Source organism: Schistosoma mansoni (assembly GCF_000237925.1).
Source record: "Schistosoma mansoni, WGS project CABG00000000 data, supercontig 0013, strain Puerto Rico, whole genome shotgun sequence".
Lineage (NCBI taxonomy): Eukaryota > Metazoa > Platyhelminthes > Trematoda > Strigeidida > Schistosomatidae > Schistosoma > Schistosoma mansoni.
Genome location: NW_017386025.1, coordinates 2,833,883 through 2,978,061, shown reverse-complemented (window position 1 = coordinate 2,978,061; position 144,179 = coordinate 2,833,883). Strand labels below are relative to the sequence as shown.

At 33.8% G+C, this 144,179-nt stretch overlaps 4 protein-coding genes across 4 annotated transcripts; 3 read left to right on the top strand and 1 right to left on the bottom strand.

The window, feature by feature from the left end:
• Positions 1–33,217: 33,217 nt before the first annotated feature.
• Positions 33,218–47,845, top strand: Smp_163540 (hypothetical protein; the record flags this gene model as incomplete). The annotated part of the gene is made up of 6 exons (XM_018790921.1): positions 33,218–33,631; positions 35,813–36,430; positions 41,125–41,242; positions 42,353–42,454; positions 44,404–44,614; positions 47,549–47,845. 6 exons carry the CDS (start codon positions 33,218–33,220, stop codon positions 47,688–47,690), a joined length of 1,605 nt encoding a protein of 534 aa, XP_018645932.1. The 3' UTR covers positions 47,691–47,845.
• A 14,313-nt stretch (positions 47,846–62,158) lies between these two features.
• Positions 62,159–129,008, top strand: Smp_163530 (hypothetical protein; the record flags this gene model as incomplete). The annotated part of the gene is made up of 11 exons (XM_018790919.1): positions 62,159–62,395; positions 90,046–90,344; positions 91,703–91,791; positions 103,090–103,766; positions 110,450–111,321; positions 114,025–114,616; positions 121,009–121,396; positions 124,928–125,755; positions 125,897–126,006; positions 128,499–128,616; positions 128,908–129,008. 11 exons carry the CDS (start codon positions 62,159–62,161, stop codon positions 129,006–129,008), a joined length of 4,311 nt encoding a protein of 1,436 aa, XP_018645931.1.
• Positions 129,009–131,265: 2,257 nt separating this feature from the next.
• Positions 131,266–132,375, bottom strand: Smp_163520 (hypothetical protein; the record flags this gene model as incomplete). Its single annotated transcript, XM_018790918.1, has 1 exon — positions 131,266–132,375. One exon carries the CDS (start codon positions 132,373–132,375, stop codon positions 131,569–131,571), a length of 807 nt encoding a protein of 268 aa, XP_018645930.1. The 3' UTR covers positions 131,266–131,568.
• A 1,345-nt stretch (positions 132,376–133,720) lies between these two features.
• Smp_163510 (hypothetical protein) lies at positions 133,721–142,563 on the top strand (the record flags this gene model as incomplete). Its single annotated transcript, XM_018790917.1, has 4 exons — positions 133,721–133,778; positions 134,918–135,458; positions 140,937–141,039; positions 142,459–142,563. The coding sequence occupies 4 exons, from the start codon at positions 133,721–133,723 to the stop codon at positions 142,561–142,563; spliced, it is 807 nt and encodes a 268-aa protein (XP_018645929.1).
• Between the last annotated feature and the right edge of the window lie 1,616 nt (positions 142,564–144,179).

The window sequence follows — 144,179 nt, the reverse complement described above, 5'->3', positions numbered from 1 at the left end:
TTCAATGTTTTCTAAGTAACATTAAATGTCATAAAAATTTTCTTTTAAACAAATTGTAATTTAATAAATCAACTATATTAATATTCAGTAGATTTCCACTAATCATAAAATGGTGAATAGTAATGGTGATATATGTCCACTGACTACTTCATATTGGAATATAGTATTTTTCACTGATTAATATTACTTAGGAAAACATAAAAGACTAGGAACTATTGGTCAACTTTCTTTCTTAATATCTAAATACTTACCAGAGTACATTTATGAACTGTCTAGGGACCGGTCTCAAGAGTTTTAAGTCTTATAATGATCATATAACTACATTTTATATTGGACCACTAATTTGACATTTACAACTCTATATTTTCAACATTCTCTAATATGAAATAAATATTCAATACAATTAATGAGTAGTCGATGTGACTGGCCTCTAATACCTATGTTTATTTAAACAGTGCAAAAACAACAAAGTTTGCCGAAAAGTTTGAATATGCACAGCTGAGGAGCCTCATACTAGGATGAAACGGCTGTTCAGTGCTTCCACGTTCACAATGGTGTTCTAACGTTTATCGATTCCTAATCTCAAACAAAATTTTGCAAAATAAACTTAATTCATTTTTTATATAGTTGAAATCATGAGTCAATGGAAGCTAGACCACCAAGGAAAACCTGGAAGCACTGAACGGCCGTTTCGTGGAGTTCAAACCACGTCTGTTGTGAGATAGGAACTCACTGAAGACAATTGGTGAATGGTTGCTCAACTTCATGGATTGATTGGAGTTAGACATAAACACCATCGGATGCCGGCTCAGTGGTTTATCAGTTAAGTGCTCTGACGCGAGACTGGTAGGTCCTGGGTTCGAATCTCGCGAGTGCGGGATCGTGGATGTGAACTGCGTAGGAGTCCCACAATAGGACGAAACGGCCGTCCAGTGCTTCCAGGTTTTCCATGGTGGTCTAGTTTCAATTGACTCACGCTTTCATTCTATTTTACAATCATCAGTTCCACATAGCCTAAAATTATATGTTTTTATGTATTTTAAAACAAAGGTTTTACATAATACAGAATAAAGGGGTAATGTTTTTGTTTTTGTTAATTAAGTTTATGAAAAGAGGATTACGTAATTGCAGTAAAAATAATAAATGCTTGTATAATTACTCAACATAACTCAAACTCAAATCAAATTGATATTTGAGCATCAATAAAATTACCTAAGAGATAGCAACTATAATATCATCCCTTTATTTTGTATTTTGTTTCTCAGCTGATAAAAAGTTATCAAATAGAATAGATTTATTTTATCTTTTAAATATTTTCTAATTCTTATCCTATTTACATTGATCAAGGATATTGATTATATGAAACTTTTTTTCTTTTCAAGTTTACTATTTTTCAATGTACTACTATTTTTTTCAAAATATTCTTTATTTTTATTTTTTTTATTTTTTTCAAAAAATAAAAAAAATAAAAAATAAAAAAAACTTAAATCTTAATCGAATAAATGTGAAATGTTTTCTTATAAAACAAAAGAAAATTTTTTTTATTTATAAAATATTTTGTTGATTGAACAATATACAATGAATAACTAATCCTTTCAATAATATTTTTTGTTTGTTTTTTTTGTTTTTTTTGGAAAGTGTCAGTGACTATGTAGATCAGTATCATAAACATTGATCAAAATAACCCTGGATACAAAAATAAGTTTTTTATCTTTATTATTTAACAAAAAATTATGTAAATGATTATTCGTCTAGACACTCATTTATCTGTTTAAATTGTATGATTATGCCTAAACAAACATAAACATGCATACATATAATACAGTAGTTAAGATTAAATGTAAATAATCAGATTAAATTTTGATTGGATAACTTATGAAAATAGATAGTTTATGTCAAAAATTGTATATCAGCTGCTTCGTAGAATTTGATTTTCAGTGATTCATATTACAGTTAATGGCAGATTGTGAACTAATCTTTACAATCTATTTATGAATGTAATCTAATTTGTTTGTGGTTTTGTATTCTCTAAAGACTGTTTGTAAATAGTCAGAGAAAAAAATATTTATATACATGTTTATGGAAAGGGCAAACGATTTAAATGGATATATAAGTGTCTAGATCAATCAATCATGGCGCTCCCAGAAAGTGGGGGGGTGGAACCTTGCTGGCTAATTTGGGAGGTTAGCGATGATCGGATTAATCCACCACACCTATTCTGAACTTGGATTATTTGCACTTTACTCTTTGAGGCTTAAAATATCGTAACGGGCTGCCCGATGTGTATGCTTAATTATATGAATTGCATGAGTCTCGGCTTGTGTAGTTTATGTATGTAGATATATCCAAAAAGAACACACGTGGATTAGCACAAGGAACGTAGGCTGAAAAATGTCTGCTCTATGTCTAGTAATGTCAGTGGCTAAATCCCACAGGTCGAGGACATAATAAAAAGATATGGTTGCAAATACTAGGGAAAGTGGTCACCAACCCTCCCTGAAAGATTGCTTATGCCTATGTGTGTTATGAAATGCATGGACGAAAGTCTTTGTAGCAGTGGTATGCACGTAATGTGTAAGAACCAGTCACTCGTAGCAAAACATTCGAAGGGAGCAGTGATCAACTATCCTCCCCAGTGGGTGATTATACCTATATGTATGTTATGAGATACGTGAGGGTAAACTTGTGTATTTCGGTGTGCATGCGACATATATTTCCTAACAGAGTAAGCATATCTTTGTGTATGTCAAGGGACGCATGTGTGAAAATTTGTGCTACCGGCATGCATGTAGACTATATTTGCTGCTTGTGTGACTCACGCCAGCTAGGAATCGGGGGTTTCGACGATTTTCCTACGAAGTCACGTACAAACGGTGGTTTTATGAGCCCTGGAAAGAGGATTCTAATCCAGACAAGCCTATAAGCTTTACCAAATGAGGCTTTACCAACCGCAAATGGTAGGAACACGGCACCAAATTGAATGATAATCAAAATTAATTATTATGCTAAGAAACAATTTTTTTTTCAAGTTAAATGGGAAAACTCAATAGATATCATAGATATTGAATTCATTTTTTAAATTGATATTTGAGTAGTTCAGGTAAATAAACAAACACAATGTTCAACTGTATTTATTGATAATTACAAAAAATTTATGATTTTTGGACGGACAAGTTTGATTTCAATGAATGATATTTTGATAAATCATCTTCTGTCCAGTTGTTTAGATTATTTGTTCATATTGAGAAGAATAGATGATATAAAAACTTGAGTGATATAATTATGGCCAATCCCAAGCCTTGGTAAAAGACGGTAAGAATCTTGATAAAAATACACTAACCATAAAAAGTCAGTTAAACTCTATATAGGGAGTTGAAAGATCTTAATTTAGGAAAGTTATGATGCCTCAAAGAGAAAGCCGAGATTCACAAGCTCGATGTCCTACCAGATCAACAACTAAAACAGGTACACGGAATGTTCAAACAATGTGGTAGACCTCGAGAACTGGTCAAATAGCTACAGAAATAATAAGCAGAATGTGTTTTTGTAATAAGTCTGTGTATATTCCCTATATGTAACGCTTGTTATCTTATTATTAATTGTGAGCAAAATTAATATACAAATGATTATTTAAAGTGGTTGATGTGTTTCAGAGAGTGTAATTAGTCTTAATCTATATCATCTTTGGTCTTCTGCCCATTCGTTAATAATTCTGTTTTTCACCAGATATTCTTTTACTTAAATTTAATGAGATTTCTATTGACATTTCCAAATAAAACTGGTTAAATCGAAAACGATTTGACCACTACTAAATATTCAGCATTATCCTACTGCTTATATTTCCTATAATCAAATAAAAATGCATGAATTATTATGTTTTTAGGTTTCCTACTTGAAAGTTTTCTTCTGATACACAAACAGATGATAAATGTCTTGTTATTTCAAATTCACCAATAATTAACTATTTTCCTATTTGTTCCAGCTTTGTATCACTTATGACTGAATTGTGTTTACATTGCATTTTCTTATTTCTGTCGATGTACAGTCAGGGATTCAGGACACATAAGTCTTGACAATTAATGGTCTATAACACTCTCATTATATATTTTATCGATAACTTTAATTAGACCGTCCAACAAATAAAATTCTACTATTCGATAGAATTCAAGTTTTAGTGTGATCATGAACAACATAATACAGATTTATTTAGTTGACGAGTCTTTCATAAGAACGAAATAAACAACACATGTTCCACCATTGATCACTATATAAATTATTGTTTATCATCATTTATTTTCTTTATAAATACCTTAATGTATTCCGATTGTATCTTAACCGAACGAATCAATGATTGTTCCGACCAGTTTTTTTTTTAAAAATAAACTGAATTTTTTCTAATCTCATGGGATAGATACTTAATAACTTCATAAATAATATCTTTTTTCTTTTGTTACTAGTCAGTAATCAATCAAATAGTATTAAGTTTACTTTATCCTATTTGTCGCTTTTTGACCATATATAGGTTAATCCATTTCCCACAGCATGCTTTAGGCTGAATTCATAGTAGTCAGTCAATAAAAAATAAAAAGGCTTAATACATTTATTGTAAGGTCGCTTCATATCCTTGAAGAAGATGGATTTATATATATTTCTGGAAGAAATAATTCTCGAAATCGAATAAAAAGATAAAGATTATATCGAAAAATTTCTTTTTTCATGTTTCTAACACACTTATTCCTATGAATTCAGAGTACTGTGTTGAACGTTTTAAAAAGGAAAACAGGATTTTAATTCTCCTATGCATTTCAAAAAAGAGGACTAATTATCCCGCTGAGTCAAACTACATTTTGCCAATGTATTCAACTGTAATAAGATGAGATTGTCTGAATCGCAGGTTAAGGGAATTTTAACCATGTTCTAATAACTTGACAGCATATGGGATAACCAAAGCTTTAACAGTTAACTAAAGAGATTTGTAATTTCTGGTTGTAGGTAGTGGAAATCATAATGATCATTAACTGTTGGGGCATAGATTCCACGTATAAATTATCCAATATTGCCCGTATTTACAAGCTGACTATAACTTTGAATAATGGATAGCAATGAAAGTATGTTTCTTCATATGTAAGCTGGAAATGTATAAATATTCCCTTACTGATGTACTCAATGAGATATAATCTAATTTACCCTGCATACCAACAAAGAGGACATTTTTAAAGATAATAATAATAAATTAAAAACACTTTGGAAACGTTAATAGGATTTATAGCTTCAGAAATAACCCTTCTGGTATTTCTATAACAGTTAATAATGTTCACGAGTTTTAATGTGAGTATTTGTATCGAGATACAGGTACATCATGTAATCATCAAGTCATATAGAATCCGAAAGTCAAATTAGTAAGTCTTATCCTAATTGACTAAATAAAAGAAGTTAAATAGCCACAACTCACCATACTGAGAGAAATGTCAAGTTGACGATAACAACACATAACTAGAAATAAACGCACTTCAATATGTTACGATTTAATAAAATGACTTGGAGAAATTTCTTGCCTAAACTCAGTCTGATAAATATTGGACATAATAATGTGTTATTGATAATACACAATATATACGTATCTGGTCAAATTTATGAACTCATATTGTTTTCAATTTCAGTGACTAACTACTTTTAAATAATTTTTACTACACAATTGAAATGTTTGCTACTTATGTGTGTTTGAACTTCTCTGCATTCTATAAAAATATTGTTCACATATGCTTCATTACTGCTCCATTACCATCTCAGCTTACTATTAGTTTTGTTTCTTTTCATGATCAGAATAAGGTTTGTGGAGATAATGGTAATTTAAATCGTTTAATTCATGAGTTGATGTAAGCTAGACCATCATGGAAAACTTGGAATTACTGAACGGCCGTTTCGTCCTGGTATCGGACTCCTCAGCAGTGTGCCTCCACGATCCCACACGCGGGATTCAAATCCAGGACCTTCGGTCTCGCGCCCGAACGCTTAACCTCTAGACCACTGAGCTGGCATCCAATAGTGTTAATGTCTAACTCCCATTGATCCATGAATGGCTGCTGAGGTAGATACCTGTCTTTAACCAACATGGATTGGACTTCACTAGATTCATGAATTCAATGATTAAAAAGTTTTACTTTTATCAAAACAATTCAAATAAAAGTATATTTTATCGATTTATTAATCATATAAAGCTAGACATAATCATTTGTTCAGCTATACTTAACGTCTAATCATATTATCAATTTATACATACATACACCCAACATACATATACCTAAGTTATCTGTCTGATTTCAGTATTATATTACATCTTTCAAAAAAAATTAATTAATCAGCCTATATTTAGATTGACTTACAGTAATCATATAAACCAAGTAGATAGATCAGACAAATGTAGAATAAATAAATAAATTAAAAAAACAAATATCTTTTGACGTATATATATAAAACAAGGAATATTGGTCAATGAGTTTTAAAGATCTAGGGTTGTAATTAAATAAAAGAAAGTGATACCAAATAAATTTAAATAACAACAGAAAAATTGTATTTCGTTAAGGCCAGGATTCTTCGAGAGTCACGAGGCTGGTGTCTCTCCTAACAACCACAGAAACAGTTAATATAGATACATGAAATGTTCAGAAAATGTGGGAGACCTGGAGAACCAACCGAATAGCTGCAGAAATGAGGAGATACAACTTGGTTGTGCTTGAAGTAAGCGAAACCCATTGGACCGAAGCTGGACAGAAAATATTAGCTTCGGGAGACATGCTGTTGTACTATGGTCATGAAGAAGAAAATGCCTCACAAACATGCACACAAAGAGCTGCACTTATGTTGTTCAGAGGAGCACGTCAAGCACTTATAGGATGGGCATCTCATGGAACCAAAATCATCACATCATTCTTCAAAAACAAAGGAAGGGGTGATCATAACGAATTTTATACGCCTACTAATGATAGCAACAAAGATGATAGAAGCCAGTTTATGACAGGCTACAACCGATCGTAGAGAAGTGTCCAGGAAAGGACCTGATCATTGTGATGGAGGATCTGAGCACAGAAAACTAAGGCACAAACTAGATGCACAGGAGGAAACAAGAGAGTGAAGAGGTGTATTAGATCCGATAAACAGAAATACGTGGAAGACTTGCAATGACAACGGAGAAAGCTGTAAGATAAGGAAATATGAAAACTCCCCATAGGTGCTGAGAAATCAGCATGGCTATCAGACAAATCAAGAGTGGGAAAATAGCAGGACTAGACAAAATACCAGCTGAAGTCAGACATAGAGGTGACTGTTCCACGTTCTATTCAGAAGAATTTGGGAATAGGAAGAAGTACCAACAGACTGGAAAGAGGGATATCTTATGAAGATACCAAAAAAAGGAGATCTGAGCAAGTATGAGGACTCTAGAGACATTACGTTACTTTCAGTACCAGGTAGATTTTTCGACAGTGTTGCAAAGCAAATGAAAGATTCAACGAACAAGCTTCCGTGCATGATCGATCATGCATCGGTAAAATTGCGACACTTTGGATGATTGTTGAGTAGTTAGTTGAATGGTACTCATAACTGTACATGAGATGACATTTGGCTGCGTGGATAAGTAAAACTTATAGAGCCTTCTTCGACTCTATGGTGCATCTGAGATGATTGGCACCATCAGACGGAATTAGTACGATGGACTACACTGCAAAGTGGTGCATGTAAGGCAGCTGACAGATATAACCTAAGTGAGGACCGGTGTCAGACGAGGCTGCTTACTCTCCACCTTACTCTTTCTTCTGGTGGTTGGCTGGAGTATGTAGACGTCCACATTTCAGGAGAACCATGGAATACAATGGACAGCCCAGATTCATCTAGACGATTTGGGCTTCGTAGATGACCTAGTTCTTCTATCTCATACACACCAAGAAATGTAAGTGAAGACCACTTCTGTAGCAGCAGCCTTTGTATCAGTAGGCTTCATTATACACAAGTTGAAAAGCAAGGTATTAAAATACGACACATAGAATACCAAACAGACCACAATTGGGGAGGCTATGGAATACATGAAAAGTTTTGTGTACTTGGGCAGTATCATCGATAAATAAGGAGGCTTTGTTGCGGATGTGAAAACATGAATTGACAAAGCAAGGATAGCATTTTCACAATTGAAAAACATACGGTACTCAAAGCAACTTTCAGCCAACAGCAAAGTCAGAATCTCTAAGACAAGCGTCAAGACAATTCTATCGTAAGTAGATGAAACGTGGGTAATTACTACAACCATCATCATGAAGCTACAGGTATTTTAAACGGTTGTCTATGCACGGAACACATGATCCGTTGGTTGGATCCTAGTGTTGCAGTCAACAAACCAGCTGTTAACTACAAAGGCGATTAGGTAAAGACTCTGAAGGAAGGTAGGGCAAACATTGTGGAAATCATCATGCTGCATCACGATGCAAGCCATAACTTGTAATCCTGAATGCGAAAGCACAGGAGGCAGAACAAAGAACATATTGCATCTTTAATTGAATGAATAGCAATCGAGAACTACTGGAAGGAATTGTTTAGGATAGAGTTAACTGAAGATTCCGGGTGGGCGGCCTATACTCCACAAGGGCTAACTGGTCCAAATTAATTCAATACAATGTCAATATTGTGTTTTAAGCTTCCTATCCTGGCGACTTAATAAATTTCTTCCCACCTATTTGTAGGCATGTACGAATATTTTTTTCTATCCCTTTGGTTAAATCAGTCGATTATTATTCCATTCAAAATTTTAGTGAAACATTCTTCTAATCAAATGACGTATTCCAGCAAAAAATAGCTTAATTGCCTGTTTGTTCATGTTCGCCGAAGAGTCATATTTTAATTTCACCACCATATAAATTAGTCACAACTTTTCTTCTCACATTCAGCCACTAGCAAACATGCAACTGCGATTTAGTTTGATGATCTGTAAGAACTTGTTCATTTAGAAGACAGGTTTACTTACAGACTTTCATCAGATGATTAACATTGGAAACCAGGATATGAAATTTTCTAGCCTAGTCCCAATTTCACAGTTCCGTGAGCACTTAAGATCCCATACGCGGAATCAAGCAATCGACTTTCAAGTCTCATAACCACTTTGATGAATACAGAATTAATTTTTATTCATTTTGTTTAAAATGAAATATCATATAACCACTAACAATGTTTCTGAGTACGTAGAGTTGTTTAAGGTGGATAACAAAAATCTTTAAAAGGAAAAAAATTACTTTGACCAATTTATTGGATTTTTTGTTTTTGTTTTTCCTTCTGACTTTTGTTTTCAATGGTCTGTATTTTGTTAAAAGATTTATTGTTTGTTAACTCACAAAAATGAAAGATTAGTTTCTTCAATGAACTGTCTTCTTCAAACTGTGCAGAAAAAAATGGCAAAGATTGTACCTACAATAACAATCAGTACAGGACATGTATTGATACAAATGTTTTGACGGAATCAGTCACTATAGATTTGGTTTTACCAGTAGAAGTTATCAATATGTATCTGTGTAGATGTGCATATCTTTGTTAGTTCAATTATAACCAATATCAGTATATGGTTATGGAAATTGTTGAGTTTCATTGAAATCATGAACCGATCAATGTTTGACCATCATTGGAAATCTGGGAGTACTGGATGACCATTTCATCCTTGTATGGGACTTTACTGTAGTGCACACTCACGACCTAGAACTCAATAATCGAACCAAGGTCATTAGGTCTCTCACAAACACTTAATTTTTAGATCACTGAGCTGGCATTCAACGGTGTTTTACCTAAATTCAGTCAATCCACGATATCGCAAGATCATCCTCCAGGAGTGTTATGATTTGTCTTATTGCGACCCAGCTATTCTTATTGCTTAGTATTCGCGGACATTAATTTACTTGACAAGTTCCAGAATCAGAACACAGTTGAACATGAACTCAATTTTGTTGTAAATAACAAGGTTGGATAAAAGTAGGAATCACAATGAGAAAAACGTTAGTATATTTACAATTTGTACGTAAATAGATTCTAAAGTCTTCCCCAAGTATCCGCCAACGCTGATTGGTTAAGAAATGGCCTCAACACAATCCTGCAAGGAAAAAGCTTTAATCTAATTGACATTGGGATAACAAGGAGGTACTTACCACTGAAGACAATGGAAGAGTACCAAACGAGTACGAGACGGCCATCCAGTGCTTTCAGGTTTTCAATAGTGGTCTAACATTGATTTCTTCATGATTTCACTATAGCTGTTATATTTTAAAGAAATATTGTACGTGCATCAAGGATTCTTTGATCAGTCTCCTGATTTAGTATGGTCAGTGAAGATTACCCATAAAAGTGAATTATTTATTTAAGGCCCATCTCCCACGCCTAAGTGAACCAATTTCAAAAGTTATAGGTACTTGTCAAAAAAGGAGATATTTTGTTATAGGAAAACAATATAGTCATATAGAGAATATTTAGTAAAAATGAATACCGAAAAATAGCATTTAAAAACATAATTAAGTGTAAAAGATATGAGTTTTGTAAGGTATTTACCAACCTATGAATATAGGATCCAACTATCAGATTTACATAATGCCTAACATAATAGTAAGTGGTAATAGTGTTGTAGTAGTATGAATGAGAATTATATGAATAGAACATAGAAAAAAAGAGGAACATGTAATATGGGAGGATTATATGCAATGAATGAAATATGCCTAAGTATTACTTCTATAAAAACTGATTCCTGATTACTTCCCGCCATCTTTCTTCGTCACTAACAGCTAATTCAAAAAAGTACAAGATTTGTTTGATAAATAGAAAAAAGGCACACTCACATTACAGGTGAAAGTGCAGTGAAAACCTCACTTACAATATGGACAAACCAATAAAGTATAGAGATTTTCAGTTGGAGTAGAAATTAAAAGATACCTGATGTAGGGAAATTTGGTAGGAAATTCAATGCGACATTGTAAATAAATAACATAACTAATAGTGATGTAAATCGTTTTATAGATATTAAACTACCCCTTACAACAGTAGTCATATTGGTAGAACCAATCAAGATTTTATAATGTATAGAAGTTTTTTGAAAACAGTTGTTCTCTGAAACATTTCCGGTCTCTTAATTATTTGTTGGAGATCTTGTATTTAGTAACGTGATTTACGTAGAATTAGCTGAATGTTAGGAATATTCTAGAATTTCTACTATTTTTCAAAATTTTGTAATTCGAACTCCTCATTCCACACTTCAAAATTCGTATTCTTAATAACAAGCGTAGCTTTTCTTTGATTAGAGCTAAGGTTATATGTGACGTTTTATTGTTCATGGTGTCGTGTTCAGAAGTTTTGGCCATTTTTTTCGTTCATTTAGTAAATGTAAGCTGAATATTATAGATTAGATTTCAATAAAAATTTCAATTCGAGCTCCTGAACTTGTTTATTACTCACTGGTTTGAAAGTGTCTAGTGCAGTCTAACTCGAAATACCAGATGAAAAACACGTATAATGGGAATGCTAGCTTAATATAAAATCTTTATTGAAAATTACTCACTAATATTCAGCGCACGTCCGTTCACTGAATAAACAAAAGAATTACCGAAGGTGTTAAGTATGACACCACTAATAAACACTGAAAACATTGCTGATGACTTTAGCTTCTGTTAACTAACCATATAGCTATTTATCATGTTGTACTGTTGTTCACCACTATCAGAATAATTAGTGTTGTAGAAATAAGAAAACTTTTCTTACAAAGGACTAAACTTCCTCTCTATATTACACGTTTCGGGTAGAGAGGAAGCCAGTTGCATTCATGAATTTTCCGAAAGTAATTCTATTCATCGTACACAATTCCTAACGGCAATCTGAAATGCCTAAAACATCTATTAGTTACAATCATTAATCACGATACTATTCTGAAAGGTATGATCATATCACAGGGATTTATCTCTTTACGATTTATTCAGCCGATAAAATATTATTTCTTTCAATGATTCATGAAGATTACTCATTTCGATAGAATAATTATCTTTGAAGTGAACTTATTTTCATAGATTATCAAACTAGATCACAATCGTGTGTTCACTGTTAAAAAGCCTTTAAACGAATGCTCAATATTCTGATGAAAAGTTGTGACTAATGGAGATCAGTTATGTCAGGGGTTGAACATTTATCACCGATGTCATTGAATGAAGGTTACCGTTTTATTGAAAATTGACTGGTTTTGTAAATAGGGATTTATAATTGCTGATTCAGTGGATAGATTCTACAATAATCACTCGAGAAACATGAAGTTTCTAGGTTCAACTACGTGTTTGATCATGACGGGTTAGTAAATTCGTCCAGTTATCCGGTAATATGCCGTTTTCCATATTCGCCGCTTCCTTAGTTAGGGAACATATGATCCATTTGTTTGTATTCCTTTATGAATTTATCGTTATTTGAGTAAAAATTGTTTTCATTTAGGGTAAATCACCACCATTTTTGCAGATTCCAAGGAAATTAAAGTTCCGTTCAAGTATTTTTATTATGAATTGTGTAATTGGTATTTTTCTAGAGTTTTTCACTTGCTTTTAGAACTTGATTCTGGTTTATCACCCCGTTAATCATCTTGAGTGAATATATTCCACTACAATTTTCCCTAACTATAAGTATACATTAGATGACAAGCTCATTCCAAAAATAGCAAAAATATTGATCTCAGTAGTTTGAAGTTTGATCTTTTTTTAAAATGATCATTCGACCAATCATTTGTCAGTTGACCTTCACATCAAAACGACTTAATTGAAATGAATGCCTTTAGAGTGTTACTTGATGTTTTCTAAAGGAATATTAATGATTGCAGAGATTATGTTCATTATTTAAATTTAAAATTATAATCATACAGTCAATGAATGTACATAGTTCCTTCATAGTCGAACGAAAATACTTGACCATTATAATTTATTAATTATGTGATACCGCGTAGGTCTATAGATCAAGTCCCAAGGAATACTTATGCATTAAAATAATTGGTCTAAAATAAAATGGGAACACTAGTAAAACATTTTGCTCTTATTCAATAGTAAATGACATTGGATGTCGAAAATAAGAGAGCTTGAGACTTATATTATTTTAAAAGGAAAGTCATTTACAAGATAGTTGGGAACCTATAAATATACTTCGACAAAGTCTGTAGACTCTTAAAAAGGCTGCAAACGTTTCATATGACAGGCATCAATTAGAAATTCCTCAGAAACATCTAGAAAAATGGAGGACTAAGTCTCTCATTTTGATTGACTGGTCACTTTTGTTATGTTCTTATATCCGTGTAATTATCAAGTGACGAAATCGCCAATCAGAAACACCTACTTACATGACCTTGGCACCATGCCAAACCAATGACGCGTTCACAAGTACTAGCGTCCTAGAGTCAATTCTGAGTCTTATTGGTTGTTCCCAACTGGCACTGTCCGTTTGAGTCCAGAATACAATCTCAACTTCCATTGTATTTCAGACATACCCAGTTTATATACAAGCAAATCAGACCGTATGATGCCATAAAATAGGAAACAACAATTATACAAGATCAAGCCAAAAGTGTCTGTGAGTGTGAGATAGTGTAACCAATAAATTGGGAATAACTTAAGATCGTTAGATCGTATAATAGTCCATAGGTCAAATGGAAGCTTGTGATAAATGGAATATAAATATGCATATAATATAGTTACTTAGTATTTATTCGATAGGAATATATGTAATAATAGTCCATAAATAATTCCTAGCAGTCTACACTCCCTTATTCTTCTATATGATATAACAACCTTGTTATTATATTTAACATAATCCCGGAAGTTATTAAAAGATCAAGATAATCTGAAAGCCTATAAATAAACTCAGTTTTTTGCACATAGAATAACTCTGAACTAAAGCTCGTTCTCTTATTTCACACGTTTTCTTTACCATTTGGACTAAACTCTAGGAGTACCTGGGAATTCTAGGAAGCTGCTAGAAAGTTATGATCACACGTCCAAATAGTAGATATAACATTTAAATAGGTAGTTTACAGTGATGTGTTCGGTCGGAAAATTGTTTCCCTTACAGATTGACATTGGTTGATGAATTATTGAACACCAGGGTTCGCTAAAACACTGTCTATTACTGGTGTAGAATTTTCGAGCATCAGTTTGTACTGAACACTCTTAATGAAACTAAAACCAGGACATCATACTCTTGGAACCTAAATCACTCATGATGTAAAAATTCACTTATCTTCATCTGGCTATTCCAAATAATCAGAATTATTACTCAACCATCAATGAATAACTCTGGAATTAGTAACTGTTATGACTGAGTTCACAGGTTGTAGTTCCTCAATCCGACATTTATTATACTTTGGTGAGAAATCCTTCATTTATGGCGACAAATTCATGAATGGTTACCGTATACCGGATTTAAATTTTCACTAAAGATTCTATAAATTTTCATATCACTTTTTATTTGGGATCCATTCGTTTTCTGTCAACGTTTCCTTACGTTAAGGTTAAATACCTAATTCTCTCATTCTTTCTACAAACACACTAGCTTTGTTCATTTACATCATTTTCAATAATCTATTTCAAAAAGTCTTGAAGATAATTATTTGTCCGAACTAATAGACAAGATTCTATCATTGCTTTCATCGGTTAATATCACAACTAGCTATTTAAAGTTTCTCATTCAATCTATTCGTGTCTACTTTTAGATCGATAATAATCGAAAACAGTAAAGATATCCTTGATCGTGGATAGAAGTTTCATTTATTCACTTGGTTCCTAATTAACAATACACACACACACGCTTATTCACACCACATATTGTGGACACATTTCCCATCTGATGAATCATCAGATTGTTATAAGAAAAAAATCATTATTTAAACATAATTGAATTATCAGAAGGTGGCTTTGTGGGGATTTTAGTAATTTTATGTAGTTGAGATCATGAGTCAATTAAAGCTAGACCACTATGGAAAACCTGGATTGGAGTTCAACCAGGTCTGTTGGGAGATACCAAATCACTGAAGACATTTGTGAATGGTTGCTCGATTTCGTGGATTGCTTGAAGTTAGACATTAACACCGTTGGGTGTCGGCTCAGTGGTCTAGAGGTTAGCTGCTCTGGCTCGAAACTGGTAGGTCCTGCGTTCGAATCTCGCCAGGCGGGATCGTGGATGCATACTGCTGAGGAGTCCCACAATAGGACGAAACGGCCGTCCAGTGCTTCCAGGTTCTCCACGGTGGTCAAGCTTCAACTGACTCATGATCTCAACTATATAATCGAATTAATTTTGAATGGATCGTAGCTTGCGATAATCACTTTTCCCTGACAGTTTTGATTTTGAATATTTTCTTGAAGAAGCTCAAATTAATTTGCTAGGTGAAACTTGGAGTTATTAATAGTTCAACGATTGAAATTATTCAAATATAATTTCACATAAGATGTTTGAGCAAACTGATATTATATATGAATGATTAAGTCAAATTGAAGCCTATAATTGTTTTACATAGAGGAAATCAGTAATATATTTAAATTTCCATAAATAAATGTGTTCCTTCTAAAAGTTATTGACCATTAATTCTGTAAATAACTACTTGTTATAACCTATGTGCCTGAGTGCCCTGTTAATATATGATGTGACGATGCCGCCAATTAGAGAGCAGTGATTTATCGATCTGACCAATGTCACACAAAACCGTACGAGCAGTCTAGAGTACTTGCCGGTCCTGTTTTCTGTCTGTTAAGTCCAGAACACCAATAACAGCCTCTGCAATATGAATCATTGTATTTCAAACATACTGAGTTTATATACTAGTCAAACAGACCACATCGTACCATAAAATAGAAAATAACATTTGTACAAGATTTAGCCAAATGTGGCCGTGAATAAGGGGAACAGTAATTAATAGACTGGGGATAACTCAGGAATGTCAAATCGTATAGTAATAGTCTATGGGTCAAAATAAAGCTTATAATAAAAGGTACATTAATACGAATAGTTTAGTTACTTAACAATTATATAACAGGAAATATGAGTATCACATTGGTCTACAAATAGTTCTCAAAAGTTACTATTCATAATTCTCTTCGAGACATAACACTACTGTATTGACATTAACATAAATAAACAATGAATTCAGCTTATTTTCTATTGTTTAGTTAATTAATTTGTAAGTGATGAACTCAATTTGACAATGGTTTTTTTAACGAACTAATATGATTGATAGGAGTCATTGATCATCGAGGTATGTCATGAGTTGAGTATAGTTGAAATTATGAAACACTGGATTCTATATTAGTAGTTAGACAGTTTCATACTCAATATGATATCTGAAGTTCTTAAATTCAATACTGTGAGTGATGCTAAGTTTGTATTACCACTCAATACTCCCAAATTAAGAATAGACAATTACTTGATGTCTCTTTTAGTTAAATGTTTCTTCAGCTAACATAGGCTTGTGATAAGAAAATAACTGTATTCTACTATTGTGGTGTGGTCTACTTATATCCATATGAGTAGTATATGGTGATAGTCAGATTTAGAATGTATTTTGGTAGAAGATCGATAAGGAAAGAACTTAAATGAAGCGCAATTGGTACGAAAATGCATGAAAAATGAAATCATAGAAGATGGACTGATATTTGCAGAAGGAATAGTTAGAATTGTGACAATTGATGTTTATTTTGCAAATTAACTGTTTATTGTATGGTTATCAGAATTTAGTTAGGTAGTCTGTAATTTGTGCCTTATTACATTTGATTGTCCCCTGTCGTGTTTTGTTCACTACACTTTGTTTGAATAGCATTATAAATGACATTTCTGTTGTGTCGTCACATGATTGTAATTACATTCATTCTTTGTAAATTTATATTTCAACTAGTTCTGGGCTCAAAATAAGTAGTATCCCGATTTTTTCATGAAAGATATTTGACCCAATCATCTTATAAAGTGATTGGTTGATTATTTGATGGTTAATTTTCGTAAAATAAGATCAAGAAACACTGTGGGATGAAGTGGATTCACTTCATTTCATACACATTAAATCTCCCAATTACATATCGATTTGTTTAAATACATGAAATTATTTACAAATATAATTTTGTATATAACAAACTTAAAGCCATGTAATTCACTGTCTAATGATGATTATAATTACTTCGGATGCTAATTCAAGTACAATTTATAGACGGATGGAATAAATGACAGCAAAAGACCATGACGTAATAGAGAACAAAGAAAATGTACAAATGATTATTATTATTAGCTTTATTGAATATTATAGTTTTGGTAAAATATAGAATTTGTCAGTGCATAGTATTTCAACAAGTTTCCATTTCTTATTTCTTGATCGATCCTGACGATAAATACTGAGTGATCGCCAATTAGATGTCAGGAATCGACGTCTAAAGAATGTACATTCTTTTCGATGTATATTACCAGTAACCACAATGTCTCTGATTGTGCTCTTTCGTAACTTGTACAGCGAAAGGTCGTGAACTTTTCATAAACGCACCTAAATAGGTTGTGCAATTAATTGACATAATCATCTGTCGAAGCAAACAAAAGACAGATAACTTGTTTAAATATCTTGATGGAAGGAACAGGTAACTCAGGTATTCAAGTAGGTAGACAGAAAAATATATAGTTGATTGTAATTATTAGAAAAATGATCATCTAATATTAGTAATATTAGTACTGATAATAATAAGAACATGGAAATTAATTATGGTTATCATTTACTTGTGAATGAAGTGAATTGATACTTCATATTCACAAATTACATTTGTAAAAAATTCTATATATTTAAACAAATCATTGTGTAACTGAAATATTTAGCTCATAAGACATGAAATGAATTCACTTCGTTTCCACAGTTTTTGTTGTTCTTGTTATGCAAAAATTTATAAACGGAACTAATTTTATTCTGGCTATTTCTTTGTTGAAGAAGGAGAATTTACCTTGAACAACGGAATAGTTATCTCTTAGATTCGGAATCAATCACGTTTATTGAGGGTTGACATTATTATGACTCAAACATTACTTACTTACTTACTCATACCTGTTGCCCTCAATAGAACATAGTCCACCAACCAGCATTCTCCAACCCACTCTGTCTTGAGCATTCCTTCCTAGTTCTATCCATTCATTCTTCTCATGTCTGTTTACATCTCTCGGCGTAATGTGTTCTTTGGCCCCCCCTCTCCTTTTTGGCCTTGAGGATTCCATGTGAGGGCTTGTCATGTGACGCAGTCGGGGGCTTTCCTCAATGTGTGTCCTATCCACTTCCAGCGCTTCTTCTTGATTTCTTCTTCCGCCGTAATCTGGTTTGTTCTCTACCACAGTAGGTTGTTGCTGATAGTGCGTAGACAACTGTTAATAAACACCTGTATCTTCTGGATGATGGCTTTCGTAGTTCTCCAAGTTTCCGCCCCATACAGTAGAACTGTCTTGACATTTGTATTGAAAATTCTGACTTTGGTGTTGGTTGACAATTGTTTTGAGTTTCAGATGTCTTTTAATTGTAGATATATTGCTCTTGCTTTGCCGATCAGCGCCCTCGCCACGGCATCAGATCCACCGTGTTCATCGATGATGCTGCCCAGATATGTAAAGGTTTTCACACCTTCCAAAGCTTCTCCGCCAGGTGTGATTCGATTGGTGAATGCTGTATTGCATCGGAGAATCTTGCTTTTCCCTTTGTGTTTTTTGAGACCTACTGCTGCTGAGACTACTGCTATACTGGTCGTCTTCTCCTGCATTTGTTGTTGCGTGTGTGATAAAAGATCCAGATTATCTGCGCAGTCTAAATCGTCCAGCTGCATCCTAACTGCCCACTATATCCCCTGCTTCTCCCCCCCAGATGTTGACGTCTTCATAATCCAGTCGACCACGAGGAGAAAGAAAAAGGGCGTGAGTACTCAACCTTGCCTGACACCGGTCTTTACCTCGATTGAGTCGGTGAGTTGTCCTCCATGAACGATTTTGCAGTTTAATCCATCATAGGAATTCCGTATGATATTGACTGTCTTCTCAGGAACACCGTAGTGTTGAAGAAGCCTCCATAGTGTTGTTCTGTCCACTCTATCAAATGCTTTCTCGTAGTCAATGAAGTTGATGTAGAGTGATGAAACCCATCCAATGGATTTTTCCACAATGATCCGTCGGTCGGTACACGATCGACCCTTACGGAATCCAACCTGTTGGTCTCGAAGTTGGGCGTCTACGGAGTCCCTCATTTTGTTTAACAATACCCCGTTAAAGACTTTTCCTGGTATTGAGAGACGAGTGATTCCCCTGTAGTTATCACACTTGCTGAGATCGTTTTTCTTTGGTATCTTGATCGGGTGTCCTTCTTTTCAGTCCGTTGGCACTTGTTCTTCATCCCAAATCTTTCTGAAGAGAATGTAGAGTACCATTTGCAGTTACTGCTACGTCTGCTTTCAATGCCTCTGACGGAATGTTGTCTGGTCCCGCTGCTTTACCGCCTTTGATTTGTCTGATCGACATGCTGATCTCCTCAATTGTTGGTGGGCCATCATCGATTTGGGGGTCCGTAGGTGTCGCTACAATGTTGGGTGAATTCAGTGGGGCTGGTCAATTCAAAAGTTCTTTGAAGTGCTCTACACACCTGTTTCGCCGGTCTTCAATGTTGATGACTGCTTTGCCTTCCCTGCTTTTCACTGGTCGTTCTTGTTTACTATAACGTCCAGCAAACGTCTTTGTTATATCATACAATTGTCTCATGTTTCCTTCTCTTGCAGCCTTTTCCGCTGTCATTGCTAAGTCATCCACATATTTACGTTTGTCGGTTCTGATGCCTACCTTCACTTGCTTATTTGCTTCTGTGTATTCGGCTTGTGCCTTGGTTTTCTCTGTTCTTGTTCGGTTGATATTGATTACTGCCTTCTTACTCCTCCTTTCTTCAATCTCATGCAGTGTATCAACAATGATCTATTCCTCGTGGTGGTGATTTTTGTAGCCCAAAACCTCCTGACATGTTGAAGTGATTGCCTCTTTTATCTCTTCCCAGTTGCTCTCCATAGTAGTTCCTTTTCCATTGAGTTGCTTATGAAAGACCTGGAACTTATTGTTGAGGGCTATCTTGAATTTGTTGAGTTTGTCAGTATCCCGAAGGAAAACCGTATTAAACTTTTGTGGTTTTGTCCGCTCCGTTGTCCAGTGCTTCTTGGGTTTCAGTTTTATCTTGGCAACCAGAAAGTGATGATCTGATGCTATATCAGCTCTTCTCCTGGTTCTCACATCCTCCATTGTCCTCCTGAACTTTTTGTTGATGCAGATATGGTCGACTTGGTTCTGCATGGTATGGTCCGGTGAAGTCCATGTGGTTTTGTGAATGCGTTTGTGCGGGAATACAGTGTCACCTATGATCAGTTTGTTAAAGGCACATAGGTTTGCAAATTTCTGATCATTTTCGTTCCTTTCTCCAAGTCCATGTCGTCTCATGACATATACTGTGTTGTTCATTCCAGCCTTGGCGTTTAGGTCTCGTATCAGGGCGGTCAAGTCCTTTGTTGGGCATTTCTCAACGATGGACCGCAGTCTATCGTAGAATCGATCTTTAGCGTTTTCATTGTAGTCGTGGATAGGAGCATAGCACTGGATGACGTTGATTGTAATGCCCCGTTTCTTTGTTTTGAAGGAGGCTTTGGTGATCCTTGGTCCATGAGATTCTCATTCTATAGGTGCTTTTTCTGCTTGTTTGGATAACATCAGTGCAACTCCTTGTGTATATAGAGCATTTTCTTCTTCATGACCGGAGTATAGCAGCAGCTCACCTGAAGCTAGTCTTTGTTGTCCAACCTGCGTACAATGAGTTTGACTGATTCCAAGCACCTCCAGGTTGTATTTTTTCATTTCTGCATCAACTTGGATGACTCTTGCAGTTTCCCACATTGTTCGGACGTTCCATGTACCTAGATAAAAGGTTGCTCTGGTTATCAGAACGGGCATCGGCCTCGTGACTTCCAAAAGAAATCGGCTTTCATCGTGAGACGCCATAACTCTTCTAAATGAAGACATTCTGACTCCCAGGGCAGAGTTTAAATGGCTCGAATTAATTTTTCTGGTTAGCGTTTCTTCAGCTAGTTAGTTTTCCACGAGATGAGGTCGCTAACCCCATGCCTAACCCTCCTCCTTTATCCAGGCTTTGGACTGGCAGTAACCACAGAGGGGCTCCAGGCGAATGTATGACTCAACCATAGTCGTGTTAACTTCAGTCAAATAAATCTTTCATTTTCTTTGCTCATTGAAACCTCACTTGAGTGTAACTACAGTCGAAGTTGTCAATTGATGTGTAGTATCTTAAAATAATGAGCTTATCTCAAAAATTAGCCGTTGATTTCTGATAAGGCGATCTGCATAGTTCATAAGTGTGGTAGACCTAAGTTTAAGTATATTAGTAATAATAATAATAATATTGTTAACGAAAACGAATTCATGAAAAAAATAGTTAATGATATGAGAAACTAGCGTTCAAAAATATTGCAAAGCCATATTTGCAAATGCTAAACGTATAATTTAGATATGTGACTATCAGATCCGAAATAACAAATGTTCTTAAATGTTAACAATGCAGAATCAACCAGAATAATGTTTATAACACCAATGGAAAAATATGTAATACGTAGTTCACAACCCTAGTAATGTGACGGTGAGTTGAGAGGGAGAACGGGTAATGTTTGGCGAAGCACGTGGTTTATACTTAAAGATAATCCAAATGACATATCTACTTTCAATAGGAGGTTAACTTGTCGACTTAAACAACATTTTACAGTCAATAACAAGAATTGTATAAATGAAATGAAATTGTAAAAGATATCAGTAGTAACAGAAATTATACACAAATTAATTCTAAATTAACCATCTTTACATAACTAATAATTTGTATTTAGATATTCAAAAGTCACGGATTAGTGAACGAGGACACAAGTGGGGACAACTGAATGTATTTGAGTACCAAATTACAGATCATCTAAGTGAAATCTAAGAACCACACAGTAAACTCTTCATTTGCAAAATATCAGTCAATTGACACAAACTTGACTGTTCCTTCTGCAACATGTCAATCAATCGTCTCAGACTTCACACCAAACATTCTTTGTTCTCGTTCTCTTTTATTTGATCGTAACCTTCTGTCTCCAGGCACTTCACTTTCGATTGATTATACATACTACTTATATCTGTCGACATCAGTAGCACATTCCACAACAGTAACTAATTTAAGATCAAATAATATTTATTTTATTTCCATAATACAGTAACAAAACCTAACAAAACTGAATGAACCAGGGTATATGATAACTCACTAGCATCCAACTGACACTTTCATGTCTTTTTAAGTAATCACAGACGTAGGATTCACTACTGATGAAAAACATTATGATCACTCCCTTGTGTCTCAGACATTATGAATATTTGCAAAATAATTTTCCACCGTTGTTTAAATTCTCAATAAAATAACGTTCCCAATAGTTTTGTAACTTATAAATGAAAACATGAAATTCACGTCAGCAGATAATTATTACAACTCGAGGAATTTAGTGTCAAATCATTCGTAGTTAATGGTAGCTAAATAACAAGTGTATAAAATAAATAGGTAGTGAAAATCATGTCACAAAGATAGTAGATCATTAATCAAACGATGTTTTGTTAAAAATTAACTATTATTCATTTATATGAGAATTATTAGTCAGGTCAACTGAATCCTTCATGTACTGTGAACACTATAAAAACAAGTCACCTTTTAGACTAGATTTCCATGGTGTATTAGTGAAATTATACTGTTGCATTAACGTTATGCTAAATTTCATACAGTTCACTACATCAAATAATCAGTCTTAATTCGGAAAGTTAGCTGGTTGAGTTCTTGTTGAGAATAAAATAAGAAAGCATTAAGTAGGATCTAAAATAAAAGAATTTACTTCTTCGGTCCATTATGTTACATAAGTTTCGGAATAATAACATTCTCAACCGATCATTTTAAAGAGAGCAGGAGAGCCATCTCTCTCTGCGCCAGCGACGTTTTGATCGTTTATTGATCATTTGAAAAACGACAGAAATTAGAAAATAAAGATAGACGTTTCGAGACGGATAAGAACAAAACAAATTTCTATCGCTATTAGATTAGCTTTTAGTGCTACAATCAGAGACGAAAATAGATTTTTGTTATTGGTTTTGTATGTCCAATCCAGACTAACAACATCCGGAAAACGTCGCTAATTTGGTTCTATCAGCTGTAGTAAAGCAATAATATTCCAGATATTCCTCTTCATTCAGGAAATATTCCCAAGACCGTACAACCGAAATCATATGATTTCTCAGTTTATCATTATCTGAATTTCGCTTATTTAAATAAAAATGCTGTTTATCTGGAAGATTTCCGTCTTACGCGAAATAAGATAGAAGTCATCCGCTTTCGAATTTAACTCAAAAATCCTCAAATTCCTTTTCTTGACTCTGACGGATCTTTTCACAGAACACGCATTCGCCCTCATTGTAATTGAATAAAATGGACATTCATACCAATGATATTATTATATTCTATAGTTCAGGGCCACTTAGCAGGAGGTTATCAAGATATTTTTATCATACTAAGGTGGTAATGAATATTCGATCGCATTGCGTTTCCGTCTATCAACCTTCGTTTGCGTGTGTCGATTAGCAGATTGTGATATTGTAACAGGTCTATACCAATGATTGGCATAGAGACATCTGCAACAACGAAAATCTAGTGAATGGGTTTGCATAAACCCATGTTAAGGTAGACGTACCTTTTACCATACGTAGCAATCGGTTTTCCGTTTGCCGCCTGTAAGCTTAAAACAGACTCGTGAAGCCTGTCGTTAGAATTCGCGGGAAGAACGCTTACTCCTGCGCCAGTGTCGACGAGGTAGCGAACTCTCGTCCGTGACATATAAGAGGAGGCTATGTTCGCCGGCTACGGTTGCCGTTAGCGCGTACCGGCTGGGAAGTTTCCCGAGGTTTTATTCGTGTCAGTCGCCTTAGACTTCGGGTAATTGCAGGGCTCCCTGCATTTTCTAGAGGATTTACCGTACTGGTTATGATACCAGCACCAGTCAGGGTTGTCTGTCTCTCGTTGTCCAGAGACAGATAGCCTACATGAAACACTTCTTCGCAGGGTTCTTGACCGACTACGGTCATTACGAAATCGAAGATATCGTGTGAGTGTATGACATAATTCGGTTATGTCTTCGGGGTCGTTTGAGGTTTTTCTTTGACTGAAAAGACCTCGGTGTTAGTAGATTTCGTGATTTCTAAAATGCGGTCGGCAGATGCAGCTAGTTCGTCTACAGAGTTGTTTTGAAACGAGACCAGAACTGCTTGCACCTGTTGCAGGAGTTTAGATAGGAAAAGTTCTTTGAATAGGCCTTCGTCGAAAGTTCTTTGACCCATCACCTCTCTCATTCTTAGCAACATGTCTGTAGCAGAACCATGTTGCAGGTCGATGTTGTTGAGGAGTTGGTTTGACCGTTGTCGGTCGGTTAGGTCTCCGCGTTTTAGAATCGATCGTTTAAGACTTTCGTAAGATTCGGAAACATCACTAGTAAACATACTAGGTGTGACGTACCTGTTAAACTCGCGCGGTAATGCCTAAACTACCGCGAGGAATCGTGTGCGCGAGTCCGTGATTCCGTGCATGCGAAAATTAGCTTCTGCGTAGCAGAACCAGGACTCGATATTGTCTGGCCAAAATGGCGTTAACTGAATCGAAATGGGGGAATAGACTTTAACGTAAGAACCCTAGGTGAGTGTTCCGTCATAGCAATATAGAGAACGAAAAATGTCTAATTAAAATGTATCCGGGAAAAATTCGCGAAAAAAGTATATCACAATATATAAAATTCAAATAAAGAATAACAATGAATAATAATATTCCAAAATGGAACAGACTCACAGTTTGTGCGCTTGGTGTACCAGATCACGTCGGTCTCACCACTGAGGATATTACGGATATTCTAGTTTTACAACTAGCAACCAGTAGTATCTTCTATAATCGTTCGTTCCCGGTCAGAGGAAATCAGAAGTCAGACGAGAAGAGGTAGGAAAGATATATTTGATACGTCACCAATATATCGAGGAACCTTTACTATAAGCTGGCTATGTAAACGTAGGAGCATTGTCCTACGCCGAGATGAAACGTGATCTGGTGCGGATGCATGACCGAAAGCCTTCAGCTAAACAAGTCCACTTAAACAACATGGTCAGCATCCAATGTCGAACACTTAATGAGCTATTGATTTTGGGGAATTATTTACAGCTACAAGGCCTTCGGATTAGGATGCCCCTGATCCAGCTGCACATGAGTAGACTAGTAACGTGCCTCTTCGCGTCATAAAGTATAGTTCCCTCGAAGCCCTTTGGAGATACTACCAGTATTGTGGTTTGACAACTATTAACCAGTAAGCTGCCGAGAAGATAGCCCAGGCTTAGGTCATTTTTCCAGTCACGGGTCATGATGAGGTTGGTAAGGTTGAGAATGTCGTGGTCATCTATGCTTGTAAATAGACGCTTCGTCCACAAATGGTATAGACATCTTATTTAAAGTTGAAAATACTTATGCCTGAGTTACGAAAACAAATAAGCTTGACACATAGTCAGGCCCTATAATATCCCCTAGTGCCTACTTCAGATAAAACCTCAGGTGTTTGATGTTCCTAATTCGAAGAAGGATGAACCATTCTAATTCATCTTTGTTGGACATAAACCAGGTCATCTTCTTGGCTGTAGTTTAGAATATGCATGACTAAAAGAAGTAAGCGTACGGACCATGAAAAATAGTGCTTTCTGAGAGAAACCGTGATCTCGTTATCATACAGTCAGCTACGCAGTCAATGTAGTCTAAAAATCAGCTGGTTTAGCCAGTAAAAGTAATCCTCTCCGAACTGGATAGACGATTGGCTTTTCAAGAAACGATAAGATTTTTAGTAAAAACATACGAGACTGGAGCACTGGAGTAAGCAAAGCAAACAGATACGATAGTAATTTACTTCATCATCATTAGCTTACAACTAGGGTGTAGCTGTAAATAATTCCCCAAAATCAATAGCTTCTTAAGTGTTCGACATTGGATGCTGACCACATTAGTTTTAGTGGACTTGTTTAGCTGAAGGTGTTCGGTCATGCATCCGCACCAGATCACGTTACAGCACAGCGTGGGAAACATCTCCTAAGATCACCAGCCAGATTAGATCAATCGCTTCTCGATATATTGATAACGCATCAAATATATCTTTCCAACCTCTTCGCTTCTGACTTCTGATTTTAACTGAGTGTGACACGACTCGATTATAGGTGTTACTGGTTAATAGTTGTCAAACTACAATACTGGTAATATCTTCAGTGGTGAGACCGACGTGATCTGGTACATCAAACGACAAACTGTGAGTCTGTTCCTTTTTGGAACTTCATTAATCATTGTTTGCTTTATTTGACTTTTATATATTGTGATATATATTTTTTCGAGTTTTCGGATATATTATAGTTATCTATTTTTCGTTCATTACAATACTTGATTTTTCACCATGACGGAACAGACACTCCAAGTATTTAAGTTAAAGACTATCCCCCCACCCTCGTTTCAGTTAACGCCATTTTGGCCGGAAAATGTAGAAGCCTGGTTCTTCAATGCAGAAGCCGACTTTTGCGGGCACGGCATTACGGACTCACGCACACAGTTCTTCGCGGTTGTTAGGGCACTGCCGCGCGAATTTACCAGATACGTCACACCTAGTATGTTTACTAGTGATGTTTCCGAATCTTACGAAAGTCTTAAACGATCGATTCTAAAACGCGGAGACCTAACCGACCGACAACGGTCAAACCAACTCCTCAACAACATCGACCTGCAACATGGTTCTGCTACAGACATGTTGCTAAGAATGAGAGAGGTGATGGGTCAAAGAACTTTCGACGAAGGCCTATTCAAAGAACTTTTCCTATCTAAACTCCTGCAACAGGTGCAAGCAGTTCTGGTCTCGTTTCAAAACAACTCTGTAGACGAACTAGCTGCATCTGCCGACCGCATTTTAGAAATCACGAAATCTACTAACACCGAGGTCTTTTCAGTCAAAGAAAAACCTCAAACGACCCCGAAGACATAACCGAATTATGTCATACACTCACACGATATCTTCGATTTCGTAATGACCGTAGTCGGTCAAGAACCCTGCGAAGAAGTGTTTCATGTAGGCTATCTGTCTCTGGACAACGAGAGACAGACAACCCTGACTGGTGCTGGTATCATAACCAGTACGGTAAATCCTCTAGAAAATGCAGGAAGCCCTGCAATTACCCGAAGTCTAAGGCGACTGACACGAATAAAACCTCGGGAAACTTCCCAGCCGGTACGCGCTAACGGCAACCGTAGCCGGCGAACATAGCCTCCTCTTATATGTCACGGACGAGAGTTCGCTACCTCGTCGACACTGGCGCAGGAGTAAGCGTTCTTCCCGCGAATTCTAACGACAGGCTTCACGAGTCTGTTTTAAGCTTACAGGCGGCAAACGGAAAACCGATTGCTACGTATGGTAAAAGGTACGTCTACCTTAACATGGGTTTATGCAAACCCATTCACTAGATTTTCGTTGTTGCAGATGTCTCTATGCCAATCATTGGTATAGACCTGTTACAATATCACAATCTGCTAATCGACACACGCAAACGAAAGTTAATAGACGGAAACACTAAGTTATCCGTTTGCGTAACTCCTTTTTCTGGTTTCAGGTTATCCCCAGTCACGATTAAGCACATCATAGACCCCTTTTACCAATCAATACTGGACAAATACTCGGGGATATATCAACCGCAATCGAAATTGCCTTGTGTAACCAGCAATGTTACACATCACACCTCGACTACAGGACCACCTGTATTTTCGAAAGCCCGCCGACTCGCTCCTGAAAAACTTAGGTTAGCCAAAATCGAATTCGACCATATGATAGACTTAGGGATAATTCGACCATCAAATAGTCCATGGTCATCCCCATTACACATGGTCCCCAAAAAGGACAGCAACGATTGGCGGCCAACTGGTGATTATCGGCGTCTGAATGCTAAAACCATTCCCGAAAGTTACCCGTTGCCTCATATTCACGATTTGACAGCTACCTTGAAAGGTCCAACTGTCTTTTCGAAAATCGATTTAGTTAAGGCTTATAACCAAATACCGATGGCACCTGACGACATTCCTAAAACCGCCATCATCACTCCTTTCGGTCTTTACGAATTCTTGCGAATGCCTTTTGGTTTAAGAAATGCGGCTCAAACCTTCCAAAGGTTTATAGACGACGGCTTTCGCGGTCTCAACTTCGTACATGAGTATGTTGATGACTGTCTAATAGCAAGTCCGGACAAAGAATCACATCTCAACCATCTGGACATTGTTTTCGATCGACTCCAAAGGCATGGCATCACTGTCAACATTCAGAAATGCCAAATCGGAACCAACTCCTTAGACTTCTTAGGACACACTATTGATGCTCAAGGCATCCGACCCCTTAGGAGCAAAGTGGCGGACATTCTGGATTACCCAGAACCGACCACGATCAAGCAGTTACGAACTTTCAACGGTCTTGTAAGTTTCTACAGACGGTTCATACCCAAATGCGCATCCCTTATGAAACCGTTAACCGACCAGCTTCGTGGAAATGTAAAATCAATTAGTTTAGATGACACAGTCCGTAAAGCATTTTCCACAGTTAAGGAACACATCACTAAGGCAACCCTGCTTGCTCATCAGGACACTCAAGCGCCCATTAGTATCGCCGTAGACGCATCCGACTCAGCAATCGGAGGAGTCTTACAACAATGGGTTAACAACTCTTGGCAACCTTTAGGATTTTTCTCAAGACGGTTGCTAGACGCGGAATCTAGGTACAGCACGTTCGGTAGGGAACTCCTAGCTATGTATTGTGCTGTACGGCATTTCCAACATTCCATCGAAGGAAGAGAATTCACGCTTTTTACCGATCACAAACCTCTTACCTTCTCTTTAAGTTCATCTTCAGACAAGTACTCACCGCGAGAGTCTCGACAACTCGACTACATTTCGCAGTTTACTTCAGACATACGGCACATTTCTGGAGCTAACAATGTAGTCGCAGACGCCTTGTCTCGAATAAGTTCCTTGAACAGTTTCCAAGGAATCGACCTTCTTAAACTCGCTCAGCTTCAAAAAGAAGACATAGATCTTCAGCATGAGTTATCCTCGACCACTCTTAAACTGCGTATTAAGCAGATGGGAGCAGGTAAGGAAACCTTACTGTGTGACACATCTACAGGTAGGGATCATCCAATAGTACCAAAACATTATCGCCGCAACGTCTTCAATACGTTGCACAATCTTTCTCATCCAGGTGCTCGTGCAACAGTCAAACTTATAGCCGAACGGTTTCGCTGGCCTGGCATGAATAAAGACGTGAGGGAGTGGGCACGCTTCTGTGTAAGCTGTCAGAAATCTAAGGTCATAAGACACAACAAATGTCCCTTAGGCTCTTTCAAAACCCCTGACGCTCGTTTCGACCACGTTCATCTAGATTTGGTAGGACCCTTACCCGACTCAAACGGATACTCATATCTCCTAACATGCGTAGACCGTTTTACTCGATGGCCAGAAGCAGTACCGATTAAGGACATTACTGCTGAAACAGTGGCTCGCTCCTTCGTCGAACGATGGGTGGCAAATTTCGGCTGCCCTTCCACAATCACTACAGACCGCGGACTCCAGTTCGAATCCGGACTTTTCCGTTGTCTGACCTCACTATTAGGAATCACGCGCTTCCGAACGACCGCCTACCACCCACAAGCAAACGGGTTGGTAGAGCGTTTTCATCGACAACTAAAGGCTTCATTATCAGCTTCAAACGTTTCACGGTGGACGGACGCCCTTCCACTTGTCTTGCTAGGTATCCGCAATGCAGTGAAAGCTGACATTGGATATACGGCATCTCAACTCGTTTACGGAACGACACTCCGACTCCCAGGAGAATTTGTGGATCCTTCGGCTTCTTCATTGAACATGGATCTAAACTCTTACACGAGTAGGCTTACAAACGCTATGCGTTCAGTTAAACCTGCTCACACTCGACCTCAATCAACTGATGTTTTCGTTCAATCTGAATTACGACATAGTACACACGTCTTCGTTCGTCGAGACTCACATCGACGACCCCTCGAATCAGCATACGAAGGACCCTTCAAAGTTCTTCAACGCGAACCTAAGTACTATGTAGTCGATAAGAACGGTACGAACGATAGCATCAGTATCGATCGACTCAAAGCAGCGTACTTAGAAGGAAACCCTAGCTACGTCAATTTTCCTTCGGTACAAGCAAACGACACAGCTACTACACTCGTAGTACCCTACACGACAGCCGACACACAACTTGATACTTCGCCAACGTCGGTAGATAAACCTAAAACAACGCGTTCTGGAAGAAGAGTAAGATTTCCAGAACATCTTAGTGAATATTGCGCGTAGGACATAAGCTTTATCTTGAATTGCCCTTTCATTGTTTATTATAAAAAATTTTTTTATTTATATAAAAAAGACAGAAAAACAAAACATTTTTATTTTTTTTTAAGCGTACTTATATTTTTTATATATATATATAAAAAACCAAAAAAAAAACATCTTTTTTTCCGATCGCTTTTACGCTGTTTGTAAGTGTATTAGTTTATTCATTTTTTTTCCCCGCTCATCTTGTGTCCTTACGCAAGTACGAGTGTATTTTCGACATGCACTCACACGTTCTATTTTTCCTCTTTTCCAGGACGACTGGAAAAGAACGGTGAAGTTTCGCAAGGAACCGAAATTTTCATTGTACTTTATTTCTTTATTGCTATGTTGTACATTTTGGTCCCTTAGTTTAAGGAAAGACGACCAGACGCTGCTAAACGAAGCAAGCTATCAGAAGAGTGTTTACCAACGACAAACTCGTTGGGTTTAAACTTCTGGCTGGTCACGTCTTAGGGGCATCACTACCTCACTAGGGGGGGGAGTGATCTGTAGCTGTAAATAATTCCCCAAAATCAATAGCTCATTAAGTGTTCGACATTGGATGCTGACCATGTTGTTTAAGTGGACTTGTTTAGCTGAAGGCTTTCGGTCATGCATCCGCACCAGATCACGTTTCATCTCGGCGTGGGACACTGCTCCTACGTTTACATAGCCAGCTTATAGTAAAGGTTCCTCGATATATTGGTGACGTATCAAATATATCTTTCCTACCTCTTCTCGTCTGACTTCTGATTTCCTCTGACCGGGAACGAACGATTATAGAAGATACTACTGGTTGCTAGTTGTAAAACTAGAATATCCGTAATATCCTCAGCCTCCTAAGACCGCAGAATTAGATTGAGCAACAACGTGTGCATCAGCATAGGACGTCGATATTGCTATTGCAAACATGTGTTACATCTATGTATAGAAAGCACGGGTTGGGGACCCGAACGATCCATAGTATGTATAAACATCAGCGTAGATGAGATTTGTCTTTGCCAAACGAGGCTGGAGTCCAGTAGTGGTGAAAAATGAATGAAGTCCTTACATTCAAGTCATCGGGCGAAGGGTTGTCTGATGACCATGTTCTCCTCTACACACACACCTCATACAATTTTAGTATCGACCCCTGTGGAATGGTTGAGGCAGAGTTTATGAACATCTCTCTGGCTTGCACTTGAACAAATAGGCCTTTCTAGAGATAATCCAGTCAGGCACCAAAAGGAATGATATTTTTCCCAGTCCTCAATATCACATTATTCTTTACCGCATGTCCTCTATGTTTTATATATTTATGACTAGTCAGGTCTCCATTAGTCTCGGCAGAATTGCAGTGAGCGCATTTTCCACCTAGTCTCTGGCACCAGTTCATGGGACTGACTTCTGCCATTCCCAAGACACCTGGGGCAGTGATGAATAGAACATTCATCTATAAAATCCATGAACAACATCAACGAGACCTTATATAGCCTTACGGAGAAAAAAAACTCATCATACTAGACGCACCGAACCAGGATTCCTTGGCCATCAATGTATTTGTAAGTTGCTTGTGAATAGTAATAGTTTTCATAGAGAGGTTACTATGTTATAGGTTAAGCAATTACGATATCATTTCTCTCAACTACCGGTATTCGCTTTTATTAATTGCTACCAAAATGTATTCCACTGTGACAGAAGCATTTTTACATATCAGCCTCTTAAGATCGAAGAAATCCTGAGGACCCTAAACTCATAGATCATAACTTGGCAGGATCCAACCCAGAGTCTCAAGAAATAAGTAAGTTATCATGGTTGCTCTCTCTAGGCATTTAGTCGTCGAAAGTTAAATTACTTCTTTCTAGAGAAAGATGCAGTTATTGCTGTACACAGAAGGGGTAACAAACTGGAAACTTCCCACTTCCTTACTTTCCGTAGTTGCAAATATAAGTGAAAATGTACAAGTGAATCTGTTCAAGAGTAACTAATGAAAATTTTTGCTTCTGAATCATAACTCAGATTTTTTCAGGTCATGATGGAGTGCTGACCATTTGGGTGAATGTGATAGCTGTCGGTGATCAATTTATGGTAGAACATGGAACAGCAATGATACTTAAGAGTCCAAAAATTTTCTGTAGATAAAATCTGTTAGCTGTGAAGTGTCTTATTTGTGGGGATATTATTGGGACCACTTTCTAAATCTTTTGAAAGAAGGTCTCGCACTTGTTCTAATTCTAACAGTATTGAGGGAAACTATCCTAGTTCTTAATTCTTGAGTGCTCTTCAGAATAGTAACAAATGAATCAGCCTTCAGGGTCTTTTGGAACCAAAATTATGGCTCACTGTACCTATAATCTTTTTCTTACAACCAAGAGACTGATCAACGTCAATCAACGGTCTTCTATTTCCTGCCAACAATAATATAATTCAAAACTTATCGACTACTTGCTGGAGTTCGTTTCTGGACAAGAATATATTATAGTTATCATCTAAAATGAAAATACCGAAGACGTGGTCCTGAAATTTGTAACGCCAATTATTCTACATCGATCATTGTTAGAATTAGCTTACTGATATTCCATTCGCAGACATTTTAAGTGGATGGTTTTAAAATAAATTTAACAGTCCTGGTCAGCGAATCGGTCTTCACATGTTCTTCCCATAATGAGTACCGTCACTCTAAGATGGATTGGCGATTTAGATCAAGACAAACGTGAACAAGCTGGGTGTGTCAGTTCTTCAAGCGACCAATATCGTCCTAAAAAGATAGAATTGAAGCCTGGCCAAAAGGAAATCCGCATTGGACGTATTAACACGAAAATTCCCCCTGACTACCCAATTGAAAGCTGCATTAACAGCCGAATGATATCACGAAATCATGCAACTATAGAACGCTCGGCGAAAGGAGGTTCAATTCTCTATGATCATAGTATGAATGGAACCTACGTCAACTATACAAGAGTTATGGGTGGAGTAACACTAAAACATGGAGACATTGTGTGTTTTGGGCATTTAAATGGTGCAAACCTTAAGCCTGGGGAGCCAGTAGCTCTCTTTTACTCCGACTTGAAGTATCGAGTAAGTCCATTATTACATTGCCTTCGTTTTTCATACAAGAGCAGACGTTTAGCCTGTCTGTTTTAATGTAGTCGTCTGCCCGTTACGTCATCCGAATAAATACGACCATCGTAGAGTTGTGTTTGTCCATAGTGTTCTGTTCTCGCTGCTCCAAAATAATCGGTCCCTTCACTGAATTGAACTCAATATCTAGCGTTTCCAGTGACTAAAAAGTGGTAGTGCCGTTTCGGTTCCATCCGGTTAGATTAGCGTTCTCACGTTGTGCAAGTGAGGAATATATTGCGCAGAAGAAAATCCGAAATGGGCATTGGTTTTGATGGTGAAAGTGAACCATGAAGGCGTGCTTGAGTGATTCACTAAATGACCGCATCAATTTTTTGACGCACTTTGTCGTCTGCTCAATCCAAAAACATGATGAGTAAATGACCTCAGTTACTCAGACTAGAACTTGAAACTAAGACTTACAGTTATGGTCAGCACTGTCATGACGAGTTGGCATTTATGACGCATAACGCCTCTTAGGATTCTTGTGTTATGACTAATGCCAGTTCGTGATAGAAATACCGATTATGAACCTAGCGAGTGATTAAGATTTCGAGCAATCACTTTTAGGACCTCAGAAGTTCCCTTAATCTACTGTTGATAACACGTTTTTCTAGACTACACCCATCATAATACAGTCAGCTAACGACGATTTCTCAGAAGGGCCCCCGATTCCCGACGATGACATGCCGTATTAATGTGTGCGTGCTCATTGGGCTCACACTTGTTACAAGTCACTGTGCTAGATGACCGTCCAAACTTTGTCTTGGAGGACGAGGTTCAAATCAATATGTGTATCATACGGTCGGGAATGGATTTCATGTTGGTGCGCATCAGTTTGCTCATATGGTTCGAAAATTGAGTAGTTACCATATTTCTACTATTTCTTAGGAGTCTTAGGATTAGTGCAAATGTGGTTTCATATGGTACACACTAGTGCTTTAAGGAAGTTGGAAAAAGAAGATATTTAGTCTTGTCATTTCTCATTATCAGTTATTTAGAGCTCCACTCAGTAGGGCATCGTGATTCTCACCGAGAGTTTTTAGATTGTCTCATTATGGTTTGGAATAACGCTTTCCGTGTTGAACGTTCCGTTTCCCTGCTTTGACCGACTAGTTGTACTTTGCTTCTGTTAGGTTTGTAGTTTTTGTAATGTGTAAGCAAACTATTTAACTTTTGCAACAGATATTACTTTCTTCGGTAGTTAGTATGACCCACTTAACGGGTACGGATTTCATGTATTGATCTTTGAAGCCAGTGATATTATATGACTATCTAAACGTGAATAAACAGCCGATTTAGAGTTCGCGATCTATCATTAAGCTACCTCCTTACAATCCTAGTCATGGTAGTTTTATCCTGTTTCAGTGTTCGCCACCGCTTGTTATGGTTAAGGACAAACTATAGTCCTGTCTCGGTAATCGCGTTTTAAATATTAATTTCTGTAGTGTTTAATTTTAAAGTTGGACTCTGTCGGGTTTTTTCTTTTTCCCGGATAGTTAGGTGTCTTGTTAAACCTTCTTTACTTCACACAACTATTTCTAAATCACTGATCCAACTACCTTTTTTTTGTCTTCCTCCAAATTCTTAACTTCTGAATCATCCATAATTTGTGTTTTTATTTCACCAATTCATAGTCTCTTGAATCGTATCTTCGGTGTCTAATCTTTTCAAGCACCACTCATAGTGCTACTGCACATGCTGCTCTGAGATTTGATCTGAAAATCTTATCTCTTTGCTAAAGGGATATGGCGGGTTCTACTTTGTGACTGACTGACTTTTCCTTAATGTAGTTCGCCTGTCAACATTTGTCAATCAACAGTGCGAATTACACAGCATCACAGGTAAAATAGTATGGTGTCTGCTAACTTAAGGTAACAATGTCTTATTCAATTTTAAGGACGATTGTCCTTTGTGTTTTTGGGTCTGAGTTTTCTATAAAAAAGTAGCAGCGTAAACAAACACTTATAAGTGCGTAAGTCGCCGTTGCTAACAATCAGTGACTACTCATTCAGTTGATAACAAAATTTTATACTACGGATACTAGATACATAGTTCTCTTCATTTCGTTAGTTACTATTTCTTACTAGTGTACTTTCCTATGTCAGTTTTTTCTTAACTGTATTCTATTTTTACTAGGTGGAGCTAAGTGATTCCCCAACTAAGGAAAATGTTGTAACTGGAACAACCAAAAAACGCAAGTCTTATCCTGCTCAGCCAGGTTCAACAGTGTCCTCTACTCAACGTTCTGATGGGGAAGATGATTCTATTGGGTCTAGTGATGAGTCCACGGATGCCAAACGACCTAGAAGTAATACAACTTCAAGTGCACAACGCACAGCTAACCGTCAAAAATTCAAGAAGCCTGCTAGTTCAAATCGTCATAAGGTAGATGAAGAGGATGATGAAGATAGCAATGAAGATCCCGATGATAGTTCAAGCAACAAACGGTTAAGTTCTGCAGGTTCCAAAACTATCAAAAAACGTTCAAACGGTACGGACAAAATTAAAAAGTCTCATTCTAATTCTGTTTCACGCAAGTCTAGTGGAACAAAACCCGGTCATACACATAATAAAGAAAAACGCCGTTCTGGGAAATCCAGCAAATCTGGAGGTTTCGATGCAGAAGATGATGCTGGTGGAGGTGATATGTTTCATTATGACAGTGAAGAGTGTTCAGCTAGACCATGCAAGCAGCCTCAAGATATAGCAATAGATTGGATTCAATGTGATCGTTGTACTCTATGGTATCATCAAGTGTGTGTGGGATTAAAGCCCAGTGAAGCAAATGTAGAAACTTATTATTGCCCTTATTGTAAAAAATAACTATCCTAATCGGGGTCGGATAGGTTACCTACTTCTGATCACCTTTGTCCGTGTACATAGTAAGTGAAATGAATTTTACTCCCAGATGTCAAAACTGAGAACGATCCTGGCAATTTAACCAGTTTGTTGATATTTTTATGTTCACATTTGGATCGATCTCATTCATTTATCTTTCCATCAGATATTGTGACATTCTTTTGACTCTTTACTTCTTTCCTGTGGTTTAGCCCTAATGTAACTTTTCAAACAGATATTCTAATTCGTGATTTATGTGAATAAAATTACTTGAGCATCTGTTTGTCTGTTACTCTTTTGTATACTGACTTATAAAGATATATGTACATACATTAACTAAAAAATATTGTCTCTAGTCTTTTATATTCTAATTTTTACTCGACACAGGTTTATTGTCTTCGTCATCTTTATCTGAGTAGTTGCATCACTGCTGTTGAACATAAAACGTTTCTTGCGCTAGGATATCAACGTTACCAACAATTGTTTTCTTCATCCTCAGTTTTTTATAGTTACGTTTATTGACTTTCATACTTTTACACTGTTCACTGCTCGTAATAAATAATATGGTATTTAATCAGTCTGTTTTGCACTTTGAGTGAATGTATAAATTTTGTCCGCCTATTAGTAGTTAATCGTCTTGATCTTATTGTTGCTTGTTGCGTATGCATTTACGCGCTGAGAATCCTACTATGATATCATGTGCAAAGAATAAAAATTCCAGATCAACGTGTTAATTTCTAGTTGTAATCAGTATCACTTGGTTTTCCCAGTATAGTCACTGCACCTCTTTTCTTTATTAGATGCATTCCTATCCCTCATTATATGCTATTCTTTCTATTCCTCATGATCTGTTGCACTCCTTTAGATGGTTTAGTTCAGTACGAATAAATCTCTAAGTCGGACAACAGATATTCAGAAGTGAGAATCTTAGTGTTAATGCGAATATTACGTAGTTTTTTCGTATTGATTCAAGCTTATAGATGGGACTATATACAAGTTGTGAATGTGTTCTTAAACATCTTAGTTAATAACTCCTTGGAGATAAACAGTAGCTATAGTAAGTTATACTGTGGAGATCTTAACATAACCTATTCTCACTTCATGTTACGAATCTGTTTTGAAATTGAGGAATCACTGGTTGCGAACCGTGGTTGTATCCAGGGTCTAGAGTTCTACTGAAGGATGAAGTATCAAAGGATCCGTCTATTTTTTGTGAAGATTGATTAGTATGACGGTTATTTCTTGTTTTAGTCTCAGGCGTCGTGACTTCGGTAGTAAATTCGAGCATCCCAACTAAGGATAGTGAGTCATATTTTAGGTATACATAACCAGACATCCTATTTTTAGGTGTTGTAGTGGTAGCACGTTATTAAATGAGTGACCAGACAGCAGTCTATGAAGTCACTGAATAACATTTTGAATTATGTAGGTTACTGCATGGGTTTTTGGGAATAGGATTGTGGTACTTCTGCATTATGTTGCTAGGTATGTTTGATTTAGAAAGTTCGCTTGACTTTTGCCAGTTTGAGCCACCCGTAGCGTCGTCGAGATGTACGTCTGCCAACCAAAGGATGACCACGCTGCTAATTAGTTTGCTTTATCGCTGTTAAACAGTAAAATGTAAAGAACATTCATAGGTTACCAGCATATTTCATCGTGTGTGTTCAAGGCATTGCTCACGTATTTTGGGATCATCGAGTGGACAACGTCGAGTTTAGATACAGGGCACCAGGTTAGGTTGATAAGATTGAATGTTTATCGATTTAAGTGAAAATGGCGTGTATTATGGTTGGCCAACCGCCGTGTACCTTGACGGGTGACGTTTATCGTAAGGTTAAGTTGAAATAAAGGCAGGGGACTTCAGACCAAAAGGTGACATAAAGTTCTTAGCGTGAGACGTATAGTTAGGTGCAGACTACCTGGTTGGGGTCCGCGTGATTTCTGTAACATCTGGTTATATACTTGCATGACATGGCTCAGAGTCGATCACAGTGGCTGAGATACATTCACTACTCGCCTTCCTTTAGATCCATGGTTTCAAAATTAATGTATACTTCCTGGTGTATAAATTCATTTTTATCGATTCGTCTCTGCCAAATTTTTCATACTACTACTGATAGCGTTGTTGTGAAGTTCATATTGCTAACGTCGTTTCATTGTGTTGATGTGTTTCTCCAACTTGGGTCGATCCATACATATACCAGGTTCTCCATTGCTCGTGACCAACTGATTATATGACTTGAGTGTCTATTTATGATGGAGATAAGCTCCTCACCTATGTTTTCGATATATCTATAGCATTATCTGATGCTTCTGTAGACTATAGTTTCATAACTATCAGATCATTTATTCTTGTTCAGAAACTAGATTTCCTCACACTCCCTATTACGTTATTAGCCATAAATTTTAGTAGAATGAGCAGTGCTTCGACAAATCCTAAAAACCTATGTGGATTAGATAATAAGCATGTGACTTTCCCACAATTATATCCTCACTACTCTCGAAATAGAGTCCCTACGATCTAGTAAGAAGTCACAACTAGTGGAGTTTAATCATATCTATAATGAGGCACAGTCGTCATCGCTCAAGGCAGTCGTTGCGCTGTTTCAAAAGTCAACTTAATTCGAGAATGTAAACCATTAGGTCCTGGCTTAATGATCTAAAAGTATCATCCTCGCCTCGATACTAGAGGGTTTCGTGTGGGGTAATGTTTATAAGTCCCTAATTCAAAAATCACTGGGACATGATAGTTCTTTTCAAATTGACCTAATCTTCACAAACCATAGAACTGAATAATTATTCACATAAACTTGAAATCATCTGATGTAACTGGTCTGTTATCGAAAATCCATTGTCTAACATTTGCTAGAAAATAGATAGTAGTAAGTAAGCGGACTGTCAACTTGATACTGACAGACCTTGAATGACATGGCTCAAAATCGTTTGCAATGGCGAAGGTGCATGCACTCTTTGTGTTCTACCAAATTCTAATCTGAATTCTTCATGTCCGTATCCTTTTTCTCTTTCCAAATTTATTTCACCGTATTATACTCCTTCAATAACATCTTCAAACCCTTATCTTTCACATAATACTTATACTCTTACTACTTCTACCAATATAGGATTTGAATCGACAACTTCATCTCTGTGCTAATGTGGTATGGCAACTCGAACTGATGTACGTACGTACGAAGTTCTACGTTGTAACTGACTGACTGACAGATTATACACTGAACAAACAAGTTGATCCAAGTCCTACAAACCAAGTAGTGTGAATTAATCTGGTTCAGTTTTGTGGGTGTTTATGTGAATGTTATCGTCTAAAATCCCAATTTATCTATTCTCTGTAGGTACGAGAATTTCCATTAACTCAGTATGGGGTTATATCTCATGCTAGATGTCATATTCACTTAGTTTTACAAAATAAAGACTCAGAAATATATCACTTATTTTGATTATTATCTTTAGTTGCTTCTGAAAAAAATTGGTAGCTCAAAGGCAAGTGGGATTATTTTTCACTTCTTTTGAGTTCTGAACATGTTTATCGTTGTTCTCTGGTACCTTCTTGCTGACTCCGGTTTTGGTTAGAAAGAAGCAGAAATGTAACTCAGTAATTTAGTTAAATTTACTGGTTAAAGCAATTAATCTATTAACGTTGTAAATTATGTACACATTCACTAGATTATTGATTAATTAGTGCCTACTACTACTAGTTCGGTCTAATCGAATTTGACTTATTGACCAGTTGAGTAAATCGTAAACAATATTATAATTTTAATATAATCTCTGAATCAGTAGTTGAAGATGTAGTGGATCTATTGTCAGTGCTTGAATCAATTCTCATCTATTATCTTAAGTTTCTTTTTTACATCGAGCCAAATCAGTCCTTGTTCAGTCATACAAAAGTCAGTCAACCTCAAAGTAAAACCTGGTACATATGTATGTCGGTTCAAGTTGCCATACCACATTAGCACAGCGAGATGAAATTTTTAAGGGAAATTCCAGAGTAGTAGAGATAACAACAGTATCAGTGGTAATAGGAAAGGTTAGGTATCGAAGATATGATTCGAGAAAATATGAGTCAGTGAAATAAAAACAGAAATTATAAGGAATTCAGAAGCTGATAATTCGGGAGAAAACAAAGAATGGATGCACCTGCGACATGGCAAGTAACCAGTTATGTCTGCAGTTATAGTATATAACAATGTATCTCGGTCGAATTATAAAAAGTGGTTTAATAAGATTTTGTCCTACAAATTGACACTAAGTATTCTCGTATTCAACACCAAAGATAGCAAAATACCTGAGGAAATGTTACATTTATGTCTAAATATAGTGTTGATGAACAAAATATCCGATTATATTGCCAAAATTCATTTTTCCCGTTAATAATATCAAATATTTCAGCTGAAAATGATTGTTATAATATTTTTGGTTAAAAGAAGGAAACTATACACCCGCTTTTTATGCGAATTGAAATACAATGATCCTTATAAAAATACAAAATCAGATATTAAGTTTGTAATGATGTTTACTTGTATTTTCACATAGCTTCCTATTTCATAAATTAACAAAGTTTTCTATTGAATATTATTTAATGTTTGTTTTAGGATGTTATAGAATCTTATTTAGAGTTGAAATTACACTCACTTCGTTCATCCGATCCGAAGTCAATAAATCCCCATACTGTGACAAAAGTGCCACCACCTCATGATCGTGTGAATTTGTGTAAGTTTGTTAATCTTTTTTCGGTCAAGTTTTTCCTGGAAATAATTTTAGTGAGATGATGTAGAAAAATGTTCCTCGCTTTATTGTAAATCAATATTGATGAAACCATCTCAATAAAATTGAAGTTGAAGACTAACATCAACTGAAGAACTATTGAAAATTGAGGGGGACTGGTTAGACAGCTGCTTTGTTTCAATTTAGGACTTCTAAATAGTATTGAAATCACCGGTCGACTTAAGTCGTACAACCTTTGGAAATTAGGAACGATAGAACAGGTGTTTCGTTCTGTTTACGGAACTCCTCTCCAGTGTTTATCCACGACCCTACCGTAGATCGAGGCCCGAACCTAAAGAAATAACTTATAGCCAGGGTAGTCCTACTGAGTCGTCACGATAAGTAAGTCCTAACTAGAACTTTAGAGTCTCATACCATTGACATATTCTGTCTCATAAACCTGTATACAGAAGAGCACACGGGCGACTGTCTATTAAAGTCCAATCTAAGAGATTCTATTCTTCTTTTGAACTTAATTCAATATCTATCCCTACGAAGGCACGAGAATTAGAAGTCAAATATCCAGATACACCAGTTCCTTACATTGAGTAGGTGGGGTCAAGTGAATAACCACATTTGTGTCCCGTATGGAAAATATAAACTAATCAACACAATTAATGAATAATTGATAACGAAATGAATGAAACACGTGGTTAGCTTCACAGATTGATTCACATCAGCTAGTTGGTGAATCATTAATGAGATGTTTCGTCTCAGTCTGTGATTCACCATTATGCATCCACTGAAAATTGGAATAATTACACTTTTCAGTTAATGTTAGAAAATGTCGGGGAATCCCAATTTAAAATGAATTAGCTATTTAGTGTTCTTTTGTTTTTTGTGATTTGAAGTTGACTTCACTCACTGTAGTGAAAAACAAAGTGATTGTACTTTAACGTTCCATATTGTTCAATACAATCTCTTCAATTGTTAGCCTATTATTAGTTGTTTGTTTTTGCTATTATTAACTATACCCATGTTATCTACAAATACCGACTGTTGTATTTCAATTGAATACGATAACTAATTTACTTATTATTGTGAATTCTTTTTTAGCCAATAATATATCCAAATCAAATGTTGTTTCCACACCTTTACCTTCTTCAATTTTCTATGAACCTTGGCATTCTATATGGAAATTTATTAGAATGAATCCAAGTTAGTGAATTGTTGATTAAATGAATTTTTTAAGAAGAAAAATTACTGAATTCACATCAGTTTACATATTTAATCTGGTTGATTAAAATTGTCTTACATATCAAGTCAATATAACTATGATATTTTATCACCTGACATAAAACGAAGTGATCTCAATAGTTAAAGCACTTGAATTCCAGCCAAATAGGTCGTAGTTTCGAAAATGGCTTCATGTATTTCAGTTTGACCAACTTGTTAGTCTCACTAGTCTTCCAGAATATACAAAATATGCCCTCACAAGCTAAGTAGTTAGAAACTTGTACTTGATGATTGAACAACATAAGAAAAGTAACTGAACAATAAACTAATACCACCGTTGTTTCAATGTAATATTAACATTTTTGTGTTTGTTTTAGATTCAAAAACCAAATAGTCTATGGAATTATTTTGTAATACAAACAGACTGATAGGTCACTTTCAAGTTTATTTACGTAAACTCTGCACTCCAAATTGTAGGACGCGCACCAAGGTGGAATAATGCCCAACCGAAAGCAGTGATGATATATATTTCCATAAGTTTATTTTTCTCGTCGTGTTTGTTAGCAAAATATAGATTTGATTAGAGCCTATTCCATGCAGGATTATGTTGGAACACTATGATTGACCTGTTTTTAGTGAATCAGTGCTAGCAGATAACTCCAGGATCTTCTTGTCTGTAAATTATAGATATACTAACATTTTTTACTGTGATTCCGTTTCAGCTTGGTTTATTTTGGAATATAATTACGTTCCTGTCTAAGCTGTGTTCCGATTTTGGGGACCAGTCTAGTAGTGTCCGTCAAATACCAGGCAATAAAAGTAAACAGGTTGAATAAGGAAGACTCTAACAGTATTACAGATAGATTTTAACAAGTTTATAATGTTCATACATTGGTTGACTGAGAGATTCATTGAATCGTGTAGACACTAGTTGACACTAAACTAATTAGGGTTGTTTGAATGAGATCCATTGATTTGGTTTCGTACCCTATGGTATACATTTCACAAATATTATCATTCCATCCAATTCTGCTGTACTTTGTTTTCATTTCAATAATATTTTGTCCGTAAATCCACTTATCATTTGACCAGTAAATTTTAAGCTAAAAATGAAAAAGTCTGAGAAATATTATGTGTCGAATTATCCCGTGGCAGCCCCTTAGGATTCACCACTAAGTTAGGGTCCAGCGATCTGGAATTTTAACTCGTCAGTTTGCGACATTGCATAATCATAACCTCCTTCCACTAATGAAGTTTGTCTCACGGCCGACATGGTTCAACTTCACGAGTCACAGTTTCTCACTAAAACTCCGGGAATCACCTCTCAAAGTTAGTCACTAGTAAACATATTGTTAATTTTTAGCATTTGGGTCTGTATAGGAATTCCTAAGGAGTCCCATACTGGTATGATACAGTTGTCCAATGCTTCTTGGTTTTCAGTGGATTTCCAATTAAAGTTACTCCATGTTGTGTAAGCCACAAGATTGATTAATTTGGCTAAGGGTATCCCCTCCGTTTTCGATGTTCGCTATTTTCTTCATACCTTTCACTTTGGGTCATTTTTCCGTTTATTTAATGGATGATAGCTGCGAATTGAAATGTATATTTCTCTAAAGATATCATTTTAAGCGTCTGAGTTATCTGGAATCGTCTGCTATGTACGTGTGTATGTTGACTAATTACTTCAGTTTGTATAAGAATCGTGGTGTAACTAGTATATTCCAACTTGATAGATAAACGTCTTTTAAGTTATGAAATGACATCTGGAGATCATTTTATAAAAAGAAAATCAGGCACTAAGCTCAGACAGAGATATGTACAACATTTAAACGAACAAGCCTTTTCTCATAAAAAAAGTATCAAGTTTGTGCTGATGTAGATTTCAACTACGTACTTCTTATATCACACATTTCTTATTTATTGTATTTTAGTCTATGGAATAGGCGGCAAAACTTTACCACCGAAATGTATATTATTTATGGATCCTAAGTATATCCCACCTATTCATTCACTCTCAAAGATTGATAATGCAAATCTACCCTCTTCTACTGCTTTGGATTACTGTTACGAAGCTTTGCTGTTTATGACACAGGCTTATGAGACTGTTGTACGAGTAACTTTATTTAAAGACTCAAAAACAGAGTAAGTTGATACTTTCTTTGCCTTTTAGTATCTTAAACAATTTTAAGTGATGTATTTTCTAAGAATCATACCAAGTTGAAGTATTCATGTTTTGTTATTCTTCAAAAACAACACCAAATCGATTGGTAATATATTTAGTTTTTTTCTCGTCAACATTTAGACATTTGTAATCCATTTGTATTGTTTGCTTGGATCTTCCTATTGATGTTCAGGACTGCCATTGACCAGTCTCTTTTGGGTTATGTACATCCTGTGTGGATTGCCTCGATGTTTCCATTAAGCCATAATCATTTTAAGCAGAGATAGATGGTTACTAGCAGTGCTGTCCAGGATGCGCGTTCCGTTCTATGTGCGACTCAGATGGATATATCTACATTCCATAGTTAATATTCACTCCGGGACTGAAACCCAGCAGCTTTCACTTCAAATGCCAACGCATTATCCACCTAGCTACTGAGTCCAGATAGTCACTTGCTCATGCAATAAGGCGAGGTTTAATTCTTTTTTTGTTGGCTGTTCAGATCTTTCCATCGATGTTAAAGACTAAAATAGACCTTTTTTTAAATATTCGTATGTCTGTTATTGTTTATTTGTATGATTATATCATACAGTTGAAAGGCATATGGCTATCAAGTTAAACAGTTTAGTCCTCGTGCTTTTATGTCTACACCTCTAATGGTAAATCCACTAATTGTATCACTCTAATGAAAGCTTACATACACCCTTGCGTTCCAAAACATCAAAAAAACGCCAGAAAACCAGCTAAGTGACTCGAAGTACCTTCACACATTCAAGCACATAGCCCTCATATATACCATACAATATTAACTCCTCGTGTGGCATTTCTGGGGTTACTGCCGGTCCCAAGACTTGGAAAAAGGAAGAGGGTTGGGTATGGGGTCAGAAACTTTATCCCGTGAGAAACAAACTTCGTAAAAAACGCTAACCAGAGTAAACAGATTAAACCACTAAAACTCTGCCCTCCGAGTTGAGGGATCTTCATTCGGAAAGATTATTACACCTCATGGTGAAAGCCGATATTCTTCGGAAGTCACGAGGCTGATGGAAAGTTTCGTGTACTTGGGCAGTATCATCGATAAATAGGGAGGGTTTGATGCAGATGTGAAAACACGAATTGACAAAGCAAGGACAGCATTTTCACGGTTGAATAACATACGGTGCTCAAAAGCAACTTTCAGCCAACATCAAATTCAGAATCCCTAATACAAACGTCAAGACAATTCTATTGTAAGTAGATAGAACTTGGGTAATTACTACAACCATCATCATGAAGTTACAGGTATTTTAAACAGTTGTCTATGAACGGAACACAAGATCCGTCGGTTGGATCCTGGTGTTGCAGTCAACAGACCAGCTCTTAACTGCAGAGTCGATTAGGTAAAGACTCTTAGGGTAGTTAAGACATACATTGTTGAAATCATCATGCTGCATCACGAGGCAAGCCATAACTTGTAATCCTGAATGTGAAAGCAAAAGATGCAGCGCGCATCCACCACCCCATCTCGTGAGATTCGAACCCAGGACCTATCAGTCTCGCGCGCGAGCGCTTAACCTCTAGACCACTGAGCCGGCATCCAGCGGTGTTAATGTCTGACTTCAACCAATCCACGAGATTGAGTAACCGACCACCGTTGTCTTCAGTGAGTTACTATCTCATAGCATACCCGGTTGAACTCCATTGGTCACTGCTTCAAACGAGAACTCCAGGAAATACCCTTTGGAGCCAGTCACTGATGATCATATGATGTGTAACTGGTTGACTTGTAATGTATAAACGGTTAAAATTTAACATCATTTAATAAGTCAAACAACGACTCACAATTAGGACTAAGTGGAAACACCAAATGCAACTGCTTAGTTAATACTCTGTAGCAGGCGTCGAGTCACAGTTGACTATGATCACCACCACAGGAAAACTACATGTCAGTTGCTAAATTAGACCCCTCCGAAGGTCAAATATCAGAAGGCAGTTGAAGGTTGTAGTAAGATTTATTTGTTGGCGATCTCGTGGTATTGAAATAACACCGAGATCGTGTCGAAGTTTGCAGGCGAGACTACTGAGCGTACGACAGTTCGTGCAAGGTCACAAAACAACGGAAAAGTGTAGTTTTAGCACACTTAAACAAACAGGTACAGTAAAACAATCACTGGTACTATTGGTTATAATAATAATGGTTTCCATTATGCTAATCTCGTTCTGTTCATAAAAGTAGGTCACTACAACTCATCAAAACTATACGAGGCCGATTCTTCACATTTTATTATTTACCTTTCTAACCTTTTTCTTAACAGCCGTGAAATCATAGAAACCAGTAGTGGATATACTTTAACGCTGGTCTACACATGAACATTATTACTAACCACTTATTTAACAGTTTAAATTTAGACCAACTTATATCAACTACCATAGGAATGGTGGTGTCAGTTTGTGCTGTACAAAGTCGGTACTATTTTCATTTACGCTTCATATTTCTTGTCAATATTAGCCCCCTCTTTATATATAAAGTCATTCGAAATAAGAAACTTTTCGGTTGAGAACTAATAAATCACTCCACGTATTAGGATACTGCACTCTATGCTACGATGTCTTTATTTCTTACTTTACGAAAGTTTATCGAGGGAACTAATTATTTAAATTTTAGAGGTATATGTATATCAATCTGATTGAGGGCGTACCGATTTTTCAGTCACCTTTAACTCATCACTAATTCAGTGAACGATTAAATTTTAAAAAATGGCTTAGATATTTCAGAATAAAAATAACTATGAAACAATATGTTACGTTAACTCAACCTACAAATGTGCACTGGTCAATTTATTCAAAAGTCAAATCTAGATATATTATGTTTAAATTAATAATCCAGTGGATTTCTTCATTATTATTATTACTACTATTATTATTATTATTATTAGAAATGGCGAGTTTATGTGTAATTGTGATCCGTACTTGAACTTACCGTGTCATTTTGGTATTACTGAATTGACATCAATGGGGGACTTTGTAAAACAACATATTTGGTCATCCATATGCAAACAGTTTTCAGCTGATGAATGAATTTCTTTGTAATATATATCTGGTGTGAGAGACTCCATACTGTTTTTCAAATGATTCTTTTGTACAAATCACCTATACTTTATTCTATTTTGGTTGAGATAATTGACTTGAGTGTTAATGGTCTTTTAACAAGTAAATGAGTACTTCACATCTGAATTGTGAACTTTACTGCTATCCAACGAACGATCATACGTATAACAGCTAGAAAATAAAAAAGGTCGTAACTCAGGTTTTTGAAGTATCCTTGCTATCGGAAGCAAATAGGAAGTCTGAGGGTTATTTTTCCGACGTAGATTAGTCTACTATTTTGGTTTTATGTGTCCAACTCGAAAATAGGATCAATCAAATTCAAAGTTCCAAGCACTTGGATTCTATATCTGTTTACAAACCTGTAGGGGATCATATTTGCTGCATATCACTTGTGAAACCTTCTCAAAACAGGCAACCTTTTCTGATAAATGTATTGGCCGTTAATTCGTTGTTACCTGATGGGATTCAAGTAGAGGAGGTTGCAGAATACATGCTTCACATCATTTGGTATCTGTGCCTAAGCCACGATTCGTTGTCAAGCGTTGGTAATCAGATGCTACGAAAAACTTACTCGTATCATAATCCCCAGTGTAAGAAGTGCACACTGATGGTGAGATCGGAATGTATGTTTACAAAGAGATGACGCAGCCCAAAGAGATTCACTCTCAATCGTCAGCAAACAAGTAGTCGGACATACCTTTGATGGCTTGTAATAAATCCATTTCCCTCATTTTAACTGACAACTGGTCACGTACTAAACCGAGGAGCTAAGATTTACAATAATATCTTTGGAAATGCATCTATTCTAGCAAGTCGAAATTTAGAGGTTTTAATGTAGCTAATTCTTAACTACACTAAAAAATTTGGGCCACTCAAGAGCATGTCAAAAACACTCGGTCTACATAGTCTTATAGTTGTCTGGAGAGCGGCTTTCGAACCTCGAAATCGGTTTTGCTATATTGCCACACTAGACAGACAATTCCTCTTTATTATGTCCTTATGTTATAGCTAAGGATGTAAATCTAGTCGTTCAAGCTATGAGGACATGATAGTGTGTTGACTACATGATGCAATCAACTGAACTATTCGATTGACAACCAGAGTGGACCAGTAGGAAGTGGTCTATGAGTGAAGTAAATTAACAGTTCAGGTTATCTTCTGATATGTAGTATGGATTGATGCGTCCTATTTTCATTTCTTGACAAATTATAAGTCACCTTGGCCTAACATGTCGGTTTTCTTCGTCAGAAAAGTAGATTATGAGTTCTATCCGTGCTAAGAAGACGTCCGTTCCATCACTTGAGAGAGAACAAATCTTAGGGTTTAGGCGTCCATTGTTGTTTTTCAAACAAAGTGCTGTTCTGTTGTAAGGGTACCACAAGTCACATCGTACAATCACGCTTACCTGCGTAACCGCTCTGTGGGAAAAGAGTCATAAGGATGACACGTAAACTTCCTAATTCTCATGACCAATAACTAAACAACTGATCACTAACAGCTGTCATCACGAATGTCAATCGCGTAGTTGCCACTTTTATGTACTGGGTGGAATTTGTAACAAATAATTTCTATATTTCTATCTATAAAGCGGAGACTATCCTCCAACTGGCACTCATTCAGTAGTCTCTCCAATTGTTTCTTGTATGGTACTGAGGTACGTTCGACAAACTACTTCAGCTTCTCATAGGCTTCCTATATATGGAAATTGTCTATAAGGTCAGATACCTCTGTTCAGATTTCTGTTATGAGAATTTTCAGTACAAAAGAATGTTTCGAGGCCTTTTAAAATGAAATTGGCTCTCAACTTGTGTAAACCAAACACGCGGGTTAAGTCTACTGAATGGTGGTACATCCATCGAGTTTGAGGCATTTAATCAAGATCCTAATAAATTCACTATGAGGTATGCGAATGTATCACTAAAGGGAGCAGGCTTTAAAAAATCTGAGAGTGAACCTGAAATTATAGTTTCAGTGAGAGGGTAGGCGTCATAAAATTTGTAGTGGATTGGTACGAGAACCTAATCGAGATATAAAGGTATGCGAATTAAACGATACCATGCAAAATCAAATATTAATATGCAAGGCTGAAATGAGGCATACAATTTGGGAAACAGCAAAAATTACACACGGAACCAAGTTAAATAATACAAAATAATAACAACAATTATGTAATGAAAGTTACTTAGTGTTCCTTTTTAGTTGTCACTTAAGAGGGATACCACTCCGTTACTGTATGTCCACCGAAGCGTTAAGAATCGATAGCACGGAGAGTGGTATTAATTCAGTAATATTTTTGGCGTAACCCAGACCAATTATTTCGCGCAGGGTAAGAGGCCCGCGAAAGATATTGCTAAACTACTCTAATCCTTGATCACAAGCCGTAGTCAATAAGGCAGATAAAGGGACGACGTTGGTAACATTTGTCTGAGTAACAAATGTGACGTAGGTATCAATCAATTAGTAGTAAAGTCTATTCGCAACCATTACATGTAAACACAAGATGTCGGAAATAAGTGTGATTACACATAGAAGAACATAAAGGAAAATGAGTTATGACCTTTTATTGCACTTATAATAATTATAAAGTCTACATGTCGCATTACAGTCGAGAGGAGTAACATTTTAGAGCAGGACATAGGAATATATATTGCTATATACACGTTTAGTAAGATCGATATTGGTTATCGCATCCTTCAACCGGTGACTAATTTTCGAGATTAAATATCTCACTTCCTCTCAAAGTCTAAGTTTTCCTTCTGAGTCGTTTGAATCAGTTACTTGTGTTTTTGGTACGTGCGGTTTTATTTTGAAATTATGTGTGAAGTGGAATTAGTGTGGTGACGTAAAATTTTTCTCGTGGTTCGTGATATCTAGAAATGACACTGGAGTTTCTTTATTCTGAAGATGGCACATGTGCCTAATGATTGGTATTTTTATCTTCACTTCATGCAATTATCAGTTTCTTTTTGTTTGTCCTTGTATTCGGATAGTACTTACAGGGTAAAAATCTTTTGTGCATTCTATGGACTCACATGACTTACATGATTATATTCTACATATTCAGTCTTTTTACTCATTTTCCCATTGATGAATAATTGCTCATTGAAAAACATTCTGGGACGTCCAGATATATTTTGTCTGAAAGTCTACCTTAAGATTCCCTCTGGTTATGAGGTTCTCTGTGTAAAAGAAGTGTTCATTAAAAACGTGTTTCAAATCATACTCTTATCTCATTTTAAGAGAGATAATGTGTTAAACGGTTTACTTGTTTGGTCACCGTTTTGTGACGTCCCTTGTGGTTGCGTCGTGTAGACTCGTGATGCTATTTAAATTACAAGAATTTCGTTGCAGTTACCCATGATTATAAAATCTGATGAACCATATCACGAATTAAGTAGCATTCGGCTGAACATATATATATTGATAACCTATAAAACATGTCTTCAGACCTCTTCGCTTCTGACTTTTGATTCCACTGGGTAGGCACGGTTCAATTATAGAAGATGTTGCTGGCTAAAGTGTTGTCAAACTACAATACCTGTGACGTCTTCAACACTAACCGATCGTCTTCATTTAGTTTTTAGTGCTATATATTATCATCAACGGGCTAGTTAAAATGGTTTACATTATATTCAGTATATATAATAATTTGAAGAGAAAGTGTTCGAGTTCCGAAATTCTATCACTTTATTTTCAACTGTCTTATTTCTTGCTGTCGTCTTATTAGATAATTATTAGCATGGAGTACGGACTAATCATATACGTTTCATCAAACAATAAGGACTCTGTTATTACTAATCAGAAGACTGAACTTCACGAGTTATAAACTGGACACAATTTAATGTGAAAATTTTTACCCTGGATTTCTGACCCTTTATGTTCGTTGGGACGTGAAATACAACTATGCAGATGATAAATGAGGGATTGCTGGTACAGTTTTGCGGTTCCTATGTGGATCTCTCAACCTGTTGGCAAACACAAACTTTACACCTGTGAATGGAAATTGAGTCTCAGTCAAAAAATTAATGAACACTAGTGTCATGAAATTACTGCGGGAAGAAAAGATGTCTTCAAACAGCGTGTTTACACGGTTATTTCACACATCTTACAACAGCTTAAAATGCATCGCAAATGTTTGAATGTATATATCTTGAGTAAATAAAGTTCTTTATCACGCGTAATGTATTTGTGATTGAAGTTTTGTTGGACTGCACAAGGTCACTCCAAAAGTTTCCGCCTCTTTCGAGTAAGTTCTTAGATTTCGTTGCATGTTATTTCTGTTCCTTTTTATAATAACAGCTCTTTAATTAATTATAAATTTTAACGGCAGAAAAAAGTTGTCTTTCGATCTCGCTTCCGTCTGATTAGCTATTATTGGGTGGTTTTTCTACTGGTCAGTATTTCGTTTGAATACTCAACCAGTTAAAATATGTATACAAAATGGTTATAGAACAGAGTATGGAAAAATACGAAACATAAAGCTGATCTCGAGGTCAACATGCTAATATCTTGATTGGAACTACTATGTGTGATCGCACCCCTTCTTAATAAATCTGTATCTTTGTAATGTGAACTCTAGTACTTGTGCAAGATCATACCGCGGAAAACATTTACCTGTTACTTTACAATAATCACACATAGTATTCAGGCACATATGGCAAGCACGATAAACGGTTGACCTTAATGTTTATCATATATATATATATGCTCAAAGTTTTCCTTTTCATCATACAGAACGTCTACCGTTTATGATCCTCAATAGCTCATAAACACTTAACTATTTTGGAGGTTTTCAAAAGTTCCCCTCATTTTTCCATTTTGCGGACAAAAGTCCTGATCGCATGCGCTTACCTTTTTCTCGTAACTCTCTGAGTGTGTTTTTCCTCCTTCCAATGGAGTTACTTAAGTAACTTGTAATTACAAGTGCATGCATGCTAACGAACTGTTTCTAATTCGAAAGTGCATATATCCTGATTTTATCTTGGACCATAAAGTTGTTTACGTTTCTGAACAGGTTAAAAATCATAGTCCGTTGAAACGCAACAAGTTTTTGTTCGGAGATGTGCTCATAAGAGACAAGGGGCTTCTTGGTTAACAGTGGTGCCAAGTGAATAAAAACTTGCTGTTAATTCAATACCCAGTTATTAGATCACGAATATTTTATCTTTCTAAAATCACGAAAATCCTTTTTCTGGATATTATTCACTTATTTTTTTGTGAGCGATTACTAAATGGCCTATAACTTCTTTACCAACTGTTTTGAGGTAAATGGATGTCAAGTTTCCTATTCAGAGATCAGAAACTAAACTGTAAAGGCTTTTGTTCCACCTAACTCATTTAACGTGATAACACTGAGATTTTGCATCCGGATTAACTGAAACAGCGGACGTTTGTAAGCTTATACGGGGCTAATAATTAGTAGAGATAACCTGTTGTGTTCACAATACTCATTTTTTTTAAATTCATGTACATTTTTAGGTCTTACTCATTACTATTTCTCCTTAAGACGCTGGGATACTCGTATTTTAATAATTCTAGCACTGAATTTACCTTTAATCTATGTTAAATGCACATGATGAATTCTCATCGCTCCACTGTTGAAAATATTTGCATTCTAAAGAGGCAGATGAAAAGATAAGCTTGAGGATAATATCAATATGGTCTATTAAATGTTCGTGGTTTTTATTTGTCATAGTCATCAAAATCCTTAAGAAATGAACTTTTAAGTTAGCTGATTAAATTTTTAATAGTCGTTCAGTTTAATTGGCAGGACTGTGTAATAAATAATGTCTGAATACCTTAAAATACCTTACATGCTTCTTTCAGATGAGGAAAGGTGAATCGTAAAAGATGTGAAAATAACTAAAATGACACAAGTAAGGTTAAACCAGGATAAATACAACTTTGAGACAAATAATAAAATAACAACGGTTATACTGGGTCCACCAACTGTCGTTAAAAACAGTTAGAAAAAACGCAAGTTTATTCTAATCAGAGGAATAAAAATAAAGTGAAGTGAAATATGCTTTTATTAATTTTACCAGGTTGACTTTTTGAATAATTACGATATGAACTCGTTAGTTTACGAGCACATTTACTAAGTGGAATTCCTTGATTTCACAGACATTTCTTTCACGTACGGCAAGCAATTGAAGGGTTCGAATAAATCTCTATGTTTAATAATGGTTAGTCAACACTACAGAATCTACCAAAAAATGAAGCCATGACTTCTCATCTTTGAGCTAAATGTCGCATTTTATGTGAGAACAAGCAATTCAAACGTATGGCGTAGTGCATTTTGTATCTTGTTCCTAGGCATAAATATTCGAAACTATAATTTGGAAGATTTTGTTATGTGGTTGTCTGTAAATGAAGTCTAAACGCCGCATCAGTGGGTACATACTCACTTACACCTGTTACCGCTCATGGAGGAGCATAAGCCGCCCACCAGCATTCTCCATCCAACCCTGTCCTGAGAAATCCTTTCCAGTCCCTACCCGTTGTCATTCATTCTTCCGATATCCGCCTCCCATTCCCGACGTAGTGTGTTCTTCGGTCTTCCTCTTTTCCGTTTCCCTTCAGGCATCGAAGTTAGGTCTTACCTCATGATGCTGTTTTGTGATCTTCGTAATGTGTGTCCTATCCACTTCCAGAGTCTTTTCTTAAGTTCCTCTTCAGCTGGAATCTGGTTTCTTCTCACCCACAGTAGGCAGTTGTAAATGGTATCCGACCAACTGATATTGAGTATCTAGCGTCGACAATTGTTTATAAATACTTGTAGTTTTTGATGATGATTGTAGTAGTTCTCCACGTTTCATCACCTTATAGTAGGACTGCGTTCACATTCGTATTGAAGATTATGACTTTGATATTGGTTCACAGTTGTTTTGAGTTCCGTATGTTCTTCATCTGTTGAATTGTCACTTTTGCTTTGCCAATCCTTGTATCAGTAGTATCCACTGTTAATCCTAGACTCATTCGCCTTTCTGTGGAATATTGACAATCATTCCTAGCAATTAAAAATCGTATTATTCAAGGCCAAGTATGCAATTATTTATTTACAGTACTGCTCCACCAAGATTCTCGGTACTTGTATGTTTATATCACAGGATGAAACTGTTCCGTTAAAAAATAAGAGCTTGGATGGAACCTGTTTTACTTGAAAACTAGTGTGATGATAAATTGCTCTTTTGCAGGATATATATGTATACAAATGCAAATTAAACCAGTGAATTAGTGGTTAAAACATGCGGATTTAAAACATAGATTCATAAACTCACACCTTCATCACTCTTCTGTGATAAAATTGAAGTCATTGGTTAGATAAAGTAACTTGAGTGAATGGTTCTATCCAATTACCTTATTTTCCGTAAGTATGTACTTCAGAGCCCTAAACTTTAAAAAATTAAACCTTAATACAAGAGAATTAATGTCAATTGGGTAGTTTAATCGATGTAAACACGTTTAATATTTACACATAGCTGTTGGCGTATCAAAAAGGATACTATTATATCTTACCAGATATAACTCAAGCAGAGAAACAGATTGATTCACACAAATAAACAAGGCTTATCTCGCTACAACTAATATTGAATGTTAGCCAACACTTTTGGTATAATCTGCTAGTTTTGATAAATCACACAATAAAACGTAAATAGAGTGAATAAGTTTGTCAAATATTCCACTAATAATACTATCATGTCTTTTAAAGAAGTTATATTGGAAGGTCATTGTTATGACAGATATGACAATGTTTAGCTAGAAAAAACACTTTTAAAAGAATCGGTAGAAAACGCTCGCTGTAAAAACACAGTTGTAAAGAATAACTGGCATTTTAGACGTTCTGTAAACAATACGATACTTCATTAAGCTACTATATTCACACTTGACTAATAAGGGGTTTTATGAATTGTGTAAATCAATTTTTCAATAAAATATTAGTTGAAATTAAAACGGTTTTAAGACTTCGTATACTTTAAATTGTGGTGAAATGTAGTCCATAGATCATTTGTCCACAAGTTTTCATCATGATAAGTAATATTTATCCTACTTATTATTTCTGAAATTCAAATTATAAAATTATCTAAATTATGGACCAAATACCTTTTGCTTGGAGCGTAGCTTTACTCTATTTATACAGACCAAAAATCGGCTTTTCGACCTTATTTGGTAAAATGCATTTTAATAAATAACCTTTATCAATAAAGTACACATATTTACATATATGCCACCATTATCAAGAATTACCCTTATCTTGATTGTTTTATATGTAACCTTCTCAAGCTGTAAGACCGAATTTATAATGGAAATTTACGTTGCCTTAATATTCAAAGTGCTTTTCGATAGTCAAAATAGGTTTAAGTGTCTACGTCATAATATCGTATACAGACGTACAATTACTGAATTTTTCTCTGAACCATGTTATATAAAAATGCTTTTTTGCTTGAGTCATCATGTAGAAAAGCGGAAAATAAATGTCGTAAGCAGTCTGACCGAATGCTGTTGTAAAACCGTATTCGAATGGGATGTTATAGTAAAAATCTTGTCAAACAAAATTTAAAGCAATTCATAACTTTTCATTTCTATTCAAAAGTTAATTGAAAAAGTAGTTTTTGTCACGAACTCGTGCTTTTGTTCAAACCACTTGCAACTATAAAGAATTAGACAGCTATTGCGTCCTAGTTTACGGCTCTTCAGAATCAAGGGCCTGTAGCAAAGTTACTTGAAAAATCCTCATAAAATTAATATAGCATGAAATTTAATAAGTAATGCATGACAAGTTCTTCCCGAACAGTAACTTTTATAAATAAAATTATGAACAAATACGATAAGATACTCTTTAAAGATAGGAGTTAATCCAGACTAATATTTTATTACTGATTGTTTCAACTTATGAATATCATTTTACCCGATAAGTACTCAATGGTGGGCACGAACTCAAAACTAAAGCATATTTTGATCACAAGTAATTTCTAACTAATTAAGATTACTGTTTATGAAATGGAGTACATACAAACACTAATTATTACAAAAGGTACAGACACAAGTAGCTTATGAAATATGTATACATTTCAACTGATTTTACAATCGTAAACTATGTAACTTACCGTGGAAGAGTTCTCTTCCTTTTTGAATTATAAATATTGTTATATAACTCAAAAGAAAAATAACTGTACCCTTATGTATGTATTTAATACATGAAATGTAGTTGATGCTTGTCACAGAACAGCTGTTTCATTAATTTGACTTGAGTTAGTGAATAAAAAATTAGACTAATCGCTGTATACCTAATGAATTATACACACCGTAAAAAATAAACTATATAATTTCTATGACCTGTAAATCCTGTGATGGTCAATAAAATAAATCAAAGCAAAAATAGGATAAACACAAAGAATATGTTTTAAATTTTCAAAAGTGACTTTTTTCTAGGCCTGGTAACTACATTTTGTCAGAATGCCACACAATCAGCTTATGACTTACCATGACTTTTTATTCCTATTTATAATCATCAAAGTGTTATGAAGCACTGCCTACACTCATCACCAGTTACCCACTCGTCTATTAAGTCAGTCGGTAAGTTATTATCTAAGCTGAAGTGTCTGTAATATCTTGTAACTGTGGTTATGGTAAAGTTGTTTCCAATTAGTTCAGATGATTTTACGGTAGTTGTAAGGTATATCATTCAGAACCTAAATAAAGAAAATAGAATAACCCTCTGGGTAAACGGAATACTTTTTCATAAACGCTTCCCCTGTTAGAATATTAAGAACGTTTCCAGGTTATCGTTGAGAAAAAAATATATTAAAGTAATGGAATGCACCGACTACTTCACTTGAATTCGTAGCCTCATCAGCACTGGTAGACCAATGTCCAACAAAATCTCGGCACGCATGAAGAAAACTCATTTATCTTTTATTGTCCGTCAAGAGGCAAGAATGCTGCTGAGCAATCTGCTTTTTTTTATTATTATATGACCCACGAAAATGATTTATGAAACAATAAGACATAGGTAGGTTCCAGGCATTTGGTCATAGATGTTTATAAACACATTCATTCTCTATGGTGGAACTACTGAGTAAGCGATACTAATGTTTCGTACAGCGTAATGAGTAAAATGAACTAGATTATAACGAGAATAATATCTCCATTGACTGAGGTGACTGGTACTTGTATTAAATATGTTTAATCACTGTCTGATTCGATGTTCAACATTGTGCAACATAACAACAGGTTAGGAGAAAGCTAGGAGTTGTCAAATAATGACATGGGATCAGTCCATGAAGTTGCTAATTGTCGGTCTTAGTCATTTAGGATAACTCAGACTCCCGGTTTATGCCTATTCAGTACTCTTAATGTTTCGCTTTCACTGAAAGCCTCATCACTTTGCTTCAATTTCGATGCAAAATGGCTGACATATGTACTAAGTATACTCAATATCTAACCAATAGTTCAAACTTTATCGAAAGATGTGATGTATTTTGATTATATTGCCTCAAACTTAAGCTATGTCACAATCACTGCAAATATTCGACACTCATTCTTCATCAGATGATCTTATTGTTAATTGACTGCTTTTCTTGCATCAGTTCTTAGCTTTTAGTTACATTTAGCATCATAATTACTTTTAGGTATTTATTTCATTGTTTATGTTGTTGAATCTTTTCCCACTTACCAATGTAAAGTAAAACAACTTGGATTGGTTCAAACTTTACAGGTTTCTAAATAACTTTCTTTTTGTCTGACTGTCTTTATCTGAATAATGCAACTTCATTTAAATGTAGTCTGATTAAAATATTCTTTTCTATCCTTTTAGTATATCCCTCAGGTTTTCTAGTCCTCTTTTTTTAGAGCAGAATAATCGCCATTATTTATATGATTTATGAGTAATGAAGTTAACGAAAGTAATTCGTTTGATGAAATAAACTTACTGTTGATCAATAAGGATTTTGAAATTCCAGCAAATTAGCAAACAGAACCAGCCATTTTCAGAAGGCTGTTTCTAGTTTTACACGAAATTATCCAATAAAATTAGTAATTTATTCTCATCACGTATTATGGATCAGAGTCACATTGCCTTTGAGCTACTCACTGTTGATGTGACCCTAAAAGTTTCACTTCCTCTATTAAATGATGAGAACTCACATGAAATTAAATAGAAATATTTTGTAAAAAAATAGTCAAATTACAAAATATAAGTTTTACAGTTTCTAGTAGTTGATGTACTCGTTTTAAGTTCGCTTCTGGATGGTTAGATGTCCACAACAATTAGCAATCCAATCTTCAAACTTCAGCCTTTTTCTATTTGCGTTTGCCTAAATTTTTCGAGCTACTGAAAAATCATCAATGGCTAGAGTGAAAAAACTCAGAAATCACAGTACTAAGTATATATAACGTCTAGTCATGCTTCCGCATTATCTACAAATGAACTTGTTATGTCTGTCATGACCAATTAAATAATTTATCTTAGAGACTCTCTTGAGTGTAAACTTGATACAGAGGGCTAATCAAAAGTCTTCAATTGAAAATGGCATGTGCTAATAAAAAATTTAATTAACAAGTTCATGTTATTGGCCAAAAATTGTTTCAATTTCTGTGGTGTATATATCTGGAAGCTTATGCATAGGAGTTCGTTCAGCCCCGAAAATTCCCTTTTTTACTTTTAGTCTTCTTACTCAGTAGCTGTTTGGGGTTAATGCATAGGAAGATCGTGTATCAGTATTAGTTTAGGACACCACGCGGCATAACAAAACTGATCCATTTTCAATTGATTTTCGTTCCCAGTACAATCGCGATTATAATTGGTTAATACCACATATTTTATGCCAGATAAATTAAATTCTCAATAAGTTTGTGTAATATTATCTTTGTGAAAATAAACCAGTATCTTTCGTCAAATGCTGTACTTTTTAAAATTCTATAGTAAAAGTTGAACTTTAGGTCATATTGTAGTGAACAGACTATCTCACTAAATTCTGATAACCATACAACGAACAGTTAATTTGCAAATCAACAATTAATTGTCTCAATCTTAACTGTTCCTTCTGCAAATATCAGTCCGTTTTCTCTGATTTTATTGTTCATACATTTTCGTACCGATTGCACTTCATTTCTGTTCGTTCCTCATCGATCTTCTGCCAAAATACATTCTATGTCTGACCAACACCATACATTACTTATATGGATATAAGTAGACCACACCACAATATTGATCAACTAAAAAATAGCACGGTATAATCCTATCTTATATATTATACATATTTACCTTTTAAAATATAAAACTTTCTGAACTAAAAGACGATTTATTGAAAAGGAAGATAGTCTCATTCATTATTGATAAGTTAGTGATAATTTAGTTTAGAAAAGCAAACAAACACGATTAAACAGATATGTCTAGTTTTCTTTTATTCATTTAACTTTCAAATGATGACATACACAGATACACATGTCCACATGTAACTAATTTATGCTTGAATGTTTAATCTCATCTTGTCTTTTTATTGACAATAAAATGTTTGAGAAAAGTTTCAATATTTTCTTTTTTTTTGTTATCATTTTTCTATTTTTGTATGTATTTTAAAATTTCTTGGTCAAAGGCCTTTAATTTAAACACTTTCTATTCTATTAATATTCAAGTGTTCTACAGTTTCCCTCTTTGAATTCACATGTATACATGTGACTAAATGTTCATCATATTCTTCTTTTTTTTCTGGTTGAAAAAAATGGTTAGTTGAACATGGATATGAAATTTCACTTTTCTTTTTTTGTTATATACTTGGAGATATTAATAAATTATTTTGCGAATAAACTACAGTTTATAATGAAAGAGTCTCTATCAACTGTTTAGATTATATTATAAAAATAAATGATGAATATGTCATTCAGATATTAAGAATGTTTTCTTTTAAAAAAATTCCCAAACACTAAACATTCTAGAATTGATATTTTGTCTGATTAACTAAAATTAAAATAAAAGAAACTGTATGTTTCAATAGTATGATGTCGCTGGATTTGTTAAAAATGAAAATTTTCACAGTTGAAATCAGGAGTCAATTGAAGCTAGATCACCATGGGAAACCTTGAAGCATTGGACGGCTGTTTCGTCCTATCATGGGACTCCTCAACAGCGCGCATCCACGATCCCGCACTCGCGAGATTCGAACCCAGGACCTACCAGTCTCGCCAGACCACTTAACCGATAGACCACTGAGCCGGCATCAAACGGTGTTAATGTCTAACTTCAACTGATCCACGATTTTGATCAACCGTCCACGAATTTCGTCAGTGAGTTGATATCTCTACAACAGACTTGACTGAACTCCACTGGTAGCAATTGGTGAACGGTTGATCAAAATCGTGGATCAGTTGAAGTTAGACATTAACACCGTTTGATGCCGGCTCAGTGGTCTATCGGTTAAGTGGTCTGGCGAGACTGGTAGGTCCTGGGTTCGAATCTCGCGAGTGCGGGATCGTGGATGCGCGCTGTTGAGGAGTCCCATGATAGGACGAAACAGCCGTCCAATGCTTCAAGGTTTCCCATGGTGATCTAGCTTCAATTGACTCATGATTTCAGCTAAGAAAATACTGAAATCTCCACAAAACCCCTTCTGAAAAATGAAAATAACTCTTCTTCAGTGAACTTACATCATACTTCGATAAGTCAACTTCTATATGTACAGTTCAGTAGTAACATTTCGGACTACTCATCTAAACACTATAAATTCAATTGACCAACAGTTTCTTTAATCAATTTTAACAATTATAAAATATCAGTTTAAATTTCCTCAGTATAAATACATTATACTATTTTTACTAGTTTTTAGAATAGACGAATTGTGGTTGGTAATGGAATACAAAATACACGTTTTGTACTAATTAAGAATCACCAGTTGGGTGTACCTAAACTACAGTATTGGTTTTCACACTAAAACATCAAACTAGTACTTTTCAATATCAACAAAGGCACAATTTGAACCCGTACCAATCATCTTTACACCAATTGCTTATTTGATATTCCATATATTATGCATCCGCTTTCATTACTTTACGTCAATCCCCCAACTATTACAAACCAAACAGATACTAGGGATAAGTAGATACTGTGTTTGTGAGTAGGAATTTTCCAGTTTATAAACTCGAAATTTAAATTCGCCTTACACCTGGGCATCTTTCATATACCACTAAATAAAATTTATCTTCACACTTTGTAAGTAAGAATTAGTAATTTGGTCTTTCTGATCAACCATTATTCAAGTTTGTACACTTTTTTGACATTTTAGAAAGTGACATCATCCAACATATATGCAATACTTTCATCAATGTTCTTCAATCAAAACATGGTTCGGTTGATTTTAAAAACTACTGAAGTAATTAACCATTTTCTTCAAGAATGTGAAGATATTTGAGATCATATTTGTTTTTGAATTTCAGTCTCAACAATGCTAAGTAAATCTCCAACTTTTCATGTTTCAACGCGACACATTTATGAACACGAATTAAAACATCTTCCATACCACCAAAATCACCATCCATCACAACAACAATCAGAAACTGATGAGCTAACTCCCAACTTAAATCAGTACACTAAACATGATCAGCGCCAAGTTTTGAATTCGAATATGTTCCGATCGGAAATCATGTTTAATTCCAAAAAAACTAGATCACAACATACGGATGTTAGTACTATTACTTACAATAACGTAAGCAGTATCTCACCTACAAATTCATGTTTTACCATTTCTTCAAATGACAATCATATTGCTTATGAATTAAACGATATTATTGATAATGATGAAGAGGTCTTTGAGGATAATGACTCTGACAATGATATTGATGATGATGGTTTCTATAATAAAGATGAAATCGATGAATTGTTCTTTTTCATACCAACTGTATCTTCTAATGAGGTAAAATATGGGAATCAATTAAAACAGAACCAATCTATTCCATTCATATTAAACACAAATGATATACATAAATCGTATGATGATTCATTCAATTTACAAATCTCACCAAAACTTCCAACTTTAAAAGAACGTATAACTCATACACAAAACATCTGGTGTCTACCAAACTTAAGTCGGTTAGAATCAGAAAAATTATTAGAATTTGCTGAAATTGGAGTAAGTATAAATTTACCATTAGTTTTTTTCTATCAATAATTAAAATGATAATCTAAGACACTTAATTGCTTTCTAAACAATATTCATTATTAAACAAATATGAATTAGGGAAAACTAATAAATAATAACCAATAAATATTGAACATAGTTTATGCACTGGTATAGCCTGCTTAAATAATATACATTTTAAGACTTATCAGTTATAAAAATATTTATTAGGCTTTTCTTATGAGATCATGAGTCAATTGAAGCTAGACCACCATGGAAAACCTGGAAGCACTGGACAACCGTTTCGTCCTATTGTGGGACTCCTCAGCAGTGCGCATCCATGATCCGGCCTCACGAGATTTGAATCCGGGACCTATCAGTCTCGCACGCGAGCACTTAACCGATAGACCACCACACCAGTGTATGCGCGCTGTTGAAGAGTTCCACAATAGAACGAAACGGCTGCCCAGTGCTTCCAGGTTTTCCACGGTGGTCTAGCTTCAATTGACTCATGATTTTAACTATATAAAATTATTAAAATCTCCACAAAACCCCCTTCTGATAATAATTATTAAATTTAAATAGATTTCTGTTATTATCAAAAGAAATTTCGAGGTATCTACGATTAACACAGTCAAAATAGTTTTGAAATTATTATCATAATAATTTTTATTTCTACAATTTACGTATTCAACCGATTAGTAGATAATTAATTTTGTATTACTCACTTTGTTCTAGTCAATCATAAAAACTGATTTACCAGGAGTTTTAGTTTGATTCGGTGTTAGTTTTTGTTTTTTGACCATAATGAGGATAAGAGTCTTGTTTGAAGGAAAATTTATAGTTCTGTTTTATTGCTGTCAATGATGCGAATGTGTGAGAGATCGCTTTTTCAGATCGATTGAGACAGATTTGGAAGATGGTTTCCCTTATACCATAATTCCAAACATCTGAGGCAATCATATTAGGTAAGGACGGATCGTAATAAGTAAAATACTGGATAATTGGAGTTTCTTTGTTTCGCCAGAAGCTGACTGACAACCTATAGACCGATTCCGTTTTGTATTCTCCATAAACTAATAATTCAAAAAGACGCGTTATACCCTATTCTCTTAAGGATTATCCCGAAACATTATTATCATGCTTAAATGATTGACTAATAATTCAATTTTTAACACGAAGTGGTATTTTCACTCAGGTTTATTACAGCCTTAGTCACTAATATCGCTTTTTAGAATTAAAAACAGCCATATTTTTAGGCTGATCATGTTAAAACACATTTGTTTAGTAAAATTCATTGTCTTTCTTCTCTTCTTTGACCTATCAGGACAGGTGATGTTTTCAAATGAAGTGATGTGTTTCCCTGGTTCAACGTGCAATACAGTATGTTTTTATTCATTTACTTATCGATAATTCAATCATAATTAGGGTGTTAATAAGAGATTCACTTCTGTTAGATACACAGTGATAAACATCTAATTTCTTTATCAAATGAATCTTATTCAGATAATTAGAATTAGTTGACTGACTTCGAGATATTAAATATTCAGAGATAGAGCTCCTAACCGCTTTCCTATTACCCTTCTAAAACCTCACTATCTGCTTTTGTGGAGCAAGGTAAACAGGCCGTGATTAGCGCTTGCGTTCAACATGGATTCAAGAATATATTCGGCTATAATTTTACACGGGTGAGAGGAGAGCAGTTAGGGGTTTTTATTACTGAATGAAAAGAATTAGTTATTTAAGTTATGATAATTGTGTTGATCAGCTTTCTTTGTGTAACAACTCAAAGGGAGAAATAAGACAAACTGATAACAGTAATTTTTTATACCGGAATTTCCAATCATAAAATTAAAATAATGAAATTCCAAACAAACAAATGAATTGTTGTACCGACTTGTCACCACTAAAGCTAAAATAAATCCTTCATTTTACTAGTATAGGAATGCAGTTTTATGGAGATCGTGGGATCTTCATGGATTAATTCACGAAGTGATCTGAGCTAGGTCACCATAAAGAGCCATGAAGCATTGAAAAGCCGCTTCCTCCTAATATATGACTTCTCAGAAAAGCGCATAAATGAACCTGCTACCTGAGATTGAACCCCTAACTTTCTGTCTCGCTCGCGAACAATTAACCTTTGAACTAATTAGCCAACATTTATTGGTATTTATGTCTAACTTGAATTGTTTCACGATATCGAGTGGCCATCTCCTACTGCCTATGGTGAATAACTGTCTCACCCGACATAGTTGAACGACACGGACTGCCACTTCTTACTAGTTTTTGAATGGTGAAACATTTTTAGAAACATTGTTTCAACATATGAGCTTCATGAACTAAGATACACTTTATTATTGATATTTGAGAGCTATACTATTGATATAATGGAATCAAGATCTCAACTAAAAAAATTTAGACTTCTGTCTGAAAACCCTCATGACATTAAAACCTGCAGATAAAAGAACGGTGAACATTTTTCAATAAATTGGTGTCAAGTCGAATAAATATTGATTAGAAATCAGTGATCGAATAAAATAACGAAGTTAAGCGAATTGCATTTTATAACGTACAACATATTAGTTTCAGGTCGTTAGTATTAAAATGTTATCATAATAAGCAGATGAATGGACGCTAGCAATAGAATCCAGGACCTGAGTTTCATACTATTAGAAACTCGTCAGCTTGATATACGTACATCCCAGACTTGAATTTTACTGGGAAACTAGAACCCAGTACTGTTTGTTTCAAACATCATCACGTTATCTACTAAGATGAAGGCACATACGGCTGACGAGTCCCGAATAGGACGAAATACTCATCCTGGATTCCACTACTAGCCATCAACCATCTCTGCTTATAATGCTTGTGACTTAACGTAATATCGAGGCCATCCGCTCAGGATGCACATATGCCAATAAGAGACTGATAAATTGAAGTCGTAAACACCAATGGGAAGATTCAAACAACCATTACAAAAATGAATTTTATGGTTGTTTATGACCATTGGGACGGTTAGTGTTTAATTTACACTGGAATTATATTGTAGTTCAAACAGAATTCTGAGGTTAATCATCAGATCAGATGTAGGTAACACAGACTGATAAAAATAATAGTAGTGAAGGCGATTCAGTAAAAAATATCCTTCGAGATTATATCATTCACTCAGCCTCTAGAATCTCATTTACAGCAATTCGAAAAATAAAGTAGTTTGCTGGAGGAAGGAAAGAGGATTTCTTAATTTCAAATATCAAGAACAAAGTTGAGTAACGATTAAGAAGTTGAAAATTATATTGTTCATTATAAAGATTTGTGCACAGAAAACTGACTTGAATTGGTTATTATTCCAGTTTCGAAACTGAGTCACATGAAACCGAGAGGAAAAATTAATTCATTCTTGATACTTGGGGACCAGTTGGATATCCCCCAACAATATAACAGAACCGCTGCAGCTTCAACAAATACTCATCAGAAATAGCTACCCAGCCAAATTCATTGAAAAAAAGCGTGACACCGAAATTACAAACTTAAAGACCACCAACATTTAGAAATCGAACTCCGTTTATGAACTGTAGCAAAATTGTTTTGAAGACTGACTGAAGAAATCTTTGGGAAAAACACCTCATGCTGCCAAGCTTCATATTGTGTTCACGAACACCCTGTCATTCGTTGATGTGCCAAAGATGAACTCCAATTTCGGGTCATATTAACGTTTACTTATATGTCTATTTGCTTACGTGGAACCAGTTACATTGGCCGCACAATGAGAATGCTTTCTAAGCCCATCTCTGAGTACTATCCTGAGTATCTTTCGAATGACCAATGCTAAACGATAAATAGTTCAATACTGAAAATCTTGTCGTTTCTCGTCAAACTGTCCTACAAGATATATCCTTCAAAATTATCTAAAGAGTAAAACACATTGATTCAGAGAGAGCACAAACCAACAACTTAAGCACTGCTAAGGAGTTAGTAATTCATCATACCAAACCTAAATTTTGTGTCTGAAAGCAATGAGTGCTAGCTTTTATTCTATCATGGCTTTTACAATTAATTTTTCCATACACGGTAAATTAGTTGTTAATATTTTCATTTTTTATTATCACCTTCGTGCTTTGATTTATTTCTCGCCTTTCTTACACTTGTCAAAGGGATAATTACATTTCATACGTTTGGTTTTATCTTGTTACACGGATTAAACTTCTGGATCATCACACAGCCCTCTTTTGATATTTGAAATTATGTCATCGTCTTTCTACTTCTAAAATTACCACTTTATTTCTTAAATAACTATAAATATGGTTGTTCAACCTGAGTGAACGATATCATCGAAATGAATTTTTTTCATTGAATTATCTTAAATTCTTCTTCAATAATAGAATTACTGATCAACCGTAGTTTACATAATCTATAATGCAATCTAAGTTATGAAAAAATTTGATTAACTAGCTTTGTGTTATATCCCGATAACAATAGTGAATGGTAACTTTAGGATCCATTTATGGACCCATATTATGCATGTAATTTTTATCGTATATTTGCTAAGTAATTAAACTATTCATATTCATGTTCCTTTCATTGTGAGCTTTATTTTGACCCTTGGAATATTATCGTACGATTGACCATTCCTCAGTTATACCCAGTCTATTAATTACTGCTCCCCCTACTCACAGCCACATTTGGCTAACTTTTGTACAAATAATATTTTCTATTTTATTGGTAAGTTGTGGTCAGTCTGTTTGGTTGGTATATAAACCCAGTATGTTTGAGAATAATTATTCATACCACAGATGCTGTTATCGGTGTTTTGGACTTAACTGGCTGGGCTAGGCAGAAGCAGAATCGATAAGCGCTCTAGACGGTTTTCGTGTGTCACTGTTCCAATCGGTAATTCGCTGCTCTCTGATTGACGGTCTCATCAAGTCACACATTAACTAGGCATCCACTCGGCCACAAGATATAACACTTTGTTATTCAATATAGTTGTCGTAATAACAGTTCTAAATTCATACCCTCTAAGAAAAAGAGAATTCAGCGAAGAAAAATGACATTATGAGTTATTTTAATTATCATATCCTCTAGTTTATCAACAATGTATTTAGCTTTAATTTGGCTACTCATTTTCTGACCCTTAATTTTAACTTATAATTGATCAAATTACCAGAGATTTTTTGATGATAACAAATTTTGCATTTATACTACTTGTGTCATTATGAATGGACTATTTTATTAGGGATATTTTAACACATGAGTGGTAATAAATAAAGGGAGTAAGCTTTTTATGGAAAGTGCTAAACACATTGTTCAAATGTGTGCATGAGACGCAAAAATGCATTAAATAATCAGATAAAGTAAAATGGAGTGTGAGATTTAACGGTTTAACGACTGAATTAGATAGTTTGTAAACTTGATTACCAATGTATTGAATATTAGATTATCTGTCAATCTATACTATTATATATGATCATCATCATATGATAATAATGGCGATGATAAGCCCCATTTTCTGAAAATTTTGTTTATCAGTTTTGTCCAATGGTCCAAATCGATTGTAAAATTGTGTGTGTAAATATGTACTTCATACCTAGTAAAAATAAATAAATGAACACTGTTTTATTGTAGACAGGAAGTCTATAATGATATGAAAAATTGATCAAAAATGTAATTGTAAATAATAGTTGTGTTTACTAAAATATTCTGTTAAACTTTGTACACCATTTGAATAGTGTGTCAAAACCATGAAAAACTGTTACAATACTTGACTGATTTACTTAACGTTTCATCTGATTCAGTTCAATGAAATAGAAATACGGTGCTTCTGTAGCGGACGTTACACATAAGGATGTTTATAAGTAGTGTATCTGAACATGGGGTAAAAGTTGCAATAATTATGATGACTTTTAATGCGTCTGAATCATGGAGTTGGCAGAAACACTTGGAGACCAGACGAAAAGACAGTTAAGATGGCAGAAAACACCGAGAGATACGAGTGGACGATTAAAGGCTATGCATATGTATGATGTAAATACCTTGCAACCTCTCTCAATAAACAGACATTCTTCCTGCCTACTGTCGTGTTTTACACTTCAACTAATAATTGATAACTTTCATCTATACAGTAGCTAAATGGGTGATACTATTTTATTTGTGACCAAACATGAACCTCAATATTATACTAAATAGGTTCGGTAATTTTCATCAGTCGGTTCACTTAGAATTGGAAGCAGAGGGGGATTCAGAATTTCATTCCCTTGATGTCCTACTACAGAGGTCAAATGATTCCTAAAAGAGACTCATATATACAAAACCGACTTGAAGTAGTTAGTATAGGAGTTACAAAAACTGAGTCATATCAAACTGAAAGGAAAAATTAATGCAGTCTTGATACTTATGTCAACAGATACTCATCGAAAATGGATAGCAACCCAAATTCACTGATAGAAGCTTGATATCAAAAATAGAACTTGAAAGATCACCAACAATTCGAAAGAAAACTTTTCTCATGAATACTAAGCTCGAATAAGATACTTATAAGAAAATCTTGATATGATGAATTTCAAAACCTTTGAGATTGAAAACAGCAAGTGACCTAACACATGAGTACTTCTTCTTTGAGGGCACTGCCCTACCAGAATTATTTACACTTTTAAACAAGTAGGGTCGAAGGAAGAGGTCAAACCAAAAACTTATGCGCTGTAGAGGCTTTCGTAACTTTGCAGTTCAAGCTTAGATTTTGTGTGAGAGAGACACTTGCAATCTTTCATTCTTCCAAAAACCTAAAACCTCTTCTGGTATGTTTTCCTCTTGTTTTTATCATTGTATTTTACATTCTAATCAGTAATCAGTTATTATTACTCTCTTACCATCTTACATTATCGCTATTGAATAGTAGTTATTACCTCCATGTTTTTCAACTCTTCATATCTCTCGAGTGGACAATTATTTCTCTTATTTTCAATCAACAAATTCTTTTCATTTTCTTATTTTTTTTTAAAAATCTCTAGATCACTATACAACCTTCTTTTTAAATCTCCTAACAATATATGACGTAATCGCCTTCTATTCTTCTATGGACTCATATATTTATTAAACCACTATAAATATGATGGTACAGATATAGTAGATGATATAAAAAGTCCCTTCCCTGTACAACGTGTATCTTTTATTCCTTAAATTATTATAGAAATCAGAAAGTTTCTGTCAAGTCTTCCAGTATTCTGCTAAAAGATTTCATGTGGGATGGTTCAGCCCATTATTGAAATTCTAAACAGGAGAAATTTTGATGATCATGTCTGAAGTTTTGCAAACTAGCACAATTACTTGAAAAGATAGCGTAAGTATACAATATACACAAGTAAACATGACAAAACAAGACACTTTTAACTTAGTTAATCAATAATACATTCATGAGAAACATTAACTAGATAATATTTAAATGTTAGCATTATTAGAATGTGTATTTGTTGATTGATTAGTAGTTAGGTTGTATAATTAGCTTATCAGCGATCGTACAAAGTTGAACTTCAAAAATATAGAGATATTATAAAGTGAAGTAATAAATCAGAAACTTTAAAATGTGAATCATTGACATTTTTCAACTATCACAAGGTCAAATTAATATTAGTTATCGTCATTGAATTGACCCTTCTTGGTTAACTGTTGAAAACCAATAAGAATTAACATAATTGATTTATCCTAGTTTTGGACCCTACATCAGTGCTCATTCGTGATCCCATCAGGAACTATAAACCTGACTGGATCATGGTATTCACAGATCTCTGCTCATAAAAGCTTTACTAGATAAAGCTATTCCATAATGAAGAGGATCTCGAAATTGGGTTAAGCTTGACAATCAACCAAACAAATAATGTAAGTTAATTGATATGTATACATTTCCTGGTTGACTAAGTCATATCAGCTTACGCTAACTGCTGAATTCTTAAAAAATATTCTTATCTCAATAATACTTTGCCATTAAAAGGGTTAAAATAAAAATCAAATTTTTTAGGTTTTGCAACTTAAACAGAATATGTCCAAGTGTTATTTAATGAATGTAAAACATAACCAAATTACTAATCATATTTTTAAATTAGATTAGTTTAATCACCACTTTATTTAAAGAATGAATAAATAAAGTTCAGTTGTTACCAGAGTATAATTTCAAAGGTGAAACGATATGTAAAAAATGACGAACATATTCTGAAGTCTACAAACTTGATCAATTTTCATAGTAGTCAATGTTGAATATGAATTTGTTTTGTTTATAAATGCCAGTTTCTAAATACTTATAAGTAGTTTAATGAATATAATTTCATACCTATATTAGTTAACGTTTTCTAGTCAAAATACTTATTAGGTTCAGAGGTTAAAGAATTTCTCACTGTGAAAATATATCACTTTTCCATATGAATACTCATTGTTAAGGACCATTACTCAAATATATTGTTAGGCTATTCGTAGTTAGATATTGAAAATTAACAATTACATGTGATACTTGGTTATTTAGACTAACAGACTTTTTGAAATGTGATTAATCGAATGTGACCAATACTTAGGAATAAAGCGACCTCAGTTTATACTCAGTGTATATTTGTCACGATCTTAATATCTTACTGTTGTTGTCTCTGACTCTGACTGTGAGTAACGCAGTTGTAGTCCCACAGTGAACATCAAATTGTTTAGAACATAGAACTAGAGTTTCCTGCCAACAGCCAAAAACAACCTAACATCAGAATATATTTGCACGCAGTCACATCACTTGAACTAATGGGTAGCTCTAAGAATTAAATACTGGTAGCTACTCAGTGATTACTAGTTTTAGTTTATTAAGTATTCTTTAGGGTCATCCAGTTGACAACTAAGCTTTAATTAGGTAAGATTTTCAGAAATACATATACACGAAAAATCAATGTAAAACAGCTGATTTTAGTGACCAGCGTAAAATATGGGTTTGAGTAATGCAGTGAATCATGTGGTACACAATAGGAAACCTCATGTTAGTTGTTGTAAATTTAACTGGAAATCTATTTTCAAGTTACTGTGGGACTGTGCAAATCACTTTTACGTTGCCATGATATATTTGTTTGAACATTAAATTTGAACTATTCAGTATTGTAAGAGTTCTGTTCCATATACTGATAGTTTCAATCTATTACTTAACTAATGTGTTGAATCTAGAAAAATATATTAATTTGAAGAATATCTTTTCTAGTTTAATTCAAAAACAGTTTTCTTATCTGACTGACAGGTGAAAAACTATTACAGTTTTACCAAAGACCCTGAATCATGATTGCAATATGATGAGATTAGCTTAAATTTAGAAAGTCCGAACTATTGGATTCCAACTCAATAACTTGATGATATTGTACTCTGCTAAGTATTAATATATTAAGTATGATATCACCCTAAATAGTGGCTATTATGTGCTCAGATGCCTAAATCCATTCTTATGTCGTATGGCCCATCAAATATCATGTGACAAAATACTCAATCAGAACATCGACTTATATGACATTGTCCTTGTGCTGAACCAATGATGCGTCAAAAAGCACTAGCAGCATTAAGTTAACTCCGAGTCCTTGCTGATCTTCTGTATAGTAACCTCTCTCGTATATTTCAGAAATACGTAGTTTATAGACAAACAGACCAGACTACATCACACCATAAAATAAAAAAGAACAACTATACAAGATCAAGCCAAAAGTGGCTGTGAGTGTGAAATACTGAACTAACAGATTGAGAATAACTTAAGAATAGTAAATCGTATAATAATAGTCATTAGGTCAACTGAATAACACAATTATCATATTTGAACACTGAATATTGTTACTGTTGAAATATTGAACTGACCTTGTCGTTGTTGAGTCATACAAAAACAAATCAAAAATATTTATTACTTTCAGATAACTCACGTTATATGTACAAGGGTTTGTAAAATCTCGTTGTTGGTATTAATGATTGAACTTTGAAAAGCGTTCGTTGTCATTTGTGATTCCCGAGAGGCTTTCCTCGGTATAGTAGATTTAGATTGTGGAATCATGAAAGCATGTTTCATCCCATTTGAAATTCGTCAGCTGAGTGTACCTAAATCCCAGTGTCAATATTCACAATGAGGTACATCCATCTGACCAGTGCCAAATAGGACCGAGTGTACGTCGTGGATTGCGCTGTTAGTTACCGTTCAGATACATTAAAACTCAATTTATAGTTACAATTCATTTCCAAATCAGTCGGACAAGTCTATATAACTGTCAAGAAAAGCATCACCATTGCAGTATTGTCCGAGTTTACACATAATCTATGGCTTTCTAAATGTTATTCATATATTTTCGATCATTTGATTTCATTTTTTCATAAATTATCAAGTAAGTCATAACAAATGACACCTATCTTCATGCTCTTCATTACAATTAACGCTGATTATGAACTCCTAACTAATTTATCTATCACGTTTTTCTGAACTTGGTTAAAAATCTTTTGACTCCATGCCAATCATTTGGGTGGCTTCAGGGAATTTATAAAATTCATGAGTTAGTGCATCATTCTTTTACCATAATGATTGATACACAACAACTCATTTGATCATGACAACATTCAATTTTAAAATCACTTGTTTAGTGAAATCTCTGGTAATCAGTATTCAAGCGTATGTATTTGTGGATAGAATGAGATCAAACCAAGGTGAGAAATTATGTTTTAGATATAAAGTAATCGATAAACTGTTCTCACTAAATATACCTTAAATGATTGAGATAGGGTAAACATACACTTTTAGACTGGTACGCTATTTCTAATAAGTAGCGTGAATAGTTTTGTCGAGGACACCTTTTTATAGTTTCATTATTCTTTTTATTACTCTATTCCCCAGTTAGATGTAATAAAATATGACTATAAATGAGGTGAATAGATATCGAAACCAATATTGCGAGTATTACAATAAAAAATGTTCAGGTTATTGGGGAAATTTATACAATGAATGGTTATTTAAAGTCTAAATTCCTGAATGAAAGCTAGGATGTCACAGTTCTGTGTCAGAAGTTCATTGCCTTCTTGTCATCAGTTAACAAATGTATTCGATAAGTAATAGGTTACGTTCTGTGAACCATTTCATGTTAGTGGAATAACGTGAGCGATGACAACAATAATGACAAAATTAATCGTAATGAAACATATAGTTCATCTGACCGGTTGATACAGTTGAAACATCAAGAAAATAATTATCCACTGTTCTTAAATCGTTCTCTACTGACCCTCATGTATGTATGTATTTAAGTATATTGGTTGAGATGTTTAGTGTATCTGAATACGTTGTCATATATACTAAACAGATAACTAATTAGCACAACCATAAATTTACATAATACATTAAAATTGCGATCACGCTGATTCATTAAATAAATCCTAGAACTGAATTATTTATTCAAGAAAACTTGATGTAAACCAAACATTTTCTTAAGGAACAGTGTGTTTCGTTAATCACAAAGTAGTTTAAAGCGTTTAGTGTGTTCTTTGTAACATTTTCATAATATTACATATAACAGATCCTATTTGCTAATTGAACAGTCTCTGTTGAAACATGTACACCGATGCTACTTGAATATACAAGTATTCTTTTTGATTTATTTTCCCTGAGTGAGACTCTTCGCCTTATCGCTTCAAATGTAAATGGGTTGCTCGAAAATGTACCGAAATCTCTGTTTTATTATGGTTTAATTATAGTCGTTCATTTCTATAAAAATAGTACATCAGGTGACTGTGCCTATGAGACTAATTATGATATGAGGCTAACTAAGAATTATTTACTTGAAGCAAATTAATGATGGAAACCTCAGATGAATTGGCATTAAAAGACAAAGTTGACCATCGGTTATTTGTAATTTAAAATTGTTAGTGCTAGAATCTAGGATATACTGTTTTGTTATATATGTTGTAATTCTCAGCCAAGCGTATCAGATAATCGAATTCAGTTATAGCTGCTTTGTTAACATGGAGGTTATCTAACAGGGTTGTGAAAGCTAATCAATTGGTTTGTATCTGTATAACTATTAAAATTGTTAGCTAGAAACTGACAGAGATATTCGCTTTGGACGTGGCCTTGCATGTAAGCAAACTAAAACTGTTCAGTTCCATTTCACGCAAGTATAAATAAGTTTTTTACTAGTAAAAATCGTAATAGATCCACAATAAATTTAATGTAGCTGTTATGAATATACACCAACACCAGCATATTTACCTACATTGTCGTTAACAAATACATTCATAACAACCATAAACATTCCGTTCCCTTAACTTGTATGTTTGTTCAGCTGGAACACTGATTTGAAACTTGGTGTACTTTATACTGTTGATTCATCCCCTAAATTATTCTTGATTATGGACCAGCTGAATGAATTCTAAAAATTGCGGCTTTTACCGTTTCAATTAGAATATTATTGAACATCTGTGTAGTTGTTATCCTATTCAATTAAACAGAGAAGTGAAAGAATCATATTTTGTTTTTATGTGAAACATAATGAGATATTGAAAACTGAATTTAAATTATGGTTTTAATACATATGGGTGGAATATTGACTAATTCTGTTTGATATTGTGTTGCAAATATTTCGCCGTTTGAACTCATGTGTGAACATTAACATTCAAGGTTGAAAAAATGTAACCAACTCAACTTTGGACGTCAAAGTGAACTTAATTTTTTTAGTGTTTTGACGATCTTTCTTTCCTTATGATTTTTCCAGCTTCATATTCAGTCTGTAACAGGTAATTCATGGTAGTTACGTCTCGGATATCTCTAGAAAGCAGAAAACGTTGAAGACTTATTTGCAATCCTAAAAGAAATTTTTCGTATCACACTTTTGTTTCTGTGTTAAAAAGGAAAAATTTAGGGATAAATCATGACTGACGGGAACTTAAACTTAATCACATACCAGGCTTCTTAAGGTCTTGGTTTTCGATCCTTGAGAAGTTTGTTGGTACCCAGTGGTAAGAAGTTCTACATCTGAAGGAAACAAGTGTTCTGTGCCTCACGGTTTTCAGTGATTGTCCGACCAAAGTCAGTCCATGAAGCAAACTGTTTCCAGGTTATCAACTAAGTTTCGTCAATCTTAAGTAATAAGTATTAGATAGCTCCGTTGGTCCAGTACATTATCATGTTCTAAATAGTGTTAACTTGACAGAAGCTGGTGAAATCATAAAAGCTCCAAAGATCTGGAATTAGGTCTTTAACATCGCCGGTTGGCCATGGGGTCATATCATGATATTTTGCTTTTTTTTTTACTTTGTTTTGTATTTAAATCAAAATAATGTAAAGACTATTAAGTGATGGAATTTGAAATACCTAAATTTAACTTTTTAAAGGATCGAGAGTTTGAGAAATATTCCAATAAACAAGTCATGTAGTACGGCAAGCACTGTCCTCATACTTTGCAATATTTTGTTCACTTACTTACTTACTTACGCCTGTTTCTCCCACTGGAGCATAGGCCGCAGACCAGCTTTCCCCAACCCATTTCATGGAATAAAAACGTAACCTTATTACATAACGCCTATCCCCATCATATAAAAATGGAGTTCATTTTTACTAACATTTTCGATCCTACCGGCAAAATATCAGTATAAATTACTGACAGAATTATCATTTTTATGTATATCAACAGCACTTTGTTATATTACATATTTACACCGCAAACGATGTAAGATAGACAAGCAACTTTATGACGTGATTCAAGTTAGACATGCACACAACTAGATGGCTGCTCAGTGATCGAGAAGTTAAGCATTTGCTCACGAGACCGGAGGTCTTAGGTTCGACTCCTGACAGTGTGGTCGTATAATATCCACTTCGTAGGGGTCTCATGTCAGGACGAAACGGCTATGCAGTGTTTCTGGGTTCTCAGTGGTGGGCTGGTGAAGATCAATTCATGATTTAAGCTATGAAAATTCTACAATCTTTACGAAACTCGGTACTGAAAAAGTATACATTTTTGAAAATTAGATTTTTTATTCATCAGCATGGTATTTTGCATTTTATCTTATAAATAAAAGTATAACTCTCGAGATCGCACTTAATTCCCTTTGAAACGAGTGTTATGCACCAATAATTCTGATATTGCTCAAAATAACTTTGTATTCCATCAATAATTTACAAGATTTTAATTATATGGGAAGTACTACAAGAGATGAAGATCTACTTTCGCTAACATGTGACAGTGCATTGTCATAAAAGGAAATCTACATGAATATGAATAAAACTTTGAAAAGCCTTCTCAGCCTTTTGTTGTGATAAATACTGAGTTTTTCGTAGGCGGGTAACACTGAGATCCAGAAAATAAATCACGTTTTGTATAGTTAGTTTTTTATACTCGGGAGACCCAGTCTTCAGCTAAACATTAATTGAATACTATAACCCGTTGTTGAACCCACTTACATTTAATAGACCTACGTCTTGGGAAAATGTACCCATGGACAGTAACCATTTTAGATTGAAAACTAAATGACGTTACAAACAGGATTTTCTCACATGTAACAATGAAACAAGCTATTAACATACACTTTTGTACTGAGATAAATTAAATGACTTTTGAACAGTCTATTCTGCAGGCTCAAATTCATGAATGTGATGCTTTTTAAGTAAAGTTTTCTTTCGGAACATTTCTCTGGTGTCTAATGAGAGCATCGACGATAGTATAATTAATTATATTCATCGAATTTCTTCCATCATATCAGAATAAACAACAGTTTGATGACATTTTTTTCCTTGTAATTTCCAAACATTCATATTTATCAAATATTCTCAACATGCTTTCGTATACCCACAAATAATTTACCATATTTCACATGAGGCAAAAATGTTCCATCCAAATTTGATAAAAGTTTAGTCACATGGTTCCTACAGATTAGATAATTATGCAGTTATCACGAATTGATGTTAACTTGAGAGCCACTGAAAACTAAAGATCGTTGGTGAGTTTTTTCTCATTTTTAATTTGAGGACTTCCCAACAGTTGTGTATTCACTGCCCATTATAACTCCAAATCCAGTATCTGATTACCTCGTTACGAGTGCGATGTCATTAAGTAAAAATATAGTAGTTCACATTTATAATTCCAGTGAACCCATGAATGAGAACGATAACTGTACGGTGTCATCAAAAATATTTATCTTGTTCCAGACCTGATTGAATTTCATTGGTCCTATCTTTTTACTAAGACTCTAAAAGACCATTATAAGGAAAGTTGCTACTGAGTGTATGACTCTTGTTAGAATGTAAGCGTGATATTGGGCATACAAAAATTATTTTCATTGAACCAACCCATTTACATTTACTTAAGAGAATGCAGTCAGCTTCAAAAGTGTTAAATATCGGCTCAGTGTTTTAGAGGTTAAGCGTTCGCGCATAAGACTAAAGGTCTTGTGTTCGATAGCCAAATGCGTGGTTGTGGATATGCACTACTGAAGAGTTTCATACTAGAAAAAACGGCCGTCCAGGGCATCCAGTTTTCCAGTGATGCTTGACTTAAACTGTTGACTAAAACATGTTTTAACTTTCAAAATAAGATTTGTTGTGTGTACTTGTACATCTGTTTATCTAAATACTTCAAATCCAATCAATGCCGAATGTCCATCATGTATCTTTAACATAAACTTCAGTGTACATAAAAACTTTTATATTGGCAATATCTGTCTGATAGCTAACGAGAGACTAGTAGACAGACAGATAGGTTCAATTTTTATCCATGTACTTGTGATTCATAAACACACATTTTAAGTTAATGGGATCTGGAAAAAAATTCTAGGTGAATAAATTTTACTCTTATCACTTTTTATTTTTACGGAAAAAAAGACTAGCTCTCTATGAAACATTTGATTGTATATCTAAAATAAGTCGACTACATACATACTACATATATATATATAAGTAATATTCGTTTATTATTGCATCACATTAATTGAACTATTTCTAAGCATTGTTTAGTCTAAAAGTACTGGTAATTTATTGACATTAATTGACACATGCAGCTTTTATATTTCCTTAGTTATCTCATTATTGACGGGCACTCTAATTTCATAGTTAAAATTAAATGAAAATTAAGATACCAAATTTGAAATCTCGTTTTAAACTTTAATTTACTAAAGACTGAATTTGATCTTTTTTAAGGTATCAATTGAAAAGCAGTACATTTTTCATGATTGATTGCAACTGGTCAGTCTCTAATTGGTATATGTGCATACTGCGCGTATTGCCTCGATATAGCCTTAATTCACAAGCGAAAGGTACTGGGTTTGAGTCCCAGAGTGAACATCAACTCTGAGATGCAGGTACATCCAGCTGACGGGTCCCAAATAGGACGAAACGCGCGTCAATCTGGATTCCACTGCTAGCCACTATCCATCTTTGCTTACAATGTTCACCTTAGGTTTTTTTAATCATTTCTCTTCATATAGGTTTTATCGGTTCACATTAAAAATGAATCATTAAACAATGGATTTATTAGATTATTTCTTCTCGATAAACACTTTCAAGTTGAGTAATATACTTACGGTTTAGACAAACATGATACTAGTTTTTACTCAGTGATCAGTCAGAGTGAACAATGAAGTCCTAGAAGAGGCTATTTAAGGCCGAAATCGGTGTATCATAAAGTATCTGATTGTGATACAAATTAACGTATGTTCCAATCTTATGAGGTGCATCACCTCCCACAAGACTGATATGTTAACTAACATAACATTTAATTCAAACAAAGTTTCTTACCGACAACTTCTGACTATTTAAAAAGCAACTATAAAAATATCGTTTGGCTGACTATGAAATTCTGAGTAATATGATGTGACTGTCAGCACTTTCCGAATAGATACAATCCTGCGTCACCGAGTGCTGAGATATATTCCACTTGACATGATGCTACTATGTCTTCATTTCTAACACATAGTTACTGTTATCATATTGAAAAGAGTAAGAACAAAGAGTTGTGTAGAATAGTACGAATTCATTTTCTTTCGTTTGGTTCTCATCAGCCGCTTATAACCTGCAATATTTAAAAAAAATCATAATTCTATCATCATTGTGAGGAGGATTAGCAATCATTTTCTTCTTTAGAAGTTTTCCAACCATACTCGTAGTTTGTTTTTCTGTTGATTTACCTAAATCCTCGTTATATTTACCTACCCTGAATTCCAGTTGATCGTCCAGGATTGATTTGATCTTGGTGATGTAGACAGCTATGTTCACTAGAATGACATCTAAACCTTTATCTGGTCGTAAGAGCATTGACTCTTTATTTTGATAGATACTTCTTAAAGCTGCTAGACGTTCTTTTGAAAGAATATTCGAATTTGATATCGATTAAATGAAATGCTGATTGATAATGCCAACTAACTTTGATTTGAATCAGTCCTTCTTCTCCTCATTCATTGGATGCAAATCTTTTAATCGATCAAATAAATTTTCAAATTCAGCCTCTGTATCAATCTTGTCAGTACATGGTTTCGGTATGTGAAACTTGAATCCCAATGAAAGGGCTTCTGCATCCATATTATTAGTATTCGATAAGTTATGAATAAACTTCGAAGAGTTTTCCAGAAAATCTTTATTAGTGAATTTTCAAAATGAATATATTCAGTGAAGCAGATTGTAATCTGAATTTCCTAGTTGAAGATAAATCTCACTGACCAATGAGAGCATGCATATAAACAATGTTAAAGGTTTACTTGGAAATATTTCGTTTAAATGAAAATATAGGAAAAACATCCTGAAATTCATTTGTTATTATTCTGTAATTGTGAGGACGGCCCACAGGTGAAATCGAGGAAGCTCTAAGAAGCTCAGAAAGAGCCAAAGATATTTTGTCCAATCATCTTTTAGAAGAATATCCAAAAATCCCTTTGTGTAGCTTCCCTATTGAACAAATGCTAATAATCCCCTGTATTCGGATTAGAGAACTATAATGATGATTTCGTTTTTATTAAAAACTATAAATACCTGGGAAATTTGTACCATAATTGACACTGTTTTGGAATAGTATTCCTTTAACTTGTCTTCTGTCTTCTCATCTGCTACTTGGAGGGTTCTAGAGTTCAAGAACTCTAGTTGTACGCGGTATGATAAGAATATAACAGTAATAACTTCAAGATTTTTATCTATATAATCTATCCTTCTACTGAAATATGAGAGTCAGTTAATCTGGCAGTTGTTAAATATAATTTTCGTCTAGTACTGACATGAAATGAAAAACTTGCAAACTGAGCAGCACCAGACTGAAGTTTCGATATTTGACATGAGCGTGAAATCTATCACTAACAAAAGTAAATGACTGTCGTAAAATTTCGTAGTTGCGTTAAATAGGCAATATGGGCTTTCGTTTTCGAATTTTCTAATCACTGAACGAGCTTTACATCCTACATCCGATCCCTGATGAGATTGTGAGTACACGTTTCTGCGAAGCCCTTAAATCTGAACAAAATGGCCATCGAGTGTTCATTGGTTTTCAATGACTCTCCAGTTGATATTAGTCTGCAATGAAAATAATCTTCAAATCGAAGTATTTCCTACAACCACCTAGTTAAACAACCATGGTACACATTTTCAATAACAGTCAACTTAAAGTATGTAACGATGTCCATTCATTGTCATTGAATTCCAGTTCATTGGTCTAAATATATCTTATCGACTAAAGGACCTGAAGGTTCTGATTTCGGTATTTGGGATGGAGTCTGTATGCTCATTGTCTTGTAATCTGAAACTAAACGAAGTGACTATTCAACACATTCTGATGTCAGTTTGTGATGTAGTTTATTTTATGAATGATTTATGCTACCTCGTAAATTGAAAGACAAATCCCATAAAAGTAACCCTTTAGTAATAGAGCAGACGTTTCAGTGTTCTCTTCCCTGAAAATGTGGATTTTTAATCAGTGAGATAGGTAACTCTGTTGACTCATCTACTTCATAAAGAAATTGGAGTGCATCAACATAAAAAGAGTGCCTTTTCTAATACTAGTCGATAATGGCTTGGAAACTGTCTTACTTACTTACTTACGCCTGTTATCCCTCGTGGAGGAGCATAGGCCACCCACCAGCATTCTCCATCCAACTTTGTCCTGGGCAATTTGGAAACTGTCTACCGATTATTTATCTTATTCAGTCGTTGTCTGATAGACAAACCAAAAGGATTACTAGTATGAATATGATACGAAAAGTGTTGATCTGAAATATGTACACTATTGAGTCGGTTAATACAAATATTAGACAGCTTATAGAACGGCAGTTAACAATTACATTACGAAGTTATTTGTTTTAAAACCATGATATAAGTAAACAGTCAAAACCAGAAATTTTATCAGGACCAGAACTGAAATCTTTATAACACATAGACTTGAAATATACAGCAAAATTATTCTTAGACTAATAGAATATAAATGAAGTGGCTAATAACTAACAATTAAATGTCAGTCCAAAATATATAGGTCACTATGCCAGAAACTTAGTTGTCTAATAATCAGTTGCCAAAATGACTCGCATAATCATATTCATGAGAAGCAAAGTCATGCTGACCAATCTTGAATAATATGAAAAAAAAATACATCTACGCGAATGGATGACTTTTGAAGTGGACCAAAATTTATCTCACCTATTCTAGTGAAACGCGAAAACTAATTAGTCCCTCATAAATAAACGAATAAATAAATTCTTTGGAATTGAAAATATAACGAACTGTTTCCAAAGAGGCAATTTGTCTTTTAACTCTATTATATGTACCAATATTAAAGACTCTTAACTTTGACACTTGCTAATTCTATTTTTAAATGATATCACATAAATGTTTATGTAACATATAAAAATAATTACTGAATTCTTCTATAATATTTGTTTAAAAATTACTTCATATCAGTTTTTTCCTATTAGCGTTGTAGTCTTTTATTACGAAAAATTACATTATTATTATGACTAATATAAGAAAGTGATAGGTGTTGTTTTAATCGTTAACCATATCGCTTCCATAAAACGTAACTCGTTCAAATTATATACTGTTCTAATTTCTATAGAACATAACTAAACTGTCCAATATATATATATATATATATATATATATATATATATATATATATGCACGTATATCAGTGCCGACTATTTGGTTTTGGCTATAGTTTTAGTTTTTGAATATCCTTATTTTTTACTACAACCAAACATCGGGATATTTGTTTATCTTTCACTTGCATCTCTATCTGGCCAATAATAATAATAATAATAGATTTGATTCCTTTCTCATGATCAGAAATGAATAAACAAATGTGTTGTACAAAATAATTATTTAACTGAAAAATCGAATTTCTGTGAGAGTTATATATAACAACGATTAATCATTTGTCCCATAAAATAAAACTTCTGTTTGTGATTTTCTTTTTCATTTTTTTTTAACTTAGATGATTATTCATTTGATAATTATGATTATTAGTTGTAATTTGTTCTCATTTCCAATGATAGAAAAATTAACCAGGTATACAAAAAATGACATTAGTTTCAACCTATAGACAAGTAAATCAATTGATGCATTCTTATTTTACAATAACTAAACTAACCGATCAAGTTTATGGTTCTATAATATTTTTAGTTATTTACACAGTTGAACAAAAACTGAAGTGTTATGATTTTATCTTTTTTTTAGTAGAAAAGAAATAGCTCTTTCCATAGCCCCTCTATTATATTAATTAGTATAAGTAACACTAAATAACTTTTAGCTAAAAGATTTACATCTTTCCATTTAAATGAACATGTGTAGTTAATGGTGTATGGGAAACACTCGGCTTCATATAGCAAAACTTGTTTTTTTGCGGTCAACGATCGTCTTTATATATATTCTCGGTAGATTGAAACTCGTTCAATCACTACTAACTGATGTAGGAATTTTTCTTATTCAGTTTATACAAATTATTAGTCTATCATAATTCCTAAGGTGTGAGCATAGATACCATTTTCAATAATGTATATGCAACTCTGTGTGATGTTAATTATTAGGTGGATTGATGTATCTGGGAGACAACCTTTGATCTAATTTCCATGCTAGTTAGCAATAGTCAACAAGACAAATCTATAATCTTGAAGGAACTAATGTCTGTTGTACGATTCGATCCAGTGACACCCAACTTCACAGTCTGGGATGTTGGAGCTAAGCTACCAAGGGTGAGATCAACCTAAATTAGAACAGAGGTATTTACATTGAATGACCACTAAATAGTGACCAGTAACAAATCTGTCTAGTATTTAATATTGATAGTCGTATATCGATCGAAAAAATATTCAACTTGATATCTATTCACCTAGACTAGTGGCCTCATTTCAGCTAGATTTATAAAATTCGATAAGCAATAAGAAGAATTTGATATAAATGACGTTGGTCACTTTTCAGTGACCAATCAATTTTTCCTGAGTTTTTTTCCACAACAATAATCATTAATTCTCACTTCTTATCTGATCTGTACTTAGCTAGTCAACTTTATGTTGCATGAATTACGTGACTATACATTAACATTTGAATTCTAAATAATTATTTCCCTATGCCATTAGTTTATTTTTCTACTAGAATATTTATATATTCCACCTATTGGCATTTATATTACTTAACATATGAACGTCTTTTATAATTCTTCCATACCTTTTTATGAATCTTCATTGATGAGAACTTTGCTGGCATCATGATGTAAAGTATGTACACCGATTTTTTAATGATTACTAGAATTATGTTAAGGTTGTAAGCAGCGGATGAGAAACCGCGGAATAAAGTGAATTCATGTTATTGTTCCACAACGTCCATTGTTCTTGCTTTGCTCAAATAAAAGATTATTTAATAACTGTATTTTGATCAAGTTTAAGCACTACTGAGCTCACTTTTCAGCTGAAAGATCCATAGAAATAAACGAAACCACCAATTATTTTATTCGGTAACACAACGATTCCACTATCTCGAACAACAGAAAACTGGAAAAAGTAAAGAAAGAACAGTGAGTTATTTTTTAGTTCCCAACATATATTTGGAGAATTTCGGTTCATCTTTCATGTGAAGGTATTTGACTGTATTATTAAGAAATTAAATACTATGAACATAGGTTATAAAGTGGGGTATTCCGTCCGTTTTTTCTAATGTTCAATAGATATACGGTGCCCTGGATTTTCGGACATTTTCTTCATTCATTTAGTTGATAAGTCACACAGTTGAGTGTAGCTTTCACTTGAGATTTCATTTCAATTGTCTGAAGTTATCTACCTCTGCAACACCCATTCACTAAATGGACGATAAAATGCCTGACAATCCAGAGCTTTCCATGCCTACTGAACGTTGAAAATCGGATGTATATCTTCATACTTAGTTTAATGGCACCGAAATTTAGATTGGTGTTTGTCCTAACACATAGACTCAGAACATCATTTTGTGGTCTATAATGAACAACTAAACAAATGGGATAGCATGGAAAAGCTGAGTAACATAGATGATAGGGTCAGACATGTGACCTTATCTTGAAGTTTACATAATTTTGACCTTACAATCATTATTCAATTAGTTGCATACAATGAATCAGTTAAACAACCAGAGGTTTGTACACTTCAGTTTAAGATAATTTGAAATATAATTAGATATCGATCTGAAAAACAACAATGAAATATGTGTCTGTTAACCACAATGGTCAATCTGTTGTTCTAGCCAATCAGTCTTTATATTTTTCTCCCTCCTTACTTGTATACTATTGCACGCGTCTGGGTTTGATTGTAGATACATTTCATTTAATCTGGTTAAAGGAAATCGTATTATTACAGATAATTCCGGTTCCTATTGATCTTTTATTGGATAATTGATATTAATATACAAAATGATGACATTATTTCTTCGGGTTTCATAGCAGCTTGACAACAGGTTGACTTACTATTTTTCAAATGTCATAAAGCTTTAGTATACATTTTATTCATCGGTATTCTTTTGCATTCATAAGAAACATGTAAGACCAACAAAGTTATGTGGTTTATCAATAAAGACCAAAATATTTATTTGGGGAAATTTAATTCTGTGAACCAAAATGAATAAGAAATAACTTATTAGTCACGTTCCCGATTCGAAAATGTATATGTTATTTCTTTATACCTACGTAACTCAGAAAATTATTACATAGTTTTTAGTAGTCACCACGGAATAAAAACTCTTCTGAATATCTAATCAGTCAATCATTCATGTACAGCTACTCTCGAATAACATTTTTATAATATTGTTTTCACTACAGACAGAAATCGTACTAAAAGGATCGCCATAAACTGAAGTATACAAATCATCTCTTTTATCTGTGCCTAATTCAATTTTATGGTTCCAATTATACAAACGATTCTTAACAATTGTTTTTAAGCTAATGTATACTGAAAAACAGTGGAACAAATAAGACGAAACAAAGAATGAATACACCTGTTCTGTTGCTGTTTACAACAGTTTTCATCTTTTTCGTTTGCTTGTTAAAGATATCGCATCAAGGTAAATACTTCAAAGTGGAATTATTTACCTTTTAAATAAAAAATGAATCATATAGATGATTCACAAAGGAGAGAATGGATAGACAATTAAGCGAAATGAACTGTAAAAAAGAAAGCAGTAAAGATTTTTGGCAGGGAATGAAACAATGTTCTTCCTTTTCTTTAAACACAACATAACAATCAGCACCTCGATGGATAATGCATTGAGCGTTTGAAGGGAAAGTAACTAGTCTAAGTGTGAATATTAACACTGGAGAACAGGTACATTTAGCTGACGAAGCCGGAATAGAAAAGCACACGAATTCTGGATTCCACCATTAGCCACCATCAAATTCGCTTAAAATAGCGTAGAAAGGTGTTATTTTCGATTTAGTTGTCGATAACTAGTGATATTAACTGAGGAAACAACTGAAAAATCAGCTAGTTTTGGATACACGTTTCATTCTGGTGTTGTATTTCATGTAAGTGTACAGACGCAACTACAGGCATGATCTTAAATACAGAGTTTTCTTGTTTCACACTGGGAACGACACGAATAATTCGGAATACACTGATATCGTCATGAAGACTAAATGTCTTTGTGTTTAACCTGTTGGCGATCACGACTGTAAATTCGTAAAAGGTAACAAATCAGAATATGAGAACTTCTTTTTGGACTCAAGTTTACACTTGTTCACTAATTTCTATTATTTAGCGATCAAAACTGTATTCGAATTATACTACATTCTAACTAAATAATATAAATCAATGAATACTTACTTACGCCTGTTACCCTTCATGGAGGCGAATAGGTCGCTCACGAGCACTCTCTATCTGGAGCTCTTCTAGAGTTACTGCCTGTCCCGAGTCGAAGTAAAGAAGAAGGGTTGGACATGGGGTCGGTGACCCCATTCCATAGGAAAAAATCTTGCTAAAAAACGCCAATCAGATTAAACAGTCAATGATTAACTACTGTTTATGATTACTTTGCTTTAGTATATGAAAAAAACTATGTTGTTAATGATATTATTAGTTGAGAATTATATTTTGTAAAAAGATATCTCTTGTAATTATTCTTATTTAATGAGTTGAGAAAAAACAGTCACTTCTAGAAATCTGTATCTTTCCAGATGACTTGACTAGAAAAACACAATACAGAAACTTTTGCATTTATCGTATAACATTTTAAATACAGTCATTTCGTTTTTGCTAATTGCTAAGTATTTCAATTTCTTAACAATGAAAACTTTCTATGATATCATATAAATACTTGATCATAGAATAGATTTCATATTCACAGTGTTTATTCAATATATAATATTGAAAAATATTCTCTTTCTCATTTGATTCACCATCATTTGATTAACAATTCAATAAATATCCTAAAAAAAAGTCATTGTTTTATTCTATTTCCCTTGACTACTAATAAACTTTGATACAAAACTAGACAACTATAAAAATGAATAATTAATGAGTGACATTAAAGAAAATTATTATTTCTTTATTTTAACAGAATAAATGGAATAACAATTTACTGTTTAATATGATTCACAAAGTTGACTTGATTTATGGTGTATGTGCGTACATGGTTTATCAAATTATAAAAAATGTCATCTTTTTAAAACTTTTTTTCACTTTCTTGTCATCATTTCCCTAATCATATCAACATTGTAATCACTGACTTGTAGTAACTTTAAAATATGGTTTCAATTAGTGATTAATGGTGTTTCTGCCCAAAAGTAAACGATATTTATTGGATCATCCTCACTGAATAATCGAAGAAAAGATACATACATGTTATTATTAGGATGAACAGTTGAATGATCACTAGGATTCAAGCAAGCAAAACCTTTTCCATCTTAAAATTGTATATAATACCCAAAGAACTTGATTACTAAATTATATTAATGACAATTTCAAAAAGAACCCTATAAATAAAACTCTATTATGATTAATTGCCTTGAAAGTTTGAATTTATATTCATCGGTATTGTGTTGCTGTTGTTGTCTCTTTTATCTTTTACTGAATATTTTATTATAGTTAAATAAATAAAAGAAAATAATAAATCTAAAAAGTAATTTAATTTTGTCCCGTTTTATTTATTTTTTATTTTTTTGAAAACAAAAACAGAACAATTACTTAATAAATAATGAGTTGACAAAGAGATGAATGAGATTATAAAATATGACTAAATCATTGTTTTATCAGAAGGGGGTTTTGTGGAGATTTTTAGTAATTTATATAGTTGAAATCATGAGTCAATTGAAGCTAGACCACCATGAAAATCCTTGAAGCACTGGACGGCCGCTTCGTCTCATTATGGGACTCCTCAGCAGTGTGCATCCACGATCCCGTCTCGTGAGATTCGAACCCAGGACCTGTCAGTCTCGCGCGCGAGCACTTAACCTCTAGACCACTGAGCTGGCCGACATCCGACGGCGCTAATGTCTAACTTCAACCAATCCACGAAGTTGAGCAACCATTCATCAATGTCTTCAGTGAGTTACTATCTCACAACAGACCTGGTTGAACTCAACTCATGATTTCAACTATATAAAATTACTAAAAATCCCACAAAACCCCCTTTTGATAATGATCATATGCTTACTAGTGACTGGCTCCGAGAGGTATTTCCTGGAGCTCTAATGAGAGGCGATGACCAGTGGAGTTCAATCGGGTCTGTTGTGAGATAACAACTCACTGAAGACAATTGGTGAATGGTTGCTCAATTTCGTGGATTATTTGAAGTTAGATATTAACACCGTTGGATGCCGGCCAGCTCAGTGGTCTAGAGGTTAAGCGCCCGCGCGCGAGACTGGTTGGTCCTGGGTTCTAATCTCGCCAGACGGGATCGTGGATGCACACTGCTGAGGAGTCCCACAATAGGACGAAACAGCCGTCCAGTGCTTCCAGGTTTTCCATGGTGGATTAGCTTCAATTGACTCATGATTTCATTGTTTTATGTTAAATTCTAATTTATCAAAATGCCTAATCATTATTCCACTGAATTACTTCTAAGTAATTAAATAAGAAAAAAACTGCATAAATAGAATTATAGCTGAAAACTGAAATTACACATTACAAATTCTTGATTTATTAAGTGGAATATAAATGGTTGTAATGACCAATTGCTAAATTTTCAAGTCTATTATTTAATGAAATAAAAAAAACTCCTTACAATAATCATTTCATCTTTTTTACCTGACTAATAGAGATGAGTAAGTTGGGAACTTTTATAAATGAATTTATACTTTTGGTTTTGTAACTTGTACTATTTCATATAGTATGAAGATAACAAAATGAATTAATATTATAGTGAATAACAAATCAGGTGGGGAAAAAACTAAGTTATTATTTCATGCAAAATTACACAGTGACTTTATAAAATATGAAAAACATACATTCAATACGTTATTTGTATAGCTTCTTCCAGTTTTCCTTGACATACTTCATAATTCTTACAATTCTGTTGTTGTTCCAATTGTTCTGTGTTTCCCTTCCTGTTTTCTTCAATTCAATCCTATTCTGGTAGATATTCCGCTTCCGACTGGTGCTATATACTACTTATATCTGTCAGCATATGCGGCGTATGTGAGCTGTTAAATTTCTTCAAATCCACTTTGATTACTACCAATTATAATCATGCTACTCAAAAATTAATTGGTGATATAAAATCATTTAGAATTTGTTACTATGTTTAATGTCATAAATTTCTTTTGTTTTCTACTTTTCAGAATTTTATCGTTCGTGTAAATCAACAAAATTCAAGCATGGTACTCACTCGTGTCTGTCCACCAACAACAGTCCTACGTTCACCCAATAAAACTAACTGTTATTTACATGCTAATCACAAGGACTACATCGAAAACAACCACAACAAAAACCAACACCACAATGTTTATTTACCAATTAAACATAATTTGATTGAAATACTTCCTCATGATGGTTATTGTTTAACTGGAGATAAGAAAATGCGTTTGATATTTAAAAGTTTGATACATTTATTAGAATTCTATTTACTTGTTCAAGTAAGGTAAGTCAATATTTGTATGGGGATTTATGGAGATTGCAGTATAGATGGATTAAAGTTAGACATTAACACCGTTAGACGCCGGCTCAGTGGTTTAGAGGTTAAGCGTTCGCGCGCGGGGCCAGAGTTCCTGGGTGCTTACTGCTGAAGAGTCTCGTACTAGAACGAGACGGCCGTCCAGTGCTTCTGGATTTCCAATGGTGGTTTAGCTTAGATTGACTCGTCAATTCAACTTTTAAAGTCAATATTTGTTGTCATGTTACTTAATTCTGTCGACTATTTGCCCTGGAATCTGATATCAGTTAGGGAGTCATTATTGCTCTTGGTTGCAACTCCTCATTAATGTGTCTATCACAGCACACGGAGTCAAGTCCACGTTTGTATTACTTAACAATCTGGTCTTGCAATGATCCACCAGGGATTTAAAGACCATATGATCTGTCCAGGATGATTCGAAATGTTATTATCCTTCTTGCCTAGAAGTCTCTATTACCAGTAGAGTTGGAGATTTCATTAAAATTAATTTCAAGTGTATATGCTTTCAGTTAGGTAAACTACTGCAATATGTTTATTATATAGTATATGTGTTAAATAATCTAATCTAGAATTTTCGTACTTTTCTTGGAGTTCATGAGTTATAATCTAACGGTTTTTTACTCTTCTAGGAGAGATGCAAATGGCAATATTTGAATGAAGTGGATGATTTGCACATGATAAAATAAAGCTTACCACTAATTTGCAAAACTTCAAATATCTATCTGCAGCCATATTCATAATGACGTCAAAAGATTCATCATTTACCTCACTAATCCCTTTGAGGATAGTAGGTGACACAGAATGGAATGCTGTTGAAATTATAAAAGGCCAATAAGACTTAGAAGTAATGAAATAAACTGGTGAGATAAGTGGTTCGTTGCAACAAATATGCATTTTTATCAGTCCATAGTCTGTAAAAATGTTTGATAACAACCAAACTACTGAGCATTAACAAGTAGCATAGCATATAACACAAAAATGCTTAGCAAATCCCCCAATGTTATTGCATTCCAATTTTCATTGGGATGCTAGTACATCCATCTGGTAGGTCTCAAATAGCAGAAAGCTCGCGTCTTAAATTCCATTGCAAGCCTCAATCCATCTATCTCATAAAATTTTTATAATTTTTTACCAATAAATGTTGTAAAAACTCACCTATAAAATATACTTGTTCTTACCATTTCTTTAATAGTTAAGGCTATCAACTTGAAATTCATTGTGTAAACGATTTTTATATTCAATAATTCATCTAATAAAAAAGTTTATCCATTCCTTTTGGGTCTTTTTAACTACTTCTTTTCTGATTTTCTCATTCTGTCAAAAAGTAATCGTGCATCATTCCTTCGTTTACCATCGGCAATTTGTCAAGCAAAAACTATGAAAGAACTTGACCAGCTTAATAAACAGGGAATAAGTAAGTAACATATTTTATACGAATACTTCTGTAACAATGCCAATTTGAACTACTCCATAAATGGCATTATTTTACCAATAACAATATAAACTTTTGTCTTATGTCATGCTAAAAGATAATTTCTATCTCACTCTTATTCTTTATTACTAAGTGATGGTTGGAAAAATCCAATCTGATGGTTCGTTTTGAATATAAACTAAAAATTAGATATTCGTTGGCGAAGTAATTATCTATTTGACTTTCGTATGTCGAAAAATATCAGCTGAATCCTGCATCTATCTGATCAAATGAACAATAGCACACATGACTTTGTTCAGCTATTTAAATGTGTTGTATACGGTTACTACACTTAAATTCATTATAAAGAAACATAAACAATTTTCATCTGAATAAACAGTTTAGGTGACCGAATTGTTGAGGGCTATCTCCTCACACAAAATTACCAACTAACTAACAAACTTACTTACTTACTACTGTTACCGCTTGTGGAGGAGCATGGGCCGTACACCAGTATTCCCCATCGAACTCTGTTCAGGACAATCCTTTCCAGTTGTTTCCGATTGCTTCCAATTGCTAATCATCTTTTTAATGTCTGCTTCCAATTCCGGAGTCAATGTGTTGTTGAGCCTTCCTCTTTTCTGTTTTCCTCCAGGATTCCAAGTTAGTCCTTGCATCATGATGCAGTTTGATGTTTTCCTCAATGTATGTCCTATCCACAAAAACCATCGTCTTTTCTTAATTTCCTCTTCAGCTGGAACCTGGTTTGTTCTCTCCCACAGTAGGCTGTTGCTGATGGTATCCAGGCAATGGACATTGAGTATCTTGTGTAGACAATTGTTCATAAATACTTGTACTCTTTGATTACGGTTGTAGAAGTTCTCCAAGTTTCAGCTCCATACAGTAGAACTGTCCGTATGTTCGTATTGAAGATTCTGACTTTGATATTTATAGGTAGTTGTTTTGAGTTCCATATGTTCTTTAACTGTATGAATGTTACTTTTGCTTCTCTAATCCTCGCCTTTACGTCTGCATCAGATCCTCCCTGTTCATCGGTGATGCTGTCCAAGTATGTAAAAGTTTCCATCCCTTCCAGAGCTTCTCCATCAAGTGAGATTGCGTTAGTGTTCTCTGTGTTGCATATCGAGATCTTGGTTTTTCCCTTGTGTATGTTCAGTTCTACTGATGCAGAGGCTTCTGCTATACTGGTTGTCTTGACCTGCATTTGTTCGTGTGTATGGGATAAAAGGGCTCGTTCATCTGCGAAGTCCAAATCGTCTAACTAAATCCAACCTGTTCATTGTATTCCGTGCTTCCCTTGAGATGTGGATGTCTACCACCAGAAGGAAGAGAGAGGGTGAGATTAGCCAGTCTTGTCTGACTCCGGTCCTCAATTGGAGTGCATCTGTCAGCTGTCCTCCATGCACGACCATGTAGTTTGGTCCGTCGTATGAATTCTGGACGATGTTGATGATTTGCTCAGCTACTCACACCATAGTGTCGAAGAAGGTTCCATAATGTTCTTCTATCAACATTGTCAAATGCCCTCTCATAGTCAAGTAAGTTGATGTATAATAACGAGCTCCATTCAATTGATTGTTCAACGATAATCCGTAGTGTCGTGATTTGGTTTGTGCACAACTGATCCTTACGGAATCCAGCCTGTTGGTATCGAAATTGAACGTCTACTGAATCTTTCATCCGGTTCAGAAACACTCTGTTGAAAACCTTTCCTAGTACAGGTAGTAGTGTGATACCTGTGTAGTTCTCATACTTGCTGATATCTCCTTTCTTTGGTATCTTGATTAGGTGTCCTCCTCTCCAGTTTGTCAGCACTTTTTCTTCCTCCTAAATCTTCCTGAATAGAAGGTGAAGCATGTTTGCAGTTACTTCTATGTCTGGCTTCCGTGCTTCAGGTGGTATAGTTTTAGGTCCTGTTGCTTAACCACACTTGATTTGTTTGGTGGCCATCATGATTTCTTAGATCGTTTGTGGGGTGAAATCTTAAGAAGGACTGTGTATGTTGCTTCGATGTCCGGTGGATTCAGTGGAGCTGGCCTATTCAAGAGTTCAATTACTAACTACATAACATTATTTTTCCATTTATTTCTACTTTTAGAAATGAAAGTTAGATGTATATCTTTCAACGCTTAGCAATATAAAACTCAACTACCATCCTCTGGCACTTCCGATACATAACATCGTAAGTACTCTTAATGCATCGTTCAGCCAGCAATGTACCGACTAATTTTCGTGGTTAGTGATTTAGAGTGATGAAGACTTTGTAGCTCAGACGGATACCTTGAGTGATGTTGAGTTCTTTGAGTTAGATGATTCTAGCAGAAACCTTGAATTATGAAATGTTGCTTTTGTTCAATATTATATTAAAAGCTTCACAATTAAACCATTCAGTTTAGAAAATGTATCATCACTAAAATACTGATCAACTTTCAACTTCACATTGGATTCGTAGGAATACGTGACTGTTCTTGATTTTTTGGTGTTCTAAATCGATACTAGAAACTTTATAAATTCATCAGTATGACTTAGATTCATAGTAGTCAGCACAGGATAACGTCTCTTCAGGACGCAGTTTTCATATTAATGAAACCAACTTACTGTGATTATTTTTTCAAATGTCTATTTTATGAGTTTTTTTAAAGTAAACTTGGTGTACAATAAATTATATTTATGCTGCCATGAGTTTTTAAAAAAACAGTTACAGTGTTTAGTTTTCATTTTCTCATCATGCCATATCCACCAATTGAATCAGCAAAGATCAGTAATGATGACTCAGCTCAATTTAGTCTCAGAGACATATCAAACTGGCTAATCATTAAGCAACATCAAAATGTCAACCTCTATTAGTTTAAATAGTACGCAATTTATCAAAAATGGTTTGAATTATTCCTTTGTTGATATTCTTGACTGAATTTACATTACTCTTTGTTGTCCCATGTAGATTTTGCGCAAAATCCCTTCATATAACCAATTTTTCATAAGTTTTATCCGGAACAGATGAATTATAACGATGAAAATTAAGTCCCAAATATTAGCGATCGCATTGTTTAAACCGTTCTTTGTTACGAACATCACATCCGCTGCACAAGTGCTTGGATATTTGTATACAATAGCTTTGTGAATAACTCGGTGTTTAAAGTAAAAAGTATTATTTTCAAGTCCCAGTGTAAACGTCAACACTGGGTTAAAGGCACATGAAACTGACGGGTCCCTAATAAGGTGAAACGTGCATCGTAAATCTTATCCCTAACCACAAGCCGTATATTCTATATAAAACACGTAATTTGTTCAATAAATACACAAACTGAGATAATGAAACTGTCTTTGACATTTTGAGTACATCAATCTCATTCTCTTCAAAATACCCCCCCCTATTAATGGTAATACATATGTGTCATCTCCGCCTTCATTGTTCAGAACATCCTTGGAAGTTATCTTAAATCACACTCTTCATCTGAGTTCTTTCACTTTTTGCTGCCTATTCCTTGCTGTATGGTTTCAGCTAAATGTTGTATTCGTTGAACTACGTTTTTGATTTGTTGATCAGGCATTAGAAACTTTGAAGACGACTTTCGCACATAAATTTTTATAGTCACACATGTTTCCTCCGAATTATGTGGACAGACGACTTCCTCGAATTTAATTAATCAGTGACCGTCTAGCCAGTGAATTGGAGTGACAGAACAAGTCAGATATTAATATCAAAATAACTGTTTTGTAGCTAAGTTCATTTGTTTGTTAAACAAGCTGTATATATATAAGATTTTATAAAATATTACGTATACCATTCACATACTGACGTAATAAAACAAAGCAAGATAATGAGATTTTTCCGAAATAATAATCAATACTTAACTAATTAGTATGGTTCACCATAGCCCACGAATGAATTTTACATTTAATCTTATTTTCTATTGTTTTCCCTTCCAATGTTACACAGTTGTAACTAAACCTCATTATTATCATCGCCTAATTAAGATTAGATGTAATTGTGCACAAAAATAGAGACATATATTCACTTAAGTGCAATTACAAGTCCAGTTACTTTGTCATTGTGCGAAATAAATTATTTGGAAATCTAAGACACCATCTGGAATGAATGATTTGAAATCCATTCTTTGTCTAGTTTATGGACAGAAATATGACATAAATGATACATATTTTTTTTGTTCAGTATTATAAAATCTCTAGAATTCAGTGAAAATATAACACCCATAAGAATTTACAGGTGGAAATGTTATTATCATTTATGAATGTTTCATTTTATCGATTATAGTGAAACTATCAACTTCTGTATGACCACAGGATCAGATTACTTAGGGGATTTGCATATGGTAAAGATTTTTACTTTGAAAACGCTTATAGTTTTTGTATGTGGGTTTATTAAGACCTTATCATCCAGTATAGATATGAGAAAATACATCATTGAATTATGCACGTTCGTAAATGCATATTGAACAATCAGACTGTACAATTTAATTTTGTGATAGATATATGGGTTAAGAGTTAGTAGTAAGAGTTAAAAATAGGAGTTAGGGTCAGAGTTTTCATCATAAACTGACGTAAGCTGTAATTCACGAATGCTGTTTAGATGTGAGGATAACCATCGTTTTTCAATGCTCAATCAAATTGCAATTTTTTTCCGTTCATTTAGTGTGTTAGTGTTGCGCATATGCGTTTACTTTCACCGGAGACTTTATTAAAACGATCTAAAGATATCTACAAATATTTTCTATAAACAAGCCACTCCACCACATCCCAGCTTGACTGATGTAAAAGCAAATGAAGTGAAATTTAGAGCTCGAAATTAAAACCTCGGTGAAGATTATGCTTTTGTATGCAGTATCAACTTACTAGATAGACGTAAAAATGATATTGAACACATGTTGAACATTTAAAGATAGATGAGCTACGAATTCACAGGCACGTATCCTATTCCTTATGTGGTCATTTGGATGACTGAACGTCGATCAAAAGTCCAAGAGGCATTATCTTAAATTTGATCAGTCTGACCTTTACATGTTAGCTAACCTTGAAACTATTAACTAAGCAATTAATAATTGGTATACATTAACGATTCATGATAATAAAACCAAAGGTCGAGTATATACCATTCTGTGAATATTAGCTAAGTTAATTTAAGATTGTTTATCACGTCTACACCGATGCGTCAAGCAATATAGAATTCACTATCGAGAAAGTTCAATATATGAACGATCCAACGTTTTTTATATATACTGAAAAAATTTCTTCAATGGTCATTTGATTTTTTATCTTTTAATAGTTCTCTACTTTGAGTCTACTTTTTATCATTAAGAAAGTTGCCTATATACCAATAGGATATGTTTATTTCACTCGAATTTTTTTAGACATCCACGGCAAGTAAAATCATATTATCAAAAGTTTAAGGTTAGGAAAGAAATATAATCAAATATTCATATATTGGCCATTTCAAAATTGATCCATCTGTCTTTCTGTCTACATATTCAATTATTTAACTTTGATATGTATATGTATGTGTTCATAACAGGTTTAATAACATTGATATTGTTCATTACGTCATAGATCATAAACTTATAGTCGATATAAGTGATTTTGTACAAATCTCTCATAATTTGAAGATATTTTTCACGAATAACCTACATCAGATGAAGAAATATTGAATTACAGGAAGCAACAGACAAATATTTTGATCTAATACTAAACTTATCAACAATGTATACTCTTTATGGTATATGAGACTAAACACAATACAGTTACCCTGATGAGTTGGTATTGAGTGATCTACTTACAATATAGAATGATCTATATGACCACTCTTATAAGTAATTTGGAGATGAATTTCTGAATTTCTAGTCGGAAGCCATTATTTATGAAGTTAGTCATATGGGGATCAAAGTATTTAAACACAAATGGGATCGGATAATCAGTAGGTAGGTGTATCTACACTAGCTAAATTCCAGTCTCATCTGAGATGATGGAGTGGTATATTTATCTAAACAGTCTTACATAGTATGAAATCCCTCTCCTGAATTTTATTACTAAATATTTTCAAAATATACACAGATCTCTTTATAACGAACACGATAGTACTGAAGGTCATTTAGGTTTTAAACACTATTGTATTGATTCATTTTGTTCTTCAATTAATGAACCTGTTTGACAAGTACCATAGTAATAATAATATTAACAATAATAATAATAATGACGATAATAATAATAATATACTGAGATGATTCATCTATGACAGTAAAAATAACATTTACTACAATATAGAAAAAAAGGTATAGAGAACAGGAGAACAATTAAGAGAACAACTAGATTCATTTCTTCCATTAACTAGTTTATTGATTATTTTTTGCATTGAATATGTCTATTTTGACAGATCAAAAAAATGATGCTGATATTTAATATGTTCAATGATAAATCAATATTCGATTTGATTAAACAGACTACAAAGATGACAAAAACAAGAGTAACATTTCGTTATCTCAGTAAAATAAATAAAGTTGTCTGACATCTCTATGTTAAATTAATAACATTTATGTATATTTATCGTTTGGATTCTACTAAATGAACAGATAATGTTTTAAAAGATTCTTTTCTCAAAATTAAAGACTAGATGAAAAGGCACTGTAATCTGGGAGGTACCAGGAGAGTTGTTTAACCCTAGTTTAAGACACTAAATATCCTACATATGACAAAATATAGAACCTTAAGATGTCTTGAAGAGCATTGCACCTTTAGCGCACTTAGTGAAAATCTAATATTTCACAGTGTAACTATCATTCAATATCATCAGTGTATGACTGTTTTGTCATTCGAAAATGGTTAATTCTAATGGTCTTTGATCACTACTAGGACTGCAGAATCCATTTCATAGTTAATCCTCATTGAGCACACTATTATTGCCAAACAGTATGGTTTCGATGATTAGTTAAAATGATTCTATATGAAGTAGTTCATGTACATGACTAAGAAGTGTCAAACCCAAATGAAATGATTATCCAGTACCTTCTAGTTTTAAATTATTTCCCAGTGGTTGATAAAAAACTAACTTCCAAACGACCAATCTTGACAAACTTTTAGCCTGAATTAATTAAATTTCTAAAAATAACAACCCACTAAACCTTTATCAGATAATGCACATCACTTAACTACAGACAAGATTGTGGTTTATAGATAACTTATTTATTATTATTCCTATTTGATTTGGTAAAATAAATTAGACAATAATTACCACCTGTAGATCAAACATTTCACATAAATCACTGATTTAAAAAACCCATAAAACACCTATTAAAATAAAAAATGATGAGATCGCCATTCGAACAATTTGCTTTTTTGAAAACTCACAGTTCCTTTAAAAAATTGTAGTCTGTAATATTCAGTACGAGATCGTGACTCAGTGTTCTAAAGGTCAGGCAGTTGCGCGCAAGACCGACGTTCCTGGGTTCGATTCCTGCACGCGGGGTCGTGAATGGGCACTGTTGAGGAGTCTCATGCCAGGAAGAAACAGCTGTCTAGTATTCCTAGGTTCCCGATTGTAGTCTAACGTAGATCGGTTAGTGATTTCAATGGAAGTCTATAATATATTTGCAGGTGATATTCGTTACGGATTGAAATCATCTGAGTAACCATTGGGAAACAGAGATGCTTGATCAGGCGTAACCTCTTAGTATAGTATAAGCTTCCTCAGGAGTATTCACCTCAATCTTCACTAGAAATTGGATCTAAAACTGTAAGCGGTTAAACTTTCGACCACGGAATTGGAACTCGGTTGTCTACGTTTGCAACTACAACTAGTTCACATATTACAAAGCCATCAGTGATGTCATTAAGTGTGAGAATTCATCAATTATAGTGAAATAGTATCCTCTTTGTTACTAATATGTACTTTTTTAAATCGTTGATCATGTGTATTAGCCATACTTGTTATTGTATTAATTTAACTGTTGTGGAATGAGTCATAATCGCATTGAATTGTAAAATTAAATTGTTAAATAATTTCAACTAAGTCCAGTTCAACATGGATAACCATTGGATGCAACTAAATTAATATTGTAGTGAGAGTGAAGTAGCGTAACCATCAATGATAACTGAATTACTAACTCATATCTTTTGATACCAGCGGCAACAGAAATAGTTTCCTAGAAGCTTATGACCTAGGTGATATGCTGTCTAACACTTATCAATAACGTTTGTCTACAATATCCACGAAAATGTACCTTACTCTGAGATATGATAAAAATTAATCTCAGAAAGATTGTTAACAGGTGAATAAACTTTATATATTTTGATTGAGATCATAAACCGATTGATGTTAGACCACCATTGAAAATCTGGAATCAATGGACGGCCGTTTCGTCCTACTGTGGGTATCCTCATCAGTCCCCATCCACGACCCTGCTCGAAGAATTTGAACCCAGGGCCCTCAGTCTCACGCGCGAACTCTTAACCTCTAGACCACTGACCCTGCATACAACGGTGTTAATGTCTGACTTAAACCAATCCACGAAATTGCGTAACCATCTTCCATTGTACTGAGATAGATACCTATCTCTACTTAACTTTATGTAACTTACAAATTCATCTATAATACTGTTACGATCATTTTCGAATTGAAATAAATACTGTAAGAAATAACTTTCTGAATAAGATACAACAAATTCTGACACATAGTATTAAATGATTTAAAGAAAATTATTAAACATATGTTACCATCAAATCAACATCCAAAAGGAAAAAAAGGTATGATATTGTACGTTAGTTAATAATAAGACTGCAAATTAAATTCAATAATAAAATGTAACTACTTTATATATTGAATTCTTTAATAAATAAAATTATATTTATTTGTATAAATTCTTGTTTATTAATTACATTGATTGGGAAGTTGAATGATAGAGAGAGCTGTAAAAACTTACTATCTTAGATAGGAATAATATATTTTCGTTTAAATTAGAGCAAATAGTTTCACAGTATTTGAGCGCCAATTTGATGTAAGACATAAAATAGGATAAGATGGTGGTAGGAGGTGGTCAACAGGAAACCTTGGATCCGGGTTTCGTGCTACTTGGCACTCGTCAGCAAGGTGTACCTGTAATCTTGAGGGAACTGGTGCTCCCTGACGGATTCGATCCCATGTTGCTCAGCTTCACAGTCAGAGACGTTACCACTGAGCTATTCGGGCCGCGACCGACCTCCTGTAGGACTGAGATGTAATCATAATTGATTGATCACTGGGTGGTGATCAATGTCATGCATGTCAAGTCCTTCTTAGTGCTGATCGAATGCTATCGAAGAATATATAGGCAAAATCTCACCAAATGAATTCGAAGTAAATCCAACGTTTCTCCTGGCAATCTAGTCCAAGCTTTTTCAAAGAAACTATTCGCTGTAATTTAGACGAAAGTTCTTATATAATTTATTATCTTGTTTAAGTTTTTAACTATTGTAGTCTATCATAATTTTAAGATAATATTCAAAAAAGGAATAGAAAGTTAAAAAAATATTTTCAGTGCTATTAAAAGATTTCCATGTAAAGAAGTTGCAAATGGATAGTCATAAATGACTTTGAAATAACTTAATCAGATGACAAAATTTGAATTTGGTGTGATGAGTTATTGAAATCTTGTAAATAAAATATAATGTGTAGAAATGATCTCCACATTCTCAGGAGATGCGCGGAATACAGTGGAAAGCTTGGATGCAACTAGAAGATTTGGACTTCGCATATGATCTAACTCTTTTATCCCATACGCACCAACAAATATAGGTGAAGACAACTAGTGTAGCAGCAGCCTCTACAGCAGTAGACCCCAACATACACAAGATTAAAAGCAGGATTCTAAAATGCAATACAACGAGCACCAACCTAGTCACATTTGATGGAGAAGCTCTGAGAGATGTGGAAACCTTCACATACTTGAGCAGTAACATTGATACATAAGGAAGATCTGATGAGGATGGAAAGGCACGGATTGGCAAAGTAAGGGCAGCATTCCTACAATTAAAAAACGTGGGACTCACAACAACTGTCAGACAACCTCAGAGTCAGAATCTTTAATACAAACGTCAAGATAGTTATATCGTAAGTAGCTGAAACTTGAGGAATTGCTACCCTCAAAATACTAAACAATTTTTAAGAGCAAGTCATTTTTCAAAAACATATCTTAGTTATCTTTAAAATCAGTTATCTTTAAAATCACTTAAATGTAAAACTCTACAAAAAACGTATTGTTTGACCGAAAGTTTTAACTAGCGATAAATAATAATAATAATAATAGTACTTATTATATACCATGTGTTATTTAGCCTTGGTATCTTTCATAGAGTATGGGTCGCTGATTAGGTATAACCAAGTCACTATGTTTTAGGCTTTCCATTGCAGTTGTTGCCCCGTCATATTCGTGAGGATTTATTAAACAAATCATTAATCCATCTTCTCTATTCAGGTTTACGAACGGCAGTAACCCCAGGAGGGGTCCAAGAGGGGTTTAATTGTATATTTCCCTTTATTAAATCGAAAATTTTGATTGGATTATTAATTAGTTTATTAAGACATGTTAACTTATTGAAATATACACATGTGTTTGTGTGTCCTTAACTATTTGTCGATTGTTGGTGTACAAGTAAGGTTCAGACATTCACCTCAAAATATGATCCGATAATCATCATTACACACACTAGGGTAAATAAACAAGTATATTTTCATAGAACTTTGTAATCGCATTTAATTGCTTTGCTCGAAAAAGGTTGATTTCCCTCTAATAAAAAAAATCAATTCTTCTGTAATGGATTGGCTCTTCTTTTATTGTTTGACAGTTCACTAGACAAGGGGGAGGAAGGACGATACATACCTAAAGCTGTATGCATAAATGAGTCATGGATACACAAAAAGAAATTGGTTTGAAATGCACTAGTGAATCACAGTTTTATCATACACACATACACACCTACAAAACAGGTGTGTGTTTTAAAACACCGCGGTTATATTTTCCCTTTATGTAACATATAGACAGTTAACCTTCGAAAGGTCATATGTAAGGTAATGGGCTGGTTATAATGTCAGATATTGATTGGGTTAAGTTCATTTTCGCGGCTAACTTGAAATAACTTCATCTCTTTCTCCAGAATGAAAATGCTAATTTATGTGTATGCATTATATTATTCGGTTTACTGAAATTGTTTACAAATGCATTAATAGAAAATTACTTATTCTTCTATAAAAGTGAATAAAATAATAAACTACAATTTTTATAATTCAATATTCAACAGAATTTTGGAAATCAAACAATAATTGGAATGTTGACTCTAAACCATCTTTGAAAAGTCCACTCTTTCCTAATTCAAAATTGTTTACTTCAGAAAGTTCAATGAAATCATCAATATTAAGAAATCAACAAGATAGTAATATGTCAGTTAATCAGATATCACAACAACAGACACGAGAATATCCACGTTGGAGACAAATGAATGTCATTGGTAATAAGAAAGATCATAAACTGACAACATCGACAACAACACCACGAATACGCCCAAGAGCAAGTTCAGTAAATGATCGTTCAATACAACATCATTATGAAACAAAATTAAAACATAAAGAGATTGAGAAACCCATAAATATCAATAATAATAACAATAACAATAATAATAAAACTAAACATGCAGATACTTTATTTAAAACAATGAAACAAAGATTAGATTTTAGAAATAATTGTTTACATAAAACGATTGATAATAATGGCAAAGTAGATCGATTACCGTTAGAAAAACATTCTTGCCAACAGATTACAAATATTCTATCACCATCGTTATCATCGTCTTCTTCAAGTGTTCCCATAATTACTACAACTATTCAAAAAATATCACCTTTAAATAAAACTAATAAAATTAATGAATCGATTGAATGTTCTTCTGTTCGATTAAACCAAAATCGACGTCATCAAAATGGGGTAAGTCATGGTCTTTTATGAAGAATATATATAACAAGGGAGTATGTACATAGATTACAGTATTCAATCGTAGGTTTCTTCGGAGCATTATTCACGCATGTCAGAACCACAGAGTGAGAAGTGGTGGAATTAGGCAGAGGATATTAATTAAAGATGACTAGCAGGTTAACTACATAGTAAATCTTCAACTGAGGGGGATTGGATAGGTGTAACGTATACCGAACCACTGTCTACCTCAACGGGTGGTATTATCTAGTTTAGGAGTAGGCTGGAAAAGAGTTAAGAGCAATCAGTCCGAAATGTTACATCAATCCATGGAGTTACTGACTTAAATTGAGTCATGTAGGTAAGTGCAGACTACCTAGCTGGATTCCGTGTGCTTATCATAACCAGTAGTTTGAGAATTTAGGTGACATGGGTCAGAATTACTCATAATTAGTGGATATTCACCAACTCTTTGTCATACCTTAAACTGTTAGGTTATATCTAATTTTTTTATACTGCTAATGATACTAATACTACTTGTAATACCCTGGGATTTTTCTCGATAATTTCATCTCTCAGGTTCAATGGGGTGTGGCAATTCGAACCGATGCATACATGTGGCAGGTTCTATGTTACATTCACTTTTTAATTTTAAAACAAACCAGATGGTTACGACGAAATGTGAATGTTCTTAACTTCATTTTTTCTTTCCTACGTGACAGTAAACATTTAGCATTACAAAGCATCATATTATAAGTGATTATAAAATTTCAAAAACTAATTGTAATTATTTAGTATTGTTTGTTGGAATCTTCCTATCGATGTGTTAGGACTGCAGCTTGCCAGTCTCTAATTGGCATATGTGCATACTGTGCGTATTGCCTCAATATAGCCTTAATTCACAAGCATTGTAAACAAAGATGGATAGTGGCTAGCAGTGGAATTGTAATTATGTTTTATTAAGTAAAGTAATACATCTTTTTTATAGACTAGCTTTTGTTATTGAAACTTTAAATTTTCATCAAACAGTTATACGCTATAACATTAATGTAAGTGATAATGGTGCAATTATAATTTTAAGTCATACCTACTCACTTACTTAAGCCTGTAACCCCTTTTTGAGGAACATAGGTTGCCCACCAGAATTCCCCATCGAACTCTGTCCTGGGTTTCCCGGTCGAAGGATGTAACTAAATAGATATTTTATTTTAGTTTAAGATTATTAGATGGTGTGAAATCACTACACCATACGAGCTCGGAATTAAGACCTTGAAGTTTGAAAGCGAACACTAGTTTACTGAAATTCCCGTAGAAAGTTATGAATTAAGGCAGTTCACATATTTCGGTAGTGAGACCAATATTACCGATATTTTTGAATGACTGTTGCCCAATATCACAAGTTTATTGATATTGAAAATATGAACTAACTCAGTAGTCTAACGGTATAGTGTTCGTCAAGTAATATAGAGATCTTTGGTTAGATCCCTGTAGGTGTGTCTATTTCTTAGGCGTGATGAACTAGGATGTATATAACTGTCTATCGCTTACCAAGTATCCATCAGGTTTCTTCTTAACTGACCTTAGTTTGTATTGAGAAGATCAACTCCAGAGTGAACAATCTTCATAGTATTCCACTATTATAAAATCATATTTAATGAACTTAATGTGATCGACAGTTCAATATATAAGTCTGTTATTAATTAGACAGCAGACCCTAAACACTTAGGAAAAATTTATTTGTATTGGTTGTTTAAATCCTCACATTGATGTTCAGGATTGTAACTGATCAGTATCGTTTGGTCACTGTATTAAACCTCATTGGGAAGATTTAAATAACCAATACAAATGAATAAAACCCCACCCCATTGCATAAGCCAGTGAGTACCTGGTTTCAGTAACCAGGTGGATAATGCGACAGAGTTTGAAGTGCACGGTACTAGGTTCGAACCCCAGAATAAATGTCAACTATGGGGAACAGGTACACTCAGCTGACGAATCCCAAATGGGATGAAACGTTCATCCTAGACTCCGCTGCTGGTCACCATCCTAGTCTTTATATTTAGACAGAAAGTTTCAGGTTAATCTTTTAAAGAATCATCCTTCAAATTGAGATATCAGTTTGTGCTGCTGTTGTAGTCAGAAATCATATTAACAAAATTATTCAGTCTTGGTGCCTAAAACGTTTCTCGATCCATAAGGTAGAAAGCAGTGTTCACTTTGATGAAATACTTAGTTGAAGTTTTTAAGAAACTGCGTTAATAAACAACAATCAAAATGAAACAATTGGTGCGGGATCATTTTGTATCTCACGCTTAGATCACGTGAACTCCGCCTGCCTTCCTGATATGAACTGTCGAAATCTTGACTTGATTGGTAAAGTACGCAGATACATCAGTGATTGTAACTAACCGTTTCGATAATCTAACGATGGACCTGTGTTTGTGTGTAAGTATATCCCTGAAGTGAACTAAAAGTGTGATGGTATGTTTCACTTAAAAAGTTTTGTTTACGCTTATAGACGTTGTCTACACACACACACGTACACAAATGAGTACTCTGTCTGAATATATAATCCTCGACTGGACTAAAAATATTACCGTTTCTAATTATAACTAAAAAAATAATATATTTATTGTAGAGTTTCCACATTTTTCTTGTTAATAACGTAGAAATGATAATATTTAGAATAAGTAATGGCTTTTTCTCATGACGATTATTGGTATTATTTCATTTTTTGCAATTCCTCTTATTAAACATATGATTACCAGGAATTATATTATCTTACCTCTTAAGATTCTGTGAATGAATGTGTAAAGAAGGATTCTGGTTAGCGGTGAAACTTAAAAAGCGTGTTTAGTCCTATTTGGGACTAATCAACCGAGGGTAAATACACCACTGTATTGACTGTTACAGTATGCATTCTACATAAAACTCTTCAAAATTGTCTGTGTTGAGACTTTTTGTTTAGAATACATGTATTTCAACGAAGACTGACCCCCGAATTCAACCAAGTATATAAACAAAGGGATAATTCAAACGCTTTCAAATAATAATGTGAACCTGCACAGGGTCTTACGAATCCTATCTTCAGTATGTACTGTTACCAAATAGTGTTATAATAGTACAATTCTATTAATAAAATGACGTATAAATTTACCATAATAATTTGTACCATCTTTTTTGAATGTAAACTGTCAACCTGTCAGTTTTACTTAAATTTCTTCTTTATTCAACGATCACACTATCATATTCCAAGCAAAATGTTTCACGTAAGCCACTTATCAAAATTATTGAAAGTTGAATAAAAACCCAGTGTGCCACTAATTCAAATATCACTAATCATATGAAATTGACAGTTAACCAATAGAGCCAATCAAGTTTATCCAGTCTTATTACAGGACATTAGTTAGATGATCAGGCAAAGCTTCATTGGGTAATCAGTGAGCTTCATTGATTTAATTTCTAAAGTTTAATCAACCTAGTAGCATCTTTACGCCTAAAACCTTAAATATAGTTAAACATCACATATGTTAATATGTTTATACAGATTGAAGAGAAACTGACTTGAATATTTGACTTCTATTTTCGGTCTGGTGAAGCAAGTCAGAGGTATTGTTAACTCTCTTGTAATAGCTGTCAGACAAACACTGGTGCATGGGTATAATAAACTACTTACTGCACTGAATGTATTGTTGTAGGACATTTCGTGACAGACATGATATTAATTACCACTGAGTGATTGATCAATCCAAACATCTGAGTCTTAGAGGGGAAATCAGTGATAGCGTCATGAACCATGAATCAAGGTAACGAGAGTTTGGATCGCGCAAGTAACATGAACTACACAAAATCTGAAAGTATATTTTAATGATGAGTAACAGCTGGCACGACACCCAATTTTAGAATTTCATATTTACCACTTCCAACCACCCAACAACTAATATACTAATTTGAATCTCATACTTACTAATTTATTTTGAATACTTGGGTAATGAGGTTGGTCGTCAGACGTTAGATATAAATCACAGAAATATGATGTTTTGGATTAGACGGTTACTCCTAGTTTTCTTTCTTCTGTTTTAACATCTATCTGTTGTGATCATTTTTCTGACGTCACAATGGACAAAAATTTATAGTTTCAGTCAAGAAAACCACAGAAAGATACTAAGAAGATTTTCCAACATATCCAATTTAGAAAAAATAGTTTGAATGAGTTTCAATGTTAAACATTTATATTATTGTGACTGTTTGTGGAGGAAAGTTTTTTCCGATAAATAGTGTTTGGAATTTTTGTGTATAAATCCATAGTGTTTGTTGTACTAAAATACTTGTACTTAAAATAGTCTATTTCATCTGCTAAATAGGGTCTCGATCAATTTGTTCATCTACAACACATTCGCGATCTCTCTCCCATATATTTCCATACTAGTGTTTAATTACTTAGAAATTGCATCAGGATGTACGTAAATAAGCATGCAAAAGTAAAATAATATTTCATTACAGTCAATAATAGAATATCCACTAACTGGTTAAAAACCATTGCACACATTTCTGTAAACCACCTTTTCTTTTTTCAATCATATTAACTTTATAGAATTAGTTTTTAATAAAGTTGATTAAGTAGTAGAAATAAATAAACATTTGTTACAATGAGCAATCAGTCAATTGCTTCTCTTTTCCTCAATTCCAACAGTTAAACAATATTACAGTTAATTCTCGGTTAAATATTTAAGTTCCATGGATCATAATTTTACATGAATGAATGTAGTTCAATATAGAGAAGGTGGATTGTGGGCAGCAGTAGGATTCAGAACACTCAGTTCGTCTTGATTAGGAATCTTCAGATGAACGTATCTGAATCCTAGCGTTTATGTTAACGTGGGGACTCAAACCTAGTACCCCTTACTCCGAACTCACAGCTTGTTATTCATTGACCTACCAAGTTCAAGTAGCCGGCTATTTATGCATGATTATTATTAAGGGTTAGAATTTATTTTCCGAAAAGTGAAATAGGCTGCTACTAGCTACCTAAATTCATTAAAAAATGTAGTGTATCATAATTATAAAATAATTGACTAAATTTGATCTTATTACCTCGAATCTGTCAGAATGACAGTTTGAAAAAGTGATGAATTTACAGGAAAGGTTTACTACATACAATATGAATATTAATTTACTGATATTTGCTACACAGGTTTTGTTCTACAACTTTCCATTTAGTGACTTGAACATATTCATAGTTGGTAGATAAAGAGTACTTCGTATGAGTTCATATGATTATTGTGAATAGTGGTTGGAGATGCTGTGCAACATGTAGCAGATTCGTATACTATTCGCCTTCTATTAGATTCTGTGTTTCGAAATTATATGACGCCTTTTTATTGTCACTGACGCTAGTACCACATTGGTGTTCATCTCACTGTACTGACGTTGTGTGAGTGCTTATGCCAATGCACATATATTGTTAGATGTTGCATTTCTTTTGACTGACTGACTTGTATCTGTGGTACAGCTTAACAATATGAATGAAACATTTTTCACTCATTTGAACCTAAAGGACTTCCCATCCTCTTCATTGGCCCTCAACAAATCCGAAAAAATGATTTCAAGTATAAAATTTACCTGTGATATCAAAGAAGATTGATGGAAACAGAAGGGGATGGTAGCCATGAATAACTCAATCAACCAACAATATCAAAGTATCGTTTTTCATGAGAAAATGAAAGACACTTAGAGTTGCAAATTGTGTAGGGAATAAACATTAACTTACAGTTGTAAATAACTACATAAAAGACAAAACATTAGAGAATCCAAACGGGTTTTAGGGACTGATTAATTACTAACAGTTGGTTTATTTTTCAATCAGTTAAGGATTAGAAATTTCTCTACTTTTAATATAGTTGATCAACCTCCAACTGGTAATAGTCAGGATAACAGAAAATATGCTTCGTTTACAGGATGTTAACATAACGGTTTTCATCGATGTAATGGCTAACATTAGCGATAAAATTCATGGTTTTTAAATGATTGAGGCAACTTCAGGTCAGGTAAAATGTTTCCGGTAGTGTCACGTTCTCTCAGTTGGTTTAACTGTGAAGCCTTCATTTACATACTGGACAACATAATGAAGCACAACTTTAAATAAAATTAAGCACTCTTGACTACTGGACAAATAGTAAGTCAGTCCTTCTCGACAGTCTTGCTTCCGAATGGCTGTCTTTACAGGTTATACTAACTTCGTGTAACCTTCCTCGTAACCACGTTGGCTGAAATCAACCGACAAGTCCATACAGATCCAACCCATGTAGAAAATGTCAACTAGTCAAATGGTCAAAGGTTAAATGAACTAAGCGACCAGAGGGAGTACATTGACATAAAAGGATAGTAAAACCTGCTAGGGCAACCAACTTGAAACAAATTCGTTAGAACAAACTGACTTAGTGCTTGTAGAATAATTAAAGAGCTAACTTCTGTACGAAATATAAGCTGGTAACAGCGTCCAGCGTGACAAAGAAAGCTTTGAAATTAAACCATACGTAATATAGAAAACTTTAGTAAGCATCAGCTATACAGTTTAATTGATTATTTTCATACAATCCTACGTAACTTTTTATATCGCTGTACTTTTCTATTGATCTATATATTGATTGACCTTATGAAACCTACCTCTTTAACACGTATATGCATACAACTTTCAGGTATATGAAGGAGATGAAAACGAATTTTGGGACGCTCTTCTGCAAGCTAAATCTTCAAATCCAGTTCAAACTGTTGAGACACAGGCATGGCGTTCATGGGATCCGAACCAAAATACAAAACATCCTATGAATATAAACAATACACTCACCGGTGTTAATACTTCCGTCATCATTACCACCACTACTACTGCTACAAATACCGACACTAATAATCAATCGCAACAGGGAAAATTATTCACTTCAACTTTTCATTCGAACAGCACATCTTGTGAACCAACAAAAACGAGTACACGTAATAAGGCTAACACTGAGTATCATGATTTAAACTTTCCACTTGAAATTGTCAACTCACAAGATAAAAAGCGTCAATTAAAACATCAAATCTCATTACCATTAGATAAATCCCATTCGACATCAGACGCATATGATAAACAATCTGTATTTAAAACTCACCAAACAACCATACAACCCGTATACATGAATTTGGTACATGATAGTGTAGCGAATTCAACCACTAATACTATGAAGTCTAATCCTATTGTACATACAAGTGATACTAGTCATACTACTAAGAAATGTGTTGGTAGTATATGTGACGACTCAAAACTTCCGAATTACTTTACACGTATTGTAGATAATAATCATCATAATGATACTGTGAATTACCAAGACACTGCAACTAATCCGATTTATTCCAGTGGATTCTTGAATAATGAGTTAAGAGTTGACACTAGTTTTAATTATTATGACAGTAATAATAATAGAGATGATAATTCACAGTTTAATGGGAAAGAAACTGTTAATATCGATAAAACGTTATCGGATTATGATGCATTAATTGATCAAGAAATAGGAGGCTATAAAAACACAAGGTTAGTTGTATCTTTCGCTCGTTTAGTTCAACATGTATTATTCGTTTTTGTCATAGTTTCTGGGAAGTTATTTATTTTTGTAGACTAACAGTTTATAAGATGATATCCGATGAAGTAATGTTGAACTGAACAACGGAATTTTAAATAGTTTTGAAGTTTATAGAATGTTATTATTTGTTAAGAAGCATGCCATGAATACTATGAAAGTAAAGAATTGTCCAGAATACATTTGACTAATCAGCTCCATCCAGCATACTTTAGTGAGTATTACATCTACAAGTTGATTATTTTTACATGGTAATTACTGAAGGGATCGGTCACTTTTCATCCTCATGGAATATGTTACTAACTATCGAGACAACGTAGCCCCGTGTTATTATTGTTTAGAGATAGGTAGTGGGTTTAAGTCTCATTGTCAAAATCAGCGCGAATTCGGGAACATTCACTTGATGAGTGTTAAAGAGAATGAAACCTGCATCCTTACGTTGATTAATAGCTTTTCACTCGAGTGATATTTGGACTGTCAGTTTTTAATACTTATTCAGCTAGATTTTCGTTGAAGTACCAATAAGTATTTATTGATCATATTGACGAATATTTATGATAAGTCGGGACTTCAGTAAAGTCAAAAAATATCAACCGTTAGATTCTATTAACAAATGGAATAATAATAAACCACTTGCCATTAAGAAATTACGATTTTGTATTTTATTATGATCAGGATTCAGAGTGCCTACTATCAACAGGTACTCAAATTTGAGTGATGAATATCTAGAAACGATTAGTTTTTTCTAACTTGGTATGTTAACCAGTCACTAAATTAACTCTTTCTATGAATCCGGTGTTCATCTTGTTATGCTAATGAGATATGGCAACTTGGACCGATGCATATATGTGCCTGGTCCCACGTTGTAGCTGACTGACTGACTGACATGTTTATATATTCTAATTTGTGTCAAACTATTTATATAAAAGGCAGTTGTACTACATGACTGGGAGGATAAAAGTAGATGAAACGGGATTCAAACCCGGTTGGAACCATAATGTTTTACTTATTAGATATCTGTGTGATTAAAATAAATATAGAGATACAAAACTTAGTACGGAATAGAAGAAATTATTATTCAACTTTTTAAAGTTTTATTACAAGTTTATCTTTCAAAATACGGTTGATCAGATGGGAATTCTGGTGCGACGATAGATATTTTTTCAAAACTCATGAGTGTCATGTTTCATTGTTAAACTTATTATATCATACCTAATTTTCGTTATGATATTTTTATATGAGACTAGGTGTAGCAGGTATAAAAAATCGGTTAATAAGTTGAGTTAAGGTTGTTATGAGCATAATCTAATAGTTGCAAACCAATAAAACTATTGAATTCACTTAGTATTGTTTGTCTGAACCTTCCCATTGATGCTGGGGACTGAAACTGGTCAGTCTCTTATTAGCATATGTGCATACCGTGCGTATTGCCTCGATATTGCCTTAATTCACAAGCATTGTAAGAAAAGATGGATAGTGGCTAGCAGTGGAATCCAGGACGCGCGTTTCTCCCTATTTGGGACTCGTCAGCTGGATGAGCCTGCATCTCAGAGTTGATGTTCACTCTGAGCAATACGCACAGTATGCACATATGCCAATTAGAGACTGACCAGTTGCAGTCCTAAAAACATCAATGGGAAGATCCAAACAAATAATACTAAGTAAATTTCAACTTCACCCCATTGCACAAGAAAGTGGCTATCAGGACTCAGTAGCTGAGTGGATAACGCAATGGCGTTTGAAGCAAAAGGTACTGGGTTCGAGTGCGAGAGTGAACATCAACTCTGAGATGCAGATACATCCAGCGGACGAGTCCCAAATAAGACAAAACGTGCTTCTTGGATTACACTGCTAGCCACTATCCATCTTTGCTTACAATAAAACTATTGTTTATCCATGATAATATTTACTTGTACAGTTTTTACATTAAATTTACCATGAAAACAATTTTCGTTAAGGATTGGCATCACTACAAAACAATTATTTAGAAATCAGAAAATATTGAACAGGTTAGACTAAAGTAACTATTGAATTTCAACCAAATGCCCCTGATATCAATGTCACGCTCATCTAGACAAATAGATAGAGAAAGGAACATGAATATCTTCTAAACTAACTTTTATCGACTAATCTATGATATGAACTACTGAGAAAAATCTCAAACTAACGCTAAATCACTGTGTAAATATTAATTCTAAACAAAAAATCAATTTAATTCTAACTTTAAAAATAAAAAATACCAATGTTTTCGATTTGTTATTATTAATATCATTACTATTATTATTATTATTATTAGTAGTAGTAGTAGTAGTATAAGTAGTAGTAGTAGTATATACATTAATATTATCTTAGTAACTTAGTTCAACCTATTTCAAACTGTCATTTATGCATTATAATATTTTAATTTAATAACATATTTTTGATGGAAATGCATAAAATACCTGGATAACACTTGTAAACTAAACAACAAGTTACACACTCATACCTATACAATACCACATGTGAATAATAGAAATCCTATGGGTATATATATATTAACATGTACTGTATAGACATGATAATTCTAAACTTATCAGTTGTTAATTACTCAATCATATTTATCATTTACATATTTAACTAAACATTTATTAAATATATATATTTTTGGTAACCTTTAGATATTCATTAGATTTGAATGATTTAGCAGCACCTCAAACAGTTGGACATGTATTTGTTATGAAAGCTACAGCTTATCCTATAGATGAATATAATTTTTCATCGAATCCACCAGTTGATTCTTTAAATAATAATTTCTCTTTAATTTCACTGAAATGTTCAACAACAACATCGACAACAACTACAGTATCAGGAGCATGTTGTGCGAAGTTGATAAATCATGATCAGTTTCTGAAAAAAGACACATCATATCAAGATAATCATATTTCAGAAACAATAACCACAACGTCAACAATAAATGATGCATGTAAACATAAGAGTAATAACAATACATCCAAACCTATGCATACAATCAATAAACCAAAATTAAGACGTGCATATTCACTGAAAAAGCAATCATCGTCAACATCTAAACGAACACAACCACATGAAGATTTATTATTGTTTAATGGAAATTGGAATGAGAATAATAATAACACCAACAACAGTTTAGACAATCATGGTAATAATGACAGTTATAATCGTAGGCATGGATTATTATTTCTAGGGGAAAGTTCAACGTGGTTACGCAATAACATATTGCCTACAGATAAGGTTAGTGAGAAAAAATACTACCATAATTATTATTGTCATATGTTTGTTCATTTAATGTTCAAGCAATTGTTTGATGATTAGACTTCGGATGTTAAAATCTTTTGATATATTTCTGATCGAGAATTTCATGGAAATTTATGTAAAATGTAGTTGCATTTTATTAAACATTGCTATCACTTTTAAAATTATGGATAACCATAAAAAATTGACAATTATTTTATTCTAGTTTGGAATATCAGCCAACATTTGCGGTGAAAATGATCCAATCAAAATCAAGAAAGTAACCATCAGCTGTTTTGCTAGAAATTTAAAAAAGTAATGCTAGCAGACACGTTATTAAGATCTTTGTGGTAAATTATCCGTGTATCGTTTAACGGACGATGACTATGGTATGATAAACCAACTTATTGTATTATGCGAAATTACACACTGAGTTTACAGAATATGAAAACAATAAATTGAATACATCATTTGAGCATCTTCCTTGAGTTGTTCTTACAAACTCTATCGTTCTTTTATTCCTACTACTACTTCGATTGCTTTTCTTCTTGCCTCTTTATTCCTCATTTTTCTCTTCTGTCGGTAATAATCCTACTTCCAGTTCTTGATACATACTACTTGTATCTGTCCATATAAGTAGCACACGCCACAACAGTAATTAGAATAAATAAGCTTAGTGGAAAAAGGTCTATTATTTACATTATTATCATTTGCTTTATTCGATATTATAGTTTTGGTACAATATAGAATTCTCAGCACAATATATTTCAACAAGTTTCCGTTTCTTATTTTTTGTTCGATCCTCACGACAAATATTGAGTGATCGTTAGTTAGAAGTTAACAGTTCGGTCATTCGACATCTAAATAATGTACATTCTTTTCGCTGCATATTGCCAGCAACCACGGTATCTCTAATCTGGCCTTTGCAACTTGTACAACGAAAATTTGTACACTTTTCAGAAACGCACCTGAATAGGTTATGCGATTCATAGCCATAATAATGTATTAAAGCAAACAAAATTTGATGACTTGTTGAAATATTTAGACAGCAAGAAAAGGTAGCCCAGATGTTCAAGTAGGCCGCCGTCTACTGTTCATTCATACAACAAAAGGATATACGATACCAAAGGAAACTCAAAAGTTGAGCCTACTTAATCTAGCACAGATTCTCTCAAAAATATATTCAAATGAATCTGAATTTGTTTCTTCTCCATTCAAAATAATTTTAGCAACTAAACCATGTCATTACAGATGTAATGAGTATAATAAACACTATTGTACCATATTAATGATTGACAGGATTTGGATTTTAATTTACAGGGTTCCTAAATCGTGATCTCAGAAATTCACTTCATTAGATATTTGACTAGCCTTTGTAAAAACGTTATAAAAACTGCGAGAAATATTTTCTGGGAATATAGGACAGTCCATAACCTTATAAAGAATCGAATTAAAACTCTTTACTTGAATGAAGATGACTCTGTAAAGCAAAATTGTTTGCTGAAAGATATAGAAAATCGATCATAAACCTCTAAAAGATTAGTAATTTATTTAGAGCGATCATGCTCTCCAAATCTTTATCACTTTTGTGCTAACAAATTCTCGATTTTCACGGTTTTTTACCTACTGGCTTAATGAAATTGTGATCATTATTGGAGTGACTGAAATTTTTCATTAAACTTCATGGATCAAAACCTGAACCTGTAGGTTGTGTGGAGGAAAGCGTTACTTTTAGAACTTGAATCGGAATTCAGTGATACCCGTTTCCAGATTCAATCAACTTGCGATATAATGCAATGATCAACCAATACCATTAGTAAGTAATTGCTTCACCACTGACATTGTTTAATCTAACCAACCATGACTCCTTGTGAATGCTCAGCGCTACGGAGAAGAACCATACGAGGATGAAACAGTTGTTCAGTATTTCTTAATTCCCATCCGTTCTTCAGTTGACATCGATTAGTGGACATCATACTAACGTATGCTCAAAAATTAAGTTGGTTAGTTAATGAAAACGGTGTAAGGTTAGAATTTCGATCGTTTAAATATCAATAAAAAAATTCGATATTATCATTATCATACAGAACAATAGCCTGCACCGTTGTTTTAGAAGATTGGCCTATTTTAGAAAAGAAAAAAGTCCAGGGACCGATTTTTCGATCGACCTCTATCTACATGATTTATAAAACCCGACATACTACTGAAATAAAATGTCACTACAGCTATTCAATGGGATATTTTGTTGGTCGTTGATAAGAATGAGATATTTGTTACTGATGGGAGTAGATGATGGCCATACAGTATTGTGAATTGATGGAATGTTAGAAATATGTATCATTCGGTCCTTAGTACCTGAAAGGTAATAAACAAGTAACGAAGTCTGTGGGTCTTGAGTTCCGTTTGTGGTAGTGTCGTGGATAGAATTTCATTATAAGACAAGTCAGATATCCTCTATCACAATCCAGCTGAATGAAATCTTTTTTGAGAATTCATTTTTATGTGGTACAACTACCAAATAATAACGATGATAAAAGGAGGACAGGATTTATTCGCAACTGTCTGTTACGAACACGTTCATCCCAACCTGTCATGCCAGATGAAAAATACAAATATTTTAAAATCTCTAGTTTAACATGAAAATAACACTCTATTATACTGTACTGATCTACTAAATGAACGGAAAAATGGCAAAAAGTTCCAGGTGTGATACGTTTTCTGAACATTGAAGACGTTGTAGATCATCTCAACTAGCAAATCATTTGAAAAGTTGTTTGACTGTCTTCACTGTTGATGTAAAGTGATTACCCATAGTTGATACGGAATAATGGATGAACTGTATTGAGAATTAATTGAGATCAAATTGTTTGCACCATCTGTTAAGAATTCTAGATGTTAATGTGCTTGTTGAAAAGTCAAATTATCTTGGTCCTGATCTTGCAGTTTCAAAGTTTTGTGATCCTGAAATGTTCCGAATCAGGACGAAAAATCTTTATATTCGTCCTTAGTTTCCAATGGTTTAGTGTCTAACGTCGATCGGTGGTACAAACCAGTTTTATATTCCAACAAGTCCTGAATTCGTTTGTGTGTAAGGTAAATAATATCTTCGAAAAATGACTACTACTCAGTTCTTGAGTATTAGTCATTGTCTAAGAAATGCCAAGTCTTTCACTTAACACTTAAGTGGAAGTGAAAGGTTAGGTAAAAAAACGTTTAGTCTCTAAAATATGAGAAGATCTGACTAATCTTCTACCTCAGAGCTGTGGTATTCCTAGAGTCAAGTTTAACTGCCCCATCCACTTAGTAGATACAATAGTTAGGTTACCTACACTATAAAATACGACCAATCATAATTTAAAAAGTAAAACTCAAAAAATTAGGTTCATTTAAAACAAATGATATCAGTGCAAAAGACGATGAACAAATTATCTGATTATTATTTGTCTTCAACGCGAACAACATAAGCTAACATGATATTTAGTGAGAATATGTACACAAGACTACAGTCAGACTAATTCAATAGTATGACAACTTATGAAACAAATTTTCGGAGGCGTTTTTATACCAAAAGACACATTAAATCTAGGTGTGGAAAGGTTTGAATGGAAATCCAGCACAACACTGACAATAAAAGATAAACGGAACAATATTTTTATGAAATCAAATTTAAGCACAATACTCTGAACAAATCTGGCAAATTGTTTTTGGTGGAGTCTCGTTGTCTAAGCTGGATGGTTTAGTCATGAAGCTTTTACTGTCTTTCTGGACGGTGTCATCAGCGTAAACTATATGTAAAGATAAGCCATTCGAATCTTCTCACATGTGGATGACAGCTTATCCCTTCGACTTTGATCTTTATTAGTCGCTATTGACGTTTGTCCTGTCATTGTTGACAGATTTGTTCCAATCATCTTCCCCTTCGACCTGATTCCTGATCCTGTAATTGCTCATGATTGTTCTAACTGGTTAGTGAATTGGGTCGATTTCGATATGTTTATTGACTGCTAATCAGCTTCAAGAAATCCTCTGGTCTTCTTTGCCTTTCGTCTGTTCGAAATCTCAACATTTTCACAGTCCAACTTATGTCCACAATGGTTCATGTCCATTAATACCAGCAAAGCTACATAAAAGCATTTGATAAATTGTCGATTTTTATCTTGCCTCGTTGGAATGAGATATTGAAAGGAATCTTACTCTTTGCTTCATATCTATGAGTTGAGTAATGCATTTATATTATTTAAAAATTTATATGCGTTGATTAATTATAAGCTAGTGGTTGAATTCCTCAATTTTTAGCCAGTAAGTTACACATTCGACCTCCATCCCCTCTGGTTTAGACAGCTGAGTAGCGTTGTTAATTTTGAGGATAATTCTTACCAGAAATTTGACTGTATAACCTTTTATGTAATGAGAATTTATATCACACATGAAATCATATTTGTATAGGTCGTCGACTGAATAATAATAATAAGCGAGATCATTTTTATGTCTATGGTCTCAAAGAGATATAAGACCAAAAAATTATCGACTATTCAACCTATATATTGATACTGTAATAAATCATAACAGCCTAGTTTTACTTTTTATGTCACCTGTACTGTAATTGAATATGAGTTCAATTTATTTTCGGCTATTCAGCGTACTTATTGACCTTTAGTGTAGTAGAAAGTCACTAATTTCATGGACTGATGGTGTAAATTAATCTAGTTCACTTTTGAAGATTTTTATTAACAAATTGGTTTGTCATAATGATTGATGCCCAACAGTTGGATTATTCAATCAGTGAAAATGAAGAATTCGACAAATCTGACCTTAATGATTATCATCTCAGGTTGTTACACTATATCATTGCAGTGATCTGAAAGTTGGACGAGTTAAGACTATAATAACATCAATGTTCGAAGCTAAACATAAATAATATGAATTCAACTTAGTATTGTTTGTTTGAATCTTCCCATCGATTTGTTAGGACTGCAACTGGTCAGTCTCTGAGATGCAGGTACATCCAGCTGACGAGTCCCAAATAGGACGAAACGCGCGTCCTGGATTCCACTGCTAGCCACTATCCATCTCTGCTAACCATAAATAATATGGTTTGTAAGTATTTGTACCTTGTCATTGTTGATGATGTGGGCTGTAATTGATCAGTCTCTTTCGATAATTTATGAATCTTGTGCTAATTGCCTTGATACTGAAGTTTGGTCACAAGCTTTTACTTGAAGCTAGATATTTGCTAGCAGTGGGATACAGGACAAAAAAGAATGATCAATTGCTGTCCTTAACATCAGCAACAGGAAGGCACAAACACTTACAAATTAAATTCATTCCTATTGACAGTGACTATCTGAATTTTACAGCTCAATGGATAACGCTTTGGGCGTTTGAAGCGACAAGCACTGAGTCTGAAGCCCAGTGTGATCAACAACACCGAAATACAGTCACATACAGATTATAAATCCAAATTAAGACGGAACGCACATCCTGGATTTCACTGCTAGTCACCTTCGAAATCAAACTAAGTGGCGAATATAGTTAAAAACGAAAAATGAAATCGAGAAGTGAGATGTATAAGAGATAGAATTTAAACTTAAGATCTGGAGGGAGATTAACAGGGAATGCACTTAACATACTACAGTATATCTTTAGTTATAACACCTAACCCTTAATGGACTCTAATCCGGAATTTCACTCCTACTAACATGACTCAGTTTGAAGTTAAGTGGCTCTATACTTAGAAAAGGAAAAACATCAAAAGTATTCTTGAAGTGTTACTAAAGTTGTTTAGTACAGGTTGCACTTTGTCAGCATTCGTACCAAAGAGTACTAGTCTGCCTTATCTGACTTCAATTGAAGATAGTCGTAAACCGTGGTGAGTTAGGATTTGATTTACGATAAAGCTTAGTGTTAATCAAAGTAGATCACTAAGTGACTATCCCAAGTTATCTAAGCTAGACCACCATTGAAGAACTGGGGTTACTGGATGACCGTTTAGTTCTAGTATGGAACTCCTTAACAATGCGCATCCACGACCTCACACCTGGGACTCGAACCAAGGACCTTCAACCTCACGCGCAAAGGCTTAACCACTAGACCACTGATCCGGCATCCAACGGTGTTAATGTCGAACTTCAAGATCATGGATTAACTTAGATCGACTCGTGAATTCAACTGTTAAAACACTACAAACTCCACAAACCCTCATACTGTAATACATATTTCATTTATTTTAAATATTTAAATTCATCTACCATATGATCATTTATGAATATTCTGTATAAAAGAATCATCTCAGTTGGAGGTAAACACCTTCACTGTGGGTAAAGGTTTGTCTGTGTGCTGATTTTCGCTATTCTATGTATTTCCTTCCCTCTCTCTCATCTCCATTTTTTTAGATTGAGAAAATTACTAGAATGTATGGTGAAAACGAAGCGGATACAACACATAAACAGAAAGCAGTTAAAACAATTTCCGACACTAATCATCGACCTACTCATTCATCATCATCACCGTTATCATCAAAAGTAGTGATACATAAACTGGATGAAGTAAAAAATGATAAATCCACCTATAAACCAGTCACTAATGTTATTTATTCAAAAACAATAAATAGTCAAAGTAATTATCATTCAGACTTAGAGACATCAGATGGTACTGATACATTTGTAAATCATTATAATAATTCCAAGAAATATGGTATACCACATGAGGATCATGCAATTTGCTTTGAAACTGATATGGGATTAGACAAACATTATTTCCAAGATATTGAACAAAATTCAAGTGAGTTAACATATATTTAATTATATCTTTGTAAATAAATCTTCTATGAGTAAACGGAAATGTTATATTTAAATTCTATAAATAAAACTGATTGAAGCGATTAAATCAATTGAAATTTTGAATTTATCGACTAGTAAGTCTGTTTGTTTATTTAATTATCTAACTTAATGAATAAATATTTGATTGATTTACCAAAAACTTTATGTAACCAGGTCAAATATTGTTACAATGATTTAAGTGATCCGTAAAGATTAATGTATTTCGAAGAATATTTTTACTATGATTTGATGTTATCTAAAGTACTGCTGGAGACCATACAAGATCTTAACAATGTTATTACAAACTTCTTAGTAGAACCTTTCTACAGTCTCGTAAACTCTTGTAACATTGAATTTCATTTCAGTGGTCTGAAAGTATTATGCTTACTGAAGAGCCTGGATGCTTTCGATTCAACCTGGTATAGAGTCTTAGATGTATACTGATGAATTCAAATCGAGGAGAGGACGACTATTCATTAACATATTGTCTCAATAGTTTTTTGTAATGATAGGACTTCATAGCGAAAGGTATTTGCAGAATATATATCAGCTCGTTATCGTGTTTCTAGATCGTGACCGAAAAACGATTGAGACATTACATCTTCGTGCTCGTGAACACCTTACTGAGTGACTGAGCGAGGATATAGTCAACACAGTAAACATCTCACTACTAGCTGATTAAGTGCAAGCTGATCATCGCCCGAGTATAAGTCAATCTTTTTCAACAATTTATCGGATTAGTAATTCTTTACCAAAGTCAGTCCGACTCAAAGTCGTCCAAACGATAAAAGCAATAGCCATTCAGATTATAAAGCTGAAACTGTGTGTACAAAAGAAATATGTCAAGCCCTTCTCTTATCTTGGCCAGCCCCAGGGCCGATAAATCAATAGTAATCTTAACTATAGAAAGACCTCATTTGACTAATGTACGTAAAACACTTCTTAGTCAAATATTATTGTCTTTCTTATTTTTATTCACACATCTTCGTATTGCTATAATTATTGGTTAAACATCACTATTATTCTTCCGAACACATGATTAATTCAGTAACCATCTACTCCACTTTATCATTCCTTACTGAATTCATATGATTTCAAACATGATATGGTCATCCACCAAACAGTTAATCGAATTTGGAATTGCATTATCATTACTCTCACCTTAGCTGATCCATATTTATTCTAATCATTTATCTCATTTAATGTATTAATTTACTCAGGCCGACACTTCATATTGGTCATTTCAACATTAACAATTTTATTTTATTTTACGGGTAATCCCAAGTTCACATGCTATAATTTTAAATGAAGTATTCGCCTGATTATATATATATAAACACTAAAATATTAGAATGCTGTAAATGATAGGCGAATCAACACATTGAGTAGTTTGCTGTCACTTTGATTATCTTGTTTTAATTACCTGGTTGGCATTTTTTTAGCAAGACTTTTTCTACGAGATGGGGTTGCCAACCTCATGCCTAACCCTCCTCCTTTACGTGGGCTTGGGATCGGCAGTAACTCTAGAAGTACTGCAGGTGGAGTTTTGTTTTAATTACTTTAACTAATATATTCTCATCTGTTATCCTTATTTACATACACTTACGTGTTTCGAACTGAAACGTTATGCTATTCTGACATACTTGCTTCAATAGCTTTTTCATTTCCAAAAAGAAATCATACATTTAGTTAAATAGTAACATAATAAATTGCTCAATTTAGTTATATAAGACAAATTATACTGTCATATCATATGCATTACAGTGTTAAGCAATCGATCTAGATCTATTCATTTTATTGTTTTGATCGTGTTACATCATCCGTTCTAATAAATTTAATTTAGTGAAAAATGAATTTGTTATGCTAGCCGACAAATTTTGAGAGTATTTTAAACTTTGATGTTTATTTAAGTGGTAACACATGATTTGAGCAGTCATTTTGATCATTTCATCTTTTGATCCTAACATTATTTATGATTATCTCAAACTGTTTAATTAATTGAATAAATTCATCCAACCATATGTGTAAATGATTACATAATGGTTGACACTGGAATCTAGAAGTCACGGTCTGTTCTCAGTTGGGATATTCTTTTTTCCTACTGTTAATGTTTTCATTAAGGAACGAAACCACAATCTTTGATTATAATTTCCATAATGTTCTCTGTTCACTATGATAATGAGCAACGGTAGGCCCTAACCAGTTCAATAGGTATGATATTTAGATAATGACCAATATCCAGTTTGTAAATCGAGACTATGTCCTGACAAATATCGAAGAAAGTCATGCACTAGTAGAGATAAACTGGTGGAATTTAGTACTGACGAAGAACAATAGGAAAATGTAAACCTTTACAGTTTATTTTTAGATTATCTTTTTAAGTGACTTTTCAAGTTTTTAAAATTCTCTATACCATTATCTCTATTAAGGAACATTAAGTACTGAACTATAATATTCTAATGTTGTATAAGTTGTAGACTGGATAAATTAAATATGACTTCTATATATTAAGACTGAAATTGAACGCTATCAACAGTTACTTGACATTTGTGAAGCCATTTTGTTGACTATAAGGAAAAATTTCCCCAAACGTAACATCATCAATACTCTTTAATTAATTCTACTCATAACACTTTTAAAAAATCATCTTTCAACTGAAGAAACCATTCGGATAAATTGAAGCATTATATACTTTGTTTTATCTGTGTTTGGTACTCTAACTTTTGTTCATTGTTCACACAGATGTGCCCGCTTCAAAATAACGAAGCTAATGGTAAAACGAATATCTCGTTCATGATGTTGAAATAAAACAAACCTCAAAAATAAGATGTTTAACTATGATTAATTAAAATATTTACCACATTTTCTTCTAAAATCTCTTAATCATCTGAAAAGTATTTAGAGGGGTTTAAAAATAAAAATAATCTTTTGAGAACTGTTATGATGGAGTTTTGTTCTCTGAGCTGGATGGTCTGGTCGTGAAGCTTTCATCCTTCTTCTGAACGACATGATCAGCACAGACCTCGGGTAGAAGTGAAGTGTTCGAATCTCTCCACATGTGGTTCACATTGAGGTGTACAAGACAAGCTGTGAACCATATGTGGAGAAATTCTAACACTTCACTTCTATCCGAGGTCTGTGCTGATGATGTCGTTCAGAAGAAGAGTGAAAGCTTCACGACCAGACCATCCAGCTCAGAGAACGAAATTCCACTAAAATCATCCACCTGAGCTACAAATCTTCTCCACCATCTCAAAAGAACTGTTATGAATAAGTCGAATTATGCAAGTTTTCTGATTTAATTGGATTCTGAAGATATGGGAGATCATATGTAACTATTGATCAAATGTCTGAATAGATTATTCATATTAGACACTATTTTTATTTACACATCAGCTGCTAAACAATAGTTGTTTAGACATAATATCAATAAAAATAAATTAAGAATTATTGATTCTTTATTCATAAATTATTTTCTATCTCACATATATAGAACTAAACAAATTAACTACGTCAACGGCTATAACGATGACGACAATGACAACAACAGCACCGATATTAGAAACTGTGACAAAACCAATTATTTCTGAATGTCCAACATTAACTTTGTTGTCTGCTCCAAGAATATCACAGCCTCATAAAGTTTATCAAAGTGAACAAGATATTTGGGATAAAAGTCAAAACAGTCGACAACAACAACAAAATAATAATCAACACCCTTATCGCCATCAAATATCATCAGATTCTCAACAAAAATGTTTAAAGCTTGAATCTAATACATCATCACCTGGAGCTAGTAGTCGAGCTAGTACTGTATTTTGTCCACCATGGGATACTGCCCCAATCGGTCCATATATTGCGGATTTATTAAAATTAAATCCACCATTCTCATCAACTCTTGATGATTTACAACAATCTCCTAATTCTTATCAATCTAACCATCATAATCATCCTCATTATAATTGCAATAATCTTAATAATAGTAAAATTCATTCACAATCAAGGAATACACATTATCAGCGTAAAGATTCTGCACGTAATCGTAGTAAAACATTGTCTAGTGTTGAACATCAATTATTAATTGGAAATTTGCTTACAGACTGCAATAATAATTATTGTTCTTCGTCTACTGTGGCAGCCACAGCAACTACTACTGATAATTCAGTAACTTCACCTTCATCACTATTAAATAGTAATAATAAAATTGATATGTCTAATCTTTTCAATCTGTGGGAACAACAACAACAAAATCAGTCGAACAATGGAAAATTGAAAGAATTCTCATCAACATCACTAGGAAACATGAATGAGTTTTTTAAAGGTTTACAAAATGATTTTTTAACTGAAACAACGACCACAGTATTGGAAGCATCAACGACGACACCGACAATGACAGCGGCAGCAACAACAAAATCGTTAATAATGAAGGATGATAGTGAGAAATTGTCACCACCACTTCCAGTGAGAAGTAAACGTGGACTAAGTGATCCTAATTCATTTGTTAATGTATCAAGAAATAATTTATTAGATTACAAATTACATTCATTTATTGATTTTACAGATGATATCAGTGTAAGTTGAATTGAATTAAGTGAATGATATCATGTATGAAAATGTAGTTTATTTTAAGTTTTATTCAACCATATGAATAATTATGAACCATTGAAGGTGGTTATTTATACAGTTAATAATAGTGAATATTGTCCTAGAATTAAAGAGAAAAAAAATGCTATCAGTATGTGGATACTGGACAGCCGTTTCTTCCTAGTTGGGTAATCCTTAGCAATGCAGATCCACAATCGGCCGTCCAGTGCTTCCAGGTTTTCAATGGTCGTCTAGCTTGGATCGACTTGTGAATTAAACTATGAAAAAAGATATATTGAATAGTTTGTCTGTTAGCATGTATTTAGAATAGATTTTTAGTCATGACAAAAAATATGACAAGACTGTCATTATAATTCCATTTAAAGAGATTTCTTTGTGTTTTATATTATGAAAGAACGTTAGTTGAGAATCCCATAATCATAGTGAAATTGATATGTTACATAATATCAGTTTGAATCCGGTTTCTATTGAAACTAGCTTTCACATTCATAAAAATAGGTTCTCTCTTTCATTAATATTTTTCTATGTAATAATTAAAGAAGCATCACTGAATTACACTAGTGAGACGAAAATAGTTGGATTTTTACAGGCAGATTCTTCTAACTAACAATTAGTCGTATCTATTTTAATGAAGAATAAGGATCGTTTAGTTAAAAGAAAGCGTTCAAAAGTATTGATCAGTAAATTATGTACTATGAGTTGAATATGTGGATAATTGGAAAATTACTATCAAGTTTTCAATACTAAGGACCAGCTATTAGATAAGTAGGTTGTGTTTTATTTCTGTCTTTTACTCTGAGTGGTAGAAATTGAACATTTCACTGGACTCATAGCTCATTTCAGAAGTTCAGTACACGTACACCTTATTAGCAACAATAATTGTTTCGTTAGGTCAGAGTAGACGCTGTTGACTTTAATCAGTGATACTATCGTTTATCTTTGAAAGTTTAAACTATGAATTGACAATCACAAATGACAGGAGAATTTCTAAGTTATAAATAAATTGAAATACCATGGCGTATTTCAATAAAACTAGCTTCATACCTCAAGCCTAAACCTTCCAAATCTTATGACAAACAAATCCTACAGTTAGGTTCAAGTTCAAGTAAAAAATCATGTAAACAGCTAACTCATGATCTGCTAATTTCATGATTATGTACCTTTGAAGAAAATTAACTGAGATTAATATCAACAGGTATTTGGAAAAGAATGTTCAAGTGAACGAATAATTTTCAATGTAATTATTAAATCATCATTTTGTTTAACAGTACATCTTTTATTTTTTTTCCCCTTTACATATTTCGATGATTGTACAGTATGCAGTAAATCCATTAAGAGCTTCTAAAATGGTTAACTAATCGACAGAATATTGGTACGAAAGTGGTACATAAGTCAAACTTGAAAAGATCCATGAATCATGATACTAATAGTATTAAAGAATCAAAAACGAAAAACAGTGTGAAACTAATTAAAGAGATTTTAAGCAAAAAATCCCGTATAGCTGCTTTACTGTTATCCACAGGTTCAAAAATACAGTACTGGTTGTATCTGAGATAAATTTTATTGGTCTGACCAACCATGTCGTTCAATCAGCTTAACATTTGCTATAATCTGGATAAGTGTCGACAGTAGTTGGTACCATTTTATAAATACTATCATTAATTTCTTTAAGACAGATGAATAGTTTGATTTAAGTAGATATGCTGACCGAATTTCATCATAAAACTAAATTTATTCAAGTGTAATATCGTCTTTCAATATTTTATAGTTAGTTTTGTAATTCTTACTTAAAAACTTTGTTAACTTCAAATAACTGACAGTGTGAATATGAAATCAATGTACTTTAAATCTAACAGGTGACGAGCAACACTTTTAAGGAATTTTAAAAGAAAAAAGGTCATCACTTTGAACAGAGTTTTCATCATAAATTGATATAAAGCAGAGGAATTATTAGGATATCAGGAAACATTATATAAATAGTTCCTCCTTGTTTAATAATATTTTAGATTTATAAATGTATTTTCATGGTTGAAATCATGAGTCAATTGAAGTTAGACCACTATGGAAAATCTGGAAGCCCTGGACGGCCGTTTCGTCCCATTATGGGGCTCCTCAGCAGTGCGCATCCACGATCTCACCTTGCAAGATTTGAACCCAAGACCTACCAGTCTCGCGCCAGAGCACTTAACCGATGTGAAAATACTGAAATCTCCACAAAACCCCTTCTGATTATGAATGTATACAAAACGGGACTGTTGACATTCAAATCTTGTACCGAGCATGATACTTTAAGATCAATGAGACATACTGCTTTCATTCATTTTTTCCATTTCAGTTCATCAATGATAGATACTCTTTATGACTATTATCACTTAACAAGATGATTATTCAACTATTCAATTGTATATTGAGAAAATATATTCTGTAATCACTTTAAATTTGTACTTTTTTAAATTTAGCCGTACGCTGTAACTGCCTGTCATCCATTGAATTGTAATGATAACAATAATAACAATGCCAGTACTGATTTATTACAAGCAGCTCGTGATTGTAACAATTCAGCACAAGATTGTTCATGTATGACATTAAGTGAATTACAAACTTCTTCGTCTCATATAACGAGACCGTTGAATATTCGTCATAATGATACGAATTACAATATTCACAGTAAACTTCGTGATGATAATAATAATGGTAATAAAAATGAAGATGACAGAAGCAATATGAACATCAATGCTACTACTAATACTACCAGTAATGGTGCCACAATTGATAATCACAATACCAATCACAGTGTAACTAATAATGCGGATAGTACTACTATCGAAGAGTTGATACCGTATGATTATTCCTTGTCAAATAAATCAGTACCTTTAGATTTCTCCCAGAATCCGTTTAATAGTTCATTGGATAATAGTACAAGTCATGGTAAAATATGGCCAGATAATTATGTTTGTAAGTTGAATTGAGTTTTTTTTCATTAATAAAAAATTATTTTTGTTACAGTTGTAATAATGATTTTTCACTATCAGTGTTAACCTTATCAGTAATCTATGTGCTTCAACTTAAGATGCAAAATTGGTGTGGAGACAGACACTTCTTTTACAGTAGTTCATTAGTTAAACAATGGTGTCTTAACCTCAATATCTTGATATCTTGAGTTAAATATTATACGATGAGAAAAGTGTGTACTTCAAGAGAATCTTAATACAAGATAAAGTAAAATATGTCGATCAATAAGCGTTTAAAGTGAAGTGACTCAGGATTTTATAGACATATCCAAGGGGGAATATCGCGAGTTCGTTACAAATAGATATTAGTTAAGCGAGTTTTCGCTACCATTTTACTCACTCGATATTAGTTAATAGTAGAGATGGGACAGATTTATCTACATGAACTTTCAGAATGTCTTGTAACATTAATAATGGATCTACTATACAATAAGATGTGTATGTATGTAGTTTGCAATCATATTCATTTGGGAAATTTCCTATCCGATTGATTTAAACTTTATTTGTAGTTGGTATTCATAGTTAATTTTCACCGGTTAGGAAATCTATGATAATCAAGGATAACTGGAGAGATGTTTAGCCTTAGTTCGAGTCTTCTCAACAGTATACATCCACCAGAGATCAATCCCAGGGCAATTGTTTCTCGTAAAGAGCATACTGTTTTCGGTATATCTAGATCAAGTTAGTCTGTCTTATTTTTGCTGAATAAATAACACCCAACCAATTATAACGAAAATATAAAATAAAAATTATAATCCCTGTCAACTTGACATATAAAACAACCTAATCTGTTAATGAAAAAACAGAGTGAATTCTAAAAGTATGTATCTTTATCAGATTAAAGTTAAGATAGAATATAAATGAAATTTGAGTGTTATTTATCTAAACATTGTACTAAACAATAGACAAATAATACAAATAGAAACTCTGTTTTTGTGTTAAGTTTCTGTAAATAAACTATCAAATTAATTGTTGGTCTTTTAGATTGGTGTAATGTTTTCTTCTCAAATTTAATGGACTAAATAGTACAAGCAAGTATTGATTCATTATATAAAACTCCATAGTTACCTATCTACATATATTCAATGACTAGCTTGAAAGTATTCTTGATATTTTATATAATTCTTTCAAGAATTTTTGAAATGAATAGATTACAAGTTAGAAAGATAATTGTTATATCTTAGTGAAGACATAAGTACTGATAATTTCCGGGACCTATTAATGGACTATTATTCTATATATATTCTAATTGTTTAACTATTGAGTAATTAGATTGTGCATATCTATATTCATCTTATTATAAGCGTTATTTTGACCTATGAATTATAACTGTACGATTTACTGTCCTTAAATTATATTCAGTTTATTGATTATTGTCTCCCACGTTCACAGCCACATTTAGCTTGGTCTTGTGCAAATATTATTTTCTATTTTATAGTGTGATGCAGTCTGTCCATCTGGTATATAAGTCGAGTATGCTTGAAATAAATGATTCACATAGTGAAGCTGTTATCGGTGTTCTGGAATCAACTGGAAGGGTTAGGTGGACAAGGGACCAATAAAGACGCTAGACTGCTCATACCGGTCGAACGTCATTGTTTTGGCACAGTGCTAAGATTAGACAAGTCGTATTTTGATTAGTGAATAAATCACGTGATAAAATCACAAATTGGTGACGGCCTTTTTTAATTCATAGCAATAATAAACAAATTTTTATTCATAACTTTTCTAAAGAAAACCAATGTTCACCAACTATTCATAATTGACATAGCTACTAATAAATATACTTGATTAAAGTAAATATAACAAACTATTATTCCAAGAAATCAATTGAATTTTTAACAGAACTTATGTAGCTTATTGTGTAAAACCTATTTGAGTTCAATATTAAAGAATTTGTTTTATAATTCATTAATAATTGGATACATTGAAAGACTAATTATTATCAGAAGGGGTTTTTGTGGAGATTTCAGTATTTGCATAGCTGAAATCATGAGTCAATTGAAGTTAGACCACCATGGAAAAACTAGAAGCACTAGACGGCCGTTTTGTCCTATTGTGGGACTCCTCAGCAGTGCGCATCCACGATCCCGCATTCGCGAGATTTGAACCCAGGACCAACCAGCCTCGAGCCAGAGCACTTAACTGATAGACCACTGAGATTAATTATTAATCTTTAATACATACTACTTATTTTGTAAAAGAGTGTATGTTTATGATGTTCTATTATTATTATTATTATTATTATTATTATTAAATTCCATACTATTCATTATCGAAATATACGTTACATAATGTACAATGTATCCAAAAGTTGTTCAGTTACCTTACTAGATAAGTAAAAAGATTTATATCACAGAAAATGAAATTTATGTTATGCGATTTATTTTAAAGATTTACTTGATTAGTTGTTTAGAAAAAAAAACAAGTTGACTTTTAGAAGTTGTATACGGTGGATAAAAGAAAGAACTGTTCATTAACTATCCCTTTACATTTCTTTTATTGGAATAACTTTGTATTATTCATTATCGTCTTCACAAGTATCGAATTCATCACTTGTATATACAATTTCTTTGTTCTGTAATTTACTATAAGTATCATAATCTTGTTTGTATTGCTCTTTTTCATGGCAATCCTCTTCATAAATATCTTCTTCGATAATTTCATCGTCACTATCTAATCTGTCGCTTCCATACTCATACCATTTTTCTTTATAATCATAGTCATCAGTAATATCGTGTTGATTCGTTTGATTATGAATGCAAAAAGGATTATTATCAACTAGTTTATGATAAACTCTTACATGTTTGAATTTCCTGGTGATTTTGTAAACAGTTGCATTGTATTCGTCACTATCATCTGTTAAACTTTCGAAATGATCTGGACTGTCATAGGTGGAATCACTGAACCTCTCCTTATTGTCAAGTTCATTGTAATCAGTTTTTTGAAATAGTTTATTTCGATCTATCATAAGAAGACGATAAGTCCAATTACCAATGGTTAAAGTAGGTATATGATCAGAATCATGATAAGAATGATTCGTTAAGTTGAATAATTTATCAAGATATCGATTGGTCGTCGGATCAATGCTATCATAATCACTTTCGAAATCATCAACATTAATATTATTATTACTGGTACCAGCTTTATGTCGCTGTTGACGTCTCATAGTTTTCAGGAGATAATAATCACTTTTTTCCAAATTAAATCCACAATCTTCAATATGATTATTACACATTTTGTCATTTGTAAAATTATCTTTTTCATAAACTGTAATTTGTATAACCTGAGATTTCTCAATTGGTAAGAATTTACTCATTGCCATTATGATTTATACAATATATTTCTCATCATCAACAATATAACCTTTTTATTCTTCCAGTGTATCGACGCTAACCTTTGTACACTGATGTTTATATAATCATCATCATTACTATTAACATTGTCAAAAACAATAACCCATTACTGGTTTAAATATTATAAATTATATGGTAGTTTCCAGCGTGATTGGCTAACTTGTTGACCATGTTCATATGACTATAGTAATTACATGAATTACCTTTAAAAAAACTGTGCTGCTATAAATGGAAATAACATTAACAAAATGTTGCATTGGATTTTACAAACATATTTGTTTACATATTGTTTATGAGTAAAGAGCATTTGGAAAGTCATGTGTTGAGATCATCAGTTTGTATATTTTTTTTAGGTTTTTAGTATTGATGAAAATCATTTTGATAGTACCTATTATGTTCGATTTCAGGATTGACATACCTGAATAATATTTTGTTTCATTAGGGGAAAACAACTGTTGAGTACGTTTGGATGTATAGAGTAAAATTATAAATGATGCAAATACTTGAAATGTTTTGTTTACTTTTGAGTTGGTGCACATTAATGTTTTGTTATTTACTTCGTAGGAAATGTAACAGTTTGACATGTATTTACTCCATCAGTTTTATTGATCCTTATTAAGTGATCTTTGGATACATTTTGACAATTAGACAGAATATTAAGTATTTGGTGGAAAAATAGCTTAGTCGTTATAGCGTTCTGCTTCTAATCCTGAGGTCTGGCGCTTGAGAACTGCTCTATCGATTTCGGTTTGGACAGCCAGGTATTAACACTAGCTCCCGTGATCTTAGTTCACGATTCAAAGTCCAATACACAAACTTGTTTATCAGAGTTATAATAGACAAATTTTGGCTAATTTGGTGGGTATTTTTTATTTCACACCAAACATGGATGATGTCAACTAAAGTAGGATAGAGTAAAACACTAAGGATATTTAAACCCAAGTAATTTAGAATGATCAGATGGCTGTTTTCAAAGCGAGGTGTTGAGTTGAAACTTTTCTTTTAAAGAAACAAAATTTACTGAAGACAAGTATTGATCAAGATATTTGTAACTGGAATTTCATATGCTCATACACCGTTTAAGTTAGCATGCATTAATAATTGAGAAGGGAAAAGATAGCGCAAAACAGCCTATGTCAGTTTGGATCGAGAAATATTATTGATCTATGAAACCCACTGATTGCTAATTTAATTTCTGTGATGGAATTTTATTGAAGAGATATTCATAACATCAGAGAACAGATAGATAAGACAAAATAACCTGAAAGTGTTTCGTAACTATACTATTGTTACTGCATTTCTGAACAATTCTGTATGTATGCTCTTAGTTTTACGCTAGAATGCTCATATACTGAATTTAGAAATATTCACAGTATTTAATACATGTTCATCACCCGTAATTCTTTCATACTTACTGCTCATTTTGTGAATCTTCTTTTATGAGCACTCTCCCGATATTATTCTAAAATGTACGTCAGCTAGTTTTTAAAGATTATTAATATTACGTTATGATTGTACGGAGTTGAAGAAAAACCATGAATTAGAATAAATTTATATTATTCCACTGCGTTTATTGTGTTTGCTTTGGCCATTTTATTTATATTCTTCAAGCCTCACTGACTATTTACTTTGTTTTATCCCCTATTCATATTATTGTATACATTCATTCACCTGTATCATAGAGGTAATAGAAATTTCAATGAATTTTTCTGCGTTGCTTTGATATTGTCCACCCGATAATTTCTGCAGACTTTGTTGAAAGGGCTGAAAAAATTCAATGAACAACTAGCTACAACTAAATAGGGTCACATGGTAAAAATTACTGCAGGGGCTCGCCTGGCTGTAAACATTTGTGATAAAAGATAAGTGGCGATAAATCATTGTTGAAAATTACATATTTTCCAAAGGAAATTTATATTTTACATATTCATAAGTTCATTGAATGTAAAGTAGAAAGTTGTTGCTACGCTGCGTAATTCCTTTTCAAGATTTTGAACTATAATTAAACTGAATGTCTTAGACAAAAATAAAATGAATTAAAAGTTAAGCTGTCCTTCTGAGCTGATATGTATCAACCAATTGAATCATTACTATTTACATCAGTTATCAACTTACTGATTGACCAAGGTCAGGAATGAAAAGAATGTCTAACAAACATAAGTGGGCAAATAATTTTTAGATGGTTTACAGAATTCTTCACATTCTAATATGGTTATGACGTGTGAGGTTTGTAAATATTTGTTCAGTTTCTTGGCCGTATTCGTCACGTATTGATATCCGTTGGGTTACTGACTAAAATCAATGAGAACTGGGTGTTTATCTTTTCCCTAGTATCTAAATCCTTAGAAATGCACACTCAAGACACTGCTAAGGGCTGGAATTAGAATTCTCAGGTCTCAGCCCAATGGAAGTTAAAGTCTTGACAAACACTGCCAACATTTTAGTGTACATACAATTATCAGTACTTTATAACAAATTTTTTCGAAAAATTGTTTTAATTCTAAACTGCAGATGCTCAAGTACTACCGAAACATTTACGTGATCAAGCTCAATTCACTGATATCAATTCATTTGATCACACCATTACATTTCAATCAGATCCATTCAATGATATGCAACAACTGGAATTTAACAATTTAAAAACTTTTGAACATAAATCATTGAATAAAAAAGATGAACTAACCGATAAGGATTCATTGACACAACAATGTATTGCACCTTTATCAATTGCTGAATCATTACAATCTTCATCATCTACTAATTCGTTAGCTTCATCATTCGATTCAAAAACATCACTTTCTTCATGGAATTCTTCAGAATCTTATTCACAAATACCTAGTAAATCAGAACAATGTCATGTACCATTGAATTCAAATATGAACAATAAATTAATTCATTCACTATATATAAATCAATCGAAATTTGAAAAAGCTTCATTGTTAAGTCAAGAACAATTACAATATTCAAATAATTTGGATAAAACGAATTGGTCTAATGATTTACCACAAAAATCAAAGAGAGTTGGTCGACATATTAAGAAATTTTTTCATAGGTAAGTTTTATGATTTCATTTTTATAAATGTGAATTTATTTAAAAAGGTTTGTAGAGATCCATTTCATTTGAATTTCATTTTCATCATAGTTTGATATCAACTAGGAAAGTATTGAAAGTTAGCGATCGTTAACACATTACTTTTTCGTATTGAAGCATTGGGAAACGAACATTAACTTGGAATAAAGTAACTTGTTAAACAAAATCAGTACTATATTTGAAATACTAAAGACTGAATGTGTGTAATTGAAATTATCATTATTACTATTGTAGTGAACAAAACACCGGTTGGGACAATCAAATGTATTTAGACAAAAATTACAGACTATCTCACTAAATTCTGTTAACCATACAGCAAACAACCAATTGTCTCAATCTTCATTGTTTCTTCTGTAAATATCAATCCATCTTCTCTAATTCCATTGTTCATGCATTTTCCTATTGATTGCGCTTCATTTCAGTTCTTTCCTTGTCGGTCTTTTGACAAAATACATTCTATGTCTGACTATCACCATATACTACTTATATGAATATAAGTAGACCACACCACACTATTATTACTAATGGCTTTATTCAATATATGTTTACTACGATATAGAATTCCCAGCACCGAGTATTTTAAAAAGTTTCTTTTACAGAATAAAAAGAGAGAAAAACCAATAACTGCAAACATATATACATAAATTATTGTCAGTAAACTACCTGGAATTAAATGAAGTGTTTTCTATCAAGATTAGAAACTGTACAACTTTTGATGAGAAACATGTTTAGGGATACAATTTAATGACTAGGTCAGCTATTACAATCTGTTCGTCACATAGTATATTTGCTAGATAAGGTATTTTAGATCTTTCATACCTTCGCTTATGTACGTGAGTTCTGATGTATTGGCTCCTCTATCCACTAGAATATATAGTGGGAGAAAGATGACGATTACGTGGATAATTAGTATCTGATAAGGTAACACCTATCAAGAATTTACAAAATTTTAAATGTCTAACTGCGACCATATTAATAATGGCCTTAAAGATTTACCATACATCCTGCTTACTGCACTCAGCACTCCCCACAGTACAACAAAATCTCAAAAACCCGGGAAAGAATAATGTAGAACAGTAAAGAATAATAGGCAATATGCAAGAATTAACAAATCGAAATAGTAAATGCCAAGTAATTCCAGAATCATGTAGCCTCTTTATGTAGCAATTCAGAATGGAAACTTTATTCGCAATCAATAAAACATGAGAAGACTAAGAGACATCAGAGGAAAAACTTACATCAAGATGAATGATCTTTGAAAATTTTTGTTACAGAATCTCCAATAATACAAACTTTATTAAATGTTTAAGTGCCGCTCACATCTCGGGCTAAAGTTAAGAGTTTGTCGTTTAGAAGGATTAAGTGAGAGACCATTTACAACAGATGATCATTAAGCGGGATACTAGGACTCATTCATTTTAAAGGGATGTGAAGAGGTAGAAATCGGCATACATACAGTGAGATTGTCCGCATATTTAACAAAAGTGTTTTCTGTGAGAGATGGCAGATAATGCACAAAGAAGAAAGAAAAATAAAGGAAAGGACATCTCTTTGTGGCACGCCTTCTTGAGTTAGTGGAGAAGTTAGACATTTGAACACAATATACTGTTCTCTTCCAGTGAGGTAAGAACATAGCCAGTTGGTTATCCAGCTGTCAATGTTGATGCTGATTAACTTGTTAAGCAGTAGTCTTGGAATAGAGTCGAAAGCATAACCATAGTCCAGAAATGCGCATCAAACATACTTCTTACTCTGTTCCAAGCTGAGCACTATCTCATGGTGCAGAACAACACTAGCATCTACGGTATTTGTTTTACATCAGTAAACAAACAGATATGTAATAAAACTAAAATGTTGTTATATATTTACCGGGAAAAAAGTAAGTTTCAATGTGAACAACTCATTATAGCTCTCTACATTGGTTGGAAAAAAGCATCTCCTTATTGATAACCATAGACAAAAATTGACAAAATATTGAAAATTACATTACAACTTGGTCAGTATATTCTAATTTCAAATATGAATTTGGGAGACAATTTATCTGAGTGACTATCATCTAAACCTACACCCAATAGACTATTTAGTGTTTACTTATGAATTAATTTTATCAATCACCTTAAAATATTAACATAAAACACCCTAGCAAAAATATATCATTTGTAAATAGTTGACAAGTCTTATAACTAATTATTCATGTGATCATAAGTCTATCATCCCTGTAACTTGAACTGTACTTTGCAATTGGCTTAATTACATCAGTAGTCAAATCAATTTATATCTCTGAAATAAGTTGTGTTTAGATATCAAACCTGAATATTTTGTCTACCAAGCCATCTGTTGAGTTTTTAGAAAAACAACAATCCGTGGAAAATGTCGCTATGGACTGCAGAATTCACTATTCGTTTCTATAATATTTTCGCAGGTCTTTGTACTTAAAAATTCAAGTAATTTTAAGAACAACTCAATAATCTCACAATTCCTTCTTTACACTAAGCAATATTTGATTTGGTTGAATTAAAATGGTTATTGATCTCAAGACAGAGTACATTACAGCATCAATGACAGTATCGAATAGTAACAGTTGCTCGAAAATTTGTCATTAATCATATCGATCACTTTGACGTTGATTGGAAGTCTACCTTTATTTCATATGAATGGACCTTCATTCTGCTAAATACTGTTAACCGCCCCTATTAATTTGTTTTATGTTTAATATGTTGAATGATAGTTAGTATTGTAGTAGCGGACGCGCGTTTCTTCCTATTCGGGACTCGTCAGCTGGATGTACCTGGATCTCATAGTTTGTGTTCACTCTGGGACTGGAACTCGGTACCGTTGACCGTTGCGGACGCGTCATCCACTTAGCTATTGAGTCCAGATACCCACGGCCTTGGGCAATGGGATAGAGTTTAATTCATTTGTATTGATTGTTTGAATTCCTCCATTAATGATTCAAATGAATTAAATATTAATGTTTGAAACCTTGTGAAGTTACAAGTAAACGGGTTCACACTCTACTTCTAGCTTTCATGCAGACTATGCTTTGTCAGTATTGAAAAGTCTACTTGTTTCACATTGTGGTAGGAAACTACCATAAACGATCAAATATGATTTATTGTATAAACAAGTTCCTAAGATAAGTGTTGATTAATACATAATTATAACAGGTGAATAACTCCATTCCTAACCCTGTCACAATTACGTTGAACTATCCAAACTTTCCAGCATGTGAAAACATAATACGATGTATATATGTACATATGCATTTGTGTTATTTTGCTTAAATTTTCTTTTCTATAAAACCTCATGCCCTTTACCTATCTACGGAGGATTTATATGTTAAGTTTCACTATGTGTGTATTAATAAAAGATGATGGTGTTACTCTTATTATTATTATTAATCTATTCCATTTTATGTGAAAACATGACCTCATATAAAACTCTGACATTCTGCATTTATTTTAACGATATTATTATGTCCAGATAATAATATGTTGAAAAAAAATCATTAAAATGGGTTATAGTAATAATCATTATTATTGTTGACTTGTTTTGTCAGACACGAAATGAAAAAATTGATAAACATTGGGTAACGGAAAAGTTTGTTTATTCATTAGTAAATAAGTGCGTAAAACAAGAACCACCGTATATATATATATATATATATAAGAGGGGAGGATAAAAACAAACTTGAATATCAATTGTTAAATATAACTGTATACAAATAGCTTCTTGATGAAAATGCCAAGTAGGTGTGCTGGAATACAGAATCATTTTGGCTAAAATGTATATAGAAGTAACAAGAGAAGTAAATGTGTATTCAGTGTTTATCACGTCAAGTGATACAACCTGTCATTGATCTACCTATACTGAACTGAAAAATACTGATGTTTAGTTTATTTATGTGCTATATGAATTAGAAGATGATGAAGATTCAAATTGTTAAGAACTCATTCTTCGTAAGTTTACTATTCCGAAAATCATTCAGCTATAATCCTTTTTATTATGTAACTTGAGGTTACCAGATGCTTCAAAGATTCCAGTGATAAGAATTTTTGTTTATAAAACAGTCTAAGATCATGATATGAACCACATTTCACACAGACGCAAATAAGATGTTTGTCTCTTTGGTAATGAGTGATTATTCTGCACAGCAGTTCATGAAACATGGAAAAGGTAAACAGAATATATATATAAGTTGTCAACATTTGGTCAAAAATGTGTTCAAAGCATTTCTCGTGTATGGTGGAACAGTAGAATAGTGAGGTTTCATCAAAGTACTGAAAAGAATGTTTGTTAAAGTTATGATCCTATTCTACTTGATGCGGCTGCGATAAATGTCATGTATCCACACCCATAGCCTACCCTTAACTGTAAGGACAGCTAGAAGATTAGCAGGTTGAAAGAACGCTACAAAGCTCAAATCCATCGGCGAAATCATCAACTGAACTTTCAGTCGTGTCGGAAGGTAAAAATCTCCAAATTTATGATTATAATAAGTAATTTAAAAACCTAAAGCAGTGATATACCACAAAATCTACTGATATAGTACAGATATATATATTCTCTATGTTGTAACCCGAAGAGAATTGTGAATGATAACTTCTGAGGACTATTTATGGACCAATGTAATATTTATATTTCCTATTGTATAATTGTTAAGTAACTAACCTAATCATATTCGTGTTCCTCTTATCATTAGCTTTATTTTGACCTTTGAACTATTATTATAAGATTCTTGAGTTATCATCAGTTTATTGATTACTTTCCCCCAATTCACAGCCACATTTGGCTAAATCTTGTACAAATGTTATTTTCTATTTTATGATATGATGTGGTCTTTTTGGTTGGTATATAAACCCAGTATGTTTGTGAATAATTATTCATATTGCAGAGGCTGTTATCGGTGTTTTGGACTTAACTGGCTGGGCTAGGCAGAAGCAGAATCGATAAGCGCTCCAGACGGTTTTCGTGTGTCACTGTTCCAATCGGTAATTCGCTGCTCTCTGATTGACGGTCTCATCAAGTCACACATTAACTAGGCATCCACTCGGCCACACTCTATATATTTCCTATTTATTATTTCATAATTTCATTCTATCACTAATATGAATTATAATGATCTAAATCAATGCATATATATATTCATGTCAGGTTCTAAATTGTTTACAATGATCTAACTGACAGTTAATATTAGATTAAATCGATAGTTTACCAATAGTAGATTGTATATCATTAAGAAAACATTTGATTCATGCTGAGTTATAATTCAAAAGAAAAAAAACATTATTCAAATAACATTGTACATATTCTATATTAATAGGTAATAATAATAATAATAAAATTGGGGGGGGAGAAATAACCCTTTTACACCATTCTATTTTATTTTATTCATGTAAAATGTTTTTATTTATTTGTTTGTTTATTTGTTTATTTTAGATTAATGACTAATCCTAAAAGTCAAATAGCAGAACAAATTAATTTATTTTTAGAATGTACAAAAGCAAGTAGTGATCGTGGCCCATATAGAACAATGCAGTCAGTAAGTTATTATATCTATATGTATAAATATGTAAAATCAACTATGCGTTCTTTTTAAAAGAAAAAAATACAATCTACAGGAGGCTAGGAAAGATTGCATTATAAATTGATTCAACAATAAGAAAAAGAGAATTCAGCGAAGAAAATTTTCTTTTCGACGAAATCATTTACTTAAGCTGTACATTCGTATATATAGTGATATGGAAAATATATGTCTATAGGAGGCTAGAAAAGATTGCATTATAAATTCAACAATAAATAACAAATGAGGAAGAGAATTTTCTTTGAGACGAAATCATTTATTTAAGCTGTACATTCATATGTAATCTTTCCTAGTCCCCTGTAGACATATATTTTCCAATGATTAACTGTAGAATATAAGATAATTTGAAAAAAAATAAATGCAACAGTAGATTTGTACTTTCTTTGTTTGTTTTGGAAATGTGTTTATGATGCAAAATATTCGATTTGTTCTTGGTGTATGCTTTATTCTACGATTAAAATCAATAATCTTAATGAGGATATCGGTTTAGAAAGCAAAGATTGAGATAATGATAAAAAAACAAGGGTTTGAATCTCGCGAGATGGGATCGTGGATGCGCACTGCTGAGGAGTCCCACAATAGGATGAAAGGGCCATCCAGTGCTTCCAGGTTTTCCATGATGGTCTAGTTTCAATTGATCATCGTCAATTTAATTCTTGCGTATATAATTGAGATCACTGACTCATAATATACTTGTCTAATACTGACTTTGTAAAGTTGTTGTCAGTAAGACCACAACCTTTCACTTTGAACAATATCGTGTTACACTTTAGACTATTCTGTCTTAATCTAATTAAAAAGTTCCATCAATATTTGAAAATGATTCTTCATCTGTAAGTATAAATGCGTCACTCAATACTTGTTATCCACGCTCTCAAACGATATCTATCTGAACATCGGTAATCAAATAAATGAGCATCAACTAGATAACTGATATTTATCTTTAATCAATAAAGCTGACCAAAGTGTATCAGTGAATGAATTCAACATTGCGGTATACAAAATCATATGATACTGAATTAATTATATTTATCGTTTGATTTTAAGAATATTATTGAAGAAGTGATCGAATATATTTCAACAATAATTTGATTGACCCAATGGGTCCTATCGTAATTACCACAATCCCATCGGAAGATTTAACTGTTCGAATTTATGACTTCATTAAGTACTTGTCCAAAGAATTATTTCAAGCTTTAAACGTCATCAAATATACGAACTATTCAAATTAGAAAACCTATTTGTTAGATATTTGGTTATGTAAAAATGATCCTGAATGGAGCAGTTATCAACCCTGTCATCTTTGTTTTTTTATTCTACCCTACATATGTATATTGTTCCTTTACTACGTCATTTGGTTTATTTTTTCCTACATAGATTCGTCAATTCATCAGCGGTATGACCAATTATCTCCTCAAGAATCCATATCTTGGTCTTCCCAAAGCTGTTGAACGAGAGAAAAAGGAGGTAACATCTTTTTAATAATGCCAATACTTCATGTCATTGGTGTTTAATTGCCTTATTTACCTTTGTCTGGTTTACTCATGTTGTGATGTATTCGTTTAATAGCTAGTCACTTAGTAACCTCAACTTCAATACAGTGAACTAGACTACTTTTACCCTCTTCTTTCCTGCCCTCTAATAAGGATGGGAATTTCACCTTTTGTATAAAAGATTTGTCAATGGAGACCACGGAAGAAATAATTTATACCCAAGCTTATTCCCTTAAGTATTGTTTATTCAGTGATTATTAATTATAAAATTTCATAAAACCGGACAATTGTCACTGAACACAAAATACAGCGAGTTAGTTAAAACAAAAGAAAATGCAATGAAAATCATACAACTTACTGGATATTGAATATTCGATATAAGTGAAAGCATGCTATCAGTCCATGAACAGAATTTATTCTCAATAAATTAACGTGACAAAAATGCGTTAAAAGTTGACTGGACGAAAATCACCTTAAACTGATGTGTAAATTTTAAGATTGACTCTCTTCTTCATATGTTGTATTTGGAAATTCTACATCCACAACAGGGAGATATATCCAAACAGATTGTTATATTGATTGATATGAATATTCAGGGAAGAGGTCTAGAAATATCACTCAAGCACTAATGATAACTCGGATAATAGAAGAATCCACAGGTTAGTTATCGTCTGAAAAAGAACTCTGAAATAACAAGGAACATTGGTGAACACACAAATACAGGTTAACATCACACTGAATTTCCGATCTTATGAAAATGTGAATAATAACAACGCAAGACGAAAGAATCAAACAAGTTTTATTTTCTTCTTTCATGTGGATATGTTCGATTAGAAGATAGTTTATATCACGAATGGACATTGACCGGTATTATCCCTACCGGGAACTGAACAGTCAATAACAATGGATGGTCCTCAAGCTATAGAGCAAAAAAATATTTGAAATTCAAGTCACCGGATTCTGAAGTATTGATTTAAATGTAATGTGATCAATGTATAAACCGGATTTACAAAGATATTATGTGATTCGATTTGAAGGTAAAATGTGTTTTGCAATTTAACTTAAACATCGACAACCCAACTGTGCATACAGCTGACAAAAGTTAAAACTGAAGCACTTCACCATACTTTCTGAATGGAATCGTCTTTAAATATATCCATTTCTGTAAACGACCAGTCTAAATACAAAATAGAGTATGTTTCTGTATGTCGATTTTCAAGACCGCATTCGTGAGTGCGATACTACAGAACGGCAGGAGTATTTGAAAAACAATCGCAACACTCAAGAGTATCAACAATTATCTGGTTCAAACACACGTAATCGGGTTCAGATCATATGTTTTGTATAAACATTTGCGAAATCATCTCTTTTTATAAATTTAGAGCCAGATTTTAGATTGAACAAATGAGTCATTAATCATCAGTCAAAACTCTCTATGTCGTTAGGTCTCGTTAGTGAGTAATATAGGTTGACATGACATTGCAATAAGAGCTACATTTCAGTAGAATTTCAATCATTAACCGACGTATTGAGCTGAAGTGATGCGAAAATTGGAATGGACTCTTTTTTGTTTGCAATCGAGCAATTTCATACAAAACAATAAAG